At 54.8% G+C, this 137,904-nt stretch overlaps 5 protein-coding genes across 9 annotated transcripts; 3 read left to right on the plus strand and 2 right to left on the minus strand.

Moving 5' to 3' along the window:
• Positions 1–20,247: 20,247 nt before the first annotated feature.
• Positions 20,248–32,898, plus strand: GCSH (glycine cleavage system protein H). Its single transcript, XM_055145789.1, has 5 exons — positions 20,248–20,494; positions 24,590–24,669; positions 25,509–25,572; positions 30,781–30,912; positions 32,415–32,898. Exons 1-5 carry the CDS (start codon positions 20,368–20,370, stop codon positions 32,510–32,512), a joined length of 501 nt encoding a protein of 166 aa, XP_055001764.1. The 5' UTR covers positions 20,248–20,367; the 3' UTR covers positions 32,513–32,898.
• Positions 32,899–33,912: 1,014 nt separating this feature from the next.
• Positions 33,913–47,056, plus strand: C8H16orf46 (chromosome 8 C16orf46 homolog). 3 transcript variants are annotated; one of them, XM_055146518.1, is made up of 4 exons: positions 33,950–33,978; positions 37,652–37,836; positions 39,472–39,715; positions 43,652–47,056. In XM_055146518.1, the coding sequence occupies exons 3-4, from the start codon at positions 39,506–39,508 to the stop codon at positions 44,651–44,653; spliced, it is 1,212 nt and encodes a 403-aa protein (XP_055002493.1). In that variant the 5' UTR covers positions 33,950–33,978; positions 37,652–37,836; positions 39,472–39,505; the 3' UTR covers positions 44,654–47,056. The 3 variants fall into 3 exon arrangements, with proteins under 3 accessions (XP_004600914.2, XP_055002493.1, XP_055002494.1); XM_055146519.1 differs by lacking the exon at positions 33,950–33,978 and adding an exon at positions 34,162–34,201; XM_004600857.2 differs by lacking the exon at positions 37,652–37,836 and having other exon boundaries at positions 33,913–33,978.
• A 2,501-nt stretch (positions 47,057–49,557) lies between these two features.
• ATMIN (ATM interactor) lies at positions 49,558–61,393 on the minus strand. Its single transcript, XM_055145978.1, has 4 exons — positions 61,103–61,393; positions 54,339–54,464; positions 53,488–53,687; positions 49,558–52,990 (listed from the first exon to the last, which is right to left on the minus strand). The coding sequence occupies exons 1-4, from the start codon at positions 61,391–61,393 to the stop codon at positions 51,214–51,216; spliced, it is 2,394 nt and encodes a 797-aa protein (XP_055001953.1). The 3' UTR covers positions 49,558–51,213.
• A 1,304-nt stretch (positions 61,394–62,697) lies between these two features.
• CENPN (centromere protein N) lies at positions 62,698–81,334 on the minus strand. Of its 2 annotated transcripts, none has more exons than XM_055145945.1 (11): positions 81,239–81,334; positions 77,115–77,295; positions 75,679–75,724; positions 73,593–73,652; positions 72,734–72,813; positions 72,079–72,255; positions 70,274–70,375; positions 69,139–69,196; positions 66,042–66,154; positions 63,504–63,624; positions 62,698–63,341 (listed from the first exon to the last, which is right to left on the minus strand). In XM_055145945.1, the coding sequence occupies exons 2-11, from the start codon at positions 77,283–77,285 to the stop codon at positions 63,259–63,261; spliced, it is 1,011 nt and encodes a 336-aa protein (XP_055001920.1). In that variant the 5' UTR covers positions 77,286–77,295; positions 81,239–81,334; the 3' UTR covers positions 62,698–63,258. The 2 variants fall into 2 exon arrangements, with proteins under 2 accessions (XP_055001920.1, XP_055001921.1); XM_055145946.1 differs by lacking the exon at positions 81,239–81,334 and adding an exon at positions 79,926–80,870.
• Positions 81,335–81,485: 151 nt separating this feature from the next.
• Positions 81,486–105,706, plus strand: CMC2 (C-X9-C motif containing 2). 2 transcript variants are annotated; one of them, XM_055145738.1, is made up of 4 exons: positions 81,486–81,642; positions 93,023–93,138; positions 100,635–100,706; positions 105,358–105,706. In XM_055145738.1, exons 2-4 carry the CDS (start codon positions 93,058–93,060, stop codon positions 105,442–105,444), a joined length of 240 nt encoding a protein of 79 aa, XP_055001713.1. In that variant the 5' UTR covers positions 81,486–81,642; positions 93,023–93,057; the 3' UTR covers positions 105,445–105,706. The 2 variants fall into 2 exon arrangements, with proteins under 2 accessions (XP_055001713.1, XP_055001714.1); XM_055145739.1 differs by lacking the exon at positions 81,486–81,642 and adding an exon at positions 81,651–81,942.
• The last annotated feature ends 32,198 nt before the right edge of the window (positions 105,707–137,904 follow it).

Raw genomic sequence — 137,904 nt, forward strand, 5'->3', positions numbered from 1 at the left:
TCGTGCTGAGATGGCGCCTGGGGCAGAGTCGAGGCTGCTGTTCCCAGCAGTGTCGGGGCTGGAGCCGGGGCCTCCCTGCGGGCAGCTGCCCGGCCAGGGGAACCACACAGGCGCCCCAGGGGAATGTGGGCCTGGGATGCGCATTCCCAGCAGCTGCCTCCCAATCTTCCACCCCTCAAACTGGGCAGAACCAGAGCCTGGGCTTTCAGACTACCCGAAGGTCTCTGGCGAAATGCATGACAATGAAAGTAGTTTTAAGTGAATGATAATTATTACCCATCTGTTAAATTATGGCAAAACTAATAATACTCTAATTATATTATTTGAATGATCACAGGAATAATCATCCCAACACTCACTACAGGCCATCACTTTGCCAAACGTGATGCATGCCCCACTTTTGTTTTTTGTTTGTTTGTTTGTTTTTGTTTTTTGCTTTTTGGGTCACACCCAGCGATGCTCAAGGGTTACTCCTGGCTTTGCACTCAGGAATTGCTCCTGGCAGTACTTGGGGGACCATATGGGATGCTGGGGATTGAACCCAGGTTGGCCGCATGCAAGGCAGACGCCCTACCCGCTGTGCTATCGCTCCGGCCCCTGCCCCACTTTTGATCCTCTGCAGTTGGGCGAGGCGGGTTGGGTTATTAGGCCCAGTTTACAGACAGTCAGCTGAGCTGCAGCCTGAGGAGGGCTGGGGTTCCCCCCTCTGCCTACTGTTCCCCTCGGGAACTCTTACTGTTTGGAGCGGGGTGCACACGCTGTGGTGCTCGGGGGCGCCCCCTGGTGGTGCTTTGGGGTCTGCATCCCTGCCTGATCTCTCCAGCCTTCCACGCGGGGTGGCCGAGATGCTGTGTGTCTTCTCGAAGAGCAGATCAGACGCCGAATCTTAAACACAAACCTCCCCTCTTGTCCCGCGCTGCTCCTGAGGCGCCCGAGCCGCGTGCCCGACTCTCTCCCTGCCCCTGTCCTTCTCGAAGGCCCCTGCGAGGGACCCGGCTGCTTCCGCCTGCTCCCCTGCCTGTGTCACCAGCCTCCTGGGATCCCACGGAGCTGCTGGGCCAGAGTCGCAGGGGCCAGGCGAGTGGCTGGCGGCCCTGACCCACTGTCACATCACCTGTCTAGACAGATGGCAGGAGAACCCCAGAGACATCACTGTGCTTGGATTTAGGACAGAGAAGGGTCCAGACCCCCAGCAGGAAAGAGCTGTGGGGTCCCTGCTCCCCCCACCCCCACCACGGGGTCCGGGTGATGTCAGTGGGCCCCACGGGTGACTTACATGAAGCGGGGAGGAGAAAAACGGTCATTTTCTCCTCAGCCGCCTCTACCACCTGGGACCAGGGTTACTGGGTTCTTGTCTCACTCGCGGAAAAGAATTTCAGGAGTAGACAAGCAGTAAACAGATTTAAAAAAACAGATAAAAAAAGTAAACAGATTTTATTTAGAGGCTTTTTGAGGGAAGGAGGAAGGGATAAGAGAGAGAGAAAAGTGGAGAGGACCTCGAATGGGCTACTGGGCTGGCTTTTATAGGTTCTTTGCAGCTTGTCTCGATCCAGAATATTCTGGAGCCTTCTTGGGGCTGGGTCACTGAAGTTATTCAGATTAACAAAGAGGTCCGAGGGGGAGGGCTCCATCCAGATCCTTAGGTCGGCTGATGGGCACATCCGGTCTTTTGTTTTCTGAATCTACAAGTCTGAAGATTCTCCTTCCCGGAGGCTTTGTTAGTCTAAGTCTCTTGCCAGGGCCTTGCCCCATCTCCTGCCCACATCATGGGCTATACTTCCACTCCGTGGGCGACTGCTCAGCTCACCTGAGCCCTGGGGGCCAACATCTGAGTATTTGGGGGCCCCCACTGGTGATGCTCAGGGCTTACTCCTGGCTCCAAACTCAGGGATGACTCTTAGGGGTGCTCAGGTGACCACAGGTGGTGCTGGGGACCTAAACAAGGTCCGTCGCACGCAAGGCAAGCACGTTACCCCGTTACCCTGTTACCCCCATCCTATGTCTCCGGCCCGGGGACCAGTGTTTACCAGCCTTCCTCACATAGATGAGCCCCCCGTAGATCACTGTCAGACTGTCCCTTGGACAGCCTCCTTCTGAAGGCCTGGAGGATGGGCCCCAGGCACCACCCTCCTGTTAACCTTTGCCTCTGCCTGTCAAATTGATGTAGGCAGGTAGATAGGAAAAGGCCCTTGGTAATGAAAATTGAGATTTAACAGAGTCTCTGGGAAGGAGACTCTTAAGATGTGCAGATTCAAGAAAACAAAAGACCTGGAAGAAACCATCAGCAGACCCTGAGGACAATAGACCCCTCCCCAGGGGGTTCCCCAAAGAAGGCCATCACCACTCCCAACCTCCCTGGTAACCTCCTTAGCAACGGACTTTTACCTGGGAAGAAGCCCCCACGTGGGGGCAGGTTGAAGAAACCCTATAAAGGCCACCTTGAACAAAGGAAGGGCGCGCATATGCTGCCTGAGCCCATGTGCTGCTTGTGCCATGTGGCCGAGCACATGTGTCGCCCGCATCTCCCCCCTTGAGATGTGTACTTTCATGCTTTCGTGTCCAGTGCTAGGATGTGTGTAGAGCTCTCTCCATCTTTGGAGGAGCCTGCGTTCTTTCTTGAGCGCGTTACTCCTACTGGTTTTCCTTTTCCACTTATCCCTTCCTTCTTCCCTAAGACCTTCTAAATAAAGTCTGTTACTTCACTGCTTGTCTACTCCTGAAATTCTTTTCCGCGAGCGAGACAAGAACCCAGTAACCCTGGGTCCCGGGTGTTTGAGGCGGTTGGAGAGAAAGTGACCGTCTTTCTCCTCCCCGCTTCACGAAAGTCACCCGTGGGGCCCACCTACATCATCTTGGCGAGCCAGCCAGGAGTAGCAGTGAAAAATCCACGAGGAAGAAGGTAATCTGTGGAAAATCTGCTGTGGAGGTAGGCTCCCTTGGAAATCTCTAGGGGGGATGAGGGAGGAATGTGATAACCTCTGTGTGAATGTGTGTGTGCATGAGCACCCTGATAGGTCCTCCTATCAGGCGTGATTTTGTGGCTCCACGACCTGGCACTCTTAAAGTCCCTCTAAGTCACGGAGCTCGAGTGGGCTGCCTGCGATTCCACGGAGAACGTACGGTCAAGGGTGGCACTGGCATAGCTGCCGGTCTCAAGTCACAATGCTGAACCACTATGGCTAAGTTCTCCACTGGCCAGGCAAGCATCTGAATGGTCTCTGCAAAGAGGCTCCCCTCCTTTGTCTGTCTTGCGTCACCGTTCACTATGGGAGGAATGGGAGGGAAGCCCACTAGTGAGAATAATCCGGGAAACTAAAGTGAATCAACATCCAGGTAGAAAATCCTTTCCCCACCCAGTCGCTGTCCGATTAAAGGATTAGCTAGAGGTCGATTGTAATGCTAATGAAGGCAGCCAGCATGTTTAGCTCTAGGTAAAGTGAGACTGAAGAAAAAAAAAAGGTAAAAGAGGGAAGATGTAGCAAGCTAAGAAAGGCAGAACTTCTTTCAAGGAGCAGGGCTTCTTTAAGACCACAGCATTAGGTTCGGCTCGGGCACACAGCTGTGGGTCTGCCCGGTGCCAGGGACACCCAGGGACGCCTGCGGTGGAAGCAGAGGCTATTGGTGGAGACGTCCAGATCCAAGAACCCTCTGAGAAAAGGCCTATATAGAAGGGGTTAGAGTCCCCTCAGGAGAGGCCAATATAGTTTTGCCAATATAGGAGGGGTTAGAGTCCCCTCGGGAGAGGCCAAAAGAAGGCCAATGTAGGGGGTTAGAGTCCCCTTGGCAGAGGCCAAAGGAAAGCCAATGTATGGGGGGTTAGAGTCCCCTCAGGAGAGGCTGAAGCGAAGCCCTGGAAAGTAGTTTTTGCTCAAGAACCATCCTGTCTTAGGTTTTTTCTCTTCCCTAGGTTGTTTCTGGTACTCAAAAGAACATGGGCAACTCAACTTCAATACCTAAAAAATTCCCCTCTGGGTTGCTTGTTAAATTAAAACATTTGGAAGAGCCTCCAGCTAGATAGTTTAAATAAGGAATATCTTGTTGACCTCTGTAACACCATATGGCTTGAATATAATCTAGAGCATGGGGAAAGATGGCCAGTGAATGGCAGTTTGCATTACCAGACCATTTTGCAGTCAGATCTTTTGCAGGTAACGAAAGAAGTAGGATTATCAAAGCAGAAGATTTAATATCAAGAATGAAGAAGTGTGTCACTAAGGTGGTTTATCCCCACATTTGATAAGAAGATACTAGCTCCCTGCCTCAGAAGTAATCTTGATCTTAAAATGGTAACATCTGGCAACCTTAAGTTTCAACAACTTGGTCATAGTTTTGCCGGCTTGTATCAACAAAAGCGCTTTCTTGACCCATTTTTAACAAGCAGGAAACTGGCTGGTCAGGCAGAGAAACGGGGAGCAATGTTCCCAATCGGCCGACAGGGCTTAACTTTGCCCTGGGAACTGCTCCTTCCTTTCTCAGTCTGTCAGTTCTCTCCCTGCCATTTTTTTGAAGGGTCAGATCGATCGATCAAATGTATACATGTGCACATGTAGTGGTGTTTTTGTTAGTAAGTTCATTGTCTGTCTGTCTGTCTGTCTGTCTGTCTCTATGTGGAACACTTGAACTTGAGTGTTGGAGCCAGAGTGAAAATCAGCAGTAAAAATTAGACCAGGGAAAGCAAGATCATCACGAGAGATCAAAGTGATATGTAGTCCAGCAATTTAAAGGGTTGAAGTGTTTTTGGAACTTGTTAGACCAGGTTTAAACAAAGATTTCTTATCAGAATGTTGAGCCTACAGAGAAGGCAAAATTCTCAATCTGGATTTCTTATTGGAAGAACATTAATGGCTATTACAGTTGTAATTCATCTGAACTTCAGAATCTACTATCTAGGAAGAGCTGCAGAAGTAGTGCCTAAAACTAAAGTGAAATAAAGCGTTCAGAGGATGCAAGGCTTTATTTTACAAGATTCAGCCAATCTTAATGAGGAATTTAGCCAGTTTACAAACAGAGGTACAGAAGCCATCAAAATAGTTTTCTTATGTTTCCATAAACATTGACAGTCCAAGTGTTTTTTTCTATGCTATTATCAAAGTTTAGTTAAAAAAAAAAGGGCTCTTTCTGTGTCAGAAAGCATGTTTGTATTGTGCAATTGTTAGTTAGAAAGCTCATGATTTGAAATAACTAAGGTACAAGAACTGTAGGATAACATAACCTCAGTAGTTTAGGTTTATTGGGTTACTCCCATTACAGTGCTCCTATTCCTCTTTGTTTATTTGTAGCTTCTTTCTTAGTGTTCTGTTGACTTGTAAATAATGTTCTTCTCTTCTCCTTGAGTCCTTTGCATAGTTTATTCAGAGCAAGTCCTTTTTGTATGGACACAGGAAGACTTAACAAATGTTATGCTTTTGTAACCTGGGAGTCATTTGACTCTACATGAAGTTAAGAGCTTGATCATGGACAAATGCTGTCATGATCCAGTGATACTAGATTTGGACCTGCTAGGGTGAGGAATGATTAATCTGGTCTGAGTGCTGTTGTCTGAGCCTGTGGCAAGATGTTGCCAGGAGAGCTGCCTTGCAGGCCTCAATGTATCCCTTGCTATGTCCATACAAAAATAACTAGTATTAAGATGTTAATAAGTTCCTGGACTAAGGAAAAGAAAAAAACCTTATGAGTGAGGAAGGGCTTTGGAGTGCCCTGCCCTCAGGAAGGGCTTTCTTATGTTAATTTGGCTACCTGGCTGGTGGTAGCCTAGAGGGCAAGGTGGGAGAGACAAGTAGGAGGAGAGAGAGAAGCCAGAGAGAGGCAGCAGTTGAGCAGTAGATCCAGAGAGAGGCCGGAGCTGGGAGTGCGGGAGATGAGAAAGTTTGAAGATTGAATAAACGGTAACTAATCAGCAACCAGCTTGGTCCTCGTTCTTCCTTCGCCTGCCCTTGACCACCGGCCGTCCAGATCTGGTCCACACACTGCGGTTCCAGAGCACCGAACGCGGGCGGTGAGACAGCTGCCCAGAGAGCCCACGAGTGCACGCGCCCCCTCGGCGAGCTTTAGTTTTTACAAAGAACTATTGAACTTAAGCCAAAGAAGGTTTACTCATGTTTCATAAAAATTGACGGTTTAAAGGATATGCCGTTGTGTCAATGTACATATGCATCTATATTGGATTATTGGAATGTGAGCTGAAATAATTGTGGAAAAGCAGGTTCAAAGAATAATAGTTTAGTCAAAATATGAGTTTCTAGAGTTATAAAATTGGTTGTAAAATTTATTCAACAAGTGTTTTATTTGATCTGAGACTTTTGGTAACTAAAATTTCTAGAGATACTTAGCAAATAATTATAATAGATTAATCTCAGGTGTCTGCCTGATAGTCTGAAGCCATAGCATTGTGCCTTGGTTAAAGTTTGAGATAAGAATGGAGTATTTCATGGAAAATGTGGGAAATTTTACTGACTATTGTTAAATCAGTCTGTCCAGTACATGAAAATGCATGTTATTATTCTGATAACTTTATTCATTGCAAAGCTTTGTCACCAGGTATCATATCTAGCTCTGACCATCACAGAGAAGTTTGTATGCAAGTGTGAGATCCTTAATGTTTTATGGTAATCTATGAGTGTTTTAATCTTTATATTTGTGTTTTCCTAGAAATCAGAATTCTAAGATGTCTCCTGGTTAATTTCTAATGTGGAATGAACCTTTGCCCAATGAATATTTTGTAAGAACTTTAGTTGTGAGCATCTTTAAAGTTGTTGAATATCTATAGAACTGACCTAATGCTTTTGAAATAACACTGAAAGTAGTTTTGTCATGTTAAATGAAATGATTGATAACTAGTGTCCAAATTTGGGAAATCATGTTGTACTGAGTTCAGTAAAATAGGAGTTTAAACTTGTGGGACTATAAAGAATATAGATGTATGTCTTAAGTCAGAAAGATAATGGATGCAGATATCATCAGTTGGAAAAAGGAAAGGAATCCTGTTCAAGTGAAGTTGATTTTGAAATGAGTTGAAGGAAAGTTACAGGACAGAATGAACATAAAGGGAAGTGTAGAAGGTTTGAGGTTGTGTTTGAAGGAAAGAAACTGATCACTGTTTTAAGAAACTCTTTAAATCACATGCAGAATTGTTCTAGTATGTTTTTGGTAGGATCTATGGAAAAGTTATTGGATGGATTGTCTGGAACTCCTGTTACAGTGCTCTTCGATTATTGAATTTTTCAAAAGTTGTGGAAAATCAAGTGTTTTTTTTCAAATGGGATTAAATAAATTAGACATGTCTAACTGTACACTGGACTTCCAGTACAGTGCTCTCATTAATGGGAAGTCAAGGTTTTCAACATGGGATTGAATGGGTTAAATATGATGTTAAATTGTACACTTTTTCTCTACAGATTTTAGCTTCTTTGACTAGGACCCACAACAAATGGGTGTGTTGCATCTCACTGTGAGTAAAGTGAAATGTTTTTCTCTTCTTTGTACCCTCATTATGTTTTTGATGCTTCATGGCACTATGTTGGTTTGCATAAATCCAGATAAAAGTCTTTCCTCTCTGTAATAGGGTCTACCCCTCATGCAGACAGGAAAATCAGTTATGGGACCCCAAAGCCCTCTTTCAGGGAAAGAGTCAAGGGATTGGTCTAAATGACAGGAGCAGGTATTTAACAGGTACTGTTTCAAGTACCCTACAAACCTCAGGGAGACCCTAGAGGCCAGTTGGCTTAAGGAAAGAATGGAAATCATCACTGCTATGGAAAATGAGAAATCCGGGAATCTGTGTGACTGACACAATCTGGGCCTACTCAGCATCAAGAAAAACCCTGGAAACCAGGATCTCTCCCAGCCCTGAGGAAGGGAGGGGATGGACTCCTTTCTGCTAGAATGCATCTATGGAAAATGAGGCCCAAGACCACCTCCAGTTCAACCTGAAGGCTCGAGACCATCCAGTTCATCGTGGGACATTTATGGCCAGGCCTGGGTAACTCTGACGTGCCACATAGAATTAATGCCATTATTGGTGTGCCTCCTGTCTTTAGCCAACCCCCAGGACTTCTCAGTAAATAATGGGGTACCCCAAATGGAGAGTTCTCCAATCTTGCTGTATTTATGCAAAAGAACAAGTCAGATTTGTTAAGCCATCAGGCAAATTTTAAAATGAAGGTGGAGAGAAAACCATGTTTCTGCAACTTGCTTTTTAAAGAATCAGATTCAAATTCTACAGAGTAATCTAGTAAATGTATTCTAATCTTGATCTAAAAGGTATCCCTTTTGGGTAATTCAGGTACAATGTGTTTTGCTGACTGTAAAGTAAGCAGCCTAGTCTTTGGGACTCAATGTTGAGCATGCTGTCACTAGTCTGACCAGGGTATTGGAAGCCAGAGCTTTAGTGGGGGAACCTCAGCTCAAAGTGCAGAATTAATTACTTTCCCCCCAACCTGCCAATTGGCTACAGTGCCAAGTGTGGACATCTAAACTGGTTCTAAGTATTCACTTTTAGTTCTATGAACACAGTCATTTGGAGAGAACTAGAATTTTAACAGCTCTTAATTCTCGTTTCATCATGGGATTAATACCCCATCCAGAGAATACTCATCTAAGATACTCCGCAAAAGAGGAGCATAGGCATTGGAACAAGGTTTTCAAAAGAAAATTGATAGATAAAGGGTTACACTAAGCTTCCAACACAGTGGAAATTCTGGGCTTCCTTTCCTAACACTTGTTCAGCATCAAGGAATTTACCAAGGAGAGGATTGGCAGCTTGACATCATGTAAATGATCAAATGCTGTATAAGTAGCTTTTCCAACCTGAGAAGCGGTGTGGTGCTTCTAGGCCACTAGAAAAATCTGGACATAAGTCATTTTCTATCAACCATGGGTGAAGCAGTTATTCCTTTTCATTGTTTTTATGACAGAAATGGGTATGGCATTACGTTGCTTTGGTTTCTGTTGCTTTAACTCTTATGTTTTCTAAGATAGCAAACTATTTTGTCCTTACTAGGTCAGAAAGGACCTTCCACATCTCCAGGGACTAATCATTTCAAAGTGCCATCCCTCAGTCTAATTGATCTGATCTTTTCTTTCAGATAACTTCAGGAACCCAACAAAGTCATTGCCTGGGGCCCATAAGGTAGCATGAGGTTTCACCCCTTACATAGGCAGAGTCTGCGCCCATCTGTCAGCATGAAGCAGCTTCAGAAGATGGATCACCGACCATTTTCCCCTTAAAGATTTAAGGTGGTGAAATCTCTAGGGGGGAATATGATGTAGGCAGGTAGATAGGAAAAGGCCCTTGGTAATGAAAATTGAGATTTAACAGAGTCTCTGGGAAGGAGACTCTTAAGATGTGCAGATTCAAGAAAACAAAAGACCTGGAAGAAACCATCAGCAGACCCTGAGGACAATAGACCCCTCCCCAGGGGGTTCCCCAAAGAAGGCCATCACCACTCCCAACCTCCCTGGTAACCTCCTTAGCAACGGACTTTTACCTGGGAAGAAGCCCCCACGTGGGGGCAGGTTGAAGAAACCCTATAAAGGCCACCTTGAACAAAGGAAGGGCGCGCATATGCTGCCTGAGCCCATGTGCTGCTTGTGCCATGTGGCCGAGCACATGTGTCGCCCGCATCTCCCCCCTTGAGATGTGTACTTTCATGCTTTCGTGTCCAGTGCTAGGATGTGTGTAGAGCTCTCTCCATCTTTGGAGGAGCCTGCGTTCTTTCTTGAGCGCGTTACTCCTACTGGTTTTCCTTTTCCACTTATCCCTTCCTTCTTCCCTAAGACCTTCTAAATAAAGTCTGTTACTTCACTGCTTGTCTACTCCTGAAATTCTTTTCCGCGAGCGAGACAAGAACCCAGTAACCCTGGGTCCCGGGTGTTTGAGGCGGTTGGAGAGAAAGTGACCGTCTTTCTCCTCCCCGCTTCACGAAAGTCACCCGTGGGGCCCACCTACATCAAAATCACTTCCACGTGACAGGAAGTGAACGTTGGGCTCGAGAGCACTTTCCTCACGTTCCCTGTCAACCTCCATCCCATTCAGGAGCTTTTGGCTCACGAAGGAGCAGAACCCCGAGTCACAGGATGGGGTCTCCCAGCCAAGGGAGGATGGACAAGGCAGGTGGGTGGGGGTGCTTGCACACAGGCAGGAGGGGGGCTGCCAGTCCCACGACTCACCAGGACTCGGCAATAGACACACACACACACACACCATGTAGGTCCCACACATGTGCTCACACACATACCACTCACATGTGCATACATGTGTATGCATGTACACATGTGTGCACAGACAATGCTCACACAAAACTGCACATCTGCTCGACGACCTCCTATGAGCATCTGCCAGGTGCCACGCCCCCTGCAGCCAGAAGGTGCTAGAAGGGCTGCTCTGCCCCGCCCCCCACTGGGGAGCCCCCTCCCCGGGGCCTGGAGCACAAAGCTCGGAACCAGAGGCAGAGTCACGCGGGTGACACAAGCCCAGTTGGGGCAGCCGAGCCCGTGCCTCAGTGGGCAGGGCTGGGACCAAACAGACCCCAGGAGGCTGCCCCCACCCTGTCCTGCCGTGCCGCGAGGCGTCTCAGTCACTGCCTGCCCACGTGCCGAAGGTGCAGGACGGGCCCGGGAGGGGACTTGGGTGCCCAGTGATGCCAACTGGCCGTGGCCGGTCAGAGGAAGGAAACACTCTTGGCGCGTCCCCGCGTGGGGAGGCTCCGTGCTGGCTCGTGAGTGCTGGGAGGGCCGGGAGGGGCCGGCGGGGGCAGCTTCCTTCTCCCTCATCCTTGGTCTGGCTGAGACAGCCCTTCCTCGGGGACCCGCGCCCGGCCCCCATGCACACAGTGGGGGGCCTCCCCTGCTGCTGCCCGCCACTGCCCCACGTCCTGGGGGCAGCCCTGAAGGCGCCAGGAGTGACCTGGGCATCTCTGGCACCGCACGGTCCCACCCTCAGGTCCCTGCACGGAAAGGCTCACCAGGCTGACTGAGCATCACCACTGGGCCCCCCAGCACCACTTGGGAACCCTCCAATAAAATAGAACAATCACTGTATCACTGTCATCCCGTCTCTCATCGATTTGTTTGAGCGGGCACCAGTAATGTCTCTCATTCAGAGACTTATTGTTACTGTTTTTGGCATATCCAATACGCACGGGTAGCTTGCCAGGCTCTGCCGTGCAAAAATAGAACAATGCTAAATAAAACTGTCCTCCAGCACGGCGGCCGCTAGGGGGCGCACAAAGCACGCTGTGCTTCCCTGCGCCGGGAGAGGGGGCAGCCCGGGCCCGAGGGGCTGCCTCTGGCGCTGCAGGTCGCTCTCTCCTGCTGTGCGTGCCACGGAGGGGGTGCAGCTCAGCAGCCGAGCACTGTCGAGGCTGCGTCCGTCTACAACCAACACCAAACAGCACTGGAAGCAAGGGGTAGGGAGACAGCCGCGAGGGCTGGGGCAGGTCACTGGCAGGGCCCTGGGATCCGGCTCCGCCACAGCCCGGGCCCCGAGCACTGCTGGCCGCCACCCCACGGGCACGCACAGAGTCTAGGGGAGATGCAAAGGGCAATGAAATCCTTTCCTGAAACGTGAATCTCACGGAGCTGGAGACAGTCCAGCGCTTGCCTTGTGCACAGCCGACCTGGGTTTGGTCCTGGGCAGCCAAGGACCCCCCCCCCCGCCCCCCACCCCCAGCCAGGATCCCTGAGCGCAGTCAGGAATAGCCCTGAGCACTGCTGGGTGCTCCACCTTCCCGCCTCCCCCCAAAGCTCAGTGTCAAGGGGCTGGAGCGATAGCACAGCGGGGAGGGTGTTTGCCTTGCATGTGGCTGACCCGGGTTCGATTCCCAGCATCCCATATGTTCCCCTGAGCACCGCCAGGAGTAATTCCTGAGTGCAGAGCCAGGAGTAACCCCTGTGCATTGCTGGGTGTGACCCAAAAAGCGGAAAAAAAAAAAAAAGCTCAGTGTCAAAACATACTCTCTTCTGGGAGCCAGAGACAGACACAGAGAGAAGAAAAGCGTCAGCCACAGAGGGGGCCCTGGGGGAGAGCCGGGGGCACCGGTGGTGGGAAATGCACACGGTGAAGGGACGGGCGTTGGAATATTACCTGGCTGAGACCCAGTCATGAACAACTTTGTAACTGTGTATCGCATTGTGACCCAATTAAAAAATAAATTAAAATAATTAAAAAAACAAACCAAACCAAACACTGAAACATATCTGCTCTTCCTGAGAAGGGCCGTTCCTTTCACTGTGTTTCAGTGTCCCCCACACAGCCTGTCCCCGGCAGTGTCCGTGGTCAGCTGGCTTGGCCACCCCAGGCCTTCATTTCCCTCACACTGTGCAGGGCAGTGACGCCAATGGGCCCAAGAGCTAAGCTTCTTGACAACGTTCAGTTTGCTTAATGAAATGGTCGTGTCAAATCAAATCAAAACGCAGGGCTGGAGCGATAGCACAGCAGGTAGGACGTTTGCCTTGCACGCAGCCGACCAGGGTTCGATTCCCAGCATCCCATAGGGCCTCCCCCAAGCACCGCCAGGACTAATTCCTGAGTGTAGAGCCAGGAGTAACCCCTATGCATCGCTGGTGTGACCCAAAAAGCAAAAACAAAGCAAAACGTGCGAGTGCCACCTTGGCCAGAGACAGGGGCTGAGCTCTGCGGGCAGGAGGCCCGTGATGGATCCCGACACCACATGGACCCCGCCAGGAGTGATCCCCAAGTGCGGAGGCAGGAGTCGCCCGGAGCGTCACTAGGTGTGGCCTCACCCCCCAAAAAATGCTTTTATATTAAAAAAAATAAACTCACAAGACTGGTCACTGTTAAGCCTGGCTGTGAACACTGCAGTGAGGTCAGCGGATGGGGATTCAAACCCAGGACTCTCAGCCATCTCTGCGAGGGGCTAAGTTCCCTGGTGAGGCCAGCAGGGAGCAGGAGTGGACGGGGAATGTCCTTCAACCGCCGGCCAGTCATTCAGCACCAACTGACCCTCTTTTTCTCGTTCTGCAGGATAAATGCACCTGCCCACGCCACGGAGGGAGGGCGGAGGAGGGCCGCTGCCTGCCTGGGCACAGCGCGTGCCCAGCGCCTGGGGTAGGAGGCGCGGCTGGCAGGGCCCTCTGCTCCCCTGGCCCTGGGCACCTGCACCCCCCGCAGCGCCTCCCGGGAGCCAGCTGGGCCCAATGGCCCGGACATCCTGGGTCAGTCTCTCCCGCGGGCGATGGCATCAGGGCGACCTCCCGGATCTCCCCGCAGGAGGTGCCTGGGCTCCGGCCCGTTCCGGAGAAAGGCCTCCAGCTGGCTCTGTGCAGAGACCACCCTGGACTTCACCTACAGTGCCCGCGTTCTCAGAGAGCCGCTTCCCAGCTGGGCGCCCCTGGGCAGGTTGTTCAGCCTCTCTGAGCCTAGCTTCCTCCTTTGTAGAATGCCGTGAGAGCGTGTCACTCCCGGTCCAATGGACAGCACGTCTGGGGCTAACAGTGACCTTTGGGGGCGCAGCGGGCAGTGCTGCTCCGGGCTCTGTGCCCTGCGCCACGTGGTAGCCCGAGCCCTGCCGGAGCACCCCGCGGAGTAGCTGGGAGTAGCCCCTGCGCACGGCCCGGTGTGGCCCCCAGGGGAACATACCCAGAGAGAGTGTTCCTGGCCCACTGGGCCCCTGGCCCCGTCCCAGGGGGTCCCGGCTTGCTCCCTGGCCCCACCAGCCTGCTTCCACCCTCCCCCCAGCCCCGCTGGGAGAGTCACAGGCACCAAGGCACAGGCAGAGCGGAGCCCTGCGCCCTGGGCACCCAGACAGAGGCCACCGCTGTCCCCAGGGGGGCCCTCCCGTGGCCCCTGGCCTCCCACGCTGCCCCGAGTGCGCAGACGCAAGCACTCTGCTAGAATTTTCCCGAGAGTGATGTTTCTCCCCCGAGCCGCCAGTGTCCGCAGCAGCAGCGGCTGGACGGCTTTCCGGGAGGCCCTGGTGGGCGCCGGGCGGCGAGTGGCACCCACGGACCTGCCACAGGCCACGGCGAGTTGGAGCAGCGGCAGAGCTGCGTGAGCACCCTCGCCTGAGTCCCATTAGGAACCGGTCCCTGGGGCTGGAGCGATAGCCGACCTGGGTTTGGTCCTGGGCAGCCAAGGACCCCCCCCCCCGCCCCCCACCCCCAGCCAGGATCCCTGAGCGCAGTCAGGAATAGCCCTGAGCACTGCTGGGTGCTCCACCTTCCCGCCTCCCCCCAAAGCTCAGTGTCAAGGGGCTGGAGCGATAGCACAGCGGGGAGGGCGTTTGCCTTGCACGCGGCCGACCCGGGTTCGATTCCCAGCATCCCATAGGGTCCCCTGAGCACCGGCAGGGGTAATTCCTGAGTGCAGAGCCAGGAGTGACCCCTGAGCATCGCCGGGTGTGACCCAAAAAAGAAAACAAAAAAAAGGAAGAAAAAAAGAACTGTTTTCCCCCTCCCCCCAAAACGTTTCCCTCTGTGTCCCATCCTGGCTGTCATCAGCCCTGGACACCCGGCGCTAACTGGCCGCCACAGGTCACTGGCCCCGGAATGAGCAGCTGTTTGCAGAAACACGTTAAACAAGCAGTTGCACAAGAGAAGGTGTGAGTGTGGCCGGGGGTGGGGGGGGGGGGCAGGAGGGCAGCTTCTCCAGCCGCCCCTGGGCCAGGGCTCCCGTTGGCTCAGGACACACATCTCCCTTCTTGGTGTGTGTGTGTGTGTGTGTGTGTGTGTGTGTAGGGGGTGCTCCCGCTACATGCTCAGGGATCACTTTCCGCGGGGCTCGGGGGACCGTGTGGTTGCTGGGACCTGCCCCAGGGCCCCCTCACGCAGGGCACATCCTCCTGCCCTTGGGTTTACCCCCTCCCACCCTCAAGCTTGCCTGTTTGTGTTTTCTGTTGGTTTCCTTTTGGACACACCCAGCTGAGCGCAGGGCTTACTCCTGGCTCTGTGCTCTGGATCACTCCTGGGGGGCCCGGGGATGCTCTGGGGTGCCGGGCTGGAGCCCAGGCTGGCCCCATGCGAGGCTCGCGCCCTCCCCACTGGGCTGTCGTCTTTGTAGCAACCAGCAGCCCAGAGGCGGGCTCGAGGAGGGGGTTTCCTTTGTGGCTCCAGCTGGCGGGGGGTGCAGGCCGGGGGGGGCGGGGGGCCACCAGGAGGCGGCCTGCAGCCCGGGAGACGTCACCCCCGGGGGTGACGGGTCCAAAGTGGAACTCGAGGCCAGCTGGGCGACGACACCGCAGTCTAAATGCGCGGCCACACGCGATGGCAGTGGGCGGTGGACAGAGGGCAGGGGTCAAAGGGCACCAGGGCCAACGCACCCCACTCTCGAGAGCTAAGTTGGAAACATCGAGTGCAGCAGACGCTGGCAGGAGTCAGGGCGCTGGGAGGCGGGTCGCTCCACTCTGAGGACAGGTGGGCGCTGAAGCCAGGCATGGCCCGGGGGTCAGCTCCAAGGCCGACGCGTGCTTGGTGCGCAGGAGGCCTGGGTTCAAGCCCCAGGACTGCGAGGGGTGACCCCAGAGCACAAAACTAGGAGCCCTGAGGGCTAACGCCACATCGCCCCTGAATGGCTGAAAGGTGTGTGTTCGCTGGGAGGAACTTACCCAGAAAAGATGAAAATGAGAGGCCAGAGCAACACCTGGGCACGGCCGGCTGTGGCGGCCGTTATCAGGAAGGACGTGACAGGCAGAGGATATGTGGAGTGCAGGCGGGGCGGTGGGGGTGCCCTTCCCCGGGAGGGGAGGCAGGACGCGGCTTGCCCAACCGGAGCGAGGGCTACAGGAGCTTCTGAGTGTCTACGAAGGACCCGTTGAGTTCAGGCTGGCATCTGGCCCCTGAGCTCAGAAGGCACTAAAGTGGCTCAAACCAGGCTGCAGTGATGTCTCCGAGGGCCACTGCTAGGGACCCGGGTTCGACCCCCAGTTCGACTCCCATCTTCCCATCCTCTCTTCCTCCCCCTCCTTTCCTCCCTCCCTCCTCCATCCTCCTTTTCTTCCCTCCCTCCCTCCCTCTCTTCCTCCCTCCTCCCTTCTTTCGCTCCTTCCTCCCTTCCATCCTCCCTGCTTCCCCCCTCCCTTCCTTTCTCCCTCCCCCTTTTCCTCTGTCCCTCCCACCCTCCTTCCCTCCTTCCCTCCCTCCCTTCCTTTCCTCCTTGTTCCTCTGTGGTGCTCGGGGCTTACTCCTGGCTCCGCATTCAGGGGTCATTCCTGGTGAGGTCGGGCACAGGGTTTTCAATCATCAATAATTGCGCCTCCGGTAAAGCTCACTGGCTACGACACGGCCACTGCGAGAGGCGGTGAGGTGGTGAGCAAGGTGGGCACCCTGCCCGCGGCGCTCTCCCTCCGGCCCCCGGCCCCGGGACCTTAACAGCCAAGGCCGAGGCCTGTTCTAAACCGATGATGAAGGAAGACAAGTGACCAAGCACGGGCACTTCATGGAGCGACGGCCTCGGTTCTGAGAACTGCCAGGCGGGAGGCAGGAAGCTCGCACAGGAGAACGAGGAAGAGGAACAGGCCGAGGCCTGGCTGCGGGCAGCCGGACAGCAGGCAGGGAGGAGGGGGCGGCCCAGCCGGCCTGGCGCTTTGGGCGAGAGCAGGAACCTTACCTGGCTCGCAGCCCACCGGCGTCCAGCCTGGGCCTGGGGGTTATTTCAGCGAGTCCCATGAGACCTCCGTTTCCGTGTGAGCCGCAGCGTGCCCCAAAGCAGTTCCCGGGCCCGAGGGTCTGCAGGGTCAATTCCTACCAGTCTGTGGCGGAGGGGAGAGTGGGGTTCGCTGCGTGGAAAGCAGCCTCTCTGCTTGGGACTCCCAGGAGCAGAGAGCCCCGACATCAGAGTGACCGCGAACACTGTGGGGCTTGGGCGGAGGCCAGGCTGGGCCGGGAAAGGAGGGTGTCCCGGCTGGGACAGCGGGTGCTGGCACTGCCATGCAGGGGCTGGCTCCAGCGCTGCTCTTACCCCCCCGGGCTGAGCTTCCGGCAGGAACAGAACCTCCAGTGGTGAGAGAGGCCGGGTCTGAAGCCCACCTGCTCTTGCCACCACCAGAACCCAGGACCCTGGCTTTGGATGTGGTCAGCAGAAAAGCCCAGGGTTGGATCCCAGAGAGAGAACACAAGGAAGGACCAGTCATATGTGTTCATGTATGTGTGTGTGTGTATATGTCTGCGTGAATGCATGTGTGCTCATGTGTGTGTCTTGCACCAAGACTTTTTTTTTTCTTTTTGGGTCACAGGGGTCACTCCTGGCTTATGCACTCAGGAATTACTCCCAGCAGTGCTCAGGGGACCCTATGGGGTGCTGGGAATCGACCCCAGTTCGGTCTCATGCAAGGCAAACTCCCTCCCTGCTGTACTATCGCTCCAGCCCTTGCACCAAGATTTAATTGCACCTAACCAAATGCAGTTTTGGTGAGGCGCAATTGATCTCTGTCAAAAGTGGAAGCTCAAACTAGTCAATCTGGTCATGGATGTGATAAGCCTTCCCCTGAAGGAACATGACTTTGCCCAGTAAGCTTTCTTTAGCTGACACCCTGGCCCAGACAGTGGTATTCCTCCCAAAGTCTTTTGCATGCACCCAGCACCCCATAGGGTTCCCCGAGCACTGCCAGGAGTAATTCCTGAGTGCAGAGCCAGGAGTCACCCCTGTGCACTGCTGGGTGTGACCCCCCCCCTGCCAAAATGAAGTCTCTCTCTGGACAGACTGCGATGGGGCTGGCCTGGCCTGCGGCTCAGCGGCAGAGCTTAAGCCCGGCACGCGGGAGCCCCGGCTGCCCAGCACCCTGAGTGACCCCGCAACAATGCCAGACTCGTCTGGATACCTGTCGCTCTTGCTCTGTGACTACGGAAGGGCGACTCCTTCAGGGCCACATGAGGAGAGGGGCCGCGCACAGCGATGAGGGGGCCCCTGTTAGCCATTGTACCGCGGGAGGGCACTTGCCTTGCACGTGGCTGACCCAGGTTTGAGTCCCAATATCCCTAGGGTCCCCTGAGCACTGCCAGGAGTGGCCCGTGAGCACAGAGCCAGGAGTCAGCCCTAAACACAGCAGGGTGTGGCTATCCCCTCGACCATCCCCCCCCAATCAGGGTCAGGTACCGAATATGCAGTGCAGGGCCGGGTAAAGGCCCAGCGGCTGGGTGCGTGCTTTGCCCGTCTGAGCTCTGGCCTGGATCCCCGGCACCGTGTGGTCCTATGAGCTCTCTTGGGAGTGGTTCCTAAGGCACAGAGGGAGTGGCCCCTCCAAAGGCCTCAAAGGTGGGGCCAGAGAGACTGGACAGGAGGTAAGGTGCTGGCCGCGTGCAGCTGCCGCTAGCTCAGTGTCCGGGAGCCAGAGGTGCCGCCCAGCTGCAACAACAAAGCCTCACAACCAGCCTCAGAGATTGTGACACTGAACAGCAGCTCAGTGGGAGGAAGGCTGTCAGGAAGGCTGTCGGGAAGGAGGGGCCTCAGGGCGGGCCAGGGAGGCAGGTCACCGTCCCCTGGGGAGTGGAGGCAGAGTCCAGGAAGGTGCCCTTGCAGAGGACAAGGTTTTGTCTACGCAAGTACCCGTCTGTGGAGCATGGGGGTGTGTCAGGGTTCCTGCCTCGCATGCATCTGACCCGGGTTCCATCCTGGCATCACATGGTTTCCCTGAGCATTGCTGGGCTAGGCCTGGGGGTCCCCAAGCACTGACGGGTTAGTCTCTGGAGGCCCCCAGCACCCCGGGGTTAACCTGGGTGACCTCCAGCACAGAAGGACCAGGCAGCAGTGAACAGCTGTGCGCCCCCCCCCCAGGTAAACTCACAGCTGGTCCAAACCCGCAGCCTCCCCAGGCTCCAGCCCCGCCCACGAGGGGCTGTTTAGGCTTCTGAGTGGCCGCTCCTTTCCCTTCCAGTGGGAGGGCCTGGGATGCCACCCACCTAGAGATCTTTGTGACTTTAAGCTTTTAGATTGGAGAACACTCCCGCCCTTGCTCCCAGCTTCCTCCTGGCTCTGTGGGATCACTCCTGGCGCTGCTCCAGAGACTGTCAGCTGCAGGCTGGGTGAGGGCTTCACCCTCTGTGCTCTCTCTGGCCCTGCTGTGTGGTCTCGCCGTATCTTCCAAGAACCAAGTGGGGCATATTTCCAGACCCGGTTTGAAGGAGGCATCACTGGCATGTAAGGCGAAAACCGCCACCACGGTGATCAGGACTGCTGACTGCTGTGGTAGGACCCAGCCGAGCGCCAAGGAGGGAACGGGAGCCAGGCAGCACCCGAGCAAATGGCAGCCTGGGATTCAGACTGGAGGGCGGGTCCCTCCTGCTTACAGCTGGTGAGGTTCTCCCCACACCTAGGTAAGCTCCTTCACCTTCCTGAGCCTGCGGAAGAGCAGGAGTCAGGCCACCAGAACTCCGCGGACATCTCCCCAGAGCCCAGCAGGCCACAGCACCTGGGCACTGGCTGTTCCCAATTTGTCGGTGGGACGGGAGCTCTGCTGGAAGCACAGGCCACATGCAACACACACACACTGGCGGGCGCCACCCCCCTGGAGCACTGAGGGTGCGGAGTCTCCCGTCACACACGGCGCTGCGGGGAAGGCCTTTCCCAGAACCTAATCCTTCTCCACCTCCTGGGATGGAGAAGGCCTGGGTCGCAGGACTGACCCTCTGAGCACACTGGGCCGACCGGTCTGCTCCCAAGGAGCCACCGCTGGCTTTGGGGCAAGTCCTCGCCTTCTGCACGTGACGCTCGTGCCTCCAGGGACCTATGAAGCAACGCGGAGCTGCTTTCAGTGTCCGAGTCAGAGAGGACGCGCGTCCCGGCTCTCAGCTGGCCTGCGCCGGGCCGCCACCCGGCGTGAAAGACTCTCTGGCCCTGAGTTGCCCAGTTCCCCTGCAGAGTGCGGGACTCGGGGGTCACTCCTGGCGGTGCTGGGGGTGGCACCCGCGTGCAGGGCCAGCGCCCTATGGACCGCGACTCTAACCGGGTTGCAGTGTCCTGTCTCACCCGGGCCCCGGGGCACCGGCTGCAGCGGCCTCCGCAGTCCTCGGCGCCAGCAGCTCTCTTATCCCCGACAGGTGACTCGGGAGCTTGCACTGGCCCGGAGGCGACGCCTGGGGCCAAGTCCCGGCGCCCGCGGAAGCCCCGCCCGCTGCTCGGAGGCGGGCAGAGCCGGGCCCGGGCGCTTCGGGGTGGAGCGCAGGCCGCTCCGCCCCGCCCCCGATCGCCACGCCCCCTCCCGGCGGCGGCGCCCTATCCGAGGCCGCGCTCGGCCCCGAGTCCCCGCCCCCGAGTCACCTCTGGCCTATCAGGACCAGGCCTGCCCCTCGCGGCCCTGCCCCCGCGGCCCGGTCCAGCCGGCTCGCTCCGGCTCGCTCCGGTCCGGGTCCGCCCCCGCCCCGCCCCGCCGGCCGGCCGGGGTGTCCGAGCGGCGCGCCGCGACCCCCGCACCCTGCATCATGGCGCTGCGAGCGGCGTGGAGCGTGCGGGCCGCCGTCCGCTGCCTGCGCGCCGCGCGCGTCCCGGCCTGGGCCCCGCGGGCGGGCGCCGCGCGGAGCCTGGGCACGGGCGGGGCGCTGCGGGCCGGTGAGTGCGGCGGGCGGGCGGGCAGGCGGGCAGGGCAGGGCAGGGCAGGGCGGGCGGGCGGCCGCCGCGTGCTGACCTCGGGCTGCGGGCACGTGGGCCGGGCCGAGCCGACCGGGCCACCCGCCGCCGCGGGAAGCCGCCGTCCCCGCCCCGCGCGCCAACGCTCCCGGGCCTGGCGGGGAGCAGCGCCGCGGATCGCGGGCGCCGAGGGCTCGTCTCGGAGCCCGGCGCGGGCCGGGGGGCTCGGGCCGATTTGCTGCTCCTCAGCCCGCCACAAAAGGAGGCCCCCGACCCCCGCGCCCCCCGGCCGGCTGGTGCACCCCGCGGCGGTGCTGCTGACGCGGCGCCAGAGACATTTACCTCCGCGGGCATTGGGAAACTTTCCTTGGTTATTCAGTGTGATACGATTGCTGACTTTTTTGCACTTCCCCGGTTTTCTAGTTAAATATTGTTCGAAATATCAATACGGCCGGTCTGTTGGAGCTCGGAGGGTTTTTAACGTGGTCCCCGGGTGGCGACGGTGGTGGTAACTCGAGTTGGCTGGAGGGTTGGAAACTTTGTAACTGCTGAAGAGAGCCCGAGGTGGTACTTAATAGTGTTACTTGTTAGAAATGCATAGTATCAAATAGTTAAAACAATTTTTATGGATTGACTTTCTGTGATTTATAAAATTAATGATGGTATTATGGTATTAATGATGGTTTTTCCAACACTTTTTAAAAAAGGCAATCATATAACTTACATAGTATCTAACAAGTAAATTTTAAAAGGATAATGCAAACTTTATATGTGTTTTTATGAATTTTCTGAGGCTCCTAACCCTGATTTTTGGTACTCAGTAAGAATGTAATTATTTACTGACTGACCATGCACATTTTTACTTTTGGGCCAAGGGTTAAAGGAGAATTCTTGCAATCATTGTCTTTAGCCTAAACATCATGGCCTAATTCCTAGTTTTAAAAAACACACACTGGAGGCGAGAGTGATAGTACAGTGGGAAGGGCACTTGCCTTGCACGTGGCGGAGCTGGGTTCGATCCTTGCATCCCATATGGTCCCCTGAGCACTTGTAGGAGTGAGCCCTGGGTGCAGAGCCAGAAGTAAACCCTGAGCAAGGCCAGATGTGGCCCCCAAATTCAGACAATCAAAACACACATAGGAACTTCAAAGTCAAGTTACCTCTGCCCCCAGTCCTGTTTGGGCTGCCCCTCCCCCCCAAATGCCAACACTAGCTTGTTGGGCTGAGCGGGACCCAACTCCACACTAATGTTAAAGGGATCGTCTGGTTCTGAGTTGTAGAATGGGGGGTTTGACTATTGTAGCCAGTAAGTATGCTAGATTTTTGCTCAGAATCCCTTTTTTGCGGGGTGTTGGTGGCGGCGTTGGACCCCTGATGGTCCCGTGGGAGAAGGGAGGCTGTTGGCATTGCCCAGGGGTCCTTGTACCAGAATGGATCTTGGGTTCACCCAAGGCAGGTCTTGACCTCCTGCACTGTCTTTTCTGTCCCCCAGCACCCCTCCCCCAACCCCTGCAGCCCTTCCTCAGAGTCCCTTAGTTAATAAACTTCAGAACCGGTTCACAACACTAACTTGAGATTGTGGCCAAAGACTTTGTGGAGAACTTTGCAGTGGGAAAGAGCTAAACTGGACCTGGAGAAATAGTACAGCGGGTAAAGTGCTTTTTTTTTGCATTTGGTTGACCTGGGTTCGAATCCTGGCACCCCATAAGGTCCCCTGAGCTCAGCAAAGAGTCATCTCTGAGCGCGGAGCCAGGAGGAAGCCTTGAGCACAGCTGATGTGGCCCAAAATTTTAATAAAAGAAACAAGAGAAATGACCTGTGCTCCTGCTTGCTTTAGACTCAGTCCAGGCACCTGCAGTGCCGGAAGTGGGGGGTGTAGGGTGGGTGCCATCGGGAGGAGCTGGGGGGCTGCAAGAGCCCTCCCTGGACCACTTGGGTTTTGAAGTTCTGTGAAGCAAAGCAGGTGCCTTCAGTGTCGCCCACGAGGACCACGGAATTAAGAAAGCTTCGCCAGTGGGTGGGGGAAGAACACACGGTGATTCTCCTGGTTCACTTGTGTTCCGTGTGTCATGAATGCAGTTTCAGCTGCGGTCAGTGCAGCCGTCCCTGGGGAACAGTGAGCTGCAGGCAGAATGCTTGAAGTTACGAACCATCTTGCTCTTCACTCATGGTGCGTTATTTTGGAAAGGTTCTTCAGAACATGTATTTAAGAATAGTGTACGCTTTTTTTTTTTTTTTTTTTGCTTTTTGGGTCACACCCGGTGACGCACAGGGGTTACTCCTGGCTCTGGACTCAGGAACTACTCCTGGTAGTGCTCAGGGGACCATATGGGATGCTGGGGAATCGAACCCGGGTCGGCCGCGTGCAAATGCCTTACCCGCTGTGCTATCGCTCCAGCCCCGATAGCATATGCTTTTAAAAAATTTATTCTTTAGGGCCTGGGGTCAGCCTGTGGCCTTACACCTGCAAGTACCCTACCACTGAGCCACATCCCCAGCCCTTAAACACATGCTTTTCAGGGATTGATTAATCAGTTAATATTTTTGGTTTTTTTTTTTTTTTTTTTTGCTTTTTGGGTCACACCCAGCGATGCTCAGGGGTTACTCTTGGCTTTGCACTCAGGAATTACTCCTGGCGGTGCTTGGGGGACCATATGGGATGCCGGGGATCGAACCCAGGTCGGCCGTGTGCAAGGCAAACGCCCTACCGCTGTGCTATCGCTCCGGCCCCATATTTTTGGTTTGTTTTTGGACTTTCCTGGCAATGTTTGGGTTACTCCTGGCTCTGTGCTCAGAAATTACTCCTAACTGTGCCCAGGGAAACCATATGGGATGCTGGGTATCGAACCCGAGTCAGCCCATATGCAAGGCAAGCGCCCTACACACTATTTCTCTGGACCCTCAATCAGTTGACTTTTTTTTTTGCTTTTTGCTTTTTGGGTCACACCCAGCGATGCTCAGGGGTTACTCATGGCTCTGTGCTGAGGAATTACTCCTGGTGGAGCTTGGGGGCCCATACGAGGATGCTGGGGATTGAACCCTGGTTGGCCGTGTGCAAGGCAGACACCCTCCCCGCTGTACTATCGCTCCGTTCCCACGATCAGTTGACGTCTGTGGGCCGTCCCCTGCAGGGCTGTGTGCCGCAGGGCTGATCCGGCTGCTCAGATGAGCGCACAGGGCTGGGAGCAAGCATGCGGAGCAAGCATGCGTCAGCTGTCCTACTCCCTCTGGCCCTAGGCTGGGATCATTCATCATTTATCTTTTTTTTTTTTTTTTTTTTATCTTTTGGGCCACATCCAGTTGTGCCCGGGGCTCATTCCTGACTCTGCACTGGTGGATCACTGCGGTCAGGGTCCTGGGAGACTTACATGGTGCTAGGATTGGACCTGGGTCTGGTGCGTGCCAGGCAAACGCCCTCCGCACTGGACCACCTCTCGCCCTAGAGATGATTCTTTGGGGGGCAAGGGCAGGAGGCTGGGGGTAGTTCCCCTCCGTACTCCCAGCTCCGTGCCTGGGCCTCATGCTGGCAGTGAAGACACATATTTTTAAGGGCTGAATCATTCATGAGCTGCTTTTGCTTTGTTTTGTATTTGTGTGTGGGGGGGGGACACATACTCGATGATGTTCAGGCGTTACTCCTGGCTCTGCACTCAGGAATCATTCCTGGCAGTGCTCTGGGAGGACCATGGGATGCCGGGGATCAGACCTGGGTCAGCCGCATGTAAGGCAGGTGCCCTCCCTGCTGTGCTATCTTTCCATCCCTGCATGAGGTGGTTTGGGTGTCCCCAAGCCTCATGTCATTTCTCTTTAGAAGAACAGAGCCGTAATAAGTACACATTTGAAAGGTACTCTAAAATACTTTGTGCGCCTGATTGGGGGGAGGGGATAGTGACGGTTTCACCAGGCTTCACCAGGCGCTTGGAATCTGCCGCCCTGCCCTCCCCTCCTCTGAGCCTTCTCCCTGGGGGGCCTGAATATTTGTGTGTGTGCTTTAGACGGAAGGGATGGCAAGGCTGGGCCTGGGGGAGGCTGCCCTGCTGGGGAGAGGCGGGCTGAAGTGTTGGTCTTCCGTTGCAGTGCGAAAGTTCACAGACAAACACGAATGGATCACAACGGAAAATGGTATTGGAACAGTGGGAATCAGCAATTTTGCACAGGTACTGGAGTACCCTGGAGTATTGGAGACAGTCTGTTCTCATCTGGCGCGGGGGGGGGGGGCTTTCTGGCTTCCAAACACGGTTAATTTTGCCCCTCAGTATTTTCGAGCTCCCTAAAAGCCCGAGAACATCAATATGGGTCGATCAGATAACACAGTTCAGTGAAAACGGGATAGAGTATTTTTAAAATGCCGCCAAGTACTTAAAAGTGTAGGACACATACTTTACCCCGGAGAGATGCTTCTTCAGGCTGGAACGGGGAAGGAGAGAAGAAAAGTTCCAGCTCCAGGCGGAGCGTTTTCTGGAGATGATGGAGGCCCCTCGGGAGTCGAGGGGACGCCCAGGAGACTGAGCGGCTCCGTATTCGTAGCTCCCTGCTCCCGTGGCCCCCGTGGTGAGGTGCTGTGGAGAAGCCGGGCCGGTGCCGTGCTGGGTGTGTGGAGGTCCGGAGACATCTGGGAGCTCACAGATGGGGCACTGCGACATTTTCCTGCTCTCTGGCATCGCTGTCACTCACGCCCCGGGAATAAAGCACAAGCCGGTGGGGGGCAGGAGGGGCTGTAAGCCCACCCGAGGGTCTCCTCGTGCTGGCTGAGCACTGTGAGAACAGCACGGGGGGGTGTGCAGCAGACAGGCAGGGAAGGGCCTCAGGGACACGGGGTCTCAGGAGCTGTTGGTCAGTCGGGGGCTGTGTGGCTGTGACAGATGACAGAAGACTAGGAAAACTCCAAGGATGTGAGCTCGCGTGTAATATGTTCACGGTCTAGTGACGGGAGACGGTGTGGGGCGTCGTCTGCTCGGGAGGTTTAACCCGGTCTCTTGGGGTTTGTCTTTCCTAGGAAGCTCTGGGAGACGTCGTCTACTGTAGCCTGCCTGAGGTCGGGACGAAGCTCAACAAGCAAGGTCAGTGTTCTCTTTTTTTTTTTTAATTTATTTTATTTTAATTTTTTGGATTTTTTTTTAGTTTATTTTATTAAAGCACTGTGAATTGTAAAGCTATTCATAGTTGGTTTTTTGCCGTCTGTTCTTCTCCTCTTGACGGCTGGTCCTGCCTGCATTTTCCTGACGTGGTCTTTATTCTGAGCAATAATTTCTTTCACCCTGGAGCCATCAGAATGTTTCCTCCTCAAGTAACATGCTTACGATTAAATTTCTCAGAAATTCTTTTAAAATAGACGCTGGGCTGGCTCCTTAAAGATCATCTAGGATTTCTTTTCTTTTTTTTTTTTTTCTTTTGCTTTTTGGGTCACACCCAGCAATGTACAGGGATCACTCCTGGCTCTGCACTCAGGAATTACTCCTGGCGGTGCTCGGGGGACCATATGGGATTCTGGGACTCAAAACCGGGTCGGCCGCGTGCAAGGCAAATGCCCTCCCCGCTGTGCTATCGCTCCAGCCCCTAGGATTTCTTTGGGTACTTGTTTGTCACAGAAATGGCAGCTAAGGGCTGGAGCGATAGCACAGTGGGGAGGGCGTTTGCTTGCACAAGGCCAACCCGGGTTCTATTCCCAGCATCCCATATGGTCCCCGAGCGCCTCCAGGAGTAACCCCTGAGCATCGCCGGGTATGGCCCAATGACCCAAAAAGCAAAAAAAAAATTGGCTTTATGATGGGTAGTTGGGGGCTAGGTCCCACTTCTTTCTTTCTTTCTTTTTCTTTCTTTCTTTCTTTCTTTCTTTCTTTCTTTCTTTCTTTCTTTCTTTCTTTCTTTCTTTCTTTCTTTCTTTCTTTCTTTCTTTCTTTCTTTCTTTCTCTCTCTCTTTCTCTCTTTCTCTCTTTCTCTCTCTTTCTCTCTTTCTCTCTTTCTTTCTTTCTTTCTTTCTTTCTTTCTTTCTTTCTTTCTTTCTTTCTTTCTTTCTCTCTCTCTCTCTCTTTCTTTCTTTCTTTCTTTCTTTCTTTCTTTCTTTCTTTCTTTCTTTCTTTCTTTCTTTCTTTCTTTCTTTCTTTCTTTCTTTCTTTCTTTCTTTCTTTCTTTCTCTACAGAGTTACTGTTGATCCCTGCTGAGTGGCTATTCCATGCCCATGGTAGAGAGCCAGGAATCCGCCCCCGACTATCCAGGGTCCCCCCTAACGTTCTGTTGATGTCACAGGGCTGTACCTTCTGGGGACTGTCCGAGCCCTTGTGTCGTCTCTATATTCTGCAAATGAGTCGGGTGTCCTGGTCTCTTGCTCTCTGGTTCCCTTGGCTTGGCCGCCTCCTCCATGCCGCCCACCGTGCCGCGCCCTGCCATGTTTCCTGACTCCTCCAAGTTGAGCTGTGGGCCCTGTGGGCGGAGCCCTGAGTGTCAGGAGGGGACCGGTACCCAGCTAAGCGGCGTGCGATGCCTGTTTGGTGAATCCTCATGTTTCACCCAACATAGTGGCTTCCTGCTAAGCTGCCTCGTTTTTTCTGAACAGCTGCCCAGGGATCGCTACGGTGTGACAGTATTTTTTCCGTCTCTATTGGGGAGGAACATCCCAGCCAGAGGTCTCAGCATTTTAATTGGTATTTCATTGCAACCTAGGTAGCATGGCCACCTCAGCTAGGTGAGGGGTAATTGAAATAAAGGAGAATGATGAGTAATTTTTTTTTTTGGACTTTTTGGGTCACACCTGATGATGCACAGGGGTTACTCCTGGCTCAGTGCTCAGGAATCACTCCTGGTGGTGCTCAGGGGACATGTGGGATGGTGGGGATAGAACCCAGGTTGGCTGAGTGCAAGGCAAACGCCCTCCCCACTGGACTATCGCTCCGGCCCTCATTCTTTTGTTCATCTGCTGATGCACAGGTTACCCTGGCTCTGCGCTCAGAAATCACCCCTGCTGGTTCAGGGGGACCATATGGGGGGCTGGGGATGGACCTGGGTCACCACGTGCAAGCTCAGGAGGCCAGTTGCATGTGCGAGCAGCCGGGGGTCAATCCCTGGCACCCCCGGGCACCCGGTACACCCAACCCTGCCCCCACCAAAAAATAAAAAATCTGTGTGTGGATTCTTTGGGGGAGGATTACTGCTTGTTTAGGTTGTGGCGCCATCCAGCGCTCGGCCGTATTCGCCTGTGCGTTAGCTCACTCCGTGCCCAGCAAGTCTGTTTCGCTGGAAGCAGTGAAGACTGCCAGGAAGGGACATGCACTCGGCCGGCAGAACTGAGTTTAAATCCTGGCCTCCCCATGTGCCCACTGAGTGGTTGGGGTGGGGGGAGGTGGCAAAGTAATTCGTTTATGTCGTATTGGTGAGTTCTGCTGGCAGCACCTCCTAAGACAGAGAGAGGAAGTCAGCATAGTGCCTGGTTTCTGAGGTGGGTCTTAGACCCGTGCAGCCCGTCGTGCCACTGGCACCTGGCAGCCCTCCAGAATTCAAGGGCCTCCTTTTAAATTGTTGATAGTGGTTGTATCTCTATCAACCCAAGTGTTCCCTCATTTATCTTGCTTGAGCATTGTCTGCTTCTTGGCTCTTAGTATTTCTGATTCAAGATTCTATACTATAGCTCTTCCTATCCCTTTTTTTTTTTTTTTTTTGGTTTTTGGGTCACACCTGGCGATGCTCAGGGGTTACTCCTGGCTTTGCACTCAGGAATTACTCCTGGCAGTGCTCAGGGGACCATATGGGATGCTGGGATTAGAACCCGGGTCGGCCGCGTGCAAGGCAAATGCCCTCCCCGCTGTGCTATCACTCCGGCCCCCTACCCTCTTTGAAGAGCTTCCCAGAAACCTTGGCTGATGTCACAGAAAGACGTTGTATGAAGCTGGAGATAATGCAGCAGGTAGGGCGCTGGCCTTGCCCGGGCCCCCCCTTGGTTCCTTCTCCTGAGTCCCTGAGCACTGCCTGGGGTCATTCCTGAGTGCAGAGACAGGAGTAGGTCCTGCGTGCCACCTGGTGAAGCCCCAAGCCCATAAGTACAGATATGAAGATATATAAATAAATGAAGACGTCTGTTAAGCTTCATCCTTCATCCTTCTTGGGGAGAAGGGAAGCGGTCAAGCAAGGCTCAGGGTTTGTTCCCGTGTGCTCGCTGTCTGGGCGGGTCTGGCCATTCAACGCTCGGACCCAGTGACGTGGGCTGGTGACGCCGGCAGCCCCGGGAGGACATACAGGGACAGGTGTCAGCTCGCTGCTCTCCGGCTTCCCGTCTCCTGGTGCTGGCAGTCCTGCTGTTGGATGCCATCTCCCGGAGAACATGGCTCCGTTCCGTTGGTCTTCAGGACATGGCGTGCCCCTTACGCACGAGTTCTTAGGGGCATTCAGAGACCTGAGCAAAGCTTAACCCAGGAGTTGGGGGCTCCCTCTCAGGCCTTCCTGGATTTTCCATCACATTTCACAGTGGCTGACGCAATCCCAAATTATTATTTTCCTGAATATATTTTACTGGGTCACAGTGAGTTACACCGTCACAAAGCTGTTCGTGATTGGGCTTCAGTTGTGTAATGTTCTGACACCAGCCCCTCCACCAATTCCATTTCCTGCCATCAGTGGCCCCAGTTTCACTCCGCCCCAAGACTGAGGTTTTCCTTCAGGCTGCATATTGCGTGTAGACACCCGTCACTGGCAGCGCCATTAACCCACCTCACTGTCGGGGATGGAGTGGTGGCAGGGTAAGGCAGACCTCGGTTTGCCCTCGGCACATCCAGTTCCCCAGCCCTGCCAGGAGCAAGCCCTGAGCACTGCCAGGCTGCCTCTCCCCAACTTCCCCGAACAAACAAAAAACCTTTAAAAAATATGTTCCCTTCAGGTACTATTATTATAGTTCTATCCCACAATTTTGTTGTTGGGAGGGGACCACACTTGGCTGTGCTCAGGGCTCACTCCTGGCAGTGCTCAGGGCTCACTCCTGGCAGTGCTCAGGGCTCACTCCTGGCAGTGCTCAGGGCTTACTCCTGGCTGTGCTCAGGGCTCCTGGCGGTGCCCAGGGCGTCATACGTGGTGGTGTGGCTCTTCCGTGTGCACGCACGTGCCCTCCCCGCTTCACTGCCCTCCGACTTCAGGCGCGCCTCCTTGGAGGGTCTGCTCGGTGTAGCAGGTGCGGCACTTGGGACGTTTCTGCTGACTGCGCCTTTTCATCGTGGCTCCTTGCTAAGATGACAACTTCTGGTCTCCATCATCAACTTAAGTCACAACTCTGGCTTCCTCCTTCTGTGATAGGTGAATGGGACAGTATTGGATGACATAAATGAAGGTCTCACCCATTTTCCGTCTCTCAGGTTCAGGATTGAGACCTTAGGTATTGCTGCACAAGAGCCTTCATATAATTTCAGAGTTATTAATCAGTATACCAGAAGGTCAGTCTGGTATAAGATCACTGTCACTGTCGTCCCATTGCTCATTGATTTGCTTGAGCAGGCACCAGTAATGTCTCCGTTGTGAGACTTGTTACTGTTTTTGGCATATCGAATACACCATAGGTAGCTTGCCTGGCTCTGCTGTGCGGGTGGGATACTCTTGGTAGCTTGCTAGGTGGAGGAATTGAACCCAGGTCAGCCGAGTGCAAGGCAAACGCCCTACTTGCTGTGCAATCACTTCAGCCCTGGTATAAGGTACTTCTCCATTATTGGAATCTCCTAAATGTTCTTTTTGTTTTGGGGTCACACCCAGCAATGCACAGGGGTTACTCCTGGTTCTGCGCTCAGGAATCGCTCCTGGCGGTGCTCAGGGTACTGTATGGGCTGCTGAGGATGGACCCCTGGGTTGGTCACATGCAAGAAGAATGCCCTTCCCGCTCTGCCATTGCTCCAGCCCCTGGAATCACTTAAATCTCTCATATTGTTTTCCCCCCACTGAGCCACTTAACTTAAAGTTAAGTTTTAGATACTACGAGCCTGTTGGTATTAGATACTACGAGCCTGTTGGTATTCAGATGCATCACCATAAGTTTATTTCCCAAGAAGTCAGAGCTACTTTATTGAAACTTTTTTCTGATAGTGAGGAGCTTGGTAAAACCTCTGGCTTTATTTTGTGGTGCTAGGAATTGAACCGAGGAGCACACACATGGCAGGTGAATGCTGGGAGCCGCCTCCTGCTCTGGTGGTCTTAATTAAACACAGTTTTCATGGGCTTGTAGAGGTGAGCCCTGCTGTGCTAAGTTGGTATTCTCAGGTACTAACTTTTGCCATTTATTGTCTTATTTTTCCCACGTCAGATGAGTTTGGTGCTTTGGAAAGCGTGAAAGCTGCTAGTGAACTCTACTCGCCTTTATCAGGAGAAGTAACTGAAATCAATGAAGCTCTTGCGGAAAATCCTGGACTTGTCAATAAGTCTTGTTATGAAGATGGTAAGTTGTTGCTAAGAGATTTTTCGAAGGATCATTGCTGCAGTTAATTTTTAGAGTTCAAAGCAAACCTTTGCTGATTGTATTGTTTCGGAGGAGAGGGAGGACCACATGGGGGTGGGGGGCGGTAGTTGGGGCCATGTGGCGCCAGGAATGGAACTTGGGCCTTCTGTGTGCAAAGCATGTGCTTAGCCTGTTGAGCGCTCTCTGGCCCTCACAATTATGTATCTTTAGTATTATTTTTGTTCTTCTTAGTTCTTGGACCACACCTGGCAGTGCCGACTTACTCCTGGCTTTGCACTCAGGGATCACCCCTGGTGGTGATTGGGGGACCACAGGGGACGTGGGGATCCAACCTGGGTCAGCTTTGTGCAAAGCACGCACCCTTCGTGCTGTAGTCTCTCTCCAGCCCCGTTATGTGTCTTTTTATGCTTCTTGATGTTAGAGATACAAAGCTTGTAACAATCATGTGAGGGTAGTGGTGATGAATTAATACATACTGCATTTTGTTTTTTCACATTTCCATTTTATAATAACCCAGTGAGATAGGCTAGCAAGCAGTTATCTCTACTGTGTAGATGTGTTGCGGTCTTAACAGAGTTACCTGTTAAAGTCAGACAGCTAGAAGTGCAAAATTAGGATTTGGTTATAGTTGGAGAGTTCTTTGCTTTTGCTTTATTTTTTGGTTTTTGCGCCACACCTGGCCTTCCTCAGGGCTACTCCCAGCTCAGTGTTTGGGGGCCCCATGGAGCATCTCTGCCCCTCGAGAGTTCTGTAGTTTCTGGGCCAGCCTTACCTGGTGTTACGTGGGTTCCATGTGGTGCCAGCGACCAAACCCAAGCTCCTGCATGAATAGAATGTGCATTGGTCCTTTGAGCTATTTCTCTGGGCCACTTCTAGCTTTTCATTTGTTAAAGGGGGCAGGAGATTTAGTGGGATCTTGCATGTGGTCAGCTCAGTACCACATGGGGATCCCCTGAGGACCACACAAGTGTGGCCCAGAAATAAAAACAATCTGTTCTGACTATAATTCTTTTAAATTCTGTTACAAAAGAATGTTGATTTTTTTTTACAAAGGTAAAATTTAAAATTCCATGATTGCTTCATACAAAGAACACGAATTTCTTGGGTTTGTTTTTGGAGTTCACCCAGAGATGGTAATTCCTGCCCATATGGGATCTGAGGATCAAATCCAGGTTGGCCATGTGCAAGGCAAGTGCCTTACCCACTTTACTCTCGCCCAACACTAAATTATTTTTGAGGCACTGAGAACTTAATTTTGATTTTGAATGTTCTTGATTTTTACTTTTGTTGTTGCTGGGGGTGCACACTTGGCAGTGCTCAGGGATCACTACTGGTGGGGACTTGGGGACCATGTACAGTACCAGGAACCGAAACCCTCGTTGGCCGTTTCCAAGGCAGGTGCCCTGCTGTACTGTCACTCCAGCCTCTTGGCTTTTACTCTTAAAGATAATCTACAGTATAAAATACGTTTTTGGTTGCAGGTTGGCTGATCAAGATGACACTGAGTAACCCTTCAGAACTAGATGAACTGATGAGTGAAGAAGCATATGAGAAATACATAAAATCTATTGAGGAGTGAAAATGAAATCCCTTAATAAACCAGTATGAAAACACATAATCTAGCATAGTTGTCTTAAATTACTGGTGGATAGAAGATTTAATACAACAGCAGTGGAAAAACTACTTGCAACAATGCAACTGGAAAGGAAATGCCCCTTAGCTTCCTGATGATTGCAAATGAACACTATACGCATCTTTTTCCACAACACCAATGTAATTTGCCTTCATCCACTCTTGGATTTAGATCAAAATACTTAATCTGGCAGTGTAGAAAAATTGTAGGTGGGCAGTGTTAGATGGACCTAATCTTGCAATATTTTGTTTTTGCTGGTGCTATTTTTATACAATGAAGCAACAGCCTTGCAGGAAAATAAGAACACTTTAATAATAAAACGTTCAACTTCATTAATGATGTTTTTTGGTTTTTCTGTTATTTAGTGATTCTGGTCACTCTTTCCAAGTTGTAATTTAGCGTGCTGGGGTTGGCGAAGGAAAGGAGAAAAAATGAGGTGAGAGTGTCTAATCAGCATGTCACATGGCATTCTCCATGAAGTCAAACCACATTTCGGTTCCTACTGAAGTCATGGAAACAGAAGTGGACAAAGTGGAGCTTTCGGAGCTCAGATACTCACCAGTGAGTTTTGCAGATGAAGCAGTTTGACGGTGCCAAATAGTGTGCTTAGTGGCTAAATTGCAGCCTCTAATTGGGGCTGGAGAGCGCTCCAGGGGCTGAGCACATGCCCTACATGCAGAAGACCTTGGGACAGTCCCCAGCACTGCATGGTTTCACCCCTTCCTCAGCACCACCGGGAGGGACCCCCACCCCATTAGCACCACTGGTGTGATCCAGAAAACCAAAGAGGGGAATGAAAGCGTCCTTGAAGGAAGGCAAGCTCCTGACTATTAATGAAGGAAGAGGGAAGTATCCCCACGTTCCGATGATAAACGGCCTATCTGAGCACCTGCAGGAAGGAGGCAGCGCCCGACCCCCGCGAGGAGCCAGTGCACGACCCTGGCAGGGGCTCGGCTCCCTGATCACCGGGCGGGGGGGGGGCCCTATGGGCTGCCGGCGGGCTCCTGGGGGGCAGTGGCAGATGCCAAGTGCCGCCCAAGCGCGCAGGGCGCCTCCTCGCCCCGCGGCCGCGGCAGAAGGGTGCAGGGTGGCCGCAGGTGCCCTTCCCTCCGGCTCCTCCCGCGGGGGCGCGCGCGCACGGCCTGGCGGGACTCCCGCGCCCGGCTTTGTTGCGCGGCGTGGTGACGTCACTTCCGCGCGACACTCCGGCCCCACGGGCCCGCCCCCGGCGCGCCCGTAACCCAGGGCAACTGCCTCCGCGGCCGCGGGCGGGATTAAGTTACTCTCCGGGTACCTTGCGGCTCACACCCCGTAGGCGACCGCTTCCCCCGACCGAGACCCCCACCCCCAGAACACCCCGCCGGCGGAGAGAGGGGAGCTGCGCTCCGGGCGGCGGAGCCGAGGAGAGGCAGGTGGCGGCGGCCGGGGGCGGGGCGTTGGGGGCGAGGGGAGGCAGGTGGCGGCGGACATGGGCGGGGCGCTGGGGCGGGGCCTGAGGGCGGCGCGCGCGGATTGGGCGGCGCGGCGGGGGCGGGCCCGGGGGCGGGGCCGGGCGGCCCTGGCGGGGCGGCGGCGCGCGTGGGCCGGGCCGGCCGCCGTGCTGTCCGGGGAAGGCGGCAGGTGAGGCGGCGGCAGGTGAGGCTGCTCGCGGGCACGCCGCACGCGCTTCCGGGGAGCCGTGGTGCCCGACCGTCTCTCGAACCCCTCCCGCAGCAGTGACGTCAGAACCATTTTTACTGTGAAGTTTTCTGTGCCCCGCGGAGCGGTTCGTCCCCCGGGAAGTTCCCCAAGGAGAAGGTCCGTCAAGGCCCCAGGAAACGCCCTGTTTTATTTATTAATTTGCTTTTCTGGGCCACTCCCGGCGATGCTCGGGGATGACTCCTGGCTCTGCACTCAGGAATCACCCCTGGCGGTGCTGGGGGACCCTATGGGATGCTGGGAATCGAACCCAGGTCGGCCGGGTGCAAGACAGACGCCCTCCCTGCTGTGCCATGCTCCAGCTCATAGTTGGCAACATTAAATTAAAAAGAATTTTTTTTTTTTAAGTTTGGTGCTACACCTGGCTCTGTACCCAGGGAGCCTTCTGGGGGCCCACGGGTGGTGCCAGAGACCTGGCGGTGGGCAGCCGTGTGCGAGGCCAGCCCCAGCCCCCCGACCAGCTCTCCGCCCGCCAAGTGCACGCGGTTACAGTTTGGGTCCGTTGTGTCCATCTCTGTCCTCAGGTACTACTGTAAAAGAGAGTTTTCTGGGTCGTCGGGAATTTCCGTAGGCTCTGGGCTTCTCAGTCTTTGATCTTTATTTCATTTTCATGTCTTAGGTACCTTGACGAGTCTTTCTTTGCCTTCGTCCTTATTCATGCTCACATGAACCTTGGCGGAACCAGTCCTGTCCTTGGGTGTCGGAGCAGGGATTGCTCCCAGCTCTCAGGCAAGGTCACACGTTGCCAGGGGGCCACAGCTGGACCCCAGCATGGAGGTTGGCAGCTGAGACCTCAGTAACAAATGTTTTCCTGGGCCAGAGCAATAGAGCTCAAACAGCGGGGAGGGCATTTGCCTTGCGCACTGCCGACCTGCGTTCAATCCCCTGCATCCCGTGTGGTCCTCTGAGCACCGCCAGGATTAATTCCTGAGTACAGAGCCAGGCTTACAGGATTAAGCCCTGAGCATTGCAGAGTATGATAAAAAAAAAAAAAAAGTTTTCCTTGTACATTGTCATTATAGTCACTTTAGTATCTTCTGTGACAGTTTATTTTTTTCTTTTTATTTTTCATATCTTTTTCCTTGTTTTTGTTACTTTTCCTTTTTTCCTCTTTTTCTTTTCTCCTTTTATGATAGTTTACTTCAGTCCCATGTTTTTGTATCTTCCCACTTTCTATTCCAAATTTAGTGTTCTGAACACACCTACAAATGCATTGTCCCGCCCCAGAGACAAACCCCCACTGTGGTTTTTGTTTTTTCTTGCTGTTATTGTCCTTGGAAAATATTAGTCTGAGCTTTGATGTATAATATATACTGGTGATTCTCAAACTGAATTAGGCTGTAAAACTTCATTGCAGTCAGGATGTGGAATATGATTCTTTAATTTACTTTGCACTGGGTATAATTTTTCTGCCAGAAAATAAGTTTTATAGCAACATAGATTTCTTCATTCTGACATAAACTGCTTATAATTATAAAAATTCAGATTCATTTTTTATATATAGAGAGATAGATAATACACACGGGTATGTATATATACACTGATTTTATATATGTCACTATATCACTGTCATCCCGTTGTTTATTGATTTACTTGAGCGGGTGCCAGTAATGTCTCTATCCATCCCAGCCCTGAGATTTTAGCAGTCTGTCCTTACTCATCTTTCCCAAAGATTGGAGGCTTCTTTCAGGGTCAGGTGAATAAGACTTTTTCTTTTTCTTTTTGGGTCACACCTGGCGATGCACAGGGGTTACCGCTGTCTCATGCGCTCAGGAATTACTCCTGGTGGTGCTGGGGGGGCCATATGGAATGCTGGGAACTGAACCCGGGTCAGCCGCATGCAAGGCAAATGTCCTACTTGCTGTGCTATTGCTCCAGCCCCAGGAATGAGACTGTTATTTTTACTGTATTTGGCATATCCAATATGCCACGGGGAGCTTGCCAGACTCTGACAAAAAGGTATATGTAAACATACAAAAATATCATATAATGCAGTTTCAGAGGCCAGAGCGATAGTACAGCGGGTAAGGTGCTTGCTTGCCTTGCACGTGACTAACGCGGGTTTGATCCCCGGCACCTGCTATGTCTGTGCAGTCTCCTGGGCCCACCAGGGATAATACCTGAGTGCAGAGCCAGGAGTAAGCCCTGCACACCAAGGGGTGTGGCCCAGACACAAAAACAGTCATCTCTTCTATAAGGGTTTAATAGCTCCGGGGTGAGATACAACAGTCTTCACACACTTTATTCCAAGGAAATCTTTTTGATCATTTTTTAGGGAATTATTCATAATAAGCAATGCAAAACAAATTACTTAGGGTCTGCTATTGGGACAGGCCCAGGTGGTGGATGGGAAAATAATGGTGGTGTGAAGGTGTAATGGTGATGGGAATAGTGTTGGAATATTGAATATAATAAATTATTGTGAGAAACTTTATAAAAATAAAATAACTTTTTTCTTTTTGGGTCACACCCAGCAATGCACAGGGGTCACTCCTGGCTCATGCACTCAGGAATCACCCCTGGCGGTGCTCAGGGGACCATATGGGATGCTGGGAATTGGACCTGGGTTGGCCGCGTGCAAGGCAAACGCCCTATGCGCTATGCTATTGCTCCAGCCCCTAACTTTAATCTCTTTCTTCCAGTGACTTTCTACTTAGTAAAATCCTCTCTTCTACATCAGATTTTTTTTTTTAAATCTCTTTACGCTCCATGTTCAAGATACCTCTTGAGACAGTTTCTGTAGAAATCTCCATAAATTCTGGCTTCCTTTAGATTTTATCCTTTCCAGTAACTTAAGATGCTAGGCTTGTGAGTTCTGAAACAGTTGCTGTTCTAGGTGAAGAGTTCCATAAACCTGCTCAAGTGCGGAGGCCTCAGCCAAGTACTAGCTAGAACTGTACTTGTCGTAATTTGTGACATGCAGAGTTCCCTGGAGTAAGACACCATCTAGTGGTGGTTTCAGGTTTGATTTTCTGCTTCACTCTGGATTTGAACTTGAGTCTGTCTTAGACAGTCTGACATTACAGCCCATATACTGTATTTAGTTGGTATGACTTCCCAACTAAATATATATGTACATATACTATGTCTTTCTTTGGTTATACCCGCTGGTTCTGGGGGAACCCCTCCCATCTCTGGCAGTTTCCTGGCAGTTCCCTGGGCACCATGCAATGAGAAAGCTCGAACCCGGGGCGCCTGCCTGCAGAGCAGAGCACTCACTCCAGCCCTTTGAGCCGTCTCCCTGTCTCCAAAGACTTAGTGCTAGGATGGCTGTGGTCTCTTATATAAGCTATAAATCAAAATGGGCCAATAAAACTGGAAGGACACGTTTATAGGGAGACATGGGAGGCTCTGCTGTTCCTTAAGTGGCTTTTCCCTTCTCCTTAGGGAAAGGCCACCGTCATCTGTTTCAGCAGTGGAGTGTCTTGACCCTCGCGAAGAATCCCTGTTCCAGGGGATTCTGGTGTGCAGCACCAGACCGTTGACACGAGACCTGCACTCGTCCATCTGGAGATGCTTCCTAGTGACCAGTCAGGAGGCGTCGGGTACACGGACCCTGTTCAGTGAGGCAGGTGTTTGGAACGCATACGTGAAGTGCTTGTAGCGCCTAGGGTTCGGAACTTGGCTATAAGGTTTGGGTTTCGGCTTTCCCGGAGCGGTGCCAGGAGCTCGGGAGCCCAGCCAGGGGTTCTCTGCCGCCAGGCTGCTGCTGAGAGTGAGGGCCTGCGGATAGGATTCTGCCCGGGCCCGCGGGCCCTCTCAGAGGGCTTACGGGGGCGGCCAGAGCCTGGCACGGTGATGCTCAGGGACCGTGTGCTGGGAACGAAGCCCACTGTGTGCGTGCTAGGTCTGTGCCCAGCCATTGAGCTGCCTCCAAGCCTCCCCAACCGTAAGTTTTATTAGTTTTTATTTTATCTTTCGGGCCACACTGGCAGTCCTCAGCGTGTGCTCCTGGCTCTCTGCTCAGGGATCCCTCCCGGTGGGGCCCATATAGGAGTGGCAGGGATCGAACCTGGGTGGACCGTGTGCAAGGCAAACACACCATCGGCTGCACTGTCTCTCCAGCCCCTACACGTCTGTTTTTGGGGGTCAGAAAGGCACTTGATTTGCACACGATTTGGTCCCCAGCACTGCGTGTGGCTCACTGAGCACTGCCCGGAGTGACCCCTGAGCACTGACCCAGGAATAGCATCACCAGTTGTGGCCCCCAAACCCAGTAAATTAAAAAAATGCCTATTTTCGGTTCTAAGAATATGCCACTTTTTTTTTCTTTATGGGTCACACCCGGTGGTGCCTAGGGGTTCCTCCTGGCTCTGCACTCAGGAATTACTCCTGGCGGTGTCGGGGGACCCTGTGGATGCTGGGAATCAAAGCTGGGTCGGCCGCGTGCAAGGCAAACGCCCTACCTGCTGTGCTATCTCCAGCCACTCCACTTTTTGAAGAACTTAACAGTTTTTCAATGTGGCTACAGCATTTTTGATTCCCACAAGCAATATGTGAGGGTTTTTTATTTTCCCACAAGGAAGAGAGCCTGCGACGGTCTTGTCCTCTCTCTGGCTCCAGCTTTGGTCTTTATTAAACTGCAGTTGTCAGTTAAATTTAGCTTTATCTTTTTTTTTTTTTTCTTTTTGGGTCAGACCCGGCATTGCACAGGGGTTACTCCTAGCTCTTCACTCAGGAATTACTCCTGGCGGTGCTCGAGGGACCATATGGGATGCTGGGGATCGAACCTGGGTCGGCCACGTGCAAGGCAAACGCCCTTCCCGCTGTGCTATCGCTCCGGCCCCTCTTATGTCAGTTCTTGCATTACAATAGATTGGTTTGTAGATTTCTTTGTCTCCTCCTGAATGTGTCTTAAAAAAAAATGAACCACACACAGCAGTGTTCAGTTCTTACTCCTGACTGTGCAGGGGTCACTCCTGGTGGGGCTCCGGGGACCGCATGGTATTCCAGGGATGACCCCAGGTTGGCTGCGTGCAAGGCAGGCGCCCTCCCTTCTGTATTCTCTCTCCAGTCCGTGAATGTGTCTCAAAGACGTGGCTCTGGAGTACCTGACTTGCCTGCTACCAACTCCGGTTTCATCCCTGGCACTACATGTGGTCCCCTGGGTACCACCAGCAGTGGACCCTGAGCACTGCTGGGTAAGGCCCCTCAGCCCCGCCCCCAACAGATAAACTCAACTCAGTTGTATACCCAACGACAGGGAGAAGATACTAAGAACGTCCAGCAGCTCTCAGAGCCATGGATATCTTCCAGCGGCATGAGGCAGAGTTTGAGAATCCTGGCAATAGTGAAACTCAAAGCACAGAAGAGAGCACGTTAACCTCTGCCTGTCCCGATGGCAGGAGGGAAAAGAACCATGTCCGTTGCCTCCTCAGCATCAGTGCCCTTACACTCGAAGAAGATAAGAAGGCCAAAGAGTTTGCGATCGGCACGGGATGGGAAGAAGCAGTGAGTATCGTCTTGAGTTCGATCTAGTTAGTGGCAGCTTTTGATTCAGACCAATGCCTGTGAGCACTGTGATGCAGGAACCCTGGGGCGGAGGGACTGTCAGTGGTGACAGCACTGCCTTTCTGTTTCCTTTTGCTTTGGGGCCACACCCAGCTATGCTCAGGGCTTACTCCTGGCCTTGTGCTCAGGGATCACTCCTGGTGGGGTCTGAGGGTACCATATGGGGTGCCAGTGACCGACCCCGGGTCAGCATTGCAATCCCTGTCCTGTTCCGGTTGACCCCAACACTGTCTTTTATTAAGTCTCTTTGGTACTAAATGCTTCACACATGCCTGGCCTGCTTCCCGGCCGCAGCAGCCCCCCTTTGGACAAGGATACTGGGGTGTACAGAGGGTGATCCCCTCATGTGCTGGGGATCCCCTCAGCAGGTGGGTGGGGCTCCCCAAGACCCCGAGTCTGACCCACAATTCCGCTCCGAACCCTGTGGGTTTATTTTTGTTGCTGCTGCTTTGTGGGGCTACCCCTGGGTGTAGTCACGGCCGACTCCTGGTTCTGCACTCAGGGATCACTCCTGGCGGGCTCGGGGGACCATCTGGGGTGCCAGGGATCGAGCCTGAGCCAGGCAAGCCCCCTACGCACAATTAGTCACTACCAGTCACTCTGACCCCAAGAGTTCCACTTTGGAACTATTTGGGGTGTGGGGGATGGAACCCGACCTAGCCCCCAGCGTTCCACTTGGGAATGAAACTTCCTGAGCACAGAAGGCTCAGTTCCCAGTCAAGAGAGACTTTGGAGTTCCGCGGCCTGTGCCACCGTGGAACCCCTGTGTGGAGTTGCCGTCCCAGCCTGAGAACCTGGCTTTGGCGCAGACGTGCTCCCCGAGGGACTGGGACGCGGGGGTGAGCGAGGGCCGGAGCGGAAGCCCAGGTTCCCCCTCTGCGTGGGCCCCGAGGGGCCCCGGGGAGGACACGGACTCGGCTCAGGCCCAAGCGCTTCCTAGACCGTGTTTTAAGGAAACGCTGCGGCGTGGGCGGGGGAAGTAGCTCAGGGCCAGAGCACCCTGGGTTTGAGCTGACCCCAGGACGGCAGCCTCAGAGTGGCCGGGCTCCACCGGGCAGCCCCAAGACCCACAGAAGGAAAAGTGCTGCTGCTTTTGGTTTGCCTTCGGTGGAGCAAGAAAGTTTTATTGAAGCTTAATCAGCTGTGGGGGAAGAGAGAGAGAGAGAAGCGCGTGTCGGAGAGAACGTGGGCTTCTCTAGAGTGGGAAGAGCAGGTGAGACATCAGGACAAACAGGTCAAGTCCTTGTTCCAGCGCGACCCCGGGCTTGCCGAGCCAGCCAAGAGCAGATGCTTCTTTTTTTTTTCAGTCATCAATTTTATTGATTACTGTATTATATTTCTTTCTTTTAAAATTTTTTATTGAGCCGGGGCTGGAGCGATAGCACAGCGGGTAGGGCGTTTGCCTTGCATGCGGCCGACCCGGGTTCAAATCCCAGCATCCCATATGGTCCCCTGAGCACCGCCAGGGGTGATTCCTGAGTGCATGAGCCAGGAGTGACCCCTGTGCATTTCCAGGTGTGACCCAAAAAGAAAAAATAATTTTTTTATTGAGCCACTGTGAGATTTAGTTACAAAGCTTTCATGTTTGATATTCAGCTATACGATGATCGATCACCCAACCCTCCACCAGTGCAAACTTTCCACCACCAATATCCCCATTATCTCCTCCACTTCCATCCAGGCCCTTATACCCTGCCTCTACGGGGTAAGGCAGATACTCTCAGATACTCTCTCTAGTTTTGGGCATTACATTTTGCTCGGATATTCCCACCACCATTCAAGCCTGCCTTCCAGAAGCAGACACTAGATCATTTATTTTCCATTGCTCACTTGGCATATCAGGAAAGGTCATGTGGCCGAGTATGTGGCTGCGTGCTTTGGGGAAACAGTTCTGATACCCACACTCCGGAGCCATGCTTGTAGAAGCTCATGGTCACCGGGATTCCTTCTGGAGACGGCGGGGAGACTGCTCCTGCTCCATCTGGGGTGTCCCGGTGATACTGGCTCCATACGGGGCCCGGAGAATTCTCTGGTGTTGTGGTGCCTGACTCTTCACTGCTGTGAGCAGATGCTTCTTATGCTTCGGAATGTGTGGGTGACTGCAGGGGAGAGGGGAGCCGGGACCAGCTCTTGACATTGTTCTGGACAGTGTGGGGTGTGGCCCAGGGGCCTGCACACACGCTAGGCCTGTGCTCCCCACCCCTCCGACCCACCCCTCAGAGTCTTTACCTGGTCTCCACACTTGCCTTGCACTTGGCCTGCCCCGCCTCTGGGCCGGGCGCCAACTTTCTGGCCTCGACGGCCCAGTCACTGGGAGGGCCCTGGCAGCCCTGGAGAATCACTTGGGAGACAACCTCCTTCCAAAGAAAAAAGATTCATTTAATGCATCGTTTGGGAGCTGGACATGTGAGGTGATGGGAGGGTCGGGGGAACAGCGGCAGGGGGATAGGGGCAGGGTGACTAGTAGGCCGCGGAGATCCCCGCCCCGCCCCCTGCTTTAGAACGCTTCATCCCGAGTGTGCCAGCATCTGCCTCTGACTTGCAAGGCCTGGCCCTCAGCTTCCTTCCAGGTGACGGGTGCGAGGGGTGGGGGGGGTGTCAGAGCCCCTAACCGCTCATGCCGTGGACAGGGTTGCTAGCCACACTGGCAGAGAGCAGGCGTGGGAGCTGTGTTCATGCCCATCTCAGGCTCAGCAGAGTGGAGCTACAGCGCACACAGTCAGGCTAGAGTTTCGGTGACAGGAGCTGGTTGGTTTGGTGAGGGTGACTCCTGTGCTCTTAGCCGGTGGTCTCCGAGCAGGTGATCTGGGGGGCCAGGTACAGGCTGGGGACATTCTCCCTGCAGCAGCCTCCGAGTCTGGCTCCCGGGACCCTGCGGGGCCGGGAGGGCGGGCCGGGCAGAGGCACCAGCTGTAGCCCCATGTTTATTTTTATTTTTTATTTTTTTGCTTTTTGGGTCACACCTGGCGATGCTCAGGGGTTACTCCTGGCTCTGCACTCAGGAATCTCTCCTGGCGGTGCTAAGGGGACCCTATGGGATGCTGGGAATCGAACCCGGGTCGGCCGCGTGCAAGGCAAATGCCCTCCCCGCTGTGCTATTGCTCCAGCCCCGCCCCACTTTTATTTTTATGTTGCTGGACTTTGCTTTCTTTGGGGGGTGGGCGGGAGGCACACGCTCCTGACCGCATGCTCAGGGGGCTGTGATGCAGGGGATCAACCCGGGGCCTCACACATGCAGGACAAGTGCTCTGCCACCGAGCCGTGTACACTCCTGTTTACTGACATCTGAAGACATGGATCAGCCCGTAGGAGTAGGCACTTACTAACAGCGCTGCATGGTCTTTACCTGTCTGTCTCTCTGCTGTTCTGGGGCCTCACCCAGCGATGCTCAGGGGTTACTCCTGACGGTGTTTGGGGGACTCTGAGATGCTAGGGATTGAACCCGGGTCAGCCACATGCAAGGCAAACGCCCTACGCCCTCTGTACAGGCGCAGTCCTTGAGAACTACATGTTGTTAGTGTACAGGTTTGGCAAGTGCTGTTATAGATGCTTTTGCTCTGTATAAAGCTGGTGTAGGCTTTAAAGAAACATTGGAGGTGGGAGTCACAGCCAGCAGCACTTCCCTTATGCCGGGCCAGGCGCCACTCGGCTGGGGACCCCCAGCCCAGCGCGCCCTGCCGGACCTCAATCCCAAATGGCCCGGCCTCGGGACCCATTGTCGGTCCCTGCCACTGTGCAGGGCATCACAGGGCTGGTCCCGCAGAAACAGAGAGAGTCAGTCTTTCAAGGACTGCTGGCTCCGGGAAGGCCGGCCGCGGGCACTGTGTCCGGAGTGGGGGTAGCGTGGCCGGAGAGTGACCGCCCCCTCCTTTGCAGGTCCGGGGCTGGGGCAGGATTGCTCCAAACGCCTGCATCTGGCCCAGGAAGAAGCTTAAGAAGGTGAAGGTGGGAGAAAGTTCCAGCAGCTGCTTAATCTGCCTCAGCCTCTCCCCCGGGGGTGTCGAGGCCAAAGCGCAGTTGTCAGGGAAGCAGGAGTTGGGGGCTCGCGCTGAAACTGGCCCCGAGAAGGCGCACGGCAGCCCCTCCCAGTCTCCGGGACGCCCACCAACCCCCGGCGCTGCCTCCAGGGAGGTCAGCAAGATGTGCTTACCCACCTGTAGTCAGGGAGAGAAAAAGTCTCTGCAAATAAAAGAGTTTATTTGGTGCCTCGAGGACTGGGCCGCCCCAGAGGCTGCCCGGGCCAAGGACTCCAAGTGTCCCCGCGGCGCCGACAGAGCTGCGGCCGTGGCCGAGCCCTTGGCGTCCAAGGCGCTCGTGGTGCTGCCCCCTCTGAAGGCGGCGTCCCCCAAAGGCCTGGGTGTCCTGGGCAGAAAGAGTGCGGGCCTCTGCTGCCAGCCGGAGGAGAAGGTGCCGGCTGCGGGCAAGGAGGAGTGCGTGACGTGCACGTTTGGGTTGAAAACGGGGGGCAGGAAAGGCGAGAAGCACCCCCTTGAGCTGGCCATGCACCTAAAGGTCAAAGACCTGCTGCCCTTCCCGCCCCCCGGCCCCCGGCCGCCCCTGCTGGCCTGCTCGGAGCCGTGCTGCCTGCACTGGTCCTTCCTGCCAGAGAAAGCCCCCGCGTGCCCTCCCCAGCCCAAGAACCTCCGCTACCTCGCCACCTTGCGGCTTCTGAAGAACCAGGGCATGCAGAGCCACAGAGCCAAGTTGAAAGCCAAGGAGTGCAGACAGCTGTCAGCGGCCCCGAAGCGGGCGCACCCCGAGGGCCAGCTGGAGGACAGGGCCCAGAGCCTGGAGGCCGGACTCTTCCCAAGGCCTCTCTTGCCGTCTCTCACCGTGAGCAGAGTCGTTATTCCCGTCTCCACTCACAGGTTCCTCTGAGCTGCGACCGTCCAACGCCCGGGGAACCGGCACCACTGGAAATTCCTTCGTCCGCCCGCTCGGGCCCCGCATCGCCTCCCCTCTGCCCCTTCCCCTCCCGCCCTTGCCCTGTTTTTTGTAGAAGAATCAGAGCAACTTAAACTTCACCGTTTGGATCTTGCCTTGGTCTAGAACCCTTCGTGTGGTCCTGTGTTGCCGGTTGCTGCCGCGTAACCAACGAGCCACACGCAGACGGCTTCTGCGACTCGCCTCTCCGGCCCGCCGGGAGTCCCGGGGCATCTCCGAGTCAGCCCTGGGCTGTTCTGCCTCCCCCGGTGCCTTCGGCGGAGCACCCTGGGCTTGTCCAGCTGATGTCTTGATGAGTCCTGTGAAGTATGTTGGTTCATTTTTCCTTCCACAAATACCCGAAACAGTGTTTTCACGCTAGCCTCTGTGCAAATAGATCTTTCTGCATCCGCGGTGGAATATCTTCGTCTCCACAGATACCTCCATTCCGCCCCGTGTTGAAGGCTGCCTGTAGCCTGCCCTTCCGTCAGTGCAGTCTGCAGGAGACCAGCGCCTCCCTTCTGTAAACGGATGTCTTCTCTCTCTTGCATCCTCAGTGTCCACAGTGACACTTCTGCCGTGTGTCTCTGCAGCGAGCGGACGGCGCCCGGTGTTGCCTGTCCCAGGCTCTGCGTGCTTATGTTATGTGCACGGTTACACTGTGCCCGAGCTTGCATATGCTGAAGTGGAGCCTCGTGAGGTGCTCCGGGTCGGGACATTGCTGCTCCAACTCTGCATAGCCTGTCAGGAAACAAGTTAAGAATAATCACTCCGGGGGGCCAGAGTGATAGCATAGCGGGTAGTGTGTTTGCCTTGCACGTGGCCGACCTGGGTTCAATCCCTGGCATCCCATATGGTCCCCCGAGCACCGCCAGGAGTAATTCCTGAGTGCAGAGCCAGGCGGAAACCCTGAGCAACGCTGGGAGTGACCAAAAAAGAAAAAAAAAACCCAACTAAAACTGAAAAAGAGTAATTAATTACTGGGCTGGAAAGATAGCCCAGCAGGCAGGGCTCCTGCCTGGCACGCGGCTGACCCCGTGTTCCATCCCTGGCCGCCCATATGGCCCCTTGAGCGTTTCAGGAGTGACCCCGAGTGCAGAGCCAGGAGGAAGCCCTGAGCGCAGCTGGGTGTGGCCCCCAGACCAGCCCCCCCAAAGAATGATGAATTACCTAACGAAGTGCCTGTGGCTGCGTGGCCTCGTGCCGCTTGCTCCAGCCTGACCTTGGCCCAGCTGCCCAGACGGACGCAGGGAATCAGGTCCCTCCGCCCTTCCGGCCCCTGGGCCCACCAGCCAAAGTTATACATCAACTAACATTTGTAAATGAAGCATTTTGGAGGGTGTGTGTGGTTTGGTCTACACCCTGCATGCTTGGGGGTTACTCCTGTGACTCTGCTCTCGGGAATTACTTCTGGCGCCAGGGGACCACATGGGAGCCGGGGACCCAACGTCAAGGCCAAACCGTACCCACTGTACTACTGCTCCGACCCCAGTAATGTTTTAAATCCAAGTGACAATGCAGTGGAAGTGCTGAGAAGCCTCTTTGTAATAGCAATTTAGCTAGTCTTACCCCTCCCCGCCTGCCTTTTGCATTTTTGGACCATACCCCACAGTGCTCAGGGTTGATTCCTGGCTCTTTACTCGGGGATCACTCTGGCCAGGTCAGGGGACCATAATTGGGTACTGGGGGTTGAACCTGACCCAGCTCAGCTGCGTGCAAGGTGATCTCCCATCCCTCTGTACTATAGCCCACCCCGTAGCTACTCTTTAGCTCCGTAGTTTGCCTTACTTGTAGTAGGTTGTACTTGAACTTTGGTTCTTAAATAAAGGGTAGACAGAATGACTATGTAAACATCTGTTTTCCATCGGTTTGTTTAATGTAAGTTTAGGGGTTTGTTTTTACAAAACATCCGACATGTAAGAATGTAGTACAACAGTCATTCAAAGGTGTATTTGCCTCCCGAGGTTGGGTGCTCTTTTTTTTTTTTGGCATCACCTTCAGTGATGCTCAGGGGTTATTCCCGGCTCTGCGTTCAGGAGTTACTCCTGGCGGTGCTCAGGGGACCAGATGGGATGCTGGGGATCAAACCTGGGTTGGCTACTGGCAACTCCAACGCCCTCCCCGCCGCACTATCGCTCCAGCCCTGGCTGGGTACTTCTTTATTGTCTAGAAACAAATTCTAAGTTTGTCCTAAAAACCTTTGCTGAATGAAGAAACCACCTGATTGCCCGTGTCTAGAGGGGGGTGCGTGGGGGACCCTCTAACTTTGAGGAACTGCGGCTGGGCCTGCTAAGTCTGGGCTTAGCTGGGGCCGAGAGTGGACTCGAGGGCTGGAGCTCTGCGTGGAGACCGGGACAGACTGTGCCTGTGCACGGGGGGGGGGGGGGGGGGGGGCTCTTCTCAAGGCCAGGATGGGGTGCGGTGCCAGCTGTTAGACGCCCCAGCCAGGGGACGCCTTCAGACCGGCGAGAGTTACAGTGTTCGCAACTGGAGATGTGGCTTACTGGGGCTCGCACTATTCAGAAAGAACAAAAGGACAGGGGCTGGAGCAATAGCACAGCGGGGAGGGCATTTGCCTTGCACACGGCCCGACCCGGGTTCGATTCCCAGCATCCCATAGGGTCCCCTGAGCATCGCCAGGGGTAATTCCTGAGTGCATGAGCCAGGAGTGACCCCTGTGGATCGCCAGGTGTGACCCAAAAAGCAAAAAAAAAAAAAAAAAAAAAAAAAGAACAAAAGGACAGGTTACAGACCTTGGGCACTTCTGCACTCGGGGGGCCGCCCCTGATTTCCAGCTGTTTTTTTATTCTGCCCCTTGCCGGGAGTTACCTGCACTGTAGGATTTGAGCCACAAGTCCGATTTGCTTTCAGCCCCTCTGAGATCTGAGGCCTGGGTCCCACGAAGCCCTCGCCCACCTCCCTATGGTACCCGCAGGCTGGGGACCCACCCTCTGGGATTTCTTGGGGTGTCTGGGCCAGGGCCCAGAGTGACACAGATGGCAGACCAAAGGCAGATGTGGCAAGTGAAGGCTGGTGGCAGAGGGGACATTCTTCCTCTCTGCCAGCCGGGGGCAGGCTCGGAAGCCTGGGGAGGCCCCAGTTTTGCTCACAGGCACTCAGCCACTCAGGGCTCTGAGCTTGGACTTCCTCCGAGTTCCTCCTTTCCCGAGTGCGGCCGTGACGAGCAGGGAGGAGACTCCGTCCAGAGCAGTGATGTTTTATCGAGCCGGCACCCAAAGGCTCGAGCTGCCCCGGGGTGCAGGGAGAGGTAGTCCAGCTGACACGGATGGACAGGGTGAAAAGCATCGCCAGCTTCTCCTGCAAGACGTGAGCGGCTTCAGACACGAGCGCTCCAGACCACCCAGAAATCCTGTGTTCACTGTGAGCGGCTGTCAGGCGCCTTCACCCCTCTGAAAACCCAGTTTCCTGAAGGTGCTCATCAGCCTGCAGACCACTTCATGCCCGGCCCTTTCCCGACATATGGGATGTCGGCGATTGAACCCGGGTCGGCAGGGCAGCGTGCAAGGCAGACACCCTCCCCGCTGTGCTGTCGCCCCGACCCAGCAATCTGCAGATTACCACCAGGTCTCTAATTGGTTCTGATTCAGTCTGTGGTGTCAGGAGCAAAACTTGTTTCCAGCTCAGTCTCCACATCAAAGCTCCTGTAGGTCACTCCACCTCTGCATGACTCAGAGGGCGTCACTAACTCAGGTCCTTTCTCGTTGTCATTTTAGAGCGGTTACCTTGCAGGTATGACTAGAGCCCCGGCCATCTCACCCAGAGAAGTGCATCTCCCAGTGAGAACTGTGACCACTGCGCCGCCCTCGGTGTCGCAACAGCAAAGGAGGAAAAAGAAACAACTAGGACCCTGCAGTTCAACAGAGACTCTGGGGGTTGGCAGCGAGTATGGAGTCAGGAATATGTGTCTCCTGGGGTCGCATCTAAGCTGCGACACTTTGGAGAGGACCCTCCCACGGCGTGGAGAGAGAAGGGAAACCGAATGCTCGAGATTGCAAAGGCTTCGTCCCTGCTCCCTGCAAAGCCCTGCGGTCACCGCGAGGGGCCCAAGAGCACGGTTTGAGACACCACCGGCCAGCAAGAGCTCCTCGGAGTGGACACTGGGCAGGTTTAGATGAGCAGGATCTGACCGGAAGTGAGATGAACGCTGTACAACCGAGACAGTAAAGGACTACAATGACCTTATCACCTCGGAAACTGCCACCACGAATAAAACGAATAAAACTCTACGGCAAAAACACCAACATGGGTGCGAGCGTCACCCCATCTGCAGGAAGGTCAAGCATTTCACAAGCATCTTCCAGGACAGTCCACAGAAACTTTCCACTGTGGCTTTACCTCAGAGAAATCAGGAACACACTTGGCCTTCCTGCCACTTGTGAGACCGGGCAAAAGCTGTTGGGCCGGTACCTCTCCTAAGCCAGAACCACGTGGTTCGCAAAGACAAAAGCACCCCCGTGCCCCTTCTTAATGGTCACAGCTGGTGAGACATGGGAAAAACTCTCTGAAACTTAAGTCCCGCTATATAATCTTTATCAAAATTAAAACTTTGTATCAAAAATGGACATTTTGTCACCATTCTGCAAATTCTTTGTTTTGGGGTCACATATGGTATCTTTGGGGAGCTACTCCTCGTGTGTGGGGTGGCTCCTAGCTGTACTGGAGCCCCCGCAGGGCTGGGTGGAAGGTGGGTTCCCACCTGCAGCCAGCCTCACTGGCCTTTTCCATGGCGGGAAATGGTAACCATCATAGTAACGCAAAGTATTTCATTTATAGGAACTGGTTGAAACTACACAGTTAAAATAAATCACATTATGAGGTCAAGAACTGGCACAAAGAAACAGAATTCTCTCTTCTGTTTAATCACTAAATTTCAGAGCTTACAAATAATCTTAGAACAATTCAGATAACCAAGGTTTGGTGGGGAAACAGTTTTTACATGTACATAAAGAATTATTACATGCTTTATTTTTTTCTGTAAATAACTATTGGCCTGATTAACCAACATCACAGAAACAACAACAAAAATTAAAGCAACAGAGTACTGCATTTATATTTACAAAAAGCCATGAACAAACATGCATTTCTCCTTCCCCAGGAGGGCTTAAATAGATAATGTAACATTAAGGCAGTGACAGTTCTAAAACAATAAAATTCTAAGTTAAGGCTTAATGCTTGTTTTGAAACCCAAATTTGTAACAACTGTGGCCGAAGCAAACAAGCACACATTTGTCTACCAGGTAGTGTTTATCTCCCCAGAATATGACATTCCCACTCGAGGTGATTTTCTGGAGACTGAATAGCAACACGGGGGATTCCACGTGGACCACCGAGGAGCTCTGCCCCGAGAGTTTATTTTGAGGCGTTAGCCTTCAGCAACAGGGGAAGGAACGCAGAAAGCCTTCCAGGCTGCACGGGATCTTACTTTCCTGAAGGCTGGACCGTAACCGGGAATTCCTGGCACAGGAGCGCCCCGGAGACGGCACCTTCGTCTCGTTTGAAGACGACCGTTTGGTTCTACCCTTGCTACACCAAGTGAACCAGACGCAAACTCCCCTTTCAGAATGAGCTACTCTGTGCTATCCTCAAGGCACAAATATCCTTGTGAGACCGACACCTGTCTGGATTCAAGGAAAGAGATGGATGAGGAGAGGAGTCACTTGAGAACAACTACGTATACTAAACACGAAACTATACTGCACTTTTGCCCTATCAAGCTTATTACAGGTGTAGTGGCATTTAGGGGGAACGTCCTTTGGGCTAGCTTCAAAGACATTTAGAGCAACAGGACTCGGATGTGGCCGGTGGGGGCACTTCAGGCGCTGTGCAGGGGGCACCGCCAGGCCCGCCTCTACGCCTCCCTGCCTCGAGTTGGGGCGGGGCCGGGTGCTTACTGCTGGCGAGGCTCGAGGGGTCACGGTAGACACCAGCGCTTGCTGCCATTGCTCGAAGCAGGAATTTACAGCGACACGGCTCCCTGGGAGGAAGCAGGACGTGCACAGTGGTCCCAGGGAGGGCAGTGCGGAGACGGGGTGGATCTGGGCACACGAGAACTGTCGCTAAAGGGCAAGTCCCGAAGAGTGAGGTCAAAGCAGAGGAGCCTGCGGGCGAGCATGAGCCCCGGGGCCTGGGGGTGCAGCCTCGTGCACTGTCACCCTCAGAGACAGCAGCTTCCGACAGGACGCCTGGACGGAAGGGGCCGGAAGGGCTGAGGGGCCTCCGCCACTGGTGTGCCTGGCCCCGGCTAAGACCTAAGGTATTTCTGAGGTGGGAAGACAAGCAGTGAGAGGGCAAACACGGCAACACGTAGACAGTCATTTTTAGGTCAACTTAGTACACTTCGTAATACACTCACATTTACACACAAATTCCATGTTCACAAGTACGAAAGGCAAAGAACTGTTAGGAGCGGAAGCGCCCGCGTCACGGCCGACTTAAGAGTTTAACACCGAGGCCCCCTGCGGGAGCCGGACGCTGTCCCTCGGGGCACCGTCCTGTCAGAAGTCGGAGACCGAGTGCAGTTCCGCACACGTCTGGGTCTCCACGGAGCTGAACTGAGACTCCATCGTGTTCCAGGCCAGGTCGGCCAGCAGGAAGTCGTCCATCGCCGTCTGCGTCTCGTTGCTGGTGAAGAACAAGCTGCCCAGCGTGTCTAGGCCAGAGCTCACGGTCTGTGTTTCTGTGCTGCTCAGCCGGACTTTGCCCTCGAGCGCCGGTGCGCCCTTGGCCGCCAGCAGCCCTTCCGTCTGGGTCTCCGTGTCCGACGAGTCTGTGCTCACGGAGAAGCTGGGGTGCTTCAGGATGCTCCCCAGGGGCAGGTGAGGGCCGGAGTCCAGGAAGAAGTTCAGGTCCGTCTGGGTCTGGGTGTCAAACATCTCCAGGCCCAGGAAGGCGGGGCCGGCCCTGCAGCCGTAGGCCGGGGCGGCGGAGTCGGCCAGCAGGAAGTCGGTCTGCGTCTCGATGTCCAGCGACTCCAGGCCGGGCCCCGGGGGCACGGAGCCGAGCTCACACTCTTCGGTCTGTGTCTGGATGTTGGAGGCCGAGAAGAACTCTTCGATATCAAAATCGATGGCAGGGTTCGGGGCCGGGCCGGCTGGGAGCTGGCTGTCGGGCCCGGGGTTGGCCTCGGACAAGAGACTCCGATTGTCCAGGGGCTGCGCGGGCAGGTTGCTCGATAAGATATTTTCCAAGTCGCTCAACAGATCGATGGTCTGGGTCTGGTTGTCCGTCATGTTCTGTGAGGGGAGGATACTGTTCTGTGCGCCGAAAGCCATGATGGGTGCGGGTTTCTCCACGTCCAAAGCCTTTGGCTGGTCCTGAGGTAACAAATCCCGGGCGACCGTCTCTGCTACTAAGCTGCTGCCGATGATGCCGTCTGCGGAGACGTCATAGGGAGGGTGGACGGGCTCAAAGATGTCCCCGCACATCACCGCCTGGTCCATGTGGACACGCTCCTCCGCCGGGCTCTGCACCGCGCTGGTCTGCGTTTCCCTGGAGACCCCAGCGGGCTGGAAAGGGACATCGAGGAACGCGTCCGTCTGGGCAGCGATGCTGGAGGTTGCCTTGCTGCCGGGCGCCCGCGTCTGGGTCTGAACACTCACGGGCAGGGAGACCTGGGAGCCGAAGGTCAGGTCCGTCTGCGCACACGCCGACACGCAGGCGTCGGGGCCGGCCCACGGGGCGGAAGGTAGGAAGTGCTGTGAGGCACAGGACGCGTCGGCCTGCACGTCGCTGCTCTTCTGACAGGCGTCCCCGGGCTGCTGGGAGGGGGCGGCCGCTGGCCTGCCCAGGTCCACCTGCACGCCCGTGCTGACGGGCTCCACCAGCTTGGAGAGGGGGAGGCTGTCCTTGAGAGAGGCCTCGGGGTCCAGGCCGAGGACCAGCGTCCCGATGGACAGGGGCAGGAGGTGCAGGGCCCCCGGCGCCGCGCCCTGGTGGTCCAGGCCCAGCAGCACCGGGGGCGCCGAGGAGTCGGCTGCGGGCACGAGCACGGGCACGGGGGAGAGCTGCATCACGGGGACCCTGACCACGGCCACCCTGGGCTTGGGGAGCAGCAGCTTCTGTGGGCACCTCGGGGCGGCCGCCAGGATCTGCCCGCTGGAGGCCGAGCCGCCCGCGCCGGCCAGCGCGGCCACGAGCTTGATTTCTGACGCGTTGAGTTCCTGAGTATCCGCTCCTGGGCTCGGCTGGCTGCTCGGCGACTCAGTGCTCTTGCCGGGCAGCTTCCGGTTGTGGAGGCAGCTTTCCATTTTCCTTTTCTTGCTGGGAGGATCCCTGGGGGGGGGAAAAAAAAAAAGACAACCGTGAAGAGAGAACAAGAGCTTTAAACAGCAGCCGCTGGCACCAACGCACCTTCCGCGCGCCCCAGGGCGTCTCCAACCCCGGGCACAGGGCAGATTCGGCCGGGGGGAAGGAAAATCCCTCTGGCTTTTTTTTTTTTTTTACCCCCCAATTCTGGGTCCTATTGTAATCAGAAACAAGTGAACAGTGAAGGAAGCGGCGTGACTATTTTTATATGCTCCCAGTCCTGGGTCTGCACGCAGAAGGAAGCGAACAGATTATATAATGCAACTTTTGTCATTTCTAAAGCGGGAAGCTATGACACCAAATATAAATCTAACCTTTACGGCGGAGCCGTTTCCCCGTGACACCTCCTCACCCACCTGACCGCCCTCCAGAAGGATTCTGGAGGTTAAGTTTTCGAAAGGGAAATGAGAGCAGAGGCGCAGGGGTCCGGTGGGCGGGAGGGGGAGGCTGCGGGGCGGCCGCACCTGTGCTCCGCGGGGATCTCGTGGCCCGTGCGGTAGGCGTGGGACTGCAGGGCGGTCCTGCTGGCGTAGGGGCAGCCGCACGTGCACTGGAAGGTCTTGCCGCAGTCCTCGGCGTGGCGCCGCAGGTCCCACTCGGTGCCGTAGGAGTTGCTGCACTTGCTGCACTTGTGCTTCTTCTCGGCGTGCATCTTCATGAAGTGCTGGGGAGGACGCGGGGGCTGGCGTGAGCGGCTGCAGCGGCCACAGCAACCCGGGGCCCACGCCGCGGCCAGGCTCCTGGCGGGCAGATAGCATGGGAGCCGGGGCCGGCCGCACCCACCGGTGGACGGTGCTCGTGGGGCCTGTCCTGGCCAGACAACCCACGGTCCCCAGCACCGAGGGAAACGGCTGCCGTTCTAGCGGCCTCCCTCCCTGCCCCCCACAGCTGCCTTTCCAGGTGGTCCCTGGGGAGGCGTCTCCTTTCTTTTTTTTTTTTTTTGTGCTTTTTGGGTCACACCGGGCGATGCACAGGGGTTACTCCTGGCTCTGCACTCGGGAATTACTCCTGGCGGTGCTTGGGGGACCCTATGGGATGCTGGGAATCGAACCCAGGTGGGCCGCGTGCAAGGCAAACGCCCTCCTCACTGTGCTATCGCTCCAGCCCCGAGAGGCGTTTTCTTGGTGCCTCTGATGGCTCTGAGTTCGCAGGCAAGCTGGGAAGCCACATCTGCTCGTCTGTGTTGACCCCGGGCTTCTCTCTCCAAAGCCAGTGCGGGGCTCCACCCCTCCACCCGTGGCCCCCTCCCCAGGCAGCTTTCTGCCCCACGGCCCTGGGTGCGGAGTGGGGGCGGCATGCAGGACCGGCCAAGTACCTGCTTGACGAGGGAAAATTGAGAAAACGGTCTGTCAGGCCCCCGCGGGCACCCTTCGATTGGGCAGCAGTAGAATTTCGGTGTTGTTTTCAAATCTTTCCTGACTGTTGGATTGACTATGCCGTCCTGCAAGAAAGAACGAGAGAGAGAAAGGACTTTCGGTATTTCCAAAGCAACTACAGAACAGGCTGGGGACACAACCAAAGAATGATGGCACGCGGGCTGTCCCTGGTGGTGGGTGATGAGAATGTTCTAAAACTGGATCATGATAAGTTTGCCCAACTATGTAAATGTACTAAAAAAATCCCTCTCAAAACGGGTAAATTTGTGGTATGTAAATTATAGCTAAAAGAACCCTGTTAAAAATCAACCGAAAAAGTCCTGCATTTGGGGCCAGAGTGGGGGTGAGGGCACTTACCCTGCACGTGGCTGACCCGGGTTTGATCCCAGGCACCCCGGGGGCTCCCTGACCCCCACAGGCGCGGTCCCCGAGTGCAGAGCCAGGAGACTGGACACTGCCGGGGTGGCCCCAAGCCCTAACAAACCTTGCGCCCATTTTCCTCACGTTCCCCCTCTAACCGTGGAGCGCAGAGAGCCGCCTTCTCCACTGGTAAGCGCACCATGTTCGCAGCTGCGCGGCTCAAGCTCTGGGCGTCATCCTTGAGTTTCCTTTCCCTTCCACCCCTCGCTAGAGCCTCAGCCTCGGTTCCTGGAAAACGCTCCTTTGGCAGTGACCTACGCAAGGAAACCTGTTGTTCCAAGGCCCCGAGGGGCGCACACGCCTCAGGCCAGACCCCCGGTAACCTTCAGGGTCATCCTAGCCTGGCCCTCGCCCCTCACCCTACAGGGGCTGGGGCTGCCCTACAGGTCACAGCACAAGGAGAAAAGGCTCCCGGGACGCTCCTTCTCGAGGGAAGGCAGGAATTCCCAGCTCGCTGGCAAAGATGCCTCTTGGCTTTTCCCTGGGGACGGAGAGCAGCGCTGACCCTGCGGGGTCCTGGCCACCCAGTAAAGGGCAAAGAAGCTATTTTCACTCTACTTTTAAGCAACGTTATCTTTCATTGATCCCAAACTCGGCGATTCCACAATGCACTCAACACAGGTTTATCCTTTTATAATTCTTCTGCATTACACAATCTATTCATCATCATTTTGGGGCAGGAGAGAGAGTACAGCAGGTAGGGGGTTTGCCTTGCATGGGGCTGACGCGGGGTTCGATGCAAGGCATCCCATATGGTCCCCGGAGCACTGCCAGGAGTAATTCCTGAGAACAGAACCAGGTGTTAGCCTGGAGCATTGCCAGGTGTGGCTCCAAGAAAGACAAAAGTTCATTCAAAATTAATTAAATGGTAGCCTTAGTTTCCTTTTCTCATGTTATAAAAAACATGCTGACAACCAAAATATGGTTATAATAAGGGAATGGGCAAAAGATCCTAAATAGAAACTTCTTCAAAGAATATATATATATATATATATATATATATATTATATGTAATAATCTCACGCATACATATGGACCTCACATGAAAAAACTGTTAAACTTCACTAATTATTAGGGAGATGAAACAATCCCACGCCTGTGAGAACGGACCATACTCAGAAGCACGGAGAGGCGCTGGGGAGGCAGGAGGGAGAAGGGTCAGGTGCCCTGGGAAGTCGGCTGGGAGACGGGTGCAGCTTCTATGGAAAACGTTAAGGGGATCGGGCTCTGGATCACGGGGACCGGGCTCCAGGGTCACGGGGCCGAGTGGTGGCAGTGGCACGTGGTGGTCGGAACGAGACCCGGGCCTGCACAGGTGCAGAGCTGAGCGGCAGCCAGACAGCACTGCGGGCCGCGCGGCTCCTGATGAAGCGGAGCGCGGCCGTATAGGCGGCGTTAGCAACCTGTGTGATTTACGATGGAACAGAAAACGGTCGGTGTAAACCACCCGGTGCTGCGAAAGGCTGAAAAGAAACCCTGACTCTCATGATTCTTTCAACTGACCACCTGAACCCTTTCTTCTTGCTGACTGGTTTTGGGGCCACACCCAGAAGTGCTCGGAGGTCACTCCTGGCGGTGAGTGGGGGGAATTCCTTGGTCCTGGGGTCAGCTTCAGGCATGGCAAGCACCGTAGCGCCGTGCTGTCTCCCCGTCCCCGCTTCTCGTTTCCCTACATTGCTCGGCTCTTCCCACTCCACCCACCCCACGACTGCCCTTCCCGGGGGCGCCCGTCCCACGCCGTACTGCCTCTCTCCAGGGGAACGCACAGCGGGGGGAGGGAGAGACTTGGAGACCAGTTTGAGCGCAGACTAAGAGTGACCTGGGCCAGGTTACTAACCGAGGGGTCAGTTTACTTGTCACGAGCGAAGGCTTCATGTTCAGGATTCCGCTGTGCGGGTTAGTGCGGAGCCCAGCTCAGAGCACGTCCTCATCAAACCGCTCCCTTAACTGGCTCAGGTCCAGAGCTGGAAATCTATTCCTGGCCTGCAGTCCAAGACAGCGCCCAACGTGTGCTATCCTAGACACGGCGCTTCCTTGCAGGCTTTCGATCGCAGCGGAACTACTTAAGGGCAGAACTTATTTCATCACGCCTCTCGGTATTACCTCTATGCTCAAACTGACACTAAATGCAGTGCACCTTAAGAAAGGCGTCCCGGCGGGAGGGCTGGAAGGTAGAGGGCGGCGATGCATGGGCGGTGGCAGGGGTGGTTGGTGCACACCCCCGAGTCCAGCTCGAGCTTCACCCCATGTGTCACGGCGGCACTGGAGGGTGTCCAGCAAGACCCGAACCGACACATCATCTTTGGGTCATCTCAAGAACTGGCGTTTTTCTCAGAGAAGCTCTTTTGGAAGCTTGGCCATCTAGAGCACCTGGCGGGGCCCTGAGCAGCCCTGGGCCGTGGACCCCATCCTCTCTCCTCGGCCTCCCGGCCCCAATGCCATCAGCAGCCTCAGAGTACCGCGCTCTTAGGCATCTCACTTATTCCAGAATGACACAGGGAGAGGAGCGAGAAAGATTCTAAACTTCTTCACTTCCCCGATCACTATTAAATTCTTGTTGGATTCCGGGGAGACAGCCCCCCTTCTCTGCTCTAGCTGTCCAATGTTCCGTAACGCTCTCTACAAGGTCCCTGCTAAGTCAGTTCACGCTCCTTGCTAGCATAATCTCGGTTCTGGTGGCAATCCTTCTAGCCCTTTCCAAACTCCCATGCTCCCATATGTCCTTTCCCTGAACACCTGCTGTAGACACCCTTGGTCAGAGGGACGCACTCGTTGCAATGGATGGACCGACGCTGACACGGCGGGACCAGCCAGAATCCCTGGTTTCTATCAGAGCTCGTTCCTGAGGCGCACCCAGGGTTTGGAAAAACGTGACACACACATGCGGCAATGACAGGTGTCATCTTTACAGGGTCACCGGAGTCTTCTCTCGGCTACGAGTCCTGTGGGATGGTCAGTAGGGGTCAAACACGTCTCTGCTTGGCACCCCTCCCTTCTCACACTGCACGCAAACACACAAAACACACCAATCCTCCGTGCTCCGCTTAGCCGCAACACCTTCCCCTTAGCCCTGGCAATGGGCTGCCCATTTCTGCCTTTTCTAGAAGGTCCTACAGCTGGGACCACACACACAGTGCTGTTTCCGATGGACATCTTCCGCTGAGTCACGTGCACTGAAACTTCCTCTGCGTCTTTCTTTTTGTACCACACCTGGTGATGCTCAGGGCTTGTTCCTGTCCGCACTCAGGAATTACTCCTGGCGGCGCTTGGGGGACCCTATGGGATGCCGGGGATTGAACCTGGGCTGGCCGCGTACAAGGCAAAAGCCCTCTCCACTACACTATTGCTCCAGCCCCATCCTCCACGTCTGTTCATCGCTTGAATGTTCACTTCTTTCTCAAGCTGAGAAACGGCCTTTCACCCCAGTTTGTTTATCCACTGACCCATGAAAGACCATGTTGGATGCTTGTTATCTCTTCCCTCCGCAAATGTGTTTAGCCTCTCCTCACCTTCCTTTCTTACTGTCACCATGAAAAGTTTAGGTCCTGACACGCTCTTTGCACTCTGTCATTATCCTCTTAGCTAATTTCTGGACTCTTATTCTGTTTCATTCGCCCTTCGCCAGATTCAACCTTCTAAAGTACAGCTCTGTTCCTATCAATACCTCAAGCACTTTCAGGGGTCAGGGGGCCAGCAACACTGTAACTGCACCCGGTCCCAGGATGAGACGCTGCGGATTGACACCCATGAATGATTGTTCATCATTCATGATGAACTGGACATGAACCATCTCTATGGTGCCACAACCTCCCCAGCTCAGCGCCCCATCACCACTCCCGTACGGGGGTCCGGGTCTCCTTCCTGTCACCCTTCCCAAGGGCGCAGGCTCAAAGTGTGGACTGGTCAAGAAGCAAAATGGCCATGACAGGACCAGGGGGGCGACACGGGTTAGGACGCTTGCCTCGCATGTGGCCTGGTCTGACCTCTGGCATTGCAGACGAGGTCCCTGAGCCCCGCCAGGAGTGACCCCTGAGCAGGGCCGGGAGCCACTGCCGGGAGTAGTTCCAAAGCTCAAATGCAGAGGCGGGGCGGCAGGAGGCGGGGCGGGGGAGACCTAAGCTGCAGTGACCGAGTGACGGCTCTATTCCGAAGCTCGCGTGTATGCCAAGTCCCAATCCATCAGAAACTTACATGCTCTTGTCACATGTCTGAAAAAAATGGACACAAACATGACATTTTGTGTACTTTGGGGTACATGTTTATAAGATGAACAAATCATCTGAAAAAGGACCCAAACAGAGGGTCCCGCAGGAAAACAGGAACTGTGCAGGAAGGAAAGGAGTACAGAAATGGCAAGAAGGCCTTCTTGTTTTGGGGAGGCCGGCTGAGAAAATGAGCTCACTTTGTCATCTTTTCACTATGATTTAATATCAGAACTCTCTGTGCTATATGGTCTGTAGAACTTGGAGCCTGCTCTCCTTTGGGGGAAAAACTTTGTGGCTAATCATTAAGCGCAACTCTTGAAATAAAATACACAAACTGCAGCGAGCCTTTCTCAACTGTGGCCATCTGGTCCCTCATGGGGCGCCTGGGTTAGTCCAGGGGGGCTACGGATGAAAGCCATGCAAACGGGGCCACAGCGGGAAAAGATGCAGGACACTGCTCCATGCCGTACCTTAAAAACACAGATGGGTAAGAGGCTCTCTGGGGTCCTCCTGTTCCCCCTCTCTGCTCTCGGACAGTCGATGGCCAGAGACGTTCCTTTCTTGGTTAGGCTGCCTGCCTTGCTCGTACCCGCACTGAGCTTGGATCCCTGGCACCCTACATGGTCCCCTGAGAACCGCCAGGAGTAAGCCCTGAGCATCGCTGGGTATGGCCGAAACACAAGGAGGCAAAAACCAAAAAAAGTTCATTTCTCCCTGTCTCCATGGACCCCCCAGGCAAGGCAGGCTGAGGACATGTCCAGATCTACAGGATACGGACTCCAGGCACTTCCACACGAGAGGCAGCACCGACGCCACAGCTCAGAGCTCTCAGCCCCCCACTTCTACCCATCACCCCTCTGGGGGGTGCGAGAGTCTCTCGCTCACGTCAAGAGGGGCCTGTGTGGCCGGCGGTAGGGCACTTTCTGAAGAATAATTAGAATGAAATAACCAGCCAGTAAGTGCAGGCGACAGGGCCTGTCTGTGCGGGTCACCCGTACACGGCTCTTCTCATAAAGACGATGCAAACGTTTGTGTGCTACCAAGAAAACACAGGACCAAACTAGAAACGTGACTTCCTACACATTCTGTTCTCAAACTTACTTTATTGTTTTGTTTGTTTGTTTTTGGGTCACACCCAGCGATGCTCAGGGGTTACTCCTGGCTCATGCACTCAGGAATCACCCCTGGCGGTGCTGGGGGGACCCTATGGGATGCTGGGAATCGAACCCGGGTCGGCCGCGTGCAAGGCAAACCCCTCCCCGCTGTGCTATCGCTCCAGCCCCCTCAAACTTACTTTACTGCGAGAGTCAAGTAAGCCTCTAACACACAGAGCACAGAACATCTATGTCCCGAGGTCTTCTGCCGACCGCGGGCGGGGGACGCCTGGGGGAGCTCGGGTCCACGCGGGTTTCTGGTATGTCTGTGCCCCTCGCCCCAGGTTCCAGAAACATACATCTACTGGGGCCGGCTCCCGGCGGACACGGGTGCCTGGAGACCCCTGGAGCTCCCACCTCCTCGAGACATCAGGCGGAGGGGCGCGGTGCCCTGCCGGTGCCCGAGTGCCCGCAGTGCCGAGAGGACACGGGGCTCGGGGGTCCCAGTCGACCCGGCGGCCCCCCTGGGCCGGCCGCGGCGGGCGGTGTCCGGGCGCCCGCTCGCCTGCGCGGTGCCCGCAGTGCCCCGGGGCGGCAGCTCTCAGACGCTCCGCGGGGTCTCCCGAGACACAGACCCCCGCCCGGCAAGCCGGACAAAAGGATCGGAAAGGCACGAGCACTGGCCGGGGGGCCCGCGAGGTCCGGGGAGGTGCGGCAGGCGCCGCTGGCCGTGCCCTCGGGTCCACCCTCTGGCCCGACCCGGCCCCACCAGCACCGCCGGAGCCTGCCGGGGGGGCAGGTGGGCCCGGCCCGGCCCTCGCCCGCCCTCCCCCGAACCCACGGACCCCCGGCCGAGCCCGCGCCGGCCACGGCGGGGAGGGCCGCCCGCCCCACCCATCGCACGGCCGGCCGGAGCCGCGGCCGGGCGGGGCGGGGGGGGCCCGGCCGGGCGCGCGGGCGGAGACCCTCGGCCGGGGCGCTCACCTGCAGGCGGTGGCTCTTGACCAGGTGCATGTTGAGCGCCGGCCCGTTGGGCAGCACCTTGCCGCAGCCGCGCACCGTGCACAGGATGTTGGTGCGCACGGCGCGCGACAGCTCGCTCACCGACGGCTGGATCAGCTCGCGCGCGGCCGGCGGCGCGGCCGGCGGGGGCCGCGGCCGGGCGCCCCGCAGCCGCCCCGGCGGCGCCCACGGGCCCGACGCGGCGGCCGCCGGCACGGCCGGGCCCCCCGGAGCCGCGGGCGCGGGCCCCGCCGCCGCCTCCGAGGCCGCCATGGCTGCCGCCGCGCAGGCCCCGCCTCCGCCGCCGCCACTTCCGGGAGGGGGCGGGGCCGCCCGGCTCATTAGCATCCGGCGCCGCCCCGCCCCCTGCTGGCCGCAGAGGTCGGGGGTCACCGGGCGACGATGGGCCCGGGCGGGGGCCAGGGGTAGGGGCCCGGGGGTCCGGGGGCGCCCCGCCCTTCAGAGCCAGGCGCCCGGGGGCTGGGTTTCCCGAGGCCGTCCGACTTCTCTGGGCAGCAGAGGCCACCGTCTCGCAGCCCCGTCCTGGACTGGAGGCCCGGGGGCGCCCGCGAGCCGGGGGGGCGCGTGCACTTGTCACCGGGCGGCGCGTTTACAGAGTCAGGGGGGTTTGGGGAGATGACCCAGAGGACGGGGGCGCGTGCTTTGCAGGCGGGACCACCGGTTCCGTTCAGAAGCTCGCAGAACCAGACCAAGCGAGCAGTGAGCAGCCTCCGGCACGGCTGGGCGAGTCCCCCAGCCCTGGGAAGACCCCCTGTCCACATCTGCACACGGGACAGCGGGAAAGCTGGCCACCCCCCTGCCATTTTGCAGAGAAGTAACTTGCATGAGAGCAGGGAACTAATGAAGTGATCATAGTCACGGGAGGGGCGAGGCCGCCGACGGGTGCAGGGCTGAGCTGCCCCGTAACCGCTGAAATGTGACTACTGGGGGTGACAGCGAGTTCAGGGCAGAGCGCCCAGACTGTCCCGGTCAGGGTGCGGACAGAAGGGGGGCCACAGCAGGGGCTCTCGGGGCACGCCAGGCTGGAAGGGGCAGCTGTCAGAGTCCCGTGAGAAAACATCCCGCTTTTCTTTATGCGCCACCGTGCGCAGGCTCCGTCGCGACGACCCCCAGGTAGCCCGGGAGGGTGGCCGCACAGCACCACTCTCAGCTTAGATCTGGAGGGGGTGCACCTGGCACGAGAATTCTGGTCCCACCAACCGGGTCTCCAGGGCCGCATTTCTTCTGAGGGTTCCAAGAAAGTGTTTCCTTGCTTTCTAGAAGCTTCTAGAAAGAGCTGTCATATGTTTTTCTAATACCAACTAATTTGGGAAATGAGACAGGGGACAGATTTTAGTTGCTTTTGGGTCTCATCCAAGCAGTGCTCTGGACTATTCCTGGCACATTGCTCAGAGGCCATTCCCGACAGCGCTAGGGAGAACAGGTGGCACCTGGGCTTAACCCCGGGCCTGCAGCCCTCTGAACTCTCTCCGACTAGATGTTAAGATCTTATAAAAGGTCATACATACAATTCAGTCATGATTATCGAAGTATTGTCATGAAAAGTAATTGATATCCCAGTTTTTAAATGTTTATTTACAAATCTGGATATAATACTTGGCAGTTTGATTGCTATACACCATGATAAAAAAAAAAGGCCGTGCAAAGTATCGCATTTACAAAATCATTGCTTTACATGCCTAATAATCATAACTGCAACCAGAACTTTATAGACCTTCATAAATTCATCATTCCTCTGAACGGGCCAATTTCATGATCCTCCCAGGAAGTTTCCCGTTGGGTGAGTTTCTTGGCGCCTCTTCCAGTGACCCCCGGAGGGTGGAGGGAGAGTCCCTGGGGGGCTGCAGTGGCATGAGATCTTCCCAGGAGAGGGGACAGGAGCAGGATCCAGGACACAGCACCGGGGGCTGGCCGGCATGCCTGCCTCACAGCCTGCAGGCATGGAGATGGAGCCTGGGGCCTTTGCTCACCCCGGATGTGGGAGAGGAGTAAGCGCCGACACTTCCTCAGACATTTCTAAACTGTCGCCGTCAGGGGTTTCCAGAGCACAGGCACCCCGGCCTGTCTCTGACTGAAATGTGGCGAAGGAGATGTGGGCTTACGAAAAGCTACACATCTTATTTATCTCTGATTTTAAAATAATTCACTCCTTCCCTGGGTATGCAAGTGAGCAAAGAAGAAAGAGGTGCATCTGCAATACCTAGAATAGAGAAAGAAAGAAAATGGCCACGTGGGCAGAGCCAGGAGTCCGTTCCCCAGTGTCAAGGACGACAGGAAGAGACCGCACAGGAGGACGCGCCACTGCTTAGTAAAGGAAGGATCGAGCCCGGCGTGTCGTGATTCTTCCCCACGGACTGCTTACCGGCTGGCGCTAAGGATCGCAACGCTTCCATCAGGTTCGGACTAGAGAACTTTACCAAGCATCGGAGGGGTTCTTCTTTATCAGCTAAGATTCTTCCTCCACTTTTGAATTTTGTTTCAAGCTGTCAGTAGACACGTTGGTGAATGATTATTAAATGTGTCATTTGGAATGGCAAAATACAAAGAAATCAGGTTACAGTGTCTATGAATTCTTATCAGAAATACAGGGATAGTGTTTATGGAGGGAACCACTTGCTTTGCTCCCAGGGAGGGCATCCAGCGCCCCGACAGGACAGCCAGGCACGTGCTGTCCCCCTGCCCGGGTGCCCTCCGCTCGGTGTGGACCCTGCACTGCTAACCAAGAGGACTACTGCCTTTTGTAATTTGTCACTTCAGTGTAAAAATGTCCTACCTTCGGAGTCACTAAGGGATATCTTTTTCACTTACTAGGGAGGATTTTACAGATGTACAAATGTAGAGAACACAGTATAATGAGTCTCATGGGAACATCAGCCAGCTAAAAAAAAAATAAAATAAAGTGTTGATAATCCTCAGCGCTTGTTTGTTCCGACTCACCGGTGAGCTCACCTCCCCGTGCCCTGTCGCATCTTTGAAGCAAGTCCAAAGATGTAAACATTTCCATCTGTATCTGAGCAAGACGTAAGGACTTCTCCAAGCCGTACTCCCCATAACCAGTATGATCACCCCTAAATAATTACTAATAATTCCTCAAAAACATCAAAATGTCCAAGTACGGATACTTCCATAGGTACTTGGTATTTTTTTCCCCCCTCACTTGAAGTGATCCTTAAAATTTAGAAGTTTTATATTGGAGTATTTCGAGGATGAGTAATTCTGCAGCTAAAATGGTTCAGATAAAGAGAGAGTAGGAGCAGCAGAATGCTAGCCGGGCCCTGAAGTGACAGGAAAATGGGTGTTCCCTGTCACGATCTCACAGGTCTTTTGAAGGGCTGACATTTTTCAAAAGAGAAAGGGAGGGGGTAGTCCTCGCAGGGGAGGGTAAACGTGCCGAATAACCGACGGCACAGAGCCATCCTACCGTGCTCAGAGGGAGGGTCCGTGCGCCGGGCCTGTCTACCTGAGTGTGTCGGGTCAGCCGGAGAGCTGGGCTCACCTCCCTGGAATCGGGAGGGCGGGAGGGCGAGGAAGCCTGCACTTCCCTCCCCTTCTGTGGGCGTGAGGAAGGTGCTGGTCCCGGGACACCCCTCTGAGAGCCGCTGCCCAGAACACAGGCTGCTTAGAGAAAGCAGCGGCCTCGACTCGGGAGTGCAGACACCAGGAGCACTGTAAGCCTTGGATGAGAGTTGGACGATGGGGAAATAACACGGTGTTGAGACTCAGCTACAGTTAACTATGTAAATCATGCCTTAAGAGGAAACAATTTTGAAAAAAAAAAAAGTTAAATTTTTTACATAAAAAAAAAAAAAACAACCTCACCTAAACAGAAGTAGGTTGAAACTGGCAAACTCCCCGTGACGTATTCAATATGCCAAAAACAGCAACAACAAGTCTCACAGTGGAGACATTACTGGTGCCCACTTGAGCAAATTGATGAACAACGGGGCAAAGTGCGACAGTGCTACAGGTTGAAACCTGGTGTCCAGGCCCCCGTGTGCGAGGTGCCCGAGGCTGCGGTCACGGGCATGGCCACAGCAGCAGGTAGCCAGGCCGAGGGAACAGCCGGGGTGGGGAAGGGCGGTCCAAGGTCTGATGGATCATTTTGGTTCCTCAAAAATACAGATGGGGGGAGGGGCTGGAGTGATAGCACAGCGAGGAGGGTGTTTGCCTTCCATGCAGCTGACCCGGGTTCGATTCCCAGCATCCCATATGGTCCCCTGAGCACCGCCAGGAGTAATTCCTGAGTGAAGAGCCAGGAGTAACCCCTGAGCATCACCGGGTGTGACCCAAAAAGCAACAACAACAACAACAACAGAGCAGGGAGCAGGAGAGATAGGACGGCTTGCCTTGCACACAGCTGGTCTGGGTTCGATCTTGACATTCCATATTGTCCCCAAGAACTGCCAGGAGTGGTCCCAGAGCGCAGAGCAGAAGCCAGCCCTGAACACTGCAGGGTGCGCCCTGCAGCCGCCTTCCCCGCCAACAGACCAAAGCCGGTACCATGAGGTGAAAAGGCGCCCCCAGGGTGATAGTCCAGCAGGGAGGGCGTTTGCCTCGCATGGGGCCAACCGGGGTTCAAACCTGGCATCCCATATGGTCCCCCAACGCCGCCAAGAGTGATTCCTGAATGCAGAGCCAGGAGTAACCCGTGAGCACTGTCAGGCGTGTGGCTCAAAAGCAAATAAACAACAACAACAACAACAACTAAAAGACAAGGCAGATTCAGAATTTTCAAAGGTCTTGCTCACGGGGAAACAGAAATATAAAGAAGTTGATTCTACCATATAAATTAATGGCACAAAAATAAAGTGATACATGGAAAAGAAACAGCTTCTTAGGCCTGTCCCCCATTTCCAAGACGTCGATCCCTTAACTGCTGGTGCGTTCAGAGGAGGCCTACCTTGTACTGGGCAAACTCCAGTCTTGGCTGAGGATAATCTCCGAAAGTTTCTTGAGTCACTCTTCGGACTCTCTCTTTTTTAACTATGTTTTCGTGAGTGACCCTTGGATCCACTATAGATAGAAGGTTTCAAAAGAAACAGCTTTTAGGAATATATTTAATTCGTCAAGTAACCTGTTTCCCTCCTAACCTTCTAACATAATTTAAGAGCGCCGCTTGCAATGACTTACTGAAGAAAGTTGTAAGTATATTGTGGCCCCCTGCGCAGCGGCAGGGGTCACTCCTGTTGCTGGCCCCTGCATACCACTGGGTGTAGCTACTAAACCCAATCCACATGCCCCAAAGAGAAACTTGCCAAGTATAGGCTGACTGAAGAGAAACTTGTGCTGCAGAGAGAGCCAAAACAGGGCGAGCATTTGCTCTGCATGTGAGAGGCCTGGGTTCGATCCCTGGCACTGCATGGTCCCTGAGCACAGAGCCAAGAGTAGCCCCTGACACTGCCAAGTGTGGCCCTAAAACAAACCCCTTAAAAAAGCAGAAACTAAAAACCACCCACAGGGGCTGGAGTGATAGCACAGCGGGTAGGGCGTTTGCCTTGCATGCGGCCAACCCGGGTTCTAATTCCAGCATCCCGTATGGTCCCCTGAGCACCGCCAGGAGTAATTCCTGAGTGAAGAGCCAGGAGTAACCCCTGTGCATTGCCGTGTGTGACCCAAAAACCAAAAAAAAAAAAAAATAAATAAAAGCCACCCACAAATCTACTCATAAAAAATCAAGCTCCCAGAAGAGAGCGACGCAGTCTCTTGCCCCCCATGCCTGGCTATCTTCACCAGGGCCCCTCGGAGGGGATGGGTTGCGTCCCCCCCCCCCAGCAGAGCCTCGAGAGTTGAGGACCTCCGGAACCCAGCCACGGCCATGCTCAGGCCCACTCTCCACATGTTTGGACAAGCCTCACGCATAGGGGAGCTGGCAGAGGAACCCAGGTGTGTGGGACCCGGGGCTGAGATCTTTAAGGCTGCTCAGATTGGGACTGGGCCTCTTCCACCCAGATCCCCCATTTTCCAGTAGCTGGGCGGTTATACCCAGAGATTGCCCCCGGTGCCGTGTGATCCCATTAATGGCCAACATCCAGAGACTATAAAACCAAGCTCCCGGAAGACATCTAATAGCCTAGTTCTCCCTCTTGGAGAACCTGGCAAGCTATTGAGAGTCTACTGCCCACTTGGGAGAGCCTGGCAAGCTCCCCGTGGCATATTCATCTCCAAAATACAGTAACAGATATATACATACCTCTCGGAGAGCCTGGCAAGTTACCGAGAGTATTCTGCCCGCATGGCAGAGCCTGGCAAGCTACCTATGTCGTATTCAATATGCCAAAAACAATAACAATAGGTCTCACTCCCCTGACCCTGAAAGAGCCTCCAATTGTTAGGAAAGACGAGTAAGGAGAGGCTGCTAAAATCTCAGGGTTGAATGTAATAGAGACGTTATGTGTGCCCGCTTGAGTAAATCAACGAACAACGGGACAACAGTGATACAGTGATACAGCAAATTTTCCAGTGAAATTAAAAACTATTAAAAAAGACTAACACTTTTGGGGATGGAAAGATAATACAGCAGTAAGGCGCTAAGTTTACACGCAGATGACCCAAGTCAGTCACTGGCAGCCCATACAGTCCCCCTGTCTGCCAGGAGGAATCCCTGAGTGCAGGCAGGAGAAAGCACTGAGATCAGGGTATAGCCAGGAGTAACTGAGTGCAGACAAGAGTAATCACTGATCACTGAGATCGGGTATGGCCAGGAAAAGAAAGGAAGAAAGGAAGAAAGGAAGAAAGAAAGAAAGAAAGAAAGAAAGAAAGAAAGAAAGAAAGAAAGAAAGGAAGAAAGAATGAAAGAAAGAAAGAAGAAAGAAAGAAAGAAAGAAAGAAAGAAAGAAAGAAAGAAAGAAAGAAAGAAAGAAAGAAAGAAAGGGGGGAGGGAAGGAAGGAAGGAAGGAAGGAAGGAAGGAAGGAAGGAAGGAAGGAAGGAAGGAAGGAAGGAAGGAAGGAAGGAAGGAAGGAAGAGAGAGAAAAGCAAAAGTCACATTCAGGGAGCTTTTAGGTCTATGACCAAGCAAGAAAGACAAACACACAATTTTGTATCCTGCTTTTTGTTTTGGGGTCACATCCAGCGATGCTAAGCTGGGACCATACAGGGTGCCAGGGATCGAACCCGGGTCTGCCGCATGCAAGGCAAGTGCCTTCCCCGCTGTACTATCACTTCAGCCCCTGTATCCCACTTTCTTTACTGCAAATGAAATCACGTCCCCCACCCCCACCCCCGGGTCTCTCCCCCACCCTTATTTCTGCAGTGCCAGGTGTGGAAGCCAAGTGCTCTGCTGCCTAACTCTGCCCCGGGCCTGTGCAACACTGCCCCCAGGCCACGGGAGCCATGGAAACCTGCGGTTCCTCGCTTCACTGCTGAGACAGGGCGTTCCCGTTCCCAGGGACTGAGACTGCCTCCCACCACTTCTCTCGACTTCTGGATCCGCTCCAGCAGTCTCGGCGCGTGGGTACAGTTCTGATCATCCCCAGAGCACTCTCTGCAGAGTCCAGGGGTTCAGCGGTCACTCGTGGCCGGCCAGTCCTGAGAGCTCTGGGAAAGCTGGTTTCCTGAGGGCAGAGACGCAGCGTGGCCCAAGGGAACGCTCAAGGTTCATTTTTGTCTTTAACGGTTGTTACAAGCCACTTGGGCGGAGCCTAAGACTGCGGCAGGGGAACCGCGCTTGCTTCCTTCCTCCAGTGCTCCCGAAGGCGGCTCATCCTTCTGAGTCTGGGTCCTAGCGCGGCAGTGTCCCACTGAGTGAGAGAGACCTGGAGCAACTCGGACTTCCAGGCCCTGGCTGGAGCTGGGGGGGAGCGCGAGGGCTTTGCCTGCGTGGAGGCAACAGAAACGCGGAACTAAAACCAGCCTGGAGTGTCGGCTCCAAGGGCCGAGCACACTGTCTGCATGCGAGAGGCACGGGTTCGAACCCAGGCACTGCTGGGAGTAACCCCCCAAACAGCAAAACCCGAAGACTATACTTGTAAAGTTACATCTTCGCTCTAAACATACATACTGTTGATATTCAGGCTTCTTTCCCGTAGAGGTGAAGAGGAGTCGTGAGTTTCAAAGATCTAAGAGGCAAAAAAGAAGAAAAAGAAAAAAAGTGAAGAAATGTAGGGCAGGCGGGCACTATGGCCAGCGCGAGGCACAGAGCCAAGTGTTAGACGCACACGCGGGAGGCTGGCAGCGGGCCAGCAAGGTGCCCGCTGAGTCCGGGCGCTGTGCTGGGCTAACTCGGGGGGCAGGGGGGTGCAGGACGCAGCGGCAGGGTCAGGGCCGCAGCCGTCCGTCCTGGTGACCCGGAAGAGACCCTGAGGTTTCCCTCAGAAGTGGAACAGTTTTTTGGGGGGCCGTTTTTGGGCCACCCCGACTGTGGTCGTCCCCTGGGCACTCTCTGCAGAGCCCGAGGGCTCAGAGGTGGCTTGCGGTGAGCGAGTCCTGAGCGCGCTGGGAGACCCGGGCTCCCGGGGGGCTCGGGGGTCCATACAGGGTGCCGGAGGCTGCAAGGCGAGCACCTGCCCCAGTGGCCCGTCTCACAGGCCCCTGGGTGGCGTCTGAGGCCCCGACTGCATCTCCCAACCCCGTCTCCTGGACAGGAATAACGAAGTGCCCGACCTGGGCTGGCCTCGGACACAGGGGTCGCCACGGACACTTGGTGGCAGAGGGAGGGGCCACCCCAGGAGCAGGCTGCTGAACGTCAGGTTTCTCCCGGGGCTGGCCGGCACAGAGCCTTAACAGATGAGGAGACAGAAATAGAGCCTCTCAGTGCTGACGTGACAACACGGAGGTTTCCACCCAGCGACGGCGGCAGTCTCAACATACGAGCACAGACAGACCCAGCGGAGAAAAGAGCCTGGGGGTCAGAGGGCACGGTGCCTTCCCGTCTTCCACCCAGAAGTATCACCACGTCCCCCACCCCATCACCACCTGGCTCCTGCAGGGACAGAGTCTGCGGGGAACAGCTGGCGCGGGACTGGACTCACAGGACCAGGACTTGGTGATCACCGAGCAGAAGCAGCACGTTACAGGAGGGTGATCAAAGCCCGCTTGGCTGCTGCTCATGGCGACCGCCAGGCTGAATGGTGCCCCAGTGCCGCCGGCCTGCAGGGGGACTCGGGCACGGTTCGGAGAGTCCCCGCGGAGCTCACCTGATTGTACTGCTTGAAGACGATGGCCTTCAGAGAGGCCAGGTACCTGCTCCGAAGGTCCATCTTCACAATCTGATGATGCTTGCTGGCGACCACCAGGGCCTGGGGACGAAGAGCAGCAAGACGATGAGGGTGACTGGCCCGGGGTAGGGCTGACCAAGTAAAACCCGGAGCTGTTCCAGCGTCCACTTAAAACAGGCGAGAGATGTGGAAAAATACAATCTGGGCATCCAAAATATAAAACACGGTGAGTGACATTTAAGATCTCACTGGGCCGGAGTGACTGCACAGCAGATAGGGTGTTTGCTTTGCACATGGCTGACCCAGGTTTGATCCTCAGCATCCCATGTGGTCCCTGGAGCACCTCCAGGAGTAATTCCTGAGTGTAGCCAGGACTTAACCCCTGAGCACCGCTGGGTGTGAACAAAAAAGAAAAAAAAAGAAGCGTCTCATTAACGCAAGGTCTTCAATACCATTCTTCGAAAGCAAAAAGTGATCACATCTTAAGTTGGCAGTTACAGGGAGCCGGCAGGGTGATGGAGTGGTCACATGCCCGCCCTGCACATGAATGACCAGGGTTTCATCCCTGGCTCCAATTCCCGGGCCTGTATACAGTCCCCACAGCCAGCCAGGGGTGGTGCCAGCCCGAATGCATCTAATACCACAGTGACGCTGCCATGCCAAAGTACAGACACATCAGTTTCAGCACAAACAGTGAAGGGACAACCTGAGTGTGATTTAGAGGCTGACCATCAGGCAGGGACAGGGAACAGCAGTCCTAGAATAAGATCTGTGCCCGAGCCAGAGAGCAGAGGGGCTGCCTTTAGACGTACAACAGCAATGGCCATTATCTGGGGGAGGGGGACCATGTTGGCACTAAGCGTGGCAGGGCGGGCCCAGGTGGCTGAGGAAGGACGTGACCTTCTGTAACAGGGAGGAAGAGAAGCCCCAGACACGGTGGGCGCGGGGAGGAAGCGGGAACGAGCGGCAGTTGGAGTCTTTGCTCGGCGAAGAGGCAGGGGCTCAAGTGACAGCAGAGCTGCACCCCCTTGGGAGTGGGTGCCCCGACACCGAGCACTGGCTCGGGAGCTCTCTGGCACCACGGCAGCGGTGAGCAGTGCCTGGCTCGTGGCGAGGGGCCCTGTGGTCCCGAGGGCAGACTCCGAGTGGGCCGCACGGCAGAGCTCCTGCTCTGGGGCCAGGGCGATCTCGTAGCGAGTGCGGTGCTTGCTCTGAATGCTGCCAACTCGGGTTCGATCCCCGGCACCTCCTAGGATCCCGAGCAGTGCCAGGAGTGACCCCTGAACAGAGCCAGGAGTGACTGATCCCTGAGCACACTGCCAGGTGTGACCTAACGCCCCAAACGTCCTTCCTTCACCCACGGAGTATTCAGAAACAATCACACGGACGGGCTGTGGGGTTCTCATAAGTTAGAGAAGCTTCTGGAGGAAGCGCAGACAGCGGAGAGCCCCCAGCCGACTGAGCGCCCCCGTGCCCTGTGAAATAATGAGACTCAGCACCACGTGCGGGTCAAGGGTGGCGGCTCAGTGGCGAGGCCTCGCGTCCATCCCCCAAACCGCCCTGCCCGTGACCGACCTCTGCAGCCACAAGGCGGGGGCTCTGCACGTCACCTGGACAGACACACGCCAGCCCCACGCCAGCGCACGGCCAATCACCCCAATGGAGGAGAGATGGGGGCGAGGGAAGTGTTCTGGGTGGGGGTGGTGCCTGCGCAGCTGTTTGGGCCACCAGAAGCCCCTTCGACGAGGACAACCACACTCGAGGTGTCCAGGGATGGCCCTTACCTGGCCCAGCAGGGTGGCGGTGCTCTTCAGCCGGGAGGAAGACACGAATGCGTAGCGGGTCTGCTCGTGGTAGACCACGAACGTCGGGTGGTACTGGTTCGGCTGTTTGTACTGGCTTCCCCAGGCGACGCGAATCCAAACTGCGTTCTCTTCTGCGTCCTTGAAGGTGACTGTCACCTGAGCAAAAGGGATTCTTGTTCTGGTGAGAATCCCGCTGCGGGCAGCCCTGGGGCAGGGCCCGGCCCGGGCTCTGGCTCACAGACGCAGAGAGGGGGGGGCACTGACTTTTCCACTCAGTGCTGGGGAGCAGCTGCAGGGAGGTCTTTTGTGATTCGTTAAAAACTCAGAGGTCCTGAAAATAGTTTCAGATGAGAGAGGGGAAAAAGAAAAGCAGACATCTACAATCAGCACAGGACAGCAAGATTTCCTAGTGACTTCCTGGGCTTGTGCTAAAAAGGCACGTTCCTCCAGCTCGCAGCGAGAGGTGGAGGGAGGAAGGCTCTGGTTTGAGGCCAGGTCGGGCCTACCGGGAGGGAAGAGTGTGGGATGTGGTCACTGGTGGCGACTTTCAGCCAAACACCCGGCACGGCAGCTACGGGCGGGGGAAGCGCCCAGGCGCAGGGCACCGAATCTCAGAGACGCCCACATTTCTTACGTTCTTTAACGCTCTCTGGAGAACTTTCTTGAACGACTGTTTGAACTGCTCCATATCAAAGAGGTCATCGCTGTCTTCCCCTGTCAAAGTGAAAGTCCAGACGAATCACGGGGGCGTGTCTTCGGCAGGGACTTCTGCAAGCAGCCCGAAGCTCGTTTCCGTGTGCTCAGTGCCCCACAGACGCAAGGTCTGTCCAGGAGCCCCTGCTCAGACTCTGGAAGAGCACTCGAGAGGCTTTGGGAGGCTTCAAGGCTTCAGATACCGCCCCCCCCCCATTTCTTACTCTGCCACGGATGAGGCATTCGTCCCTTGTGGAAGGAAAGATGTAAGAGGAATATGCTGCAATTCATTTTATTTTGAGACACATAACATTTCTATGGGTGAAATTCTCTGCTTTTTTCCCCCCCACTTTTCAGGTCACACCCAGTGATGCACAGGGGTTACTCCTGGCTCTACACTCAGGAATTACTCCTGGTGGTGCTAGGGGACCACATGGGAGGATGCTGGGAATCGAACCTGGGCCTGCCGCATGCAAGGCAAATGCCCTCCCCGCTGTGCTATCACTCCAGCTCTCTGCTGTTCGTTTTACAATTGTGAATATAAGAGCAGAAATGATAGGACAGCGGGTGGGGTGCTTGCCTTGCATGTGGCTGGCCTGGGTTCCAGCCCCAGCACCACAGAGGGCCCCTGACCCCACCAGGAATGATCCCTGAGCACAGAGCCAGGAGAAAGCCCTGGGCACTGCTGGTGTGGCCCCCAAACAAACCAACAAAATCCCCCAGAACAGACAAAATTACAAAAACATCACGCTCCATTTAAATGGAAATCAAAACAAAATAAAATAAAGTGAAAGCATTACCTGGTAATCTGTTCATCTGGAAAACGTCCCAGACTTTCTGATGCTGATGTAACTGAGTATCTACAGCAAGGGAGAAGAGCTCGTCACTATTCACGACAGACCTTCCAGCAAGCACTGCGCTCGGAACTACGCGCTTTCAACAACAGCCAGGTAGGAAAGAGTAACTGATTCACAAATCAGGCACTACAGATCTTCAGAAATCAAAGTACACATTTCACGCGGGTTAAACGACTCCCACCAGGAGTGACGGCATCTAGCACGATTCCGAGGCCTCTGCGTCCTCACGGAGCACTGCCTTCCCCAGCTGCCAGGCACAGTGCTCCCACAGGCCTCCTCCCGGGCCTGCTCCGTCCCCAACACTCTCCCAGTGGACGATGCCAGCTCCGCAGGTAGCCCAATCCGCCACGCGGGGAGCCTGGCCGCAGATGCGCACCGGGGCCACCTCCTCGCACGCGTCTGGGCCTGGCAGCTCTGGGGGCCTGGTGATGTTAGAGCTGATGCAGCCAGGCCCAGAAGTGCCTGGCCACGAGACGGCATCAAAAGTTTAGTTTCTTTCTAGTATGTTCTTTGGTTCTGTGTTTCAGGGCTGATGTCTAGTAAGGTTGTGGCAGCAACGATGGGAATGGAAACGGGTTTGTCACAGTGACTCCAATAAGCATCACCGTGGTGTGGCAGGTAGAGGCAGCTGGGGGGTCGGCTCCCAGGGCGGGCAGAGGACAGCTCTGGATGGGGGAGCCCTGGCACTGCACCGTCCCCCAACACCGCTGGGGATGACCCAAAAGAAAGGGAGAGAGAAAAGGGAAAAACAAAGAGGGAAACACGGATGGCGACTTTGCTCCCAGGGACCGTGTCCTGGACAGCCCAGGGTCCAGGCGCCCTTGAGCAAGGCTAACCCGCGCGATCCTTAAGGCTCCTGCGCCCTCCTCCCCCATCCCACAGGCACCCTCCTGGCCTGCTCCTCCCACTCCAACAGACTCCCCTCTCCCACCTGCCCCTGCGACAGGGAACTCTGAAACTAGACTCAGAGCTGGAGAGACAGCACAGCAGGTAGGGCGTTTGCCTGGGGTGCAAGAGACCCGGATTTGATCCCTGGCATCCCATACGGCCCCCTAAACCATGTCAGGAGTAGTTCCTAAGTACAGAGCCAGGAGTCACCGCTGAGCACTGCTGGGTGTGGCCCCCAAACAAAATGAAACAAAAACAACAACAACAACAAAATAGACAAACCAAGACTGTAATTCTTTTTCCTCTTCCTGGTTTTGGGGACAGGCCTGGAAGCACTCAGGGGCGACTCCCTGCTCCCCTTCCCTCCCACCCTCCTCCCCAGGCCTGGCCTCTGGCTAGAATGTGGACTGGGGTCCTCCAGAGGGTCTCTGTCCCCTCCATCACAAGCTCCCTCTCTCCTTCCTGCTCTGGCTCTGTGCCTTCCCCGTGGACACTTGCCCTTGCACTCTGCCCTTTGCCCCCTGCAGTCACTGGTGCTCAGTGGGGCCACTCCCAGGAGTCTCCCCTGGGCCCCAGCTCCCGCAGTCCTGAGAGCCGCCCCTCTCCGTCCTCTGAGGCATGCAGTTTGCGTGGTCGCCCGCCCGTCTCTCCCCACAGCTCCCGTCTCTCAGGAGAGTCGAGCCCAGCCGGGGGCTCCCCAGGGCCTTAGGAACCGTGAGTTCACCCACGGGCAATGGGGGGACTGCACCCCCGCCCCCCACAGCTTAGAGCTCATCCCATCACCGGAAACGGCTGGGATGAGACCAACCGCGCCCAGTGGGGACGGATGAGGACACAACCCGGCCTGCCAGTGCGGGGCGGAGCAGACACACTCCTGCTACACGCCAGGTCCCAGGAAGGAGCGGCAGAGAACGGCGCTGGGGATCAGGGAAGACGGGCCCCGTGCCAAGCCCATGAGGCTCCCCAGGCCGACTCAGGGGTCCCCGACTGCGCGGCCTGCCCCCAGACGGGAAGGAAGGAAGGAAGGAAGGGTGGAGACGCAGAGGGCAAAGAACAACTCTGTGGGCAGGAGCCCGCGGAGATGCGACGCAGACAGAGAGAAGTGGGTGGCCAGAGGGGAAACTGAGTCACGAGCACTTACAAGTCAGGTCCAGAAGGGCGGCGTCTTGGAGGCTGGCCTTCTTCTCCTGAAAGAGAAGGGCAACTGCGATGCACACGCGGTGAACAAGGACGTCCGGCCCCAGCCCTGTCCAGCGTGATCTGCTGCAGAGCGCTGCTGCCCCCGCAACCTACAGCCCTACGGAGTGGCCCGCCCAGCCCACCTCCCACACACCAGACCCACCCAGCACTTTCCACTTTGCCTCCAAGAAGCAGTTAAAGACAAATGCAAGGCACTGCTGAGGGGAGGCACTGGAATGTTACAGGACGGAAACCCAGTCATGAACAGCTTTGGAGCTGTGCGTCTGTGATTCAAAAAAAAAAAAGAAAAAAGAAAAAAAAAGTTTAAAAAAATTAAAATGAGGGGCTAGAGCGATAGCACAGCGGGTAGGGCGTTTGCCTTGCACACGGCCGACCCGGGTTCGAATCCCAGCATCCCATATGGTCCCCTGAGCACCGCCAGGAGTAATTCCTGAGTGTAGAACTAGGAGTAACCCCTGTGCATTGCTGGGTGTGACCCAAAAAGCAAAATAAAATAAAATAAAATAAAATAAAATGAACTTTCGGTCCCATCTCGCAGTGCTTCCGCGCTCACCCAGGCTTCATGCTGCCGGCGCCAGGGTCCGAGGCCGGCCCTCCTGCCGCAAAGGCCGCGCGCCGTGCCCTCTCCCTCGGGCTGGGGCTTCAGTGAGCGGATTCAGCAAGCAGAAGCGTGCGAGCCCGGGTGCAGGTGACGTGGCGGAGCATCTTACAAGTGTGAGGCCCTGGCTCCGTCCCCGTGACGACGGGACACGCTGGGTGTGGCGACCACCACAGCCACAAAAATAAAGGGTGTCATTTAAGATTTTTGTTTGGTTTGGTTCTGGGGCCACATCTGGCAGTATTCAGGAGACCAGATGGGGTGCCGGGGATCGAACCCTGGTCAGCCTCCTGCAAGGCAAGTGTCCTACCTGCTGTACTTGTGCTCCAGCCCCTAAATTATCTTTCTGTTTGTCAGAAGTCAATAAAAATGTTAAGAGATAAAGAAGAAAAATTACCATTTCTCTCATGTAATAAAAAATGTATTTTTTATTACTCCGTGGTATTTACTTTCCCCCTTACTGATCTGTAAGCATGCTTGGTAAACTGAGAAAGTCAATAAAAAATTCGTTTCTCAGACTGGAGTGATAGTATAGGGGGGTGGGCGTTTGCCTTGCACATGGCCGACCCGGTTATCCCCGGCATCCTGTATGGTCCCCTGACCATTTCCAGGAATAATTCTTGAGTACAGAGCCAGGAGTAAGCCCCTGAGCACTGACAGGTGTGACCCAAAGGCCAGATATATATGTGGTTTCTTCCCTCCTCCGTAGCCAGCGTCTCCCAGGGCTGCGGGCGAGGAGGAGAGCCCTGTGGCCCCGGCGAGTCACTGAGCAGCATTACCTCACACAGCAGGACCACGTCCCGAATGAGCAGTTCTTTCCTCTGCCGTAAATTTAAGGACTGTAGCTGATTTTCAGACAGAAAGTCCCAGGCTTTTAGGACAGGCACGATCTCGGCGATGGGCATTTTCCAGAGGGTCCTCCTGAGAAACTCCTCGAGAATCTCATCCATCTCTCTGGCACTTTGAGGACGGAAAAGAAAAGACAGCACGGCCAAGTATTGAGCATTAAAAGGGTAACTTAACTGTGAGTTTTTCAGCAACAGAATTCTAGCCACGATTACGAATTATAAGCCAAATATCCAAGTATCTTTTCCCCAGGCATTCTGCAAATACTGTTCCGACTGCTTCCTTCCTCAGTGGTGTACTCCCAGGTCTTCAGATTTCTCCTATTTTTGGCCAAGGTGCCTTGACCTTTGGGTGACAAGGCCACATGAATAATGCACTTGGTTACTGGTTCATACGCAACCTTGGCCCTCGAGACACTGTGCCAGGCAGGGGTAGATACACTCTGAACCGAGGGACACCCCCTGACACTATAGTGTTGTCCAAGGGGCGAGGCTACGGTAAGTTCAGAGAGGAGAACGCTGGAGAGGCGGCGCGTGGGCAGTGGACACGGAGCCCGCGAGGAGGGCTGGGCCGGGGCCAGGAGGCGGGAGGTGATCGGTGCCCGAGACAGCTGGGGGCGAGGGGTCAGTTCCAGGCGGGCCACAGGAGCACGCCTCTCGCTAGCCGGCCGGTTCCGGCCGGGAGGTAGGGAGGAAAGCAGGGTGCCTGCTCGCAGGCTCCGCGGGGACCACCCTCCGGTGTGCTGAGGCCCGAGGCCACGGCAGAAACGCAGGGGAGAGGACCCTGGGCCTAGGCCGGGGACCGGCGCGTCCTCAGCACCCTCGGGGTTTCCCCGGGGTCAGACGTGGGATGTGAGAGTAAGGAGAGTCTGAAGACGCTGAGTTTCTGCCGGGCAGCCAGAAGATCAGGAGGCACTGGAAGAGCTGGGGGGCGGGGAGGGTCCCTCCGGACGGTCTGGGATGAGCCATCATGCTCCGTGGGAAGCGCGGGCTAAAGCACTGATGTCTCCCCGGCGTGTCAGTGAGAACACTAGGCACTGCCGGGACATGCCGGTGACCGTGTGCCGAGCCCGAGCACACAGTGAGGCTGCAGAGGGACAGGCGTCCCTCTCCTTCACATTCCAGGACGGACCTTTGAGCACCACGGGGTCGTCCCGGGACCCCAGCACCGCATCCTCAGCCCCTGCACTGAGCTGCAGGCCTGGTGGGCTGAAGACGCTCAGGGGCAGAATCTGTGACTTGTAAAATCAGATTCTTCAGAGATCTACATTTTGTATTTGTAAGTGAAATACTGCTTTTCTCTTTTCCTTATGTCCTTTGCATAGTGTACCTTAGAACAATGTCCGTTTTGTGTAGGCATTGGAAGACAGCTAATGCTATGCTTTTGTAACTTGAGAAGTCACTCACTGACTTCAAATAATACTTACTCCTGTGCATCTGTCATATTTACTCGTCTTAAGAAGCCTCAGTTCCCCTTAGATCCTAGCACCCCCAAAGCAGGGTCCAGATGAAGAGACTTGGATGGGCCCAGGGCAAGCTGAAAGCTTGTTTATAAAAAGTTAACAAGTAAGTTATAATAAGTTTGGAGCAGGATCATGGACAAATTCTGTCATGACCCAAAAAAGAGTAACTGGATAAAAACCTTGTTGGGGGTTAGGAAGGACTAATCTGGCCTGAGGTCCTAGTATGGGACTATTAGCGAGAAACCCCCAGGAGGGCCACCCTATAAGCTTACTATATCCTGTATCACTGTGTCTAGCCTACAAAATGACTAGAAAGTAAATTTAAATGTATACAGAGGAAGGAAAGGAGATATACCCTCAGATGACACCCCCCCCCCCCTGTGCAGATCTACTAGCAGGATGAGATCTTTGTCTTGGAAGAGTTTCCCCGGAAGGAAGGGCTTTCATATGCTCTCACCTTTGTGCAGCTGCTGCCCCGACCCTCGGAGCCTGTTCTGTATAAACAGGCTGTGAGAGTGGGCTGGGAGGGGAGGAGGAACAGGCAGTAAGAGACTGGAGGAGGCAGAGCACAACTAAATTGGAATAAATGCAACTGATCACCAACCAGCCTGGCCCCGTCTCCTCCTTCTTTCGTCCATCACCGTCAGCCATCGGGGGGTGGGTGGGTGGGAAAGCGGTCTGACCACAGAACGCCCGAGGCGAAAGCGCCCACAAATTTTGTGAACACACAGTAACTGTGCATCTTACTGTGATTCAAGTAAGGAGGAGGAGAGGGAGGGAGCTCACTGGCTCTTCGCTCACGAGTGACCTCTGGTGGTGCGTAGGGGACATGCACCCAATGGGGATCAAATGGGGAGTTGACTGTATTTTTAAAAGAAACTGAAGCCAGAGACATACATAGTTCAACTGACCCTGTTTCAGTTCCCATAGTTTAAGTTCAGTGAATTCGTACCCAGGGGGCCTGAATTCCATCCCTGGCACTGCTAGGTGTGCCCTAAACAAAAATAAAGTAGACTGAAGACAATAGTTGGAAATAAACTGGAGTCGGCGAAGTGCTCTCTTGGGCAACAGGCGCGATGTTTACAAAGACACAGAGATCAGTGCGGCTCCCAGACACGATGATGTACACAGTCGCGCAGTGATCCTTACCACATGAACGAACAGACAAGCAGGAACGGTGGGAGTTATTCAGACAGAGGAAATTCACTGAGCTTATTACGGGAACGGAAACAGGATCATGAGACTTGGGCCTGACTTGCTTCGTGTCCAGAGCCAGCCTTACCTTCCTTAGTGCCAGGACTGAAAGCCTCCACCGTCCGCACACTGTGCGCCTGGGCATGAACCTCTTCCCCCACCTACAGCTCTCCTTGGCGGGCTGGGGAAGGGCTCTGCGGCTCCCGCTGCACGTCCCTGCACGTATCCGCACAGGAGCTGGGAAACGCAGCTCAGACGATCGATTCTAACCTTCCACGCTAAGGTTACTTCCACTGGAGAACTGTCTTTATACAGCTAGGTGGGCTTGTCTTGCTTATTGATTTCTCTTTGTTTTCAGGGCTTACTCCTGCCTCTGCTCTCAGGACTCAACCCTGGCAGGCCTGGGGAAACCATGAGGTTCTGGAGATGGAAGCAGGGTGGGCTGCGTGCAAGGGGAATAAAGCCTTTCCCACTGTACCATCGTCCCGGGCCCACTTACTCATCTCTTTATTTCAGACCTTATGGAGCTCCACGGGGGCATGGAGCTTGTCCTGTTCATAACTACACGCCTAGAATCCACTACAAAGTCAGTCTCATCAGGAAGCCTAGCCGAGCTCGGAACTGTCTGGAATGTACTCGCGGAGGGAAGCACCCCGTATGCCCCAGAAGCCGGAAGGTTTGGGATTCAAGTCCACGAAATAGCAAAGCAACCTCTGCAGCCAAAAACACTGGGGGTGTTTAGCCAAGGACGTGGCTAAAGAGGTGGGGTCACGCCTTACACGTGGAAGCCCCCCAAGAGCCGTTAGCTGAGACCCCGGTGCGCCCTGAGGGACGTGGAGCCGACGAGCTCAAGGGCCAAGCTGCGGCAGACGGAGGGGCCCCCGACGGCGGCCCAGGGGCGCGGCACACGGGGGACCCCCGGCGCCCAGCAACCGAGCACCGGCGCCAAGCGTGCCTTCCGGACGTCGCAGCAAGGCCAACACACAGAATCCGAAGCTTCCCGTAGATCGGCGCCGCCCCCGAGCCGCAATAAGGCACGTGAGGCCGCGCAACCGTCAAAGCCATCTCGAGGGGGAATCGAGAACAAATGAAAACACGGAACGCGCCGCAAAGCTGCCGCCGGAAGCCCGGGGGAGGTGTGGCCGTCACGTGACGCCGGCGCGCACGCAGCCCACGCATGCGCACGCGGGAGGCGGCTGTGACGTCACCACCGCTTTGCCCTCCCCTCCCCCACCGGCGGCCGCGGCGGTCCCCGCCGCCGCCGTCGCTATCGCTCCCCGCCGCGCGCCCGAGCCCAGTGCTGAGCCCGCGCCCCGGGCCATGCGGCCGCCGCGACCCCGCCGCCCCCGAGGTGTAGGCTGCGACTTCCGCCAGGTGCCTGCCGCCTCGGGAGTCTCTTACCCGCTCTCATGGCCCTCAGCGTCGCTCCTCAGGCCGCCGTTGGCGCCCGCTGCACCTTCAAAACCGCCAATGGTCGCGCCCGCCGCCCCGGGCCCCGCCCCCGACCCCGCCCACGCCCCGCCCCCGACCCAGCCCACGCCCTCGCCCCGCCTCTCTCCGCCCCGAGCCCCGCCCTCGCTCCTTCTCTCCCCGCCCCGAGCCGCCCTAGCGCCGCCCCCTTTGGGCGGTCCCTCCCGCACGGGGAACCCCCGCCGAGCGGCGCCGCCGCCGCCGCCCCTCGCGGCCGCCGTACTTGGGCGCTCCTGCGCATGCGCCCCGAGCCGCTTCTCGGCGGGGGCCCGGCGGGTCAGCACCGAACGCGCCGTGCCGGTTCCGTTGCAGGCCCCTGGGGGGCCGCCGTCCGGGTGAGTCGGGGGCGCCCACCTCCCCGGGTTGTGCTCCGCGCGTGGCTGTCGGGAGCTCGGGGCTTGCACAGGAGCCGGGGACGGGCGGGAAGCACCTGCCTCTGGCGCGCATCTCTGCGGCCCGTCCGCTCGCCCCCAGCCCGGACAGCCGCGCTCGGGCGGGCCTGGGGCCAGGCTCGCGGGGCCCCGGGCTTGGCCTTTCCCAGGGGCTGCTCGAGGCAGCGGCCGGGGAACTTTGCACCTGAAGCTGGAGGCTTGTCCCTCGGCCCCGGGGTCGGCGCCCCGGGACGGCCGCCGGGGGTGAGTGTCTGGGGAGGGCAGGCATGGGGGGTGGCAATGTTTAGAGAAGTGATAGGACCTGGAGGGGGGCAGGGAAGGGAGAAGTTGCTGGCGTCAGCCCCAGGGCAGCCCAGAGCATGAAGGATGGGTGCCCTTTGGGGCCGAGGGGTGCCGGCGCCGGCGCAGAGAGGGCTGGACCCCAGCGGGTGGGAGAAGCCCGGGCTGGGACGGGAGATCCTAGTAAGAGTAAGTATGAAAGACCGTCCAGAGCCCTTCCCTGGCCTCCAGCCTAGCAGCGAGCCCTCATCTTCTTAGAGCCCGAGCAAGACTGGGGAGTCTGGGAAGAGGCCCTGGAAAGCCGACGTTGCACAGCCCAGCGGAGGGTATTCGCAGGCCACTTCCCCGCGCTCTGACCTGGGGTGGGCCCTTCCTTCTCTCTCTCTCCTCCCCCATCCTGAGGTTGCTCACATTCTAATTCGGGGTGGGTCGATCCTTTCCTCCCCCCCACCATCTTTACCCCTGCCAGCCACCAGGACCATTCATTGCAAAGAGCAGCCCTGCCCGATGGCACTGCTCCAAGTCTCTGGTGGGACCAGTTCCCACGTGAGTGATGCTTTGGTGGGGATTGAGGGCTGGTGGTGGGGCCATTCCACAACCCCCTCCCCAAGACTCTGCACGGGAGAGACTGGGCGGTCGGTCAAGGTCAGTGGCCACTCTATTGAGGCTCCCCACACCCCCCTCCCACAGCCCACGTTGCAGAAGCTCCTCCTCCACGTGGACACTGAGGTCCTGCCTACCTCCCGGGGGCCGTGGTCCAGCTGCGCCTGGATGTTGGGGGCCTGGTCCTTACCGCATTGCCAGGAACCTTGGTTCCCAGACGGACGCTAACTTGGGATTTTCATGGGAAAAGAAGCACCCGGCCTTTACGCAAACCAGGTGCTTTGTCTGTCACACAGAAAAGAATTTCAGTGGGCAGAGTAGTTTTGTTCAGGGAAAAGTGGTTGGGAAGTGAGAACCCCTAAGGGAAAGAAAGTGTCCTGCTCTATGGCCAGGGGCTCTGATAAGAGGGACCCGTAGGACTTTGGCCTCTGGGTCCTTTATCTTCCTCGCCATCTTCCTCTGAGTCTGTGAGGGCTCCGGCTGTGTTCCGGCCTTGGGATTGGCTGGCCTTGGCTGGCTGCTGGTTACTCCCAAACACTGGTTTTATGGCTTCCCAAAACTCATTGCCAAGGGGCCCCTTACCTGCCTGCCTGCTTCTAAATGAGCTGCATTCCTTTTCTCCTTTAAAGCGTTGAGGTCTGGGACCAGTTCTCAGATGTCTGATTCTAAACTGAGCATTGGTCAGTTCTTGGGGGGGTGGGGGGGTGTAGGAGGGCAAGAATATTCCCTCCCTAGCCTGTGCTTTTTTCAAGTGGAGTTAGTGTCCTGTCTGTCAGCACCGCCCTCCCCCCCAACAGTGAAATGTAAGTAGTTTGGAGTGTTGAGTGCCTAGTCAATGCTGATGAGGGTTTGTTCTGGGGAAGGACCCTGGGACTCCTCCCGTGGGCTGCGTGTGGAAACGAGAGCCCGGAGGCCTGCAGTGCTCCCTGGACGCCCCGGAGCTGCTGCTCCTTCCCTGGCTGTCACTCTGTGGCCTGCATGTCTCTGCCGTGACGGTTGTTCCCTGCTGTCCGCCAGCAGCGGTTCTCTCTGCCTCTGCCGAGTAAGGGTCAGAGTTTGAAAAAGCTAGAAAATACTAGCCTAGCTAACACCAGAGTCTTCTGAAATGTGGACTTAATTCTTTCTTTCTTTTTTTTTTTAGAAAGCTTTGGGTATTACTTTACAGTTTTTCTCGGAGAAAGATCCAGCAGGTGCTGAACCCCAAGACTTCTGGTCTTGGTTCTTGGCGTGTTTAAAATTGCATTAGAAATTGCAGCTGTGTGTAAATTTCTTTCTGGTGTAGTCACACAATAGCACAGTCTCTCTAAAGAAACCCAGGTGGCATTAAAACACAGGGTTTTCCCCTGGTGATTATAGATTTACTGAAGCGTGTTATTAGAAGGCTCGCTTACTCCCCTTTCTTTGCTGGAGTAAATGCACGGCTTTCTCTTGGCTTATTTCTTTTCTTCGGTTCTGCCACCTGGTGGCCGCAGTCTGCTATGAAGCCACTCATTAAGGAACCTGCCTGATGTTGGGGCTGGAGGTCAGCCGCGGAGAGCTCGCCTGGCAGGTGTGAGGCTGGGCTCAATCCCTGCACCTCCAAAGAGAAGGAAAAAGAAAAGCGGGAGGAGAAATAGCGTGATGGGCACTTGCTTTCCTGCAGGAGGTCTGGATTCGATTCACAGGATCCCTGAGCACCATCTGGGGTGGCACAAAAACAAAACCAAATGAGAAAAGTGAAATTTAGTTGAGTCTTGAGTAAGGGGAAGGAGAGGAGTGAATCTACAATTTTCACATCTTCAGCAGGGTCCATCTGTCCTCACTGGTTACCCCTAGTGAAAGTTCAGCTTGTTTTTCTGGAGCCTGTTACCGAAACATCAGAAACCAAAATACCAGTCACCAAAACATCAAAAATGTTGCAGCTGACTATTTTGTTAAGAGTTTGATGCTGCTGTTTTGTATCAAGTGGGCTTGCTGGCGGGAAGGGTGGGGTTTGCATGCAGGAAAGCAGAGTTGTTGTGACAGGCCAACACTCCGGAGGGTTTCTGAATGCTGTTGTAAAGCTGGGACTGCAGTTCTGGGTATTTGATACACAACCACTCAATGGGCTTTATCCCTTCTCCTTTGTAGGTGTTTCCCTTCACCTGGCTCAGTAGAGGAGTCTGGCTGGTTGATGATGACTTTGACCTTAAGTGTGTGTGTGTGTGTGTGTGTGTGTGTGTGTGTGTGTGTGTGTGTGTGTGTGTGTGTATTCTTAGTAGCAGGAAATGTTTTTCCTTTTTGTGTTGGGCCTGGGGCTGGAGTGATAGCACAGTGATAGGGCATTTGTCTTGCATGCAGCCGACCGGGTTCGATTCCTCTGTCCCTCTCAGAGAGCCCGGCAAGCTACTGAGAGTAGCTTGCCCGCATGGCAGAGCCTGGCAAGCTCCCTGTGGCGTATTCACTATGCCAAAAACAGTAACAACAAGTCTCACAATGGAGACGTTACAGGTGCCCGCTCGAGCAAATCGATGAGCAATGGATGACAGTGACAGTGACAGTGTTGGGGCTGGAAACCAGACTGTCAGCCGTGTGGAGCCTTCACTCCTGCCCTGGCAGCCACTTCCCTGCCTGCTGGTTTATTCCCTGAGTGTGAATCTTCTTTTTGGAAATGACTTGAAGTTCCTTCCTCGTGAGCTTGGATTCACCAGGACTCCAGACTCTGGACGTGTCTGGTCTGTGACATAGTTCGTGTCACCGCAGCCCCGGAAGACTGTCACTGCCCCGATTTCCACCTTGGGTTTCCAGTCCGGCTTCTGGAAACGCCTTGGGAAATTTAGTCCAGCCTTTCCCAGCACGTGACAACCTTTCACGTACACGAAATATGTCACATTCATGCTCACTTTCAGATGCTATCACGGGTTATTTATTTATTTATTTTGCTTTTTTCAGTCACACCCGGCGATGCACAGGGGTTAGTTACTCCTGGCTCATGCACTCAGGAATTACTCCTGGCGGTGCTTGGGGGACCATATGGGATGCTGGGAATCAAACCTGGGTTGGCCTCGCGTAAGGCAAACACCCTACCCGCTGTGCTGTCGCTCCAGCCCCCTGTCACGGATTATTTTATTTTTAAATTTTTTTGCTTTTTGGGTCACACCTGGCTATGCACAGGGGTTACTCCTGGCTTTGCACTCAGGAATTACTCCTGGCGGTGCTCAGGGGACCCTATGGGATGCCGGGGTCGGCTGCGTGCCAGGCCAATGCCCTATCCACTGTACTACCACTCCAGCCCCTGTCGAGGATTATTTTAAATCTCTCAACAACATGGGATATAGCGGTCAAAAACGAATTTCCTTTCATAGAAGAGGCGTGGGTCTTAGGGGAAGGGATTGAAGTAAGTAGCTTGTGAGTAGGTGAGACGCCAACTCTTCCCGCCCTGAGACTTCCTTCTCCCTCGAGGAATAGCCCCTTTCGTCTGTCCTGCCCCGGGCCGGTGTTGGTAGGTAACTCCAGGTTCCATTTACAATGTCCTGTTCAACCAATTGTCGGCCCTCCGACCTGAGCGCTCCCGCCGGGAGGACCCGCAGGCAGCGGGGAGGCCGGCCGGCCGCTCTCTTCTCCTGTAGGCAGGCCCGTCCCTAGCAGCGCGGCGGGATGTTAAACTCTGGTGGGCGGGAGGCCAGCGGTGCTGCTCTGTTTGTTCTTCTTTCTAACATTACGGTCGTCTGTTAGCTTCTCTGGGACGTGGGCCTGGGCTTAATTCCTGCTGACCCGTAGCCGGCGGCCTCTGGGAAGTAGTTCTTTCCTGCCCGAGTCCCTTTCGCAAACTGCCCGGAGAGCCTCTCTTTTCTATTTTGAACGTGGGAAAATTTGTCACGGTGAGAGATTACATTCGTCGTTCCACTGCCACTTACGTCGTTTTGCTGTGAAAATGTGAGTGATACCTACTTTGACCTACATAAAACCAATTTCTTAACGGGTGCAACCAAATTTTGAGAATGTTTGTGTTTCCTGTGATTTGGGGGAGAATATAAGACTTTTGCCTAGCGTGTGGTAAGCGTTGAAATTATTTCCTCTGCTTAGAGTGTAAATATGTCCCTGTGCCCTGAGGAATTTTAGAATATGTGACTGTGAAATGAAGGCCGGAGCCCATAATTTGCATGTAGGTGGCCCAGGTTCCTCCTCTAGGCACCACGTTCCACGTTGCTGCCCCCCCGCCCCCCTCCCAGCACTTCTGGTATGGCTCAGAAAACACACAAAATGTGTGCTTAGCTTTTCTTCCGTTGGTAAAAGTTATTCTGAGCAATAGGAGTACAGGTGTTTGGAAACAGGCGCTCTCCTTTGAATCCCAGCCTTGCAGTAGGCTTCATTTCACTGTGTTCTGAGAATGAGAATGATGCCATTTTTTTTCCATCATGCTCCTAAGGGATTTTAATTTATTGATTTTAATTTTGATTTTAGTGTATTTTTGCAGAGCTGGGGATGGAACCTCGCTAGGGTCTAGACTTGAGGCACTGAACACTGAGCCGCCTCCCTGGCCCTTAGCATCGTAGCATAGTGCTTTGAGAGTTTACCTGTGTCTGTTCCACCAAGTCCGGTGGGACTCTGAATCAGCAGCTGGGCACAGCCGGGGCACAGCCGGGGCACGGTCTGCAAGGAACAGTGCGTGGGAACGGGGAGCAGGGGACGAAGGAAAGGAGGAAGCAGCTAAGAAAGATCTGGAAGGGAAAGGACAGGGTAAGGCAAGAGCACTTTAGCAAGAGCTCTTTAAGTAGTAGCAGCTGACCAGGAGAAGGCACTGTGCCTTTGGGACAGGGCTTCTGAACCTTTTCCTCGTGCAACCCCTTTTACCTGAAGAGTTCACTCGTAGGCACACCCAGATATATAGGTATGTAACAAAAAAACTTCCTGGTAATAATAAAGAAATTTACTTTAAAACATTTAAAAAAATTCACATGCGCCGGTGAGCGTACAGCTGGGAGGGTGTTGCCTCGCACAAGGCTTCCCCGGTGCGGTCCCCATGTCTGTTTGCCCAGGCACTGCCAGGTGTGGCCCAAAGGTCAGGTGAGTTAATGACCGTGTCTGGAGTCCTGACCCTCAGTTCCAGCAGCTGGGGTCTAGGATCAGTAAGTCGAGGCAAAGAGGTCTGACCTGCTAAAATCCTGGATTCTTAAGTTAACTTTGTATTTTTTTTTGGGGGGGGGGTCACACCCGGCAATGCTCAGGGGTTACTCCTGGCTTTGCACTCAGAAATTATTCCTGGCAGTGCTCGGGAGACCATATGGGATGCTGGGAATTGAATCCGGGTCGGCTGCGTGCAAGACAGATGTCCTACCCGCTGCGCTATCCCTCCTGCCCCAGCTTTGTATTTTAAGTCAAGTTCTGTGTGGAGGAAAGTGCATGTTGTCTGAATGCCTTGGTGCTCCGTTCAGTCCCTGCGCGTGCTTATCCAGCAGCCTGCTGCTCAGGTATTTACCAGCTAGCAGTCATTTCAGCACTCAGAAGCAAAATTTGAGGGTAGATTGATAGAATTATGCAGGAATATTTTGTTTAGCTGTATTTACAAAATAAAATGCTTGTGACGTTTTCTAACTAAGCATGTATGCGTCTTCCTCTGGAAAAAACAAAGCAGAAGCAGTTATATACTGTATATAAATTTAGGTGCCATATGTCGGCACGCTTGAAATTGCAGTATGAAACGTCACTTTGCTGAGGCAAAGGTTTTGTACCCCCAGAAAGACTGTAAGAGTGACAGGCAAACAAACCTAATACTAGGCTACATTTTTAGTTTGTATTTCAAATATTCAAGTGGGCAGAATACCCAATTTGTGATTTTCAGCTGGGATATATATATATTTTTAATGTGTCCTTAGAATTACTGAATGGAAGTGACCTGGGGTAATTTTATGTTAAAATCTGAAATAGCTATGTGATAATACTGCTTTAAAATTTCTGATTTATTATTATTTTTTTTGCTTTTTGGGGCATACCCAGCAATGCTCAGGGGTTACTCCTGGCTTTGCACTCAGGAATTGCTCCTGGCAGTGCTTGGGGGACCATATGGGATGCCGGGGATCAAACCCGGGTCGGCCGCGTGCAAGGCAAACGCCCCACCCACTTGCTATTGCTCCGGCCCCATGATTTTTTTTTTTTTTTTTTGCTTTTTGGGTCACACCCGGCGATGCACAGGGGTTACTCCTGGCTCATGCACTCAGGAATTACTCCTGTCGGTGCACGGGAGACCATATGGGATGCTGGGAATCGAACCTGGGTCGGCTGCGAACCTTGGTCGGCTGCGTGCAAGTCAAATGCCCTCCCCGCTGTGCCATCGCTCCAGCCCCTAAACTTTCTGATTTATATGTATATATTTTTAGGCTTTTGTTGGAACGGAAGGTGACTCGGTAGTTTGGATATCTGAAAACGCTCAACAAATTTAAAATCCACACTGTGGATTTTACCCATTACAGGTTCCTTTAGTAGATCTATTAAGTCTTCACAGTTGTGTGTCCATTCCCACAGTCTTATTTACTGGGAGGGGTTTTGAGTCACACTTGGCAGTGCCGGGGCTACTCCTGGCACGGGGGGTGCTCCAGGAGCCATGTGCCGTGCCGGGAATCGCGTTGGGCTTGGCCACAGTTAATAAGGCAGTTGCCTCCACAGTCTGCTTTTAGCATATATCCACCCCAGGGGCTCTCTGGTGTCCACTTACAAATTAATCCCAATTCCACCTTCAGGTTTTATTTCTGAGCTTTGTTGTATGGCTACACCCAGAGGTACTTGGGGCTGACTCCCAGCTCTGTGCTCAGGGGTCACTCCTGGACGGGCTTGGGAGACCGTGTGGAATGCTGAGGTTTGGGCTCGGGTAAGTCACGAGCACCCTACCTGCTGTCCTGTCGCCCTGGCCCTGCTCTCTGCCCCGTGTGTGTGTGTGTGTGTGTGTGTGTGTGTGTGTGTGTGTGTGTGTGTGTGTGTGTGTGTGTGTGTGTAGGGGCTCTTGCGGGGAGGGCAGACTTGGCTGTGTTCGGGGTCACTCCTGGCTACACTCAGGAGTCACTCCTGGCAGTGCTCGGGGGACCGTACCGGGTGCCGGGCTCGGGTAAGTCACGAGCACCCTACCTGCTGTCCTGTCGCCCTGGCCCTGCTCTCTGCCCCGTGTGTGTGTGTGTGTGTGTGTGTGTGTGTGTGTGTGTGTGTGTGTGTGTGTGTGTGTGTGTGTGTGTAGGGGCTCTTGCGGGGAGGGCAGACTTGGCTGTGTTCGGGGTCACTCCTGGCTACACTCAGGAGTCACTCCTGGCAGTGCTCGGGGGACCGTACCGGGTGCCGGGCTCGGGTAAGTCACGAGCACCCTACCTGCTGTCCTGTCGCCCTGGCCCTGCTCTCTGCCCCATGTGTGTGTGTGTGTGTGTGTGTGTGTGTGTGTGTGTGTGTGTGTGTGTGTGTGTGTGTGTGTGTAGGGGCTCTTGCGGGGAGGGCAGACTTGGCTGTGTTCGGGGTCACTCCTGGCTACACTCAGGAGTCACTCCTGGCAGTGCTCGGGGGACCGTACCGGGTGCCGGGCTCGGGTAAGTCACGAGCACCCTACCTGCTGTCCTGTCGCCCTGGCCCTGCTCTCTGCCCCGTGTGTGTGTGTGTGTGTGTGTGTGTGTGTGTGTGTGTGTGTGTGTGTATGTGTGTGTGTGTGTAGGGGCTCTTGCGGGGAGGGCAGACTTGGCTGTGTTCGGGGTCACTCCTGGCCCTACACTCAGGAGTCACTCCTGGCAGTGCTCGGGGGACCGTACCAGTACTGCCAGGCGAGATGCTGCCTGCTTACTGTCGTTTCGGACACTGCACGTACATAGAATCTTACAGTCTTTTGAATATGAACTTGCTCAGTTTAGCGTCTTTTCGTTTCTCTTGGAAGCGAGTCCTTTTGATCGAGGCTGTTCTGGCAAATCTATAGACTATCTCCTTGGGGCTTTCATTTGCAAATCCCTCTCGGTGTTCAGCTTCTCTGTCTTTTCTCTCTCTTCTCTGTCTGTGTCTTTTGTTTTGCATTTTTGGCCGCGCTGGTAGTGCTCAGGGCTTACTCCTGACCGCACCGAGGATCACTCTGACAAGCTCAGGTCCACGTGGGCTGCGGGGCCAGTCACAGTCACAGCCAGCGCCTCACCCTGTACTCCCCGTTCTCTCTCCAGCAACTTCCCCGTCCTTAATTGCCCATTTCTGTAGGCTTGGTGAAATACAAGTTCAGATGTTTTGCCCATTTGGGGGGCCCATTTTAAACACTGAAGTATAAATATTGCTTATATGATTAAGATTTAAATTCTGTCATAAGTAGTTTAAAATATTTTGCTGTGTATTTAAAATAAAATGTTGTGGTCCCTGAGTCGCGCCGTGAGTGTCGGGGTCACACCCGAGCGGGCCGGGAGGAGACCTCGGCACCGCAGAGCATGGCAGACACCCCCCCACACCCCCTGGCTCTTAATGTTGACGATTTTTTAAAAACTGATTTTTCTGTTAAACTCTTAGTCTGATCTAGGGGCCAGAGCGGTAGTCCAGTGGGGAGGGCATTTGCTTTGCATGCAGCCAAATGGGTTCATCCCCAGCTCCCATAAGGCCCCTTGAGCACTGCCAGGAGTAACTCTTGAGCATTGAAGGGTGTGGCCCAACACCCCTTCCTCAACACCCCGTACTGCCCCCCGAATAAGACTACTGTTTTTTTTTTCTTTTTGGATCACACCCGGCGATGCACAGGGGTTACTCCTGGCTCTGCACTCAGGAATTACTCCTGGCAGTGCTCAGGGGACCCTATGGGATGGTGGGAAGTGTGCAAGGCAAACGCCCTCCCTGCTGTGCTCTCGCTCCAGCCCCATAAGACTACTTTCCACCTAAGCCGTCTTTATTGAAGCCTTTAAAATAGCAAAGCAAATTAATTCTTTCAGTAATCTTTTCTGAATTAAAAAAAAAAGGTGTCAGGGGGCTGGAGTGATAGCACAGCGGGTAGGGCATTTGCCTTGCACGCGGCCGACCCGGGTTCGAATCCCAGCATCCCATATGGTCCCCTGAGCACTGCCAGGGGTAATTCCTGAGTGAAGAGCCAGGAATAACCCCTGTGCATCGCTGGGTGTGACCCAAAAACCAAAAATAAATAAATAAATAAATAAAAAAAAGGTGAATAGAGTTGCCTAATTACAGAAAGTACCTGAAAACAATGTTTCTTTCTCTTTTATTTTTTAACTTTGATTGCTAATTTTTTACTTTGTGTACCAGTTAAACTTACTTTCCAGGATTTCAGCTTCCTGTTTTGGGTGTAATTTTTTTTTTTTTTCTTTTTGGGTCACACCTGGCGATGCACAGGAGTTACTCCTGGCTCTGCACTCAGGAATTACTCCTGGCGGTGCTCAGGGGACCATATGGGATGCTGGGAGTCCAACCCGGGTTGGCCACATACAAGGCAAACGCCCTACCCGCTGTGCTATCACTCCAGCCCCTGGTGTAATATTTTTTAGACATTTCTATATCTGAAGGCTTTTTTTAAAAAAATATATTTATTGTTAGGGCTGGAGCAATAGCACAGCGGGTAGGACGTTTGCCTTGCACGAGGCCAACCCGGGTTTGATTTCTCTGCCCCTCTCGGAGAGCCCGGCAAGCTACCAGCTACCGAGAGTATCCCGCCCACACGGCAGAGCCTGGCAAGCTCCCTATTCAATATGCCAAAAACAGTAACAATAAGTCTCATAATGGAGACGTTACTGGTGCCCGCTTGAACAAATTGATGAGCAACGGGATGACAGTGCTATATATGTGATTATTGTTGTCTAGATGTTCTCATCCAGATGTCAGGAAGCAAGCAGTCTATATTAATTCACACTAATGTGAGGCTAGCTTTAACTCTCTGAGGAATACGCGTTTATAAAGGATAAAGTCAGTTCTCTTAATTGACAGAATTTCATCTAAATAAAATGAGTAGTTATCAGCCTCAGGAATGTGGGCCAAATAATTGAAGTCAGACTTGTATTAATAAAGACAGACTGTTTCTGCCTGAGCACTTGTTCCTAGGACTGGGTCTCTTGAGGAATCTTTTTTTTTTTTCCTAAACCTAAACAGATTTTCTGAATACTCGAAGTATTCCTGATTGCTTGCTTGTGAAGTCATTGGCCAAAGGAGTTGAAACTCAAGTTTAATAATTTACCGAGAGTCAACATTCTTTTTTTTTTTTTTTTTTTTGCTTTTTTTGGGTCACACCCAGCGATGCTCAGGGGTTACTCCTGGCTTTGCACTCAGGAATTACTCCTGGTGGTGCTTGGGGGACCATATGGGATGCCGGGGATCGAACCCGGGTCGGCCGCGTGCAAGGCAAACGCCCTCCCCGCTGTGCTATCGCTCCGGCCCCTCAACATTCTTTTTCCGACAAAGGTCGTGGCAGATTCTTACTGAAAGTTATTTGTAGGTTGCATCAACAGTCAGATTCGCATCATTCAAGACCCTCTTGTATCCACAGGCTGTCCCGCTGGGCTCCGTCACCGCCTCCTGAAGATGCATCCCGACTTATCTCCACACTTGCACACTGAAGAGTGCAACGTCTTGATAAACCTGCTTAAGGAATGTCACAAAAATGTAAGAGTCCAGGACTGGGAAGCGGAATAAAACTTAGGGGCCCTGATGTGAGCTGTCGCCTCCATCAGGGGAAGGGAGTGATAATGTCCTGGCAGTGGGTCTTAGAGAAAATCCAAGATGATTATTAGGGAGCTTCTGAAATGATATGCAGTTAGAATACAGGGTCTTGCAATATAGTATTTTTCCTTTTCTCAGTTACAGAGCTCTGGAGCAAGTATGTTCAGCTCTGAGTCTTGTGATCATAATGGGATTATTCTAAAAACATTCCGTACTTCAATGTCTACCATTGTGTTTAAAGGAAATTGAAAACTTTTTAAATATAATTAGATACCAACTTGGTTTAATTTATAATTGCCCTGTTTTGACAGGTTTACTTAATTTTTAGTGGAATGGAGGTAAAATTCCTTGGTTAAAACCCAAGTAGGAGAAGCTTATTTTTGAAATGCATTAAATGAAGGTGATATTTTTACAGATGTTAGGTATTTAGCTCTCTTCGTATATTTGCTGTATGGTAGTTATTATAGGAAACTTTTTGTATTTTTACCTATGCATGATGCATTAGTTGTTTTCCCTCCTGATATTCACAAACTAGAAGTGTCATTGTAATATCCAGCACAATAGTAAGACCTCCTATGGGGCGACTTCAGGCATTTTTCTGACAAACGCAACATTGTTGCTGACAGTGTCCTTGCTTGTCGGGTCCCAGGGCCAGTCAGGCCTCACGTGACTAGTGCTCGCTTCCCAGCCATATCCTCTATGTATCCTGTACACCCACTTTTCACTGCACAGAGGTGAGGAGTTGGGATTGTTCATTTGTTTTCAGTGAATATTGCCTGTATACGGTCAGTTGTGGACAGAGACGGAAAAGGGGAGATGGCCGGGAAGAAGCCCAGTGGAAGAAAGACAGGGGTGCGCCTTCCTCCTTGTCCCTGCGTGCGTGTCAGCCGCGAGCACGAGGCCTTTTCCCGGCAGCCCAGGTGGCGGGGCTGCTCCTCAGGCTCCTGGTTAGCCAGACTCAGCCGGCCCGAGTGCTTTGCTCCTGTCTTTTTCCTCGTCTTTGTGACTTGTCAGTTGCCTTTTGGTCCATGACTTTTAAAGTTGAAATAAAATATTCTGGTATTCTCCTTTTCAAAAACATGTTGAATCAACCAACATGGCATCTTTAAACTAAGCTGCTCGGGCCAGGGACGGCTCAGCCCACACCTTTTTTTTTTTTTTTTTTAAATTTATTAGAGAATCACCGTGATGTACAGTCACAAACTTAGGAACCCTCGTGCTTGCATTTCACTCACACAGTGATCGTTTACCCATCCCTCCCCAGCGCCCATTCCCCTCCACCAATGATCCTAGCATCCCTTTCGCCACCCCCACCACCCCACCCCGCCTCTGCGGCAGGTCAGCCCACGCTTTGGTCCTTAGGGTCCAGTCCCTGCTGTCCCATGCTCCCGGCTCCATGCCAGCTGAGCCCCGGGCCCAAGGGACACGGGCCGCCGAAGCATGCAGGACGTGCAGGGGAGTCTGTCGAACAGTGGGGGTGGAGGCCTGTTCTGGGGCCGGTGCTTGCAGTCCCATGTAGTTGCCAGACCCACGCCAGACTCACTCCAGGCCTAGGAGCATCTCACCAGCCCCTGGGAGTCCTAGTAACCATCAGCACCGTGCAGTTAGCAGCAGCAGCAAATCCTAAAACATTTCCTTGCGCCAAGCAAACGCCCCTGTGTTCCTTCGCAGCTCAGCTTTTTTTCTTTTCTTTTTTTTTTTTTTTTTTGGTTTTTGGGTCATACCCGGCGATGCTCAGGGGTTACTCCTGGCTCTGCACTCAGGAATTACTCCTGGCGGTGCTCGGGGGACCCTATGGGATGCTGGGAATCAAACCTGGGTCGGCCGAGTGCAAGGCAAACGCCCTCCCCGCTGTGCTATCGCTCCGGCCCCGCAGCTCAGCTTTCTAAGCTCACTCCTGGTGGAGGTCTACTACCCCTTTCAGAAAAAAAGGAAAAAAAAGTCAACTCAGCCTGCTTGCTCCACCCCCAAGCCCGCCCTACCAGTGTTTTTGTGTCATATGGATTTTTCTTTATTTCCCAGTCTCCAAGAAGTTTCAGGGAATTACTGATTGTAGTTTTGATGGTGCCAGGAATTGAAGCCAGGGTTTCACACGTGCGAGACAAGTGCTGTACTGGGGGGCCACATCCCAGCACCCTAGTATTTTTTTAAAAATTTTTTTTATTAGTGAATCACCGTGAGGTACGGTTTCAGACTTACAAGCTTTCATGCTTGTGTTTCAGTCATAGAGTGGTCAAGTGCCCATCCCTCCACCAGTGCCCGTTCTCCACCACCAATGGCCCCAGCATCCCTCCACCTCCCCCCGTCCCCTCCACCCTCTGAGGCAGGGCATTCCCTTTGCTCTCTCCTTTTGGGTGTTGTGGTTTGCAGCAGAGGTATTGAGTGGCCATCACGTTTAGTCTATAGTCTATTTTCAGCCCACATCTCCCATCCCAAGCGGGCCCTCCTAGCACCCTTTGCTTGGTGGTCCCTTCTCTATCTGAGCTGCCTTTTCCCCCAGCGTGTGAGGCCGACTTCTAAGTTGTTGAGTAATCCTCCTCCAGCACCCTATTTTTAAAAAATTTGTTTTGCACGAATTTCCCCCCCCCCACGTGGGGTGGGGGACGTGTGCTGTTGGAGGTGGAACACAGGACCTGGCGTACAGGGCCGTGCTTCACTGCTTGGGATTCTCTCCAATTGCCTACAGTGGTCTTAGGTTTTTCATTATAAATTAATTTTTGTGTATGGTGTGACGTGTGAGTCAGTAGTTACTTCATGGATATTTAGTTGTTGCAGTGACATTTGTTAAATAGATTATCCTTCCCCCACTAAATTATTGTGATACCTTTGTTAAAAATTAATTGACCTTGGGGCTGGAGTGATAGCACAGCGGGGAGGGCGTTTGCCTTGCACGCAACTGACCCAGGTTCGATTCCCAGCATCCCATAGGGTCCCCCAAGCACCGCCAGGAGTGATTCCTGAGTGCAGAGCCAGGAGTATCCCCTGAGCATCAACAGGTGTGACCCCCCAAAAAAAATTAATTGACCTTCCCTGAGCGGGTCTATTTCTGGGTTTTCTAGTCCTTTCCACTGATCTATGTACTATTCTCAGCACCAGCACCACATTGCCTTGATTTGTAGCAAGTCTCAGAATCCTACAGTATGAATCCTTTTCCAGAGTCATTCTGTCTTAGGCCTTTTTTTTGGGTCATGCCTGGTGATGCACAGGGGCTACTCCTGGCTTTGCTCTCAGAAATTACCCCTGGTGGTGCTCAGGGGACCATATGGGATGCTGGGAAGAGAACCCGGGTCGGCCACGTGCAAGGCAAACGCCCTACCCGTTGTGCTATCGCTCCAGCCCCAAGTCCTAGGTCCTTTTTATGTTTGTTGGCCTTGTAGGTATCATTCCCTGCATGTGCAGGTAAGTGCTTAGTAAATCAGGGAACCCAGGTGGATTTATGGAGTTCTTTTGCTGGTGGGCTCAGAACTCGTAGTTGTAGTTCTCCTACCTTTATTTATTTATTTACTTATTTATTTATTATTTATTTATTTCCTTTTTGGGTCATACCGAGTGATGCTCAGGGGTTACTCCTGGCTTTGCACTCAGGAATTCCTCCTGGCGGTGCTCGGTATGGGATGCCGGGGATTGAGCCCAGGTCTGCCGTGTGCAGGGCAAATGCCCTCCCCGCTGTGCTGTTGCTCCAGCCCCAGTACTCCTACCTTTAGAATGCCAGCTACCTCAGCCCTCGGTTCTGCCGTGTGCCCCGAGCGCAGTAGAGAAATGGCTCTTCTCTTCTTGGGTTCCTGCCTTGCTCTGTGAGGGAATCCCTCTGGGTAGAGGAGCACTGTGGTGAGCCCGTCCTCATGGCATGCTGGCTCAGCATCTGCGAATGGTTGCTTTACAACGTTTTTCTCACGCCCTCATTTACGGTGGGAGGCCTGGATCTTAACTAGTTACCCCTTTGTGTCCAGAAGCAGAAGTTTATTTCAAAGATGGCGTTTTAGGACTGGAGTGATAGCACAGTGGGCAGGGCATTTGCCTGGCACTTGACCAGATCCGGGTTCAATCCTCATAATCCCATATGGTCCCCCAAGCACCACCAGGAGTAATTCCTGAGTGCAGAGCCAGGAGTAACCCCTGAGCACCGCTGGGTGTGGCCTAGAAACAAAAACTTTTAAGTAACTGGCTCTAGGGAAATTACAAAGCCATTTGAAAAAAACCTAAAAGTCATCTATACCTTGTATCATAGAAATGAATCAACTTCTAATGGCACAGACGTCAAAATGTCAAAAAATGAAAAACCATTTAAGCACTAAGAAAACGTAAGTTTCTTTAGAATTTGCCCCTCCCGCAGGCTTGCGGCCAGGAGGCAGAGTCTGCGTCCCCCCCTGCAGGCCTCTGCGTCCCCTCACCGCCCTGTTCACGTCCCTGCGGGCTCGTGTGCTGGCGCCTCCGCTCTCTTCCAGCCGGGCGTGGGGCCGTTGTGGCTGACTCTCCCTGTGGACCGACCCTAAGGTCCGCAGGCTCCATTCCGCATGCTCTCTCGCATCCTCTCCCTTTCTCCTCTTCTGCCCCGGATGCCCTTGGCATCGCTCTGTTCCGTCTGTAACCGTGTATGGTACGAGTCCTGCTTCGTGCAGGGTCCTCACGCCCGAGGTAGCAGAACTCTTCCACTCCTCGGGAGGACTGAGGACCCCAGAGAGCTTCATTTGTGTGGATTTACCTACTGTGCTTACTGAATCGGATATGGGAACTCGTTTTAAGCCTTGCACGCAGCCCACCTGGGTTTGATCCCCAGTATCCCATTAAAAAGCCCTGACTTTATATTATTAATTTATTTCTAATGTATTTTATTTGATGTTGACAGTTTTTTTTTAAAATTCTTTTTTGGGTTTGCTTTTGTTTTCGGGGGTACGTCCAGTGGTACTCAGGAGTTGCTCCTGGCTCTGCACTTAGGAATAATTTCTGGTGGTGCTCAGGGGACCATATGGGATGCTGGGGGTTGAACCCTGGTCAGCTGCGTGCAAGGCAAATGCCCTCCTTGCTGTACTATCTCTCCAGCCCCCTAAAAATTTTTTTTTTAATTTTTAAAAAAATTTTTTTATTTTAATTTTTTATTTTTTTTTGCTTTTTGGGTCACACCTGGCGATGCACAGGGGTTACTCCTGGCTCATGCACTCAGGAATTACTCCTGGTGGTGCTCAGGGGACCATATGGGATGCTGGGGATCGAACCCGGGTCGGCCACGTGCAAGGCAAATGCCCTACCTGCTGTGCTATCGCTCCAGCCCCCCCAAATTTTTCTTTTAAATAAATCAAAATAAAGAGTGTCATTGCATTGACAGTCTTATACTTCTCTGGTCCCGTGGAATCTGCTGGATCCTTCTGGCACTCTGCTATGTGGGGACGGTCCTCCGCAGGCCTGGCTGGGAATCTGCACTGTCCCCTGGCGAGAGGATTTGGGTGACCAGGTCGGACGAAGCCTTTGTTCTGCAAACAGGATATTGTGTACCTTGCACATCACTTGGGGGAAAGGTCTTGAGGACATAGGTCCCGGCTGCATTTGGGAACCCCTAGTGCTTTGCCCTCTGTTGTGTGCTCTGGGTAGGACCTTTAGTCTGACGCGCTGTGTCTTTGTGACTCCGCCTTTCAGAAACCCGCCACTGACTTAATACCTCAGCCACTCGGGTCCCCTAGAACTAGACGAGGCACGAGAGGCTTACACCGGGTGTGTACAGAGAATTCCAGTCCCTGGACGTTTCTTTGGCCGGTTCCCTTAGGCCATTTTGGACAGTAGGGGCCACTTTCTGTAGCTCTGGCTTGGAGGGCAGGGAGCGGTTCTTGGTGGTTCTTGGCTTTGGTGTTGGGGACTCAGCCTGTGGCAGTTTAGCTCAGGACCCCGTGTATACTGTGAGTGCCCTACCTGCGCACACCTCGGGCTTCCCGATTTTTATATACTGTCACAAGAGTATCGCAATTTTCATTTGGATTTAGTTATGTATTTAGTTAAGTTTTAGTTTAGTTTAGTTTTGGATTTGGTTACTTTTTAACGCAAAATGTATGTATATGCGCTAATAGAAATAAATGTAAAACTGTACTGTGATATATTGCCATAACTTCCTAAAAGTAATTCTTTTTGTTATATCTGCTCCACTAGAAGGTGTTAATTTGTTGCCAAGGAAATATTCTTCAGAGATCATTGAGTAACTAGTAGGAGTTCATTGTCTTAAATGTCTGCCAGAAAAGACTCTGACCATTTTTTTCAGTATGGATTAGAAAAGTGCATTTTAAGTCGTGATGAAGCAGGAAATAAAAAAAAATAGCATGAGGCCTGGCTTGCTAATTATGTGTTGCCTGGTTTTTATGAAAGCCTTAATTAGAAAGAAAAGAGAAAGATGTGCTCATTACAACTGCAAGTTCGGCATGTATAGCGTGTCATTGTAGCAGATGTCCGTGCTTTTGACCCCCCTTAGAGCCAGGCTGTGCGTCCGGCCCTGCGGAGCCGAGGGCCCCGGGCCGAGAATCACCTGCACTCGCTTCGGAGTGGACACCCTTGCCGCCTTAATAGTTGCAGGAGAGATTTTCACTTTTATTTTCAAACAAAAAAGATTCTGAACTTGAGACACATTTTATTTATTTTTTTTTTTGCTTTTTGGGTCACACCCAGCGATGCTCAGGGGTTACTCCTGGCTTTGCACTCAGGAATTATTCCTGGCGGTGCTTGGGGGACCATATGGGATGCCGGGGATCGAACCCGGGTCGGCCGCGTGCAAGGCAAACGCCCTACCCGCTGTGCTATCGCTCCGGCCCCGAGACACATTTTAAAAAAGATTTTTGGGCCACACCCAGCAATGCGCAGGGGTTACTCGTGGCTCTGTGCTCAGGAGTCATCCCTGACGGTCCCTTATGGGGCCACCCAGGGTGCCGGGGATCGGACCCTGTCAGCCAGGTGTGAGGCAGGTGCCGTCCCCCCTCAGATGTCTCTCAGCCCCAGACAGAGTTATCGGCTCATGTAACCATAACTACTTACTAATAGTTACGTGTTCCTGAAATCGTTTGTTGACATTTAGAGTGGAGGGAAGGGAGAAGTGGCTGTGACCAGACATTTAGGAAGTGAACCGTCCTCTGAGTGTTGGCTGGCAAAGTCACGCCCACTGGGCATCATGGCCAGCTGCTCGTGGACGTCGGTCCTTGTAACAGGAAGGACTACCCTTGGCTTTAGCCGCACGAGTGCTTGCACTGTCCTTGTGAGGTTGGGCGGCCCCTGGGTGGCTCTTTTCTACCGCCAGAGGACTGAACGTATACCCCTGCCTGAACATTTTGTGCTTTAGATTGAACTACTTGCTTATTAACACGTTGACACACGAAACATTTCTGTAGGACTAAGTTTTTGTAGTTCTTGGGCCAGAGACATTACACTATTATGGCATGAAATATTTTACCACTTGTTCTTTTTTTTAGCACAGCTTTCTGAAATTTTTTGGTCATTGCAATGATCTTGATCGAGAGATGAGAAAATGCTTGAAGAAAGAGGTAAGAAAGGGTGTCAGATGAATAAGATGAAATAGAGAACAAAACATTTTGGAGCCATTATGCATCTTTGGTGTCTTTAGCTGCCCCGCCTCCAAAGAGGAGAGTAAGCAGGAAGGCGACCTTGTGCCCTTCGCTTGGACCACGTGCAGAACTGAGGCCTCTTCTGTGATAGTCTCAGAACATTTATTTTTTCCCTTGCATGCACATAAATAAAACCAAATTTCTTACTATAATCACCTTATTTCTTTTGGTTGAAGTTTAATGTTTGGGGAATTGGACCCCTTTCAGCGGGGTGACATAGCCAGCTTAGCTGTTCTGGGTAACTAACAATGGATCTCAATTTTCTTCTGTAACATAAGAACATAGACTCCAGCTTTATTTTATTTTTATTTATTTTTGTTTTTTGGCCACACCCAGCGGTGCTCAGGGGTTACTCCTGGTTCTGCACTCAGGAATTACTCCTGGCGGTGCTCAGAGGACCGTCTGGGATGTCGGAATTGAACTCCAGTTGGCCGTGTGCAAAAGCAAATGATCTCCCCGCTATACCATCACTCTAGGTTTGCGTCTTGAGTGTAGTTACGGCATGTACACGCTGAAGGGATCTGATTTGACTTGGGCTTGGTTAAATACCTAATTCATCTTTTTTATGGGTCTTGCTAATCAAGTAAAGATCCTTGGAGGGGCCACAGAGACAGCCCGGTGAGCTTCCGCCTGGCTCGCAGGTTCCCTGAGCACCCTGGGGGCGCACCGCAAGGACCACTGCCGGCCTGACCGCTCCTTTCTCTCAGTTGGTGCAATTTTTGCCTTTTTTTTTTTTTAAGAAATGTGTACATCTGAAATATTATGTCGAGAACCTTTAAAAATATTCACAACTAACTAAAGTTGTCTTCCTCGTTCCCATTTGTTGTATATTTTGGGGGACGAGGCTCCCAAGCAGTGCTCAGCGGGCCCTAGGGGCCGCTCCTGGGGACTCTGGCCCACCAGACTTGACGGCTCGTGCTCAGCCTGGCCCTGTGATGCTGTCCCTGGCCGACCCTGCCGCAGGTGCCCACGGGGACTCTTCGTCCAGCTTGACCCCTAGTGACTCCTTGCTAGGATGTTGCAGATGGTCTTACTTTGTCTGAGCTTATTGTTGTATGAATCTCATGTTTTTCCCTCTCATAGTATCTTTTCTCTTTTGGGAAGGGGCCGTGTCCGTGTGCTCCCGTCTTACTGCTGGCTCTGCACTCAGGGGTCACTGCTGGTGGCCTTGGGGGACCCCGTGGGGTGCCAGGACTGAGCGCAGGTCAGCGTGTGCAAGGCTGTACCATCTCCCCAGCTCCTGCTTAGTTTCTGAGGGAGCGGCAGGTTTACAGGGGTCAGCAGCCTCAGAAGACGGGGGACTCATGTCCCCCATCTTTTTATATGTGAAGTTTTGTTTTGTTTTTGGCTCACACCTGGAAATGCTCAGGAGTGACTCCTGACTCTGCACTCAAGAATTGCACCTGGCAGTTCGCAGGGATCACACGGGATGCCGGGGATCGAACACGGGTTGGCCACGTGAAGGCAAATACCCTACCCACCCTGCTGCCACTGGGCCCCGTGTCCTGCGTCACTCTCAGATTTGCACGTTTCTCTCTCTTCTTTTCCCTTCAGCTCTCTGCACCTGTGCTTGCTTATTTCCTCTCTGCTTTTAATGCGCTCTTGTTTACCGTTCATTGCTTCTAATCATTCCCCTTCTTTCATTTCCTTCATTTGAAGCTTTTACTTAGAAAAAGGATCTTGGTCAGGGATATCAGTCAGTGGTAGAGTATATGCCCCACATATGTAAAACTTTGGATGTGGCCCTTGCAGAAAAGGTTAAAAAAAGAAGAAGATCTTGCCAGTTCTCTCGGAGCTTCTTTCTGCTGCGGCATTGCAGCTTCGGCACTGTTTATCGGTGGGGCCAATACCTTGTTCTTGGGCCACACCCAGTGCTGCTTCGGGCTACTCCCAGCTGGCCAGTTGCTTATTCTGGTGCTTGGGGACCAGGTAATGTCAGGGAGGGTTTTGTTGTGGGGGGTGTATAGTATAGTATGGGGGCCCCAGTACTTTGGTGGTCTGGACTTGTTCCTGCCTCTGTACTCAGGGATCACTCCTGGCAGGCTCAGGGAACCGAATGGGGTCCTGGGAAACGAACCCGGATTAACTACAGCTCTGGCCTGGTGGAGTTTTCAGTAACATCTTAAAGGCTGTCTCGATCTGTTGGCCATATCTTTTTTTTTTTTTTAATTGAGTCACTGTGAGATACTCACTTACAGAGTTGTTCATGGTTGGGTTTCCGTCATGCAGCGTTCCGGCACTATCCCTTCACCAGTGTGCATTTCCAAATTCCAACCATTAGTGTCCCAAGTGTCCCGTCCCCTTTCCCCCCACCCCCCATGCAGACATTCTTCCCCCCTCCCCTCTCTCCTCGCCCACAAGTTCCTCTCTCCAGTGGGGTACACACAGGCACTGACAGGGCATCACGTATATGCCTCTACTTCCTTCCAGCCTCAGCTCTTTTTTTTTTTTTTTTAATTTTTTGCTTTTTGGGTCACACCCATCGATGCTCAGGGGTTACTCCTGGCTTTGCACTCAGGAATTACTCCTGGCGGTACTTGGGGGACCATATGGGATGCCGGGGATTGAACCCGGGTCGGCCGCGTGCAAGGCAAACGCCCTCCCCGCTGTGCTATCGCTCCGGCCCCCAGCCTCAGCTCTTGTCGAGAGTGCTCATTTCCAGTTCCCGTTGCCATGGTGGTTCCCTCTCTGCCGTGGTGTGTCTTGACATACTCTGATGCATACTGTTTTAATTAGTTCTTTGGCTTATTTTATTGGCGTGCTACGAAGTGTTATTTTCTGAAATTTGACGGTAAGACTCCCCCTTCTCCCGGCCTGGCTTCTCCGGTGAGAGCCGTGTCTGTGATGAAGGTCGCTACTGAGATTTCCCTCAGATAGATAACCCTGCGTCCCAGAATTATTAAAACATTATTTTAGGCAGTGGGATGACCTTTTCCTTAATAATTTCATGAAGGAAATTAATTTATGACATACTAAAGAGATGGTTTTGATTAAAGGGACCTGCTGCTTCATCACTAATTTGAAGCAGCCCTTTGATGAGGAAGGAAAGTTGAAAAATAGCGTAGCAGAAGATCCGTCAGCCTGTAGCGAGAAACATCCTCAAGGTCGTCTGGCCCCGCTCCTTGATCTGAGCTGAGGAAGATGAACGAGCCCCGTGGAAGGAGTCTGCGAGCCACACCCGGGCTGCTAGGGCTCGCCTGCCTGTGCTCCAGATTCGCCCTGGCGGGGCGGGGAAGGGAGGAAACACCCAGGGCCTGGGGCCGACACGGCGCTGCAGGCGACCGAGCCCCTCCCCTGTCTGTCCCGTGGCCCGTCTCTGTGGCTCCAGTGGGCGAGGGAGGAGACTGTGTGTGTAGACTCACTTTCACACTGTTTTTTTTCTTTCCTTAAATTTTTTATTAGAGAATCACTGTGATACACAGTTACAAACTTATGAACTTTCGTGTTTGCATTTCATTCATACAGTGATCGTTTACCCATCCCTCCACTCACACTGAGGTTTTGTTTCTGTGGCCTTTTTGTATCAGTCTGGTTCCTGGGGAGATTTGGATGTCCAACTGTTCACATATACTGTTTTTTCATGTTTTTCTTACTTTTTCTGTCATATCTGTGGGCCATTCATTCACACTTACAGTGCTTTTATTTTTGTATATATTTTATTATTATTATTATTATTTGCACGGCAGAGCCTAGCAAGCTACCTGTGGCATATTCAATATGCCAAAAACAGTAATAACAAGTCTCACAATGGAGATGTTACTGGTGTCCGCTCGAGCAAATCGATGAGCAACGGGATGAGAGTGATACAGTGATACAGTGATTATTATTATTCTTTTCCTTTTGGGTCACACTCGGCAATGCACAGGGGTTACTCCTGGCTCTGCACTCAGGAATTACTCTTGGTGGTGCTCAGTGGACCATATGAGATGCTGGGAATCGAACCTGGGCCGGCCACGTGCAAGGCAAGCGCCTGACCTGCTGTACTATTGCTTCAGCCCCTATTTTTGTGTTTTAAGCAATGTAAATATAAACATGTAAAAACTTTTTTTTTCCTCTTTAAAACAAGCACTTTTTCTAAGTGCAAGGCTTTGCATCCATTTGTTCATTTATTTTCATTATTTCCCTGTTTTTACCTACTCCCCAGATTAGGACTCGAGGTAGAAAGCCTTCACGGTGAAAGCCGCGTTTGATTGCTGTTTCCGTTCAGCTTCATGACTGCTCAGACGGAGAAAGCCCTGGAATACTTTTCTGGTGTCTCCTAACTAGAAGCACTCAAGGATGATGGGTGCATTAGCCTTTAAACTCCTGAGTACAGGGACAGAGCCTGTCTAGCCTGAGAACTTAGTGAATTCCTGTGTAGGGGAGTTAACTCGCCCGGCCTTGGCGTCTGTCGGGGCCAGGTGTCCTGCTATAGTGGATGAAACGAGGCAGCCTCTGAGCAGGTTTCCAGTCAGACTCAGTGACAGGGGAATTGTGTCAGCAAAGACATTGTTTTGTAAACGTTTATTTCTTGGATGCAGACGGTGACATAATCGGCTTTCTCTCTCTTCCCCTTCCTTTTATTTTCCAGTACATGGAAAAGAGGATCAAGAGCAGGGAGCATGGTAATGCGATGCGAAAGAGACTATTTAATTCTCCAGAGAATTCTGAAAAATAAATTGTATTTTCACTGGATGCCTTGGCTGAGAGAAGACCGAAAGCCCCTGGGGTGACGGCTGGGAGAATCCTGTCTCGTCCGCTCTCCGGACCCCTTGCTGCTCCGTAGACACAAGCCATGGGAAGATCCGGAAAAGCCTGGATTCTCACAGTGTTGGCAGGGCCTTTAGTTCTCTCCAGCGTACCTGACTTCCACTTCCTCCCTCCCCCTCCACCAGGGAACACGAGTCACTTTTCTCCCTCAATAAAATAACTGATTTTAATCATACTCTGTTCCCTTAGGCTTCCCTGGAGTTAGGGCAGAACAGTCCCATTCAGCTTCCCCTTTGGACAACGTGGCAATTCTGATGCTTCAACTCTTGTGGTCTTCGGGCCACACCGGCCGTGCTCAGGGAGGGGGTGGTGCCTGGGGGAGCACCCGGGCCCCCACATGTAGAGCACCTGCCCGTGGCCTCTGAGTCACCTGTGTGGCCCGTCCTGGGCTTAGAGTGAAGGCCTACGCTAGGGAGGCTGGGGAAGTCTCAGGTGTGAGTCACATGGAAACGTTACGACTTCGTCATTTGTAGGAGACTGTGTTCCGAAGGGTGGTTGTTAATAGAGCGAGTGATGGCGCGCAGGTAGGGTGCTTGCCTCGCCTGCGGCTGACCTGGGTTCGACCCTCCAGCACCCCCGGGAGTGATCCCTAAGTGCTGCTGGATGTGGCCCAAAAGCCTAAAAGTGTTGATTAACTCAGTGAAATTGCATCCAACCCCGCCCGAGTTGTGTCCTGGGGTCCCCCTCGACCAGCAGCGCCCCCATCGCCCAGACCCTGCTTGCTGGCGCCTTCCCGTTAGTCTCCTGCCAGGGCTCCTCCTGCCAGGTGTCCTTCAGACCTGTGGCGGAGCAGGCCTTGATCTTGCCAGCGGAGGTGTCGACAGACAGGGGCTGTGGACAGTCCGAGCGCCCCTGGCACGTCGCCGTGTGTCCGGCGAGGGCCTGGGTAGTGTCCGTGTTTAATAAGCGCTTTTCCTGTCGGGAGAGTTCAGGTGGGTGGGTTAGCCAGATGGCTGCACGGGATAATAGATTTGATAGGGGGTGCAGGAAGAGGCAGACTCAATTCTGGGGTTCCTTTCAGGTTTTGTCTTTTTGTTTTTGTCTTTTTTTTTTTTGCTTTTTGGGTCCCACCTGGCGAGGCTCAGGGGTTCCTCCTGGCTCTGCACTCAGGAATCACTCCTGGCGGTGCTCAGGGGACCCTATGGGATGCTGGGAATCGAATCCGGGTTGGCCGCGTGCAAGACAAACGCCCTCCCCTCTGTCCTACCACGCTGGCCTCTGGGGTTCCATTCAAGACACCAGTCTCTCCTCCCTTGGAGCGCCAGCAGTGGGGGCGCAGAAATAGGCCTTTTGCCTGGGGAAGTGCGGTCAAGGGCAGTGTAGTCCCTTCTGTGCGCGTCAGGTCGGGAACAGGGCTTCCCTGCCCGCCTCAGGAGGGAGGGGCCGTCCCAAGGCAAGACCCTCGGCAGAGATGACGTCCGGCTTCCGGGGAGCGGGGTGCTCGGGGGACCCTCCCTCATCCCGCAGGACTGGGGCTGGGGGACGGGGGAGTTCAGAAGTGGGTTCGGATTCCGTTGGCACCCCCGCACCGGGGACGGCGCATGGCGGCCCTGGGGCAGCACCTGGGGGTGAGAGCGCTTTTTGGTGCAAGTGTGAGGCTTCCTTTGTTTCTTTTCCCTTTTAGAAAGATTTTATTTAGTTCGGGGGATAAATTAGAGGAAAGGGGAAGATTATGCCCAAGGAGACCAATTAGATTTCCATCCTAACTGAGGTCGGGGTGACGGCCGCCTCAATTCAAGTAGTGACTTGGGACTCAAGTCAAACTTGCTAGAGGAGGTAAAGTTTTTTCTTTCCCCCTGGTAATATGGTTATTGTAGCGTCCACTCTGTGGTTTGTGTACAGCTGCTGCGTGTGTGCCAGGACCCTCCCCCACTGTCCACTGCTTCCGTTGCATCCCCCGCTCAAGCTCAGTTCTGCTGTCAATCTCAGGGTTTGTGGCTTTTCGGGTGGGGGGCTGTGGTCCTGAGCCGCTGGACTCCGTCTCGGGTGGGGCGGGTGACCACGCGAGGGCAGGCCGAGGGCGGGGCTGGGACGCCTTGTGCCTCAGGAGCAGAAGCCGCCCCCCTGCCCAGGGGACCCTCCAGATAACCCCCTCCCAGGCTGCCGGGGAGACTGGAGGGTCTTCCCGGGGCGGCCCCCGTTGCCTCAGAGCCAGTCCTGTGCTGTCCTGCGCTGGGCTGTGGCCACTCCTGCCTCAGCCCTCTCTAGGTCGTCCGTCCCTGGCTGCTGGCTGGCTGGAGAGTGGTTCTGCACCAGCCGGGTCCCACTGGAAGTCTTAAGGCCTTGCTTGCCACCCTCAAGGGAGGGCAGAGTCAGGGCCTGGCACACCGGGTCACTAGCAGGACTGAGTGACATGATGCCCATAAATGGCACCGCAGGTGGCCTGGAGCCCAGGGGAGCGGCATCCAGAGTTCTGCTATTTAGAAGTACGTAAATAGGAGTTTTGGGAAGCAGGCCTGCGTGTTGGTGGGGCGCCCAGGTCACTTGGGGGGGTCCCACTAGGCAGGACCCCAGCAGAACCATGGCAGCTGTAAAGGGGTGGGCTTGGTTGGGGCAGGAGAGGCCAGACTGAGACGGGTCCCCAGAAAAGGGACAGTGCCCTGCACCCCAGCCTTCCCGTGAGGAAGTGGGGCTGGTCTCACGTCACGCCTTGGGGTACAAATCTCGACTTCCTGCCTTTGCCAGCCCTCTGGAACAGAATGAGATTGTATCTTTCCCCTCCTCCAGAGCAGAGGCCCTATTTTCTGAGAATTTTTCATTAAGAAGAAGAAGAAAAAATATTATATATATATATATATATATATATATATATATATATAACACACACACACACACACACACATGTGTGTGTGTGGGAAGTGCACCACACTTGGCCATCTCAGGGGGCAGTCCTGGCTCTGCACTCACGGATAACTACCAGCGGGGCTCGGGACCATATGGGGTCGCCTGGGATTGAACCGGGTTGGCTGTGTACCCACTGTGCCATCGCTCCAGCCCCTGTGTTTCACAGAAAACGTTTATTGCCCCTTGTACTAGAAGCTGAAGAGGCTGGAAGGACCAGGCTGAGCGGCAGGGGTGCCGTGTGGGGGCCGGCAGGAGGGAGGGGGCAGCTGGCCGGGCCCGGCGGGGGTTGGTCTCCAAGGCCCGCCTGGTAGTGGCGGGCTCTCCGGCACAGGTGGGCGAGGGTGGGGTGAGGGCTCTCAGTGGCAGCGCCTGGTGCCCTGGGCCCTGCAGGGCCGCCTGCCCGAGAGCTCGGCTGAGCTTTCTGGAGAAGCTAATTCGGTGGAGTGCTGTGAGCACAATTTTACTTGAGAGCGGGAATAGGAAGTTGAGCTCTTATGACCCTTCGTAAATGGAGTTTAAAATCGGGTTAATCTCCATGGAGTTTTCAGCCCAAAGCACACCGTTCCCGAGGAGGACCGTGGGCTGGAGCAAATAAATCCTGTCCTTGACCTGCCGGGTGGGCAGAGCAGAGGCCCTCCTGGGCTTGGCCAGGACCGTGTCCACCGCCCACGTCCGAGAGAGAAATCAGCACCTTTGAAATCACGTATTTAGGGGCTGGAGCGATGGCACAGCGGGGAGGGCGTTTGCCTTGCATGTGGCTGACCTGGGTTTGATTCCCAGCATCCCATTGGGTCCCCTGAGCACTGCCGGGGGTAATTCCTGAGTGCAGAGCCAGGAGTAACCCCTGTGCATCGCCAGGTGTGACCCAAAAAGCAAAAAAAAAAAAAAAAAACAAAAAAAAACGTATTTATTGGGGCCGGGGGGCACGGAGTGATGCTCTGGAGTTACTCTGGGCTCCGCACTCAGGAATCGCTCCTGGCGGTGCTCGGGGGACCCTGTGGGATGCCGGGGACCCACCCACATCATCCATGTCTCAGGCAAGTGTCCTACCCGCTGAAATACCTCTCCGGCCCCTAAATTACTCTGGGGGTTCAGCTCTGCCCAAGTTCAGCCTTAATTCAGTCTTCCCTGCCCCCTCGCTGGGTCTGTGCGGGAGTTTCCGTTGTGAAGAGAGAGAGAAAGCAGAGGGGTACTTGGCCTCCTGCCTCCCTGGAGGGCAGTTGCCGTCTGAGGGCCAGGCTGACCCACCAGCAGCTGCTCACAGGAGCTGGGACACCCACTGGCTGGGCTCTGGAGACGGGAACGAGCTTCGCTAGTCGTGGGGTGTCTGCTGGCGGCCAGTCTCCGAGGGCTGCTCTCGGGTACCCACCTGCTCACTAGCCTGAGTGATTCTGTTATTTTGGTTAAGAAATAATGATTTCTTTTACGGGTCAGAGCGATAGGGTAGGGCATTTGCCTCGCATGCAGCTGGACCCGGGTTTGATCCCCGGCATCCCAGTGGGTCGTGACTTCTGAGTGCGGAGCCGGGGCAACCCCTGAGCATTACTGACTGCGTGTGGCCCCAAAACAAAACAGAAAGATTGGAAATGTGGCAATAATCTGTATTTTGCCCCAATTCCATTCCCCTTCTTGCTTTACCAACAGCACCATGATCTTAATCGACTTCATTTCCGTGTGTGATTTTGTGTCTAAAGTATACCTAAGTGTAAGCCACACTGTTTTGTCTAAACATTTTACTTAAAAGTTGTGTGTATGGGGCTGGAACGATAGCACAGAGGGTAGGGCGTTTGCCTTGCACGCGGCCGACCCGGGTTCGAATCCCAGCATCCCATATGGTCCCCTGAGCACCGCCAGGAGTAATTCCTGAGTGTAGAACCAGGAGTAACCCCTGTGCATCGCCGGGTGTGACCCAAAAAGCAAAAAAAAAAAAAAAAAATAGTTGCATGTAACCTGCTGCAGCTTGCTTTATTCATAAAATATTACGGTTAACGAAGTACTCATTTTTAACTAATATCCCAGAATGTGACTATCATCATTTACACATTTCCCTGCTCATGGTCCTTTAGATAAGACTCCTTATCTACTATAAACAGTGCCTTAATTAGCATTGTAGACTCTGGGTTTTAATTATTGCTCTGTGCAGCATAAGTCTTAAATTTACCCAAGTTCTTACAGCACACCTCAAATACTTCCAGGCATTTCACATTTATTTATCGATTTATTCTTTAATTTTAATGAATCACCGTGAGATACAGCTGCAGACTTACAAACTTGCATGATTACATTTCGGTCACACAAGGCATTTCACATTTTAACGTTTTTCTATGAACAGAATAAATGGCTCATCAGATCTTTTTATATTTTTAAAGAGAATTTGGGGCTGCAGCACATTGTTCACACGTGGGAGCCCCCGCTTCCGTCCAGCCACTGCTGCCCCCCAGAACGGCTGAGTGTGGACTCGCACCTCCAGCTGCCTGCACTGGACTTTCAGGCGCGGACCCTGGGCCCTCCGAGCACTGCTGGGGAGGCTCCCCCTTCATGCCCCCCCCAAGAAAAAGTGAGGCTTTTTCTTGTTTGGGCGCCCCTGGCAGTGCTCAGAGGCTAGTTCTGGCTCCGTGCTTGTGGGGTGCTCCTTGTAGTGCTCAGGGGGGCACTGGCTGGCCCTGCCCATGGGTCTCATCCTCCCCTGATTGTATTGATGTGCGTCTCATTGTCACTTTCTATGTTGGAGAATTCTCATTTGAAAAACACCATTAGTGGGGCTGGAGCAATAGCACAGCGGGGAGGGCGTTTGCCTTGCACGCAGCCGACCCGGGTTCGGTTCCCAGCATCCCATAGGGTCCCCTGAGCACGACCAGGAGTGATTCCTGAGTGCAGAGCCAGGAGTAACCCTGAGCATCACTGGGTGTGACCCAGAAAGCAAACAAAACAAAAACCAAAAACAAAACCCCCACCATTAGTGATTTGTTGTTGTTTTGGGGCCCCGCCCCGCTGTGCTCAGGGCTTACTCCTGATCCTGTGCTCAGGCTTCCCTCCTGGGCTTGCTCAGGGGACCGAGTGTGATGCCAGGGGTTGAACTGGGCGCCTGAATGCAAGGCGAACACTGTCACATCTGTACCATCTCTCCGGCCCGAATGACTCGGCTTTCAATGAGCAAATACTCATATTTCTTTTAGTCAGTGTCTGCTGTTTGTAAAACTGTCAGGGTTTGGGGCCAGAGCGATAGCACAGCGGGTAGGGTGTTTGCCTTGCATGCGGCCGACCCGGGTTCGATCCCCGGCATCCCGTATGGTCCCCCAAGCACCGCCAGGAGTAATTCCTGAGTGCAAAGCCAGGAGTAACCCCTGAGCATCGATGGGTGTGACCCAAAAAGAAAAAAAAACTGTCAGGCTTTGTCTCAGAGTTTCAGATTTCTTCTCAGCTGTGGTGACTTTGGACAGATCTGTAATCCTAGGTTATTATTCTCTTTGTTTTTGATTGCGGGTCTTTGGGTCAGATGGCTGTTGCGTGGATCACGCGTGCGTGTGGGGGGCAGGGAGCACTCCTGGCAGTGCTCAGGGGACGATGCAGTGCAGGGGCCAAACCCAAGCCTCCCTCCTACAAGGCACGTCAGCCCTTGAAACTATCTCTCCGATTCGTATTTGTTCATATTTCGATGATTTTTTCTTTTTTTTTGGAGGGGTGGGTGGTATTTGGGTCATATCTGGGAATTCTCAGGGTTTACTCTGGGCCCTCTCAGCAGGGGTCACCCTGGAGGTGTTCAGGGGATCATGTGCTCAAACCCAGGTAGGCTGTGTGCAAGGCAAACTCCCCACCCACTATGACAAACTTTTCTTGTTCAAGTGTGTAGTTGAAAGTCTGTAACCAGCGGAGTTGTGGATTTTGTTTCTTTGTAGCTAAGTTACCTTTGGTCACACGTGAGATCTCTGTCTTCAGGCTGCGCGGCTTCCTCATGATTTATCTTCCTGTGGATTAATAACCTTCTTGAGGCTCCAGAGAGATAGTGCAGGTGTTAGCAGGGGTTCAAGTTTAAGGCTTTCACCTGCATCCTGCTGACCCCAGTTCAAATCCCTCTCGCCGTGCATGAGCCCCACCAGAGTCAACCCACAGAGCCAGGAGTTTTCCTGAGCACTGCTGGGTGTGGCCCTTAACCCATCCCCAACCCCGTAAACGTGAGGGTTTTTTTTGGGGGGGGCTTTTTGGGTCACACCCGGCAATGCACAGGGGTTACTCCTGGCTCTGCACTCAGGAATTACTCTTGGCAGTGCTTGGGGGACCATATGGGATGCTGGGAATCGAACTCGGGTTGGCCGTGTGCAAGGCAAATGCCCTACCCGCTGTGCTATTGCTCCAGCCCCAAACCTGAGTTTTTGTAAAAAGTAAAAATTCAGGGGCTGGAGCGATAGCACAGTGGGTAAAAAAGAAAAAAAAATTCAGCTTTTGCTCCTCCATTCATACTCTTTAATTTTAGAACCCTTGTCCATATATTGGACCATCTTAATCTCTTTTCTGAATTGGTTCTACTTCAGATTTTCCAGCCCTTCTTTCTACTGCCTTCCTGGTAATTTTCTCAAACCTGTTTTCTGGTTTATTACTTCCTTGGTTGTGGCTTCTGCTGTTTGATCCATGATTTTTTTGTTTCCTACTTTATATGATTCCCCTTCAAATCTACCCTTTATTTTCATAAGGAAAACCTTGCATTTCCAATTCTTTTTTTCTCTACTGTTTTTCATTAAAATTTTTATTTTTGAGGTTTTCCTGAACAGTTTTTATCCAGTAGTTTTGTGGGGATCTTGTTTCCCTGTGTTTCTGCCTCTGCTGCGTGCCAGCCTGCTGCTTTTGCCACATGCTCCCCTTCACTGGGCGTGGACTTTAGCAAGGCGGGTTGTACCGAACCCTGCCTTGTTGCTGGAGTGTAATTATACTGGGAAATCTGAATGTTTGCCTCTGAGAGACACCCAGCGCTATGACTGACTCAGTGCCATCTTTTAAACTAATTTTACTGTCTAGGAATTCCTGGGCCACTTGAGTAACAAAAATTACTAAAGTTGGTTGTGGGGAAACTCCTAGTCATGAATTTTATGTGAAAAAAATTTTTTTTTTTGCAAGGGGAGGGGCTGGAGCGATAGCACAGCGGGTAGGGCGTTTGCCTTGCAGGGAGCTGACCTGGGTTCGATTCCTCCGCCCCTCTTGGAGAGCCCGGCAAGCTACCGAGAGTATCCCGCCCGCATGGCAGAGCCTGGCAAGCTCCCCGTGGCATATTCGATATGCCAAAAACAGTAACAACAAGTCTCACAATGGAGACATTACTGGTGCCCGCTCGAGCAACTCAATGAGCAATGGGATGACAGTGCTACAGTGCTACAGTGCAAGGGGAGGGCTTCGGGCCACTCGGTGTTCAGCATCAGTTTCCCGACAGTGTGTCCTTCCCTCCTTCAGGGTCCCCAGGCTCCCTCCCACCCCAGCCTGCCCCCTTCCAGGCTCATAGCCAATTTACTTCATAGTACTTGCTCCAACAAAACTTACAGGAACGGCAGATGGAATTATCAGAAAATAAATCAATAAAACAATTTGTGATGAATGATGGCTAAGTGGTTCTAACCAATATAAATGAGACGTTAATTCATTATAGAAAATGTAGAAACGCCCTTGGCCAGCTGGGAGTAAACACGCCTTCCTTAATCTAGCAGGGGGCAACCGTATGCAAGCTACGGAGTGCCACAGTCAGTGCCGGGGGGCGGGTGTGGGGGGCGCAGTTTGTCCGTCCTCTAGAGAATCTTTCACTGGCTCTTGCAAGCTGGCTTCAAGACAATGAATTCCCTAATCTCTTGACTGTTTCCTGTTCCCAAGGACTCTCTCTCTCTCTCTCTCTCTCTCTCTCTCTCTCTCTCTCTCTCTCCTTTCCATCTCTTTCTCTCCCCTTCCTTCCTTCCTTCCTTCCTTCCTTCCTTCCTTCCTTCCTTCCTTCCTTCCTTCCTTCCTTCCTTCCTTCCTTCCTTCCTTCCTTCCTTTCTTTCTTTCTTTCTTTCTTTCTTTCTTTCTTTCTTTCTTTCTTTCTTTCTTTCTTTCTTTCTTTCTTTCTTTCTTTCTTTCTTTCTTTTCTTTCTTTCTTCCTTCCTTCCTCTTTTTCTTTCTATAGAGTAGTTCACAATAATAAAATTACATTCAATATTCAATATTCCAACACCAGTCCCACCACCATTACATCTTCCCATGTCTTTTGATCTCTTGTGAGTTCATCTATACGCTTAGAAGAATTCACAGATGGCCCAGGAAGGTAGCTCGGTGGACTGGAGCACCGGCTTCACCTGTGGGAGCTGAATGTTCGATTCCTGGCATTGCTGTATGTTCTCTGTATCACTTTATCACTGTCATCCCGCTGATCATCAATTTTTTTGAGCGGGCACCAGTAACGTCTCCATTCATCCTAGCCCTGAGATTTTAGCAGCCTCTCTTTTTTTTTGGGGGGGGGTCACACCCGGCGATGCACAGGGGTTACTCCTGACTCTGCACTCAGGAATTATCCCTGGCGGTGCTCAGGGGACCATATGGGATGCTGGGAATCAAACCCAGGTTGGCCGCGTGCAAGGCAAACACCCTACCTGCTGTGCTATTGCTCCAGCCCCTTACCATTTTTTTTTTTTAGCAGCCCCTCTTTACTCGTCTTTCCCAGCGGTGCCTCATTGGAGGCTCTTTCAGGGTAAGGGGAATGAGACCCATCATCGTTACTGTATTTGGCATACAAATACGCCACAGAGAGCTTGCCAGGCTCTGTCGTGCGGGCAGGATGCTCTCAGTACCTTGCCAGGTTCTCTGAGAGGGAGAACTAGACCTGGAGATCTCAGCCCTGGGTCCCGCACACCTGGGTTCCTCTGCCTGTTCCTTCATGCGTGAGGCTCGTCCAGACATGTGGAGAAGGGCCTCGAGCATGGCTGTGGCTGGGTTCCGGAGGTCTTCGGCTGCTGCGGCTGTGCTCAGGACTGGGAGGGAAACTCAACCCGTCCTGCTACGAGGGGCCCCGATGAAGACAGCCAGGTGCAGGGGCAGAAGACTCTGCCTGTATGTTCTCTAGTATTTTAAAATCGCTTTCTGGCAGGACAGTGTTCAGATGATCTCATTGGTCATTATGAATAAGATGCTCCGTGCACATGTTTTTTTTTTTTTTTTTTTTGGAGGGGGTCACACCCTGCGATGCTCAGGGCTTACTCCTGGCTCTGCACTCAGGAATCACTCCTGGAGGTGCTCTGGGGACCATGTGGGATTCCAGGGACTGAACCCAGGTTGGCTGTGTGCAAGGCAATCGCCCTCCCCTAAACGCCTGTACTCTCCAGGCCTGCTGCTATGTACACAATTGTGAAGTGTGCATAGGTTCTGCTCCCTAGGAAGGCTTGTGCCTTGAACAGGGGACTGGCTCTGGTTCCCAGAGGATGAACAGGGGCGGGAAAAAGCAGTGGTGTGTTGTGTATGTATGTGTGTGTGTGTGTGTGTGTGTGTGTGTAAGTCATGCCAAGAGGAGCCAGTTACCAGGGAAACTCCTCTTCCTAGATACCTCCCTCCCGTTGGACTCTTGCAATTTAAAGTGTGGCCCGTGGACCAGAGACTCGGCAGCTGCTGAGACTTTGTCAAAATGAGGCGTCGGGGGTGGGGTGGGCCCAGCACTCAGCACGCGCCTGGCAGAGTGCTCAGTGTTGAACAGACCCCCCAGGTGATTTGTATGCCTGTGAAAATTTGAGCAGCCCTGCTCCGACGGCTGATGGAACTGTCTTCCCCCGAGTGACTGCTTCCTTGAGAGGTTTTAAGACCTTTCAACCACTCTTGTCAGCCACTTGTCTAGCTTTGTCCTTTTTCCGCAGTTAATTTTTAAGCACTTTAAAGCACTTCCCTGAAAGGCTTTTATGCCGAAGTTTTGGAGAACAGATCCCGTTGGTGATGTGCATTGCAGAAATGTTAATGTGACAGTGTCAGATGGGATATGACGGCAAACTCTTATTGCCCCGAGAACAGAGCCATTGTGAAATTCTCAGGGCCTTCGCTTTCTCCTGGGCTCCGGAGGGGAGATGACGGGAAATGACTCTTTCCGCGGTGAGAGCTTTGCGCCCGGGCCTTTCCCCCGGAGTCTGGCCCTGCACTGAGCACTGGCCTTTGATTTTCGGGCTGAGTGAACTTCCTGGAAATATTGTCCCTAAAATGAGAGGCTGTCCTTCCAGTGCAGAGAAAACAAATGGAAGATGAGTGGGAAAGTCGGTTCTAGAATGTTCGGGCGCCGAGGGGGCTTCGTCTGCCGTGCTCACTGGCCCGCCCGGGCCGTGGCTGCTGGGCGCTGCCTGGCTGGACACCGTGCTCTCGGCCCTGGTGCTTCCTGCTGCCCTGGGAACAGTTGTCAGGGCCTGGCCCTTAGTTGCTGCCCAAGAGCTATTCTGGACCGGAAGGTTTTAGTGGATAAGTGGATAAATTATGTTCAGTTTTGGGTTGTTAGTCTGAGGACTTTAACATTCATTTCCCCCTTTTCCTACGTGTAACCTGGTCGGTCCATGTTGTGCGTCTGCCATATGAGTAAGAAGGGCTCTGTGTTTCTCCACATGGATTCGTCGGCCAGACAGCGGTGCATTTACAGAGAGGTGCTCCGAAGGGGTGGAAAAGGAGTGAAGGAAATTGTGTGTGTGTGTGTGTGTGTGTGTGTGTGTGTGTGTGTGTGTGAGACGCTGCACTGATAGCTTTATAGATACATAGATGCATGGATAGTTGGGTCCAGGGGAAGGGAAATGCAAATGTGAAGTAAGGACTCGATCATAGTCTGCTACTGTTTGTGTGCGAGAAGCCACGAGACATACTTGCACAATGTCCTTGCAAAGACAAACAGTGTCCTTAGGGCTGCAGTCACACTGGTGATGTGAGTGAGGGTCGAGCCGCAGACCCCAAACACAGGTTCCACGGAACTGAACACATGAGATCTAAGGGCAACTGCTCGAACTGGGTAACGTGCCTGTCAAGTTGACAGGCGGGGGCGGAGGGGGCTGGGGGGAACCCGGGAACACAGGTGGAGGGAAGTTGACACGGGGGGATTGGTGTTGAATTATTGGATGCTGAAAATGCAACTGTTGTAACTTTGGAAATCATGACTCTTGAACAAAATTCTTTTTAAAATGAAAAATGTAAAAATGTATTAGTTTTTACAGAAAACGAATGGTTATCTGTGGAATGAGTCGAGATGAGAAACCAGCTAAAACTGGAATCACTTGAGTGTGCCTTCTTCATGATTTAATTCATTTTTTGTTTTGATTTATGGCCACACCCATCAATGCTTAGGGGTTATTTCTGCTTTAGGCTCGGGGAACATAGAGGATGCCGGGGACCAAACTTGGGTCAGCCACGTGCAAGGCAAATGCCCTCCCCACTGAACTACCACTTCTTCAAATGATACTTCTTAGAATATAATAAAGTGCCTGTTCTCATTTGCATAAGTAAGTTTTCAATTCCAGGGTCTAAAATATATTGCATTAAATTTTGTTTTATACTTGTATCTCATTATGGTAATAATCATGTCTTACCTGTCATTAATAAGCTTTAAAAAAAGTTCCATACTAAGATATTTTGGAGTTTACGTGAGATAGGTAAGGCCTACATATGTAAATTTTTTTCTCCTGCTATACTTTATTTAAACACTGGTTTACAAAGTTATTCATGATGGTTGTCACAGGCAGTATTCAGTGTTCAGTATTCCAACATCAATTCCAAAACCGCCACCACCTCACTCCGGCATTGTCTCCAACTTGCCCAGCCACCCCTCTAGCCTATTCCTGTTTTATTTATTTATTCATTTCTTTGGTAGCCTAGTTCTCCCTCTTGGAGAACCTGGCATGCTACTGAGAGTTTACTGCCCGCACGGGAGAGCCTGGCAAGCTCCCTGTGGTGTATTCATATGTCAAATACAGTAACAATGATGGGTCTCATTCCCCTGACCCTGAAGAGCCTCTAATGCAGCACCGTTGGGAAGGACGAGTAACAAAGAGGTTGCTAAAATCTCAGGGCTAGGATGAATGGGGACATTACTGTGCCTGCATGAGCAAGTCGTTGATCAGCGGGATGACAGTGATACACTGACAGTGATTCATTTCTTCAATTATTTATTTTGTTTTTTTTGGGCCACAACCAGTGGTGCTCAGGGGTAGCACTCGGTGCAGTGCTCGGAGGACCATACGGGATATTGGGGATCAAACCCAGGTTGGCTGTGTGCAAGGCAAATGCCCTCCCCGCTGTCCTATTCCTCCGGCCCCTCTTGCCCCTGTTTTAATTTCCTTATTTATATAGGTGAAAATAATAGCAACAGCAAATGGTTTTCAGCGATTTATTTTCTGGGCATTTATTTGCCATTTCTCTACGTTTTGTTGGAATAAGCAATATAAAGTAAATCTGTTACGTGCCTAGGGGGCGGGCGGGGGCTGGAGGGAGGCTGGCGACGTGGAGGAAAGGTCACGGTGGGGGTGCTGGAGCACTGAACGTCTGAGATAACTTTGTGAATCACGGCGTTGTAATAAAAGTAAAAAATCAAGGTGCTTCTTAATTCCTTTGCGCAGAAAGGTCTTTTGAGGCAATGACAGCTCAGTACCAGAGAACCCCCTCGGTGCTCAGTGATGTTTGAAAGCAGAGAGGGAGGCCGCTGGGAGAGGTGTGCGGGAAGCAGCTAACGGGCCGGACGGGACGGCCTCCCGGTACCTGTCTGCAAACCATGATGCCCAAAAGTAGAGAGACAGTATGGGGGCGATCGTCTGCCATGGAGGCAGGGGGAGGGCTGGAGAGGCGGGTGTACGGGGACATTGGGGGTGGAGAAGGTGCACCGGTGGAGGGACGGGTGTTGTATGACTGAAACTCAAACAGGAAAGCTTTGTAACTGTATCTCACGGTGGTTCAATAAAATAATTAATTGGGGGCCGGAGCGATAGCACAGCAGGGAGGGCATTCGCCTTGCATGCGGCCGACCCGGGTTCGATCCCAGGCATCCCATATGGTCCCCCAAGCACCACCAGGAGTAATTCCTGAGTGCAAAGCCAGGAGTAACCCCTGAGCATCGCTGGGTGTGACCCAAAAAGAAAAAAAATTAATTGGGCAGAGCGTCAGGGGACTATTAAAGGCAGGTAGCCATGGCCCTCGCCTGGGGAACCAACCCAGGGTTTGTCCTGGGCCACTGAGCTTTAACAAGAATCAGGACGAGGATCCATCTCCAGACATGTGAAGAAATGGCCACAGATTGATGAAAATGCCTCTCTCTCTCTCTCTTTCTCTCTCTCTCTCTCTCTCTCTCTCTCTTTTGGGGGTCACACCCAGCAATGCACAGGGGTTACTCCTAGCTCTGCACTTAGGAATTACTCCTGGTGGTGCTCGGGAGACCATATGGGATGCTTGGGATTGAACCCGAGTCGGCCACGTGCAAGGCAAGCGCCCTACCTGCTGTGCTATCGCTCCAGCCCCCACCCCCCTTTTCTTTGGGGCCTTGTGGTTTGCAATACAGATAATGAAAGGTTATCAGGCATACCCTCTGCCTCCTTTCCTCACAGGGTATTCTTGATGGGATATTGACTCAGTGCTTGGACAGGAGAGAATGAAGTACCCCACCTTTCCTGTGGAGGCCACAATCAAAGTAACGGAACGGTTGATAACAGAGACATTTCAACACATTTCTTGAGACGGAAGTCACGTGCCGTAGGATTCATGCCAATAGTTTTTTATTCACACAGACATCACAGTTTGTTGAGAATATTTTCAAGCCTCCGCCCCCCCCCCCCCCCCGAGAGAGACCCCACTCCTACTCTCAGCCGCTTCCCACCCTCCACTCTCCTGTCCGAGGCGGTCACTGATCTACTTCCTGTCACGGGTAGGTTTGCTTGCTCTGGGCGTTTCATTCGAACGGAACCATCCGGCACGCAGTCCTCCGTGGCTATCTTCTGCGACGCGTGCTGTCCCCAAGGCTGGGGCTGACCATTCCTCTGGGTGGCCGGTACCAGGGGCCGTTCCCTATCGAGGAGCTGCAGTGACTGGAGAGGAAAATGCTAGACTAGAACTTTTCTGTAACGCTAATGTAGTGGGAAATTGATGTTTAAGTATCGGCGGGTGTTTAAAACCGTTGGGTGAGAAAGCTTGATGGCAAAGTATTCCATAATTCAGATACAATTCAATAAAAATCATTGAATTTTAGGCTCACGACCCATCGATTAATCTTTCTCGACACGGTTGGATTTGTTCGTGTTTTGTTGAGGGTTTTTGCTTCTCTTGTGAAAGAGATTGGGCTCCTCTTGCCCTTCCCTCCCCCTGGAGTTTTCTCCACCTCCGGATACACATTTTTTGGGTTTGTTTTGGGGCCACACCTGGCTGTGCTCAGAGCTTGGTCCTGGCCCTGTCCTTGGGGACCATATGCGGTACTAGGGGATCAAACCCGGGTCAGCCGAGTGCAAGGCAAAGCCTCCTACTCACTGTCCTGTCTCTGTCAGACTGCTGTCTCTTCTCTGTGGGGGGGCTGGTCCCACACCTGCCTGTGCTCGGGGCTTACTCCTGGCTCTGTGCTCAGGGATCACTCCTGGCTGGGCTTGGGGGACCCCAGGGGATGCCCGGGAGAGAGTGCAGGGGTGGGGTCCTTGCCTTGCATGCAATCTGTCTGGTTCCACACATAATGCCCTGAGCACTGTCTGGAGGGATCCCTGAGGCCAAAAACCAAAGAAAAGAAAAGTGAGAAGATAGGGACAAACCAACTGCGCAAAGACGTGGGCGGGCGGGGCAGTCGGCTAAACCTGGGCAGGGCTGGGTTCCAGGTCATGCTAAGAGGCTGTAGTGATTTGGCTAAGTGCAGTAACAGCGCTGCGATTGGGTTTTGAAACGATGTCCCGTCAGCTAAGGGTGGTTTACTGATGTGATCCCGGGGGAGGATAGTGAAGGACACGTGGGTCGGCTTTAGAATGCCGTCCCTGGAGGAAGTGTCGCAGGTCCCGGCAAACAGGCTTGGGCAGAGACCCCGCTGCTGATGGCCCTCGGGGACACTTCCTGCCAGGTGAGCACTGCGCAGGGAGCATGCAGGCTTTATTCGGCTCCTCTCCCTTCTTTAACGATGCGAATGTTGGTTCTGAGGGTCAAGAAGTCTGATCTGCGTCCAGAAACGACAGAAACCCGTTAGAAGTAGAGCCGTTGTTCGAAAGGCCCCCCGCGGCTGGGCCTTCTCGCAGTTGCCCCTGAGCCCCCCGCGGCCGTGCAGGGTCTGCTCCTGCGTGCTAGAGCGTCGGCGGCTCTCGGCGGGCACGTCGGGGCATCGGGAGGAGCTGAGCACCCCAGCAGCCCTCTGGTCTCGGGGGCCTGGGTGGGTCTCAGCAGGACCCGAGGGAGGCTGCTGCACCCCGCCCCCCACTGCCGCACCGGTCCCTTAGGGCGGTGGGTCTCAACAGGGGACCCCCAGGTATCCCAAGGGGGGCAGGTCTGAGGCGAGGTGGTCACCCTGTAGGACAGGGGTGGGGTTCTAGGAAGGAAATGATCAGAGGCAGGCAGGAAGCACTGATCTGCCACTGAGCACTGCACCAGGAGCACACAGGGACCCTGGTCTGCCAGGTGAGCACTGCACAGAGAGCACCGGGAAGCTCTGGTGTGAGGAGCACTGAACAGAGAGCATGTGGGAAGTTCTGGTGTGTGAGGTGAGCACTGTACAGAGAGCATCAGGAAGCCCTGGCATGTGAGGTGAGCACTGCACAGAGAGCACCGGGAAGCTCTGGCGTGTGAGGTGAGCAGGCCGCGTGCCACCAGAGTGTGGCGGCGGCTCAGTCATAGGTCCCTGCATGTGGGCATTTGCCAGTGGCCAGCGTGGACAGTGCTGGACATGTCCCGAGGCAGCTGCAGGCTGGGGACTTGCTCGCTGCGGCTTGCGGAAGGTTCCCGAGGCCTCGAGGTGGTGCGGGCGGCTGCCCCGTGGGCCCTCGAGTGGGCGGCGGTGGCTTCAGCGGAGGAGATGGGGTGAGGGAGAAGGCCCGGGTCGGGGTGTTCTGGGCCCCCCGGCCCGCTGGGTCCCGGACAGCTGAGCCCAACCCCAGCCGGAGCCGTGCACGTTCCTCCCTGTGGTCCTGGAGGCCCGAGCTGCAGAGGCCTGTCTGGGCCTGGCCGGCGGCACTGCCCCGGGCTCTGGGCGGCCACTCCTGCTGCCGCTGCCCTTCGCTGGCCCTGGCTCAGCTGCCTGCTCGCCACCTCCCGCGAAGGCCCCTGCAGGTGGTGTTTGGGGCCCAGCGGAGAACCTGGACAGCGCCCCCATTTGGACCCTCCCTCAGGCACCTCTGCAAAGGCCCCTTTCCCGGTGAGGGAGCAGGGGCAGCGGAGGGACCCGGGCGTAGGATGTCTCACCTTGTGTGGTGCGGGGCGCGTCATGCCTCAGCGCCGGCACCTGGCCCTGTGTCCGACCGGGTCCCACGCGTGCTCCCGGAGACGACTCATACTTAGCTCTTTTGTGGTTGTTGTTTTGGCGATGCTCAGGGGTTTCTCCTGGCTCTACACTCAGGAATTACTCTTGGTGGTGCTCAGGGCACCCTATGGGATGCTGGGAATCGAACCCGGGTCGGCTCCATGAAAGGCAAACGCCCTCCCCTCGGTGCTATCGCTCCAGCCCCACACACTTACTTCTTTTGTGGTTGTTGTTTTGGGTCACACCCGGCGATGCTCAGGGCTCACTCTCGACTCTGCACTCGGGAATTGCTCCTGGCAGTGCTCAGGGGACCCTATGGGATGCTGGGGATCGACCCCCTGGTTGGCCGCGTGCCAGGCAAACCCGTCCCCGCCGTGCGATATCACTCCGAGCCCAGACTTACTTCTGAAGGGGCACTTGAGTTGGAGGAAAGCAGAATACTCTCCCCTGCTCCCTCCTTAAGTTCTTGGTGCCCAAAGACCTTTGCTGGAGGCTCGGCTCGTCCCCCCGCCCCCTACCCCGCCCGGGTTCCTGCACCGCCAGCTCCCAGGGATTCCTCTCGTCTCCCCCAGTCTCCAGACGTGTGAAGGGGCCGCTGGCGGGGATCCCGACGGACGCCGTGCCGCTCGGGGCGGGGGAGCGTTTGTTGGCTCAGCTGGATAAGGGATGTTGCTCTTGCGGCAAGCCCCTAAATTTGTAAATATAAAGAATTGGCCCCGACACAGCCCAGGAACAGCTTGTAACTCTGATTTGGAATGTCATGTTTCACTGTGACTTAATCAAATATGGGAGCAGTGGTTGGGGAAGTGGGTTTTGTAAATATTGCTCTGAAGCTTTCACATTTCAACAGAAAACAGATGCCAAGTGTTTTCATTATTATCCATGTTCAAAGTGATCGGAATAAAACACAAATCTCCTTGGTACAGAAAATGCCAGCGATGGCCCCGGGAGGGGTGGGTGGAGGGGGAAGAAAGATGAATTTATAAAGTTTGAATGAGAAATAAGTTGGCTGGTAGACTTTCATTCGTGCAAAGGAGGCCTGAAAGGGAGGTGTTTATCATCGGGGAGATAGAAACACAACAATTATAATTGAATGTGAGTCACGGCACTGTGGCGTTCAAACGGGAACAAAGTGACTTGGAGGCAGAGCCCTGCTCCTCTGCCTCCTGAGAACAGGCTGTTCCGCGCGTTTGCTGGTGTCCTTGGGTTAAACGCCCAGTGTCTGTTCTGTACCCGGGACAGCCAGTGCCTTGGTGGCTGGTCACTTGGGAGTGCTTTGCAGGGAATTAGCAGTGTTGTTTGTTCGGCGCATGCTTCCTGCTTTACTCGATGACCTCATTGCATCTCCACGTCCCTCTGCAGAGTGTCACCCCCATTTTGCAGCCAAGCAAACGGAGGCTCGGAGGAGTTTGGCGGCTTTATCGCCCATCTCCCCGCTGAGGTTGTTGCGGGTGCCCCTGACCCTCCCCGCCCCCCGTGTCCTCTCCGAGAGGGGGCTGGCACCTGCCACCCTTTCTTCTCCAGAGCACTCGTGGTGCCCTGGCCAGTTTGAGCCTGCAGCGGACACTCACGGTCGCCTTCACCAGGGGCCAGTAGCGTGCTTAGATCTGGGCGGCCTTCACCCCTGGCATTTCCCTGCCCCAACTCCCATGTTTCCCCAGCTCACCCGGGGGCGGGGAGGGGGGACTCGATCCTTCCTGGGGACGGGCAGCACATCGCCTTCCCCACTTCTAAGGGAACTTCGATGCGCCTTCACCTTCGGGTTGGCTTCCAAGCTCCCACTGCGAGAGGTGCCCCAGAGTTCCGCCTCCCGTGGCCCTGCAGGGGGCCCCTGCTGTGAGCCAGGCCTCCATGAGGTGGGCAGCTACACCCCCGGCCCCCTGGGGCCCAGGGACTCTCAGTGAGGGCTGCACTGGCTCCCCAGGCTGCTGGCACCCGGTGGTGGCCTCTGACCTCCCCAGAGAGACCCTGGAAAGGTCCCATGCGCCATCTCCCCCCGGCGGCCTGCAGAGGGCGCTGCTGCCCCCGTGGGGGAATCTCGGGGAGGTTTGGGTGCAGTGCCCGGGTGCAGTGCCCAGATGTGCATGGTACCCGGGGCTAGAGATAGCACAGCGGGTGGGGCGCTTGTCTTGCAGGCGGGCAACCCCGGCATCCTATAAGGTCCCCTGAACCCACCAGCAGAGATCCCTGAGCACAGAGCCAGGAGCATCGCTGGGCGTGACCCCCCTAAACAAACAGAAAGTGCAGTTTGGGCGCGGTGCTCGGTTGCCCGGCACCGGGGAAGTTCGGGCAGTAGAGGAGGGTCCTTGGGAGCGCGAGGGAGAAGCAAACCTGCTGACCACTAAGACGGTAGTGGCTGAGCTGCCGCTCGCCGGGGCTGGACCCCTCAAGACCCCTTCCCCCTTTTCTCCATTCCTCCCGCCCCCAGCTGGACGATGGGGTAGCTGGAGCTGAAGGAGACCCTGGCCTGGAGGGGTCGGGGGCTTGGGTGTCCTCGAGCACTGTGTGGGGAGGGGGAAGGGGAAGGCCTCCGCCCACCCCCCGAGGCCCAGTCCTGCCCGTAGCAGCAGGATCTCCCGCACCCATGTGCCCGCTCTCTCTTCCCCGCGGGGAGCCTCTCCAAGGGTCTGCGCGGGGAGAGGGGGTCGCGGACCCTGCCCCCGGGAGCTGGCCTCAGGCCCCGCCGTCTCTGTCGGGGACCCTGCCAAGGCCCGAGCAGGGTCTGGCCCCCCGCCCGAGTGCTGGCGGGCACGGCGGAGCCACAGACGCCCCAACACCACACTCGGCCGGCCCGTCCACGCTGCGGGGGGCCGTGCGGGGCCAGAAGCCACGGGCAGCGCCGTGAGTGAGACGGACCGTGGGCCAGTCTCTGTGAGAGTCCACGGGGACACCCACCCCCGTAGCCAGTGACGTCACGTCGCTCCTGTTGCCCAGCCCCGAGCGACTCCAGGGCGGGCAGGGAGGCGGGGACGGAGAGTGCCCCCCACCCCCCACCCCTGCTTCCCTCTGGGCCCGAGGGGGCAGGGCAGGAGGAAGCAGCTCCCCAGCCGCTCCTGAGCTGGGGAAGGCGTCCGTGGGGGCATCGTGCTGGGGACGGGGTCCAGGGGGCTCCAGCAGCCCCGGCACGGACAGCCTCTGCTCCCAGAGCTGGAGGGCCCATGGCAGCGGCGAGGGGACACGCGGGCGTCACTGACCTTCGTCACTGCTGCCCCACGGAGCCTCTGCCCATTCCGTGGCCTTTTTCAGAAACAGTGACCATCACGGGCAGCTCTTTGACTTTTATTATTTTTTTTATTTTGGGCCACACCTGCTGGTGCTCAGGGCTGACTCCCGGCTTGGTGCTCAGGGCTGACTCCCGGCTTGGTGCTCAGGGCTCACTCCTGGCTCTGTGCTCAGGGCTGACTCCTGACTCTGTGCTCAGGGCTGACTCCAGGCTTGGTGCTCAGGGCTGACTCCCGGCTCTGTGCTCAGGGCTGACTCCCGGCTCTGTGCTCAGGGCTGACTCCCGGCTTGGTGCTCAGGGCTCACTCCTGGCTCTGTGCTCAGGGCTGACTCCTGACTCTGTGCTCAGGGCTGACTCCAGGCTTGGTGCTCAGGGCTGACTCCTGGCTCTGTGCTCAGGGCTGACTCCCGGTTCTGTGCTCAGGGCTCACTCCTGGCTCTGTGCTCAGGGCTCACTCCCGACTCTGTGCTCAGGGCTCACTCCCGGCTCTGTGCTCAGGGCTCACTCCCGGCTCTGTGCTCAGGTCTCCCTCCCGGCTCTGTGCTCACGCCCGGAAGGCCATATGCAATGCAAAGGATCAAACCTAGGTCAACTGGTGGGTCAGAGCCCGGCCTCGGTCCTGGGGGTGGCTCACCGAGGTGGCCCGGGTTTGCTGATGCTGCCCGGTTGCACTGGACAGGCTGGGGAGCCCCCGCCCCGAGCTGTGTCTGTCTCCCTCTCAGTCTCCCCCCCACCTCCCCAGGGGCCTCAGTCCTGGCAGGAGGGCACGCGCTGTGGGTCCCGAGTGCAGGGCTGCCGACTGCTCTCCCGCGGAAGCTTCTGGGCCCGGGCTCCCATTGTCTGGCTGCTGAAAGCCTTCGAACGCCAGCGCGGGTTGCCATGGAAGCCGCCCCCGCAGCACAGGCACTTATTGGCCAGGGAAGTCCGTGCCAGCTGGGGAGTGAACCTGGCCAGCAGCCGGCCGAGCACGGCTGGAGGGGCCGCGGGCGGCCGCCGGCTGCTGCTTTGCCTTGGGGTGACGTCACGGGCGAGGTGGGCTCGGATTTTCCAGGAAACACTGCGTTTTCGGGAGGATGAGTCATGAGCACGCGTCCGCGGCCGCAGACCCGGGACACACGCTGGGGCAGGGCAGGGTCACCGCGTGGGGACGGAGGCGACCGTGGGGGACAGCTGCGACGAGCGGCCTTCACCGGCCCCCTCTCTCCTGTCAGTGCAGAGTGTCCGTGAGGCCCGGCCCGGCCCAGACACAGCGGGAGAACCTCGCGGCCTCCCTGCTCCCGGCTAACCCCGGCGGCCTTCTCAGCCGCGCTCCTGGGGACTTTTCTGTGTGTTTTTCATGTGTTGGTTGGTTGGGGCTGGAGCGATGGCACAGCGGGGAGGGCTTTTGCCTTGCACTCGGCCGACCCGGGTTCGATTCCAGCATCCCATATGGTCCCCCGAGCACCGCCAGGAGTAATTCCTGAGTGCATGAGCCAGGAGTAACCCCTGTGCATCTCTGGGTGCGACCCAAAAAGCAAAAAACAAAAACAAAAACAAAACATTTGTTGGTTGGTTTTGGGGGGGCCCGTCCTGCAGTGCTCAGGGTTATTTCTAGCTCTTTCCCCGGTAGTGATCCTTGGCAGTGCTCAGGGGCCCTTACGTGATGCCGGGAATGTTGGAGTCGGCTGTGCGCAGGGCGAGGGGCCTGCCTTGTGTCCGCGCTGTGCCCCCAGCCGTGTTTTTCTCTCTCTGCATCTCGACTGAGTGTGTGATTTAGAACACCGTGGGTGAGGCTTCGACGGAGCACTGTTCTGGCGCCTCACACACCTGGGCGCCCGCTCCACCCACCAACGTGCCGGAGAGCCGTTCCATTCACACGACCTCCTGGGTCAGCTCAGCTTCCTCAACAACAGTTTCCTGTTTTGTGTTCTCACATGGGGCCACACTCAGCGATGCTCAGGGGTTCCTCCTGGCAGTGCTCTGGGAGCTGTATAGGATGCCGGGGATCGAACCTGGGTCAGCCACAGGCAAGGCAGACGCCCTCCCCACCGTAGCATCACCCCAGTCCTGAGTGATGATTCTTAGGACACTCATCAAACTCCTGGCAGGGCCGTCCGATGCCGACCTCTTGTCAGCTCTCAGTTCGGGCCCAGATGTTGACCACTTCATATGTGAAGACTTTTGGGTTTTGCCACTGAACCGGACGTCTGCAGGGGAGGCAGTCTTTTTTTTTTTTTTTTTTGCTTTTTGGGTCACACCCGGCGATGCACAGGGGTTGCTCCTGGCTCTGCACTCAGGAATTACCCCTGGTGGTGCTCAGGGGACCATATAGGATGCTGGGAATCGAACCCGCGTTGGCCGCATGCAGGGCAAACGCCCTACCCGCTGTGCTATCGCTCCAGCCCCAGGGGAGGCAGTCTTTCTCAGCCTCAGCACCCGGAGGCCTGCTACCTCCCTGGCCCGGCCAGAGGCCTCCCGGTGGCCGTGCCAGCACAGCCTGTGTCCAGGTGTGACTGTGGTGTTGTTTGCAGTCACCGTCTTCCTCTCCCGGAGGGCACGGCACACCCACGGCTGCCCCAGGACCCCCCGAAGCCATCCCGGGAGGGCGGCGTGTTCCCTGCAGCAGTCACTCCATGGGTGGGGTACCACCAGAGGCGTGGCCCCTGAGCTTGGGCCCCAGCCAGGAGCAGCTTCGTGGGCCCGCGGAGTTTGGCTCAGCCTCTGCTCTCGGGCCGCCTGCACCCTGCATCTTGGCTCCCTTCAGCGGAGACGGGTGGAGCGAGGCTGGGCGTGCGCGACCGGCAGGGCTGAGTTCGGGAAGAGCCTTCCTCTGTCTCTCGCGGAGATGCTGTTTGCCCCGGCAGGTGCAGGTAGCTCTCTGGGTGAGGGGGCAGTGGGTTCCCCGGAGAGTGCTCCTTTCCCGGGGCCCCGCGGCTGCTCCCCAGGCTGTCCCGAGACTCTCCCTGTCTCCCCCTGGCGCTGAGCAGGCCGGAGGTGTGCAAGATCTGCACCACTTCCAGGTCCCACTCGAGTCTCCGTCCCGGGGCCGGGGCTGGGGTCTCAGGGTCTTGGGGCGCTGGGGGGCACCTCACCTCCTGCGCGCTGCTCTGTGTCCACAGCCGTGGGCCCGCGGGTGGGTTGCCTGAGCGTTTGTCCCTTATTTCTCTCATTTTGTTAAAAATAATAAGGAGGATAACAATAGAATGTCCCGTGGAGTTCTCTATTCCCAGGGAGGCCTACTGGACACAGGGTGCTTGCTATTTTGGTCCTGGTGTCTAGCGTCATGGTGTGATGCTTGCATGTGTTGTGAAGGGGGTATTCTAGAGCGTCTGATCAGCGTCTGTCACCATGTAGAGAGCTTTCCACACTCTTTGAGCGACTTTCAAATATGCAGTGAATCACTGGAGCACGGTCATCCCATTGCTCGTCGATTTTGCTCGAGCAGGCACCAATCACGTCTCCATTGTGAGACTTGTTTCTCCTTTTTGGTATATCGAATACACCACAGAGAGCTTGCCAGGCTCTGCCGTGCGGGCAGGATACTCTCGGGGTAGCTTGCGGGGCTCTCCGAGAGGGACGAAGGAATCGAACCCGGGTTGGCGGCATGCAAGGCAAACACCCTACCTGCTGTGCTATCACTCTAGCAGCCCATGCAGTAAATATTATTATTATTATTATTTTTTTTTGGGGGGAACCACATCCCACTGTATCCCGGGCTTCTCCCGACTCTGCTCTCAGGGATCACCCCTCAGGGGGACCTTAGGGTGGCAGGTGTTGGACCCAGGTCGGCTGCATGCAAGGCAGGTGCCCTCCTGGCCGTATTATCACTGGCCCCAGCGACAGCGTCACTTACTGTGGTCACGTGACCCCACGGTGCCCCCACAGCTTTTGAGTGCCAGTTTGTGCCTTCTGCACCCCGTCACCTGTCCTGCCTCCCCGCTGGCCCCACCGCTGGCCCTCACGGGTCTGTTCTCTTGTACCTTGGACTTCGGGAGTGTGGGGTAGAGGCCGTGGAGGCTCCGTGTGAATTGATCCTGATGATGCTTCCATCTGCTGGGGTCTCTGGGTCCGAGAAGGGAGTCTCCCGCCAGGGCTGCTCGGGCTTCCGCTGTCCTCTCCCTCTCTCCAGGGCCCCGGCCGCAGGGCCCGTCTGCGGCTGCACGTGCAGGACCAGGTCCCGTTCCCATCTTGGCACCAGCTGTGACCAGGGCTCACCGCCCCAGGCAGGGGGCCTGCGGCTAGCGATGGGCCAGAGGGGCGTCCGGAGGCTCGAGCCAGCACCGGAATTCCCACGGGGACCCCGAGTGCCCGGAAGTAGAGCTGGCCCCAGCCGAGCCCTCTCGCGGGGGTTTCTCGGCAGCCCTGAGTCACGATCTCCTGTGAGGAACGTGGGAATGGCTTCCCCCTGCGCACGGGCCGCGGTGAAATAGGGACCGGGCGGGGTGCCACACCCGCGGGACAGAGGCGAGCGCCCCAGAGCCGCCGCCTGTGCCCAGAGATGTGGGGGGGCTGCCCAGGGAGCCCTGCCTCCCTCCCCTGCCGTTTTCTTTTCTTTTTTCTTTTTTTTTGCTTTTTGGGTCACACCCGGTGATGCTCAGGGGTCACTCCTGGCTCTGCACTCAGGAATTACTCCTGGCGGTGCTCAGGGGACCATATGGGATGCTGGGATTCGAACCCGGGTTGGTCGCGTGCAAGGCAAATGCCCTCCCCACTGTGCTATCACTCCAGCCCCCCCCTGCCATTTTCTTAAAAAAAAAAAAAGGTTTTTAGAATTGATACAAAGTTGTCCATGATCAGTCTCGGTCACACAGTGTCCATCACCCGCCCCTTCGCCAGTGCACGTCTCCCGCCACCAAAGTTCCCAGTTTCCCCGGACCCCGCCCCTACCTGCCTCTATGGCGACACTTTTCTTCTCTCTCTCTCTCTCTCTCTCTCTCTCTCTCTCTCTCTCTCTCTCCCTCTCCCTCCCTCTCCCTCCCTCTTTCTCTCTCTCTCTCTACCTCCCTCCCTCCCTCCCTCCCTCCCTCTCCCTCCCTCTCCCTCCCTCTTTCTCTCTCTCTCCCTCCCTCCCTCCCTCCCTCCCTCTCCCTCCTTCCCTCTCCCTCCCTCTCTCTCCCTCTCTCTCTCTCTCTCTCTCTCTCTCTCTCTCTCTCTCTCTCTCTCTCCTTTTGGGCACTGTGCTTTGCCGCGCAGGTGCTGAGAGGTCATCATGTTTATTCCATCACCCACTTCCAGGGCTCAGCTCTTGTCCAGAGGTTTCACTTGCTTCTTTTTGTTTCTTTACATTGGGGTTCACACCCGGCGATGCTCAGGCGTTACTCCAGGCTCTGCACTGAAGAATTACTCCTGGCGGTGCTCGGGGGACCATCGGGGATGCTGGGGGTCGAACCGGGGTCAGCCGATTGCAAGGCAAGCGCCGTCCCGGCTGTGCTGTGGCTCCGGCCCTCACTTGCTCCAGGAGCTAAGGGCGCTGGAGGCGGCTCGTGGGCTTCTGGCAGTTCAGCTGTTGGAGAGGTCGCCGCGCTGGCCTTGGGGAGGCCTGGAGATTTCAGTGACAAAGACCTGCCGTACCTACAGTTTTGGCAGACTAGTGTCTCGGCGAACTCAGTCCTGAGGTGACGGAGCCCCACCGCGGTGGTGATGGAGTGTGGAAGCAAGCGGCTGTCCGGGTCTGTGCGGGCGGCCCTGGGCTGGCCCGGCCCCCTCTGGGTTCCCCGGACATCTCAGCACAAGCGGGTGTCTCAGTGCTCGAGGCGCCCTGCCCTTTCCTTAGGTCCCAGTAGAGCCCGCCCTCCCGTGGCGCCTGGGGTCCCCGTCACTGCTCCTGCGGCTTCTCCGAGGCCGAGCAGGGAGTGCCGGAGTCGGTGCCCGGCCCGGACGCCTGAGGCATCACCCTCCTGCATTAGTGATTCCTTTCTGTCTGCTTTGCTCTGCGGGCTCCCTCCCGGCCGTGTCTTGGGGACCACGTGCTGGGGATCAAGCCCTGGCCGGCCACAGGCAAGGCTGGTGCCTAACTCCCGGGACTCTCTTGCTGGCCCCCATTAGTGATTCTTTGTTTGGTTTGGGGTCAGTGCTTGGGGCTGACTCCTGGCTCTGTGCTCAGAGATCATCCCTGGCGGTGCCGGGATTGAACCTGGGGCTGCCGCATGCGAGGTGAACCCCCCTCCCACTGGACTATCTCTCCAGGCACCTTCAGTGAGTTTATTTATGTCGTCTTTGGGCCACTCCCATTGATGCTCAGGGGTTACTTCGGGCTGTGTGTTCAGGAACTCCTCCCGGCAGTGCTTGGGGAGCCACCTGGGATGTTGGGGATCAAACCCGGGTTGGTTGTGTGCCAGGCAAGGGGTGTGTGTATATGTCTGTATGTATGCATGTCCTGGATGTGTGTATGCACGCATGTCTGGGGTGTGTGTATGCACGTACATGTCCTGGCACGTGTGTATGCACGTGTGTCCCTGTGTGTATGTACATGTGCTCATGTTCACACACATGTCACCAGCTGGCCCTGCCCGCAGCCAGGAGGACTCTGGGGTGGGGCCACAGGCCAAGGGCGAGGGCAGCTGCTCCTGTGACCACGGTGGACTCGGGTCAGGAGTGGACACCTGCCCATCAGATATGGAGGCTGCCCAGGCCTTCAGCTCCTGCCGCAGGGATGCTGGACGGTGCGAATTTGGCCCTGGCCAGGCTGCCGTCGGCCTGGGCCTGGCTCACCGGGCCTCCTCGGGCACCCCTGCCCTCCTGCCCCGCCCTGTCCCTGTCCTCCCCTCTCCTTTCCCCTCCCCACTCTCCCCCACCTCCTCTCCTTCCACTCACGGTCCCTCCTGCCACGCCCCCACTTGTACCCGAACACAGGCTCCTTTTAAAGAAACCACAGGGTGCTGGGGAGTAAGGAAACTTCCCCCCCGCCCCGCCCCCGGCAGGGATAACCAGAGCTAACTGTGCCCAGGCGGATGCATCTTTAAGGATGCACACACAGGTTTGTACATGTTGTCGAGGGGAGCTATGCAGCTATTATTATATGCATCTTATAAGAATGAAATATCACTTTTATTAAAATGTGCCCAACATAGGAACTCATTTTAAAAAATTACGTACAAAAGCAGTTGTTGAATTTTAAGCAAGTGTGTCTTTACCACAGAGAGAATGCTGTAGACTCGGTTCAGAAGGCGAAGAAAGGAGGAACAGAGTGGGGAGGAGACGGAGGGGGAGGGGATGGGGGAGGGAGGGAGGGAGCGGTCGGAGGTTCTGAGAAGCCGCTGTTATGTTTAGTCCGATGACCGGCCAAGGGGCTGAGGGGCTCAGCAGTGGGTGACGGGCAGGTCGGGCGCTCCATGAACGATATGGGGTGCTGGGGATTGAACCTGGGTCGGCTGCGCGCAAGGCAAGTGCCCTCCCCAGTGTCTCTCTCTGGCGCTGGCCCGCAGGATCAGGTTCAGAGGAAGCTGAAGGAGTTTCCTCCTGTTTGGGGGTGGGGTGGGGTGGGGTGTTCGGGTCATCAGGTCATCGGGCTTTTCCTGGCTGGACTCGGGGTTCACATGCAGTGCGGGGACTGGCCCTGGCCGGTCCACACCCTTGCGCGTTGGGAGTCTATTCATTTCTTCTGGCTTGGATTCTTCGCTTTGTGTCCCCCTGCCTCCCCTCTCCTTCCCTCCCTCCCTCCCTCCTCCCCCTTCTCCTCCTTCATCTCAAGCCCGCAAGATTCTATGACATTTTTTTCCCTTCTGCTTATGCTTGGACAGGTCTGACCAGACATTCAATTCGCAATTGTTCAGTGAGGTTGATTTCTCGGCTCCCTTCCACCCTATTGGAAACGACACTGTTTTGTCTCCAAACTCTATTTTGAGCGCGAGGTATTTTGTGTTCTCTCCACTGACAAAGGCCTGGGGAGGAGTGGAGGGAGGGAGGGAGCCCAGGAGGGCAAAATGCTTCCCGCCAGAGCAGGCCAGCTTCAGCCACCGGCAGCGGGCTGGACGCCTGGACACGGCTCTGTGGCTTCTGTCCTGGTTACGGCCCGGGCTCCGTTCGTCCTGGGGAGGAGACCTTGACTGGGTTCCAGTTCGGAGAGGGGCCGGGGTCTTCCTTCCCTCTGCTGCCTTGGCCCCCTGCAGGCGGCTGCCCACTACCCCTCCGCCTGCCCTCCCTCCCTCCCTCCCTCCCCCTCCCTTCCTTCCCTCTTCCCTCCTCCCTTCTCTCCTTCCTCCCTCCCTTCTGCCCTTCCTCCCTCCCTCCCTCCCTCTATCCCTCCCTCCCTCCCTTCCTCCCTCCCTCCCCTCCCTTCCTCCCTCCCTCCCCTCCCTTCCTTCCTCCCTTCCTTCCCTCTTCCCTCTTCCCTTCTCTCCTTCCTCCCTCCTTTCTGCCCTTCCTCCCTCCCTCCCTCCCTCCCTCCCTCCCTCCCTCCCTCCCTCCCTCCCTCTATCCCTCCCTCCCTCCCTCCCTCCCTCCCTTCCTCCCTCCCTACCTCCCTCCCTCCCTCTCTCCCTCCTTCCCTCCCTTCCTTCCTCCCTTCCTTCCCTCTTCCCTCCTCCCTTCTCTCCTTCCCTCCCTTCCGTCCTCCCTCCCTTCTCTCCTTCCCTTGCTTCCTCCCTCCGTCCCTCTCATTAGCCTTGCCCCTCCCCTCCCCTGCTCCCGTACGTTGTCACTCTTTCCTGCATTTTGCTTCTGTTATAATTTAGGCGATGCCCCTCCCCCAACCCTGCACTCGTCATTCCTTCATTAGGGCTTACTTGGGGAGGGGCCTCCCGGCTGTGCTGGGGGCACCAGGGCAACATCTGGAGGTGCAGGAGGGGGACGCAGGGGTGCAGGGCCCGGGGCAGGGCAGGGCGAGTCAGCCCACGGGGCAACCTCCCGGCTCTTGGCGTTGCTGCCCCTTAGACTCCCAGGGGACACGGGGCAGCAGGGGGAGAGGCGGCTCGGCCCCGTCTCGGGGGTCCGTGACTCCTGTGCTCTGGAAACTTAGGAAATGTCTTTGTTTCTGGAGAACGGAATCGAGTTCCTGCTCACGGCGAGAAACCACGCGCAGGCGAAGCTGTGGCCTGGGGCTTGGTTCTGTCTTAGCCGCCGGCGTCTTCAGCCTCTGAGGATCCGACTCCACGCTCCAGGTGTCATTTTCCGTGGCTGTGTCGTAACTCACCGCGTGTTCGCCTGGCGCGGGCTGTTTGATGGTTTTGGGTTGTTACTTTCCCGTAAAAGCGGAGATGTCATAAATACATCTGTGACACGGAGCAGTTTGCTTTTGTGGAACTGTTTCCTTAGGAGCAGTTTCCAGGAACGAGATGGCTGGGGATGTTTCTGACGCCGCCTTCCGAAGGGGCCAGCTTGCTTCCAGGGGGCCTGTGATAAGTGGGTGCTGCCCTTCACTGCGGCTGGCCCACGTGACCTGCTGTTTATTTTGTGAAATTTTGCCAAATTGGGCAGGTTTAAAATGATATGTTGGTGTTGCTTTAGCTTGCATTAAGATTTAACAGCTTGGAATTTTCCTCCTGTCTTTTTTATTATTTTTTTAGACTATCTGTATTGGCCCATTTAAATGATCTATTTGTGTCCTTTACCTAGCTTTCTGTCAGGGCTTGGACAGATAAATCTGAGGTTTCTGAGGCTTTGACATGTTTAATCTAAGTATTTCTCTCCATCCGTTTTCTTCGTTCTGAAATTAAAAAAAAAAAAGAGAAAAACCCGGTGCTGTTCACCCGTGGGCGAGACCCTGTTCTCCTGGCAGATGCGACGGGCGTCCACCTGGCAGGGGGCCGCCGGCAGGGCCGGGCTTGCACTCAGACCCCCGGGTTTGATTCCCAGCACTGCGTAGGGCCCCGAGAGGTCTGCCACGAGTGAACCCCAAGTGAGAGCTGGGAGGGCAGAGGCCCCCACCGCCCCTGAAAAGCTCAGGTTCATGACCTCCAGCCCCCGGTGTCCCCCCACCTCAACCCCAGCGACACCCCTGCCCTTCCCACCCTCTTAGCCTTTCGCAGCCACAGCGTCATGCTACGGGACCAGCATCTACTTGGCTCAGGGAGGTTGCAGTATAATCGGGACTCGAATCCAGGCCTGGATGCAGTGCCTGGGAATTGTTTTATTAAACAGTCGGCTGGTGGGTGAGCGGACAAGGTAGCAGAAGGAAAACGGGGGGAGGGGGTGCTAGTTCCTTGGAGCTGCAAAGGCAGACACCCCCGCCCCCCACAGCCCTTCCGGGAAGTGGCCCCCCCTGCTCCTGCAGCCCCCTGGCCAGTTGGGCAGCTTGAGGTGGGCAGAGGGGCCACGACTCCTGGCTGCGGCCCCCAAGGGGTCCGGTGAGCTGTGAACCCGCACCCTTCCCCCGAGGGCTGCAGACCCTGGATGGGCCCAGCCAGTGCCCCTGGGGGTTTTGCAGGGCAGGCTAAGAAGGGGGGCTCAGCTGGGTGCGGGAATCTCGCCCAGTTTGGGGGCATGGCGGAGTCTGAGGCACGGACCCCCACGGTTTATGCTTCTGAGCCAGAAGGCACCTCTAACGCTGGTAGTTACCTGGGGAAACGAACCCATTTCGAACCCATTTGCTGGGCCCGGGCCTTCCTTCCTGCCCTCTGACCTGCCCCGGGAGCTGGGGCTGCTCTGCGGGCGGGGTGCCGTGCGGTACCGGGGTGGGGGTCACCGTGAGCTGGGTCCCCCGCGCCAGGACCCCGGGCTGTCCTGGCGCCTCCCCCCGCCCCCCCGAGAGGCTGTCCCGACTTGGTCCCCGGGGCGGGTCCCGGGCCTGCGGGTGCTCTGCCGGCGGCAGCCGCTCCCTGGGGCCCCGAGAGCGACGAGGCTTCTGTTTGTTGTGAGTGTCGCTGGTGCGGAGAAACAAGCTGTCTGTCAGGGACAAAACAAGCTGCCAGTCGGGCTCGCTGCAGAGCCAGCCCCAGACACAGCGTTCCCGCGGGGACTGGCTGCTCACCCGCCGGCAGAGTGACTGGGGCAGTGGGTGGTCGAGGGACCCCCCCCAACCAAACACACACATCGCGTCCCCTCACTCCCCGCCCCCGTGGCCACTCGCACCCTCCAGTGACCCGCAGGCTCAGCCCGTTCCCCGGTGTCCCCTGAGTCACCTCAGCCTCTCTGCTCTTGTCCCTACAGCCAGTCCGTCACACGTTCCCACGACTGTCCCCCAGCCTGTCTCTTCCCTGTCCCCTCCCAGGGAGTTTCCCATTGCAGCTGCATTTTCCCAGGAGGGTCCTCATGGCCCCCCCAGGGGCAAGCCCGGCAGGACTCCTGGCTTTCCCCTCCTTGCGCTGTCGGTCTGAGCCCCCGAGCCCTGGGCGGTGGATGCACCCCTCTTCACACCCCCCTCCGGCCCAGCCCTCCCCCCTTCTTTCCTCTCCCCAGTCCAGCCAGACATCTTTCCCGGGCCCCCTACGCTGGTAGGGTTGGGGCCCTTCTCTGGGTCTCTAGAGGGGGCGCCTTCCCGGGCACGTGGGAGTCAGGCTGAGGCTCATCCCCGCACTCGGCTGTGGCTTCATCGCCCTGGACAGAGACTGGGCTTAACGTCTGTACAATGGAGAAACAAAATCAAGAGGGTCACGGATGAGCCCCCGATACCAGGAGCTGCTGACGAGAAATGAGGACCTTCGGCTGCTGATAGCGGCTGGCTCTGATTCCCTCCTCCTCCCGTCCTCCCCTCCGCCCGCTATGCTTGGGTTTTGACATTGGTGTTCTCAATTTTCCATCACCGGCCTGGTTTGATTTTATAATACTGTAAGAAAATAAAAGACCCGTTGCTCCTCGCACCGTGCAAGGCGTGAGTCTTCCGTGCTGGACTAGGATTCGGCGTCGTGGGGACCTGGCCTCACCCCTCGGCGCTGCTCCTGAGAGATCCGCAGCGTGCTTTTCTTGGTTTGCTGCATCCCAGCGTTGCTAGGAGTTCCAGCTAGTGAAGATAGATGCGCTTGTTG

Source organism: Sorex araneus, chromosome 8 (assembly GCF_027595985.1).
Source record: "Sorex araneus isolate mSorAra2 chromosome 8, mSorAra2.pri, whole genome shotgun sequence".
NCBI classification, from domain to species: Eukaryota; Metazoa; Chordata; class Mammalia; order Eulipotyphla; family Soricidae; genus Sorex; species Sorex araneus.

Excerpts from the sequence above, each read along its gene's own strand:
- GCSH (XM_055145789.1), top strand. The coding sequence starts at position 20,368 with ATGGCGCTGCGAGCGGCGTGGAGCGTGCGGGCCGCCGTCCGCTGCCTG. Across the intron at positions 20,495-24,589 it reads GGGCGGGGCGCTGCGGGCCG|TGCGAAAGTTCACAGACAAA; the intron begins GTGAGTGCGGCG and ends CTTCCGTTGCAG. Across the intron at positions 24,670-25,508 it reads GAATCAGCAATTTTGCACAG|GAAGCTCTGGGAGACGTCGT; the intron begins GTACTGGAGTAC and ends TGTCTTTCCTAG.
- C8H16orf46 (XM_004600857.2), top strand. The coding sequence starts at position 39,506 with ATGGATATCTTCCAGCGGCATGAGGCAGAGTTTGAGAATCCTGGCAAT. Across the intron at positions 39,716-43,651 it reads GCACGGGATGGGAAGAAGCA|GTCCGGGGCTGGGGCAGGAT; the intron begins GTGAGTATCGTC and ends CCTCCTTTGCAG.
- ATMIN (XM_055145978.1), bottom strand. The coding sequence starts at position 61,393 with ATGGCGGCCTCGGAGGCGGCGGCGGGGCCCGCGCCCGCGGCTCCGGGG. Across the intron at positions 53,688-54,338 it reads AATTTTCCCTCGTCAAGCAG|CACTTCATGAAGATGCACGC; the intron begins GTACTTGGCCGG and ends CGTCCTCCCCAG. Across the intron at positions 52,991-53,487 it reads GAGATCCCCGCGGAGCACAG|GGATCCTCCCAGCAAGAAAA; the intron begins GTGCGGCCGCCC and ends TCCCCCCCCCAG.
- CENPN (XM_055145945.1), bottom strand. The coding sequence starts at position 77,285 with ATGGATGAGATTCTCGAGGAGTTTCTCAGGAGGACCCTCTGGAAAATG. Across the intron at positions 73,653-75,678 it reads CGCCCTTCTGGACCTGACTT|ATACTCAGTTACATCAGCAT; the intron begins GTAAGTGCTCGT and ends CCCTTGCTGTAG. Across the intron at positions 72,814-73,592 it reads CCAGATGAACAGATTACCAG|GGGAAGACAGCGATGACCTC; the intron begins GTAATGCTTTCA and ends TCACTTTGACAG.
- CMC2 (XM_055145738.1), top strand. The coding sequence starts at position 93,058 with ATGCATCCCGACTTATCTCCACACTTGCACACTGAAGAGTGCAACGTC. Across the intron at positions 93,139-100,634 it reads TTAAGGAATGTCACAAAAAT|CACAGCTTTCTGAAATTTTT; the intron begins GTAAGAGTCCAG and ends TCTTTTTTTTAG. Across the intron at positions 100,707-105,357 it reads GAAAATGCTTGAAGAAAGAG|TACATGGAAAAGAGGATCAA; the intron begins GTAAGAAAGGGT and ends TTTATTTTCCAG.